Genomic DNA, 111,438 nt, shown 5'->3' with positions numbered 1-111,438 from the left:
TTAAACATAGACTTATGAACAGTGAGAAAGACTCGCAATAGCTATTTTCTTTTGTTCTAGCCGTACATGTTGAGCTGGTGGTACATTCATAAAAAAATTCTTTCTCTTTTGTTAAAACTTTGATTGATAAGAATGTGACATAACCATACTTTTTGTTTTGCGAAAGGGGAGATAATTATGCGTGAAAGTATGAATAAATTTTCTTCCATGAATTTGTTATTTTTGTGTTTGTAGAGAAATATTTCAGTCAGACAGAAGGCTTTTTGTCGATTTATGGTAAAAATCAGGAAGCATAACAGGGCATAACACTGCATAACATATAGAAAACTTCCAAAAAACTCTTGCAAAATTGAATTGATGAAGCAAAAGATTTAAGTTTATTCTCGATGGTTTTACTTGTTTTTACCTGTAACTCATTGATTTATATTGCAAATTTATGTTTAATTAAGTGTATTCAGAATATTTAATTTTATGGATTAAAACCTCCCAATTAGTTACTTAATTTCCATATTAACAATATATTCTAAAGCCTTTTTGTAGCCCTTGGTAGTTAAGAAGATATGTGCTGGAGAATACAAAATACCTTGAAAACTGAAGTGTTATATTCAAGTATGAATATCTTCTCTTGTAATCAGTGAAAACTCAATTCGTTCTCCCAGTGAAAACAGAGCCCTTGACAGATGGACATATCATTTGCTATTTGATTACTTAGGAAAACCCGCTAAATTTTGCTGTAAAGCAAGCGACACTCTCTAAGAAAAAACCCAAATGGCATAATTTATGCGTAAAAAATGTTGTTTGTGCGCAAAAGAGAATGAGTTCTAACAGTATCACTTCGGGACATATTGTTCTCGAAAAACAATAGGAAACCATGGCAACCCGAGCTTGGTTGTGAGTCTTTCTCACTGTTCATATGTCTATGCTTTAAACTTTTTTAAAGCTGATACCATAACTTTATAATGAAACCTATAAAACATTTGATCAATCTTGGTAACCTTTCTATTAACTCTAAATAGGGTTCTTAAGTTAAATAATATCTTTAAAGCTGATTTCGTTTCATTTCATGGGTAACGTGAGATTGGGTAACTTGCATCAGTGGAGGCTAACATGCATAGCCCTCAAATGAAAGACCTGGCTGGTCATTAAAATACGACTACGCAGCTCCGCTCGAAGCTCTACTCTACCATTTTTGTTTTGATTTAACTTTGTATTTTAATGACCAGCCAGGTCTTTCATTTGAGGGCTATGCATGTTAGCCTCCACTGATGCAAGTTACCCAATCTCACGGTATTGCATTTAAGAAAAATAAAAAGTCTGTTGACCTTTTCCAAAAATCTCCTTTGAATTTCTAAAACCGTTATCACTACTAAGGCTAAAAACCATGACTTTGATAGCATAATCATAAGTTAGTGTCAAGTTATTAAACATTTTAATGATACAAATTTTAAAGTGACACCCTGTTTCATGGCAAAAATGGGCAGCTTTTTATCTTTAAAATGCCACAACTTTTGTTTCGCTGGAGCAACAGACTTGTATGAGCTCTCATTGATCAGCATTTTTTACTGTGCATTCCTTGACATTAAAGTCATTAAATGATAGTCTCTATTTTAAGCATGATATCCCTTTAAAGTCAAGGTGGTCTCTGGTTCCCTTTAAAATAATTTTGCCCTTCTTATTGTAATTGATATTTTCCTTCTTTTTAAACTATTTTTGATGGCATAAACGTTGACCCCCTCTCCCCCTTACGGCCAGAAGCCGTTAAAAAAAGGATTGTCTGTCAATTGTTGACGGCCCCTAAGCAAAATTTTGCTGGGCCTCAAACACTGACCCATTTACTACATGTGCGGAATTATTTTTACTTAGCATGATGTAATCAACAAGGCCTAACAAATCTTCTCACAAATGACAAATTTTGGTTGGTTGATTACTGACTGCTGCATGTTTCATTTTGTTTCAAGCTTTCAATTTTAATTCTATAAGTGTCTTTGGAACTTGGACTTGATTGAGGATAAAACTGTTGCCCTTGTTGTTGCAAATACATCCTGTAAGATGATAACCTCATAATAATACCATGAGATTGGAAACTTGCATCAGTGGAGGCTAAAACATGCATAGCCCTCAAATGAAGTCAAATGAATGACCTGGCTGGTCATTAAAATACAAAGTTAAATTAAAACGAAAATGGTAGAGTAGAGCTGCGAGCGAAGCTGCGTAGTTCATTTGTTTTGAAATTTTGCTGCTTTGATTGTGATTGGTCAGTCATTTGATGGCTATGCAAGTTGTTACCCAACTTCACTCACAGTATGGCGTTAAAGGGTAGGGGGTGAATAGGTTTTTTAATTAGCGTCAGATGACGCTAAGCGTGGGAAAAATCAATTTGTGAGTGACCCCTCTAAAAAAATTTGAATCTTATAGATCTTTTTTTTCAGCTAATACCCCAAGCAGGCCCAGAGCCACAACAGTGTGCAGACGACCCTGCCGATGCACCGGACACGCAAATAGTCCGGTGCATATTGTCCGGTGTTAAGATCAAATACTTTTTAACACTGGACAATACGCGCACCGGCCATCGAAATGTCCGGTGCGTCCAGTGCGGACGCATTTGTACAAGGTCAGCGTGGTCATATTTGCGCAAATAAAATGAAAATAAAATTCTCTTTTTGCCGGGATTAAGACTTAGTTACGTTAGACCGTGGAACTCATGCGACACTTTTAAATATTTTGACTTCATATGGTCAACTTGAACTGAGTGCACCAGCTAATGGATACCACGCCTTCAGGATTAAGCCGAGCAAGGATGCTGTCTTATTTTGCAGACAAGAGCCTAACAACCCGCACGATCCAAATGCCGTTAAAGTCTTTACCCCTGCTGTTGGCAACAACAACGCGAGAGCTGTTGGTGTGATGCCAGCACCAGTATGCAGAATTGTTGCTCAGTACATGGAAAGAGGAGATATACTGGAAACATCCATTTATTATACGGGTTTGATGCAACATGGCTACATTGACGACTTTGGCCTTGGGCCCAAATTAATTTGTCTCTATTTTTTTGAGTTCCAGAATCAAGAAACACGGAATGCTCTTGCAAACTTATTTAAATGCATTGGAAACTGTACGAAAGATTAAATTTCCATAGAAATGTATGTAACTAGTTGGTATATCTTTTTACTTGACAGCTTGAACTTGTTGTATCGATCTACCATTCAAAGAATGATATGTATAAGGGTGACTTGAAAAAATAATCAAATAAAAATCTACATTTGCTGTTATTATTATATTTTCTTCGTAAACCCATTAAAGGAGCTTTACTTTAGAAGAAGGTCTAAAAAAGGGACCCTTGTGGCTCCCGATGAGCCCCAAATTCCCAGCATATCACCATGGTCGTATAAGAAGTATCCCCCGAAGTATCCCCTTCCACTGGCCTCGGTTATTCCATTCGATTTCTATTTCAACATTTTATTTCCGAAATTTTATCTCCATTGTTTAGAAGAAGTTTATTTCACGTCTTGTTGCTATCGAACGCTCTGCATGAGATTTATACCTAAAAAAACTTAAGAAAAACATTAACATTTATTGTGAAAGAGCCAAAATTTAGGCGGGGCGTTTAGTAAACGTTACCACCTTCCCCAACCTCCCTTCTAAGGCGCTAATTTATAACATCTGACACAATGTCAATGAGACGGAAACAAATACGACCCTCGACATGGCCCGAGAATTCTCGGGCCTCTTCGGGCCATGTTCGGACCGAGAGACCCTATCAATTCTTTTGGCCCGAACTTGACCCGAATCATTCGGGCCACGTTCGGGCTACGACTTAAGACGTAAACTGTTAACCTATACATTTGTGCCTGTGTCAGAAGATTCCATTGATTAATCCCAGCTTGTCCAGTCATAATGAAATTAAAACGTGAAAATGACGTTGAAAATGTGTGAAAATGTTAATTTTAATTTATTTCGTCGCGTTTCATCCAGTTCATCTTGCTAAATAAACTTAACAAACTCCTCGTGGACCACGCTTCAAAGTTTAAAACCAAGACCAGTTTAATAGCAAATATTTAAGTGAAATCAAGTTTTTCTAGAGAAAATATTGAAAAAATGCAGTCCTGAAATTACACGCGGGTTTAAATCATGATTTCAAAAGTTAGCCCGCGTGTGGCCCGCGTGAGGCCCGCCCGCGGCCCGAAAACTCGGGCCATCCTCGGGCCATCCTCGGGCTTTATGCGCATTCCAATAAAAGTTTTGGCCCGAGAGAATTCTCGGGCCATGTCGAGGGTCGTAAACAAATTAACAGCGCCGGACGCAATGTCCGGTGTTAATAGACCTTTTTTCAAAGAGGATGTCCTGTTGAATAAAGGTCTATTATGTAGTCCAGCCATAAAAACAATGATAGAGCCATGCATAATTACTGTATCATGCATATTGTATAATATATGCATGGTTTTATCATTGTTTTTCTGCTGGACTACATAATTATTCAACTGCCCTCTTTGAAAAAAGGTCTATTGACCATATATCTCACACCGGACAAACACCGGACATAATGTCCGGTGCAATCAAAGAATACTTTTCGACACCGGACATCGACACCGGACTGTCCGGTGCATTGCATTGGCAGGGTCGTGTGTGCAGTGACCAGAGAAAGAGTCTCAGCTCAGTCTGCTTCTGTTATAAAGTGGCAATAGGAAAGCTTAATCAGGAAGGCTAAACTAAACTATTCTTACTTATAAAAGATTCTCAAATAGAAAAAAATGTATCAACCTACCTAAAATTTCAAAAATGTTTTAAATATAAAAACCATTTTCCAAACATTTTCTCTAGCTTCGAGCCTTTCAGTTGGCTACATCCACCACATACAATGCGAAATAATGTTACAGCATGATTATAACCAGCATAGATCGAGACTAAAAGTAAGAATAAAAGTAAAATCATTGTCTCTTTCGGACAAGCCCGACTGATCAGTACGCACACCCTGACCGCTACTGAGGTTAGACAATCGACAATCGCAACTGGAAGAAGGTACACCAAGTTGTATAAGATTCTGAAGATGGACCCTATGGAGTTTTTACAAGCTCTTTTTTGATTTGGTTGGCCGTTAACCAGTAATCAATTGTAAAAGGGGTTACGCACGATACGAAAATCTCGTGTTCGCAAGCGAAAGGTTTTTTACACTACATACCGTAGGATTGCTAAACTTCCTTATTCCCAGCGAAACTTTCCGATTGCTAGTGTACAACGGAAAAGGACCAAAACGCCACAAAAGTAGATTTAACACCGATTTTAGCCAGAGACGCCTACAAGCAAAAAGATCCCTGAGACGGGGTAGATATGTTATTCCGGAAATGAGAAAGTTAGCCATTTTATGATACAATTTTAAAAAGTTGTACCCAGCCGTTTGCGTGATGCGTGATCGGGAAATAATTCGAGGCATGATTTGGGCTATTTTCGCGATATTTGCATGGTGAACAAACCTTTTTTGGTAATTTTCACGAGAGCAAGGAAAATTTCTATCAATGCATTTCAAACATGTACAAACTCTGGTGAACCAAAAGAAAGTTGATATTCTAGTTTTTTTAACTCAAATATCTTAAAATTTCAACCTAAAATACTTTTTCTCTTTTCTCGTTTTCTTAAATCAGGGGGTAATGAATATCTACAAAAATTGATCCTGTTCATCAAAAATCGAGAATATTTTACAATAAGAAAACCAAAGGAAAATTTATATTTTCAAAATAGATGAAATATTTTGCATATACTTTAATATATAAAATATTGGAGAAAAGGTAAAATATATAAAATATTGAAAAAAAGGTAAAAAATTATAGCATCCAAAAGTTATATTTGTTGAAATGCATGTCAAAAAGTAAAAAACTTTCAAAACAGGGAAACAATTTCATAATTTCAAACATACACTTTTTTTAATATAAGAACAATTTAAGAACAATGCTGAGCCTGAAACTACTCAATTTCAATCAATTTAGGGGTCAAAGTAATAAAAATTGGGTATAATTCCTAAAATACCTGACTTACATCCTATTAATAAGAACATGATAGAAGCTCAAAGTGCAAAAAAAAAAAGAGCAGTCGAGGCTCAGAGAGATTTTACTGGTTCTTATATACCTTAAAGGAAGAAATTTTGGCGGAAAGAAAATTTGGGGGATTTGACTGAAATCCGCCAAATCAAATTCCCGCCAAATTAAATATTTTGAAAATATGATCTCTTTTAAGGTGTTTTTGCTATTTTTTCGCTGTTTTGACGCCATCTTAAGGTTAAATTTTTAAGCGACCCCCAAATTAAATTCCTGCCAAATTTAGTTTTTTCGTCCATCCGCTAAATTAAATTCCCTCTGAAAAAACTTTTTTGGCCATCCGCCAAATTAAATTCCCGCCAAAATTTTTTCCTTTAAGGTATATAAAAAAAAGTGTAATGCAAAAGAAGAAAAAAAAATCTCATATATACTGGGAAACATTTTCATAATCTGAAAGAACGTCGAAAGGAAAAAATTCCCCTAGCAGAAGGCATTTTGTGATTTTCAAAAGCATGCTGCAAAAGCAAAAAATGTCACATAATTGGCAATCATAATTTCCAAAATTTCCAAAAAGAAAAAAAGTTTTCATGCCAGGATATTGCTTGAAAGAATTTTCAATTGAGGCGAAAATAAAAAAATGTAGCGTTTCTGGAGACCAACCGGGAAAAATAATAATTTTCTGATCTGGTCGCAGACTATGGGTTCATCTATATAGTTCATTATAAAAGAAATCAAGTTGGAGCATTTAAGCTATAAAAGTAGTTTGGTTAGATATTCCCACTTGTAGATCAAGAATTGTTTGTTAGTTAGTAGTTGATACATTAGTATATTCAGGGCTTACTTCATACTGTTTGTACATAAAAGTTATTGTTAAAGTTCTATTTCAATGATCTTATATATTACTTAAGTCATCAAAAAAATCAAATAAAATTTTTTTTTCTGGCCGACCGCATCAAAGGTTTTTCCTTCACCCGCATTCGTAAAACACTATATACATTTTTTTATTTTTGCCTGATAGCAAAACTTTTCTACATTTTTTAAATGCATGTGGAAGAAAATGTCAAGTTAACGACAAACATTTTCCACATTTTAAACGCACAGGGAAGAAAATGTCCAAGTTCACAGCAAAAATTTCCACGTTTTAAAAGCACGTGAAAGAAAATGTCCAAATTCACAGCAAAAATTTCCACGTTTTAAACACACTTGGAAGAAAATATCCAAATTCACAACCAAAAGTTTTCCACGTTTTAAGCGCACATGGAGGAAAATGTCCAAATTCACAACCAAAGGTTTTCCACGTTTATAATGCACGTAGAAGAAAATGTCCAAATTCACAGCAAAAATTTCTACGTTTTAAACACACTGGCAAGAAAATGTCCAAACTCATCATCACAACCAAAAGTTTTCCACGTTGCATTTTTAAAACATCAATCATCAATCAGTAAATTTTGCTCTGGGTTTAAATTTTTACATCAAAGCTAACCAGTTCATATCCAACCACAACCATTTCCTTGGCTTGGGTGCCGCATCTACCATGTCGCAAGTATTTTAAATACTAATTTTTCAAATATAGCATGGTCAGATTTATCCACAAATATTCAGTCAACTTCCTTGTTAGAATTTGTGTAAATATACGGGCAAAATTAGTTTGTTTGTTGTGAAAGTTGATAAAATATCGACCGGATAAAATATCCTGTTTTTCAAGAAGAAGAGATTGCATCAATCATCTCTCATGTCATGCCAAACCAAAGGAAACATCAAATTCAGGAAGGAATGATAAGAAAACTTCATCATCAACCATTTCTTGTAACAATCACACAAAAATCATGATCCAATTCAACTTATTAAAGCATAAAAACCAAAGAAAAATAGCGAAAGAGCGGTAGCAACCAGTTGTTTATTTTTGCCGCCATCTTTGTTTTGACTGTTAAAAGGCAGTATGGTCCTATCAACAATACGCTTTCGAACCGAGCGACGTTTCCCGATCGAGAAGGATACTTATATTTTCCCGCGACGTTTCTCGAAGAAATGACGTATTCATCGTCGTATGAAAAACATCCTACTGTTTTTCACGCCGGAGCTCGATTTAAAAAGAGATTTGGAAAAAATCCATTACGTAATGCTTCCAACAGACAGTCGGGTACAGGCGATAATTCTCCATATTGGGACTTAAGACAGTTGCACACGACGACGAAAGTCTGAATGGAAACGAGGCTGAAAAAGGGTAAAAATCGATTTTATCACTCCGCATATCAGCTTTTTTTTCCCGCGCTTTTGCCAAAAGAGTCGCACTCCGCTCGCTAACGCTCGCTCCGTGCGTAATAATTAAAATTAATAATAATAAAACAATTTTGTTACTTTTTCTAAAGATCGCGTCATTTTTATTACTTCAAATGACCAATTATTAAAGTATCTTATAAAAACTCCATCTCATCCGGAAGATTCTGCTGCCATTTCCATTCCACCTTTTCCGGCAGTCGGTATCCATAGATTTTATAAAGCCCGATTCACGTAATTTTTTCCCAAATTCGCGCATTCACGCCAACCATTGGGGCGCCCCATTGTGTATCCCAGGCTAATCCCAGGCTTAATTTACATCATTGATTGATAGATGCTATTATCTAGCGCAATCACGAAGCATAATTTAATGGGAACGAGGTTGAACATAAAATCTTGTGTTTACTTACAAAACTGCTTAACTTTCCGAAGCTCATTTTCAACTGTTTTTTTTTTCAATAGAAAAGTTGCAGTGGAATCTTATGCAAAACGATCGTTCGACTTCTGAGTTTTTAAACCCCACCCTGCTGAGAAAAAAAAAGACATCAAAAATCAACGACGGTCAAATTATTCGAAAACATTGTCTACTGACATTACTGACCGTAGAAACGCACGGAATCTTAATAAAGAGCTATCTGGAAAAGAAATCCACTTCTAAAATTGGAAATTATGACCCCAGGGACCAGGGAAGATAGACCCTAAATCTGGAAAGGATTATTTTCAATAAAACTTTTGGACCACACTCTCGATAGGATCTAGAAAGTCGAAATCGTGAAAGCCTTTGAAGAATTGAAATACGACTTTTACATTAACGAGCTAACAATAGAAACAAACCAAAATTAAAAATGGAAAGGCTCCAGGATCACACTGCCTTCCTGTCGAATTCTGGAAAACTGAGAATCTCCATCAAATACTGTTTTAAGAACAATAAGTTGTCCTTTTATTCCTTTCAAAAAGGTTTTTGGTTCCATCATTAGAGATAAGCTATGGTACCACTAGAAACGGCCAAAGCAATAAGAAATTCCCACAACCAAACATCCTGTAATAAGCATCTTTTTTATTCATCTAGACTACACTATGAGATCTGCAATCCTTGATTCGGAATAGTGAGGAGAAGCAGTAGACATCCTACCCAACTTCTTAGTGATTTAGACTTTGCTGATGACATTGCACTGATGGAAGAAGCTATCATAAAGGCACAAGATCTTGAGTCGAAACGGATTGTCAACGTTGGTATTTATCCGAATCCAAAGAAAACAAAGTACCTTAAGAGAAGAAATTTTAGCGTGAAGAAATTTTGGCGTATGAGCCCATTCGCCAATTTTGGTGCAATTTGGCAGAATTTATTTTGGCGATTTAACAAAATTTCTAAATTTGGCTAGAATTGACTTTAGCGAAAGACTCATTTTTGTTCAATATTTTAGCTGAAAAAAAAGAGGAAAAAAAGGCGAATGACCTATAAATTCAAATTTGGCTAGAATTAATTTCAGCGAAAGAACACAGGAAAAAATTTCGATTTCCAAGGTTGGAAAATTTAAGATTTCTTAGTTGGAAAATAGATGAAATCCAATGGAAAATCCAACCTAGAAACTTGGGACACTCTCCAAGGATGGAAATGTTGCATTTTCCATGACTTGGAATTTTCAAAAATCCAGATTGAAAAAAGCCACAATCCAAAGTAAACAAACTTTGAATTTTCAAAAATCCAGGTTGAATAAAGCCAAAATCCAAGTTAAAAAAGGTTGGAATTTTCAAAAGTTCAGATTGAAAAAAGCCAAAATCCAAAAAGTGATGGCAGAGATGTGGAAAAAGAGATCTTAAACAAGGGTTTTGTTTTAGTGAACAGTCACTCGCTAGCGCCTAGGTCAATCTCTCGTTATTGTTCGCACAGATACGTGGTTGATCTTAGATCACTCACACAGCTCAGCAGGGCACTATTTGAAACTATGACACCCTATGTGCTTCACTGTGCTAACTCACTGCGATTGACCGAGGCCGCTCGGAAGGGACGCCTCACCTGACGGAAACTTACACCCTGACTGCTCACATTATAGCCTAATATCTAGGTTAGTTATACATCAAAACAGTTTTGAGCGTAAAATCGTTTGTGGTTTTCTCAAAGGACATGCGCAGAAATTGGTTACAAAAACGTAGTTTCCACATGGATTTTTAACGTTTTCCAAACTGTTTGGGAAAAACACAAATTTCCGACCCAAAAAGTCTAGTTTTTCAAACCGAGGTATCAAATTTACAAAAATATGTATTTTCACATCGATTTTTGACCTTTTTTTCAATTCCCAAACTGTTTGGAAAATAAAAATTTCCCACCCAAAAAGTCATGTTTTCCAACCAGCCTTGGAAAATTGTCATTTCTACATGTTTTTTTTTCACTTGATTTTTCAAGGGCATTGGTTTATTCTACAAAACCTATGGGTAATTTACGTTTTCCAAATCAGCTTAAGGTAATCGCTCAAATTTCCAACCTTCAATTATAAAATCAAAATTTCCAACAAAAATATTGAACTTCCAACCTTGGAAATCGAAAAATTTTCCTGTGGTATATGCTTGAGGAATTTTACCCCTTTAACAATTCAAACAAACAGCAATATAAATTGAAAGAGTCGATATTTTTACCTATTTGGGCGGTCTAACAGACACTGCGTGCCAACGACATGAATGTACGGATTGGAAAAGATTGGGTCGCAATTAAATGCATTTACCACCAAAGTATAGAACACTCAGACAAAAACAAAGACCTCCTGCAAATTATACTAATATGGAAAATACACGAAAATGCTTAGAGTTGTCTTGACATATCCCCAACAATTCGTATGTCGGACGAAGACCTTTATGGAAACTTTTCTCGTATCTCTACAATAAGACGTAAACGTCGAGTTTCAGTCACATATCACGCCGAGAAGAGCCAACCTCGCAGCCGTTAATGTGGTCACCCGACTAGAGAAACACTGGAAGACCTTTAGTTACCCTAAAAACCGTCTTAGTAAAATACTGGATTAACGAAGAATGAATTGAACAATATCACACCACTTTCTCACAGTCCCGGTAGGATATGTTCTACCAGTGGGGGAAAAACAGACTGAAACTCGATGGGGATTGGTATTTCCATGTTTTGCATGGCTAAATCCCCAGCGAATTATTGTTCCAAGTCAGAGAACTCAACGGGGATGGAGAAAATAGCACAAAGTTTTGTAGCGATGATTTTCTTATTTGATTATTTTCAGCGGGGACAATAATTGGAATTTAAACTCTCATATTAGATATTTTCCCACCCCACCGGGTCTATGAGAAAGGTGTAATATCATGAGAGACAGAAAAGCTTGAAAAACAGTTTTCATAGTTTTATCTAGACGATGTTATCGTCCGTTACAGTGATAGTAAAGGCGGGAAAAAATGGCGGTATGGCGTTATGGCGGTATACGGAAAAAAATCGGCGGGAGAGTTTCGAAGAAACGACCATTAAGACTGGCAACTCTACCGACTGTTAACTCTTTTCGGCAAAAAAAACCGTTTGCGAATTTTCTTCGGCTTTGGGCTTTTTTCTTAGATAGTGATTCGTCTTAGACTATAACATAGTCTAAGTTTTATCCTTTCGCTGAAGATGTACTACAGTACTAACTCTTCACGGTGGTCATTTTTGGCTGTTTTTCTCCCACTTGCTGAGCAACCTTGTTGAACAAGGGTGTTTTTTGATTTTTATATAGACAATAGACTACACAACATTTCTTTTACCATATCAACCTTTGAAACAGTTTTCCAAAAAAATTTGAAAAATCTTTTAGAAAAAAAAATTATCACGTGACCGAAAATGACGTCATCAAAATTTTGAATGAAAAACAACTTCGAAATAGCGTAAAAGTAATACCTTCATCCGATAGCTCTCGATGAGTAGTGTTCGAAAATGGGGTCACTTTTTATTTAGATCAATTCCAAAGTCGAGACAGGTCTAGAAATTGAATTTTCAGTTATGCCCATATAAGGTAAAAAACAACGATCGATTAGGCAATTTTGCTTGGAAATGCTTAGGGGGTATTTAAACAGTATGTTCCCGATAAGCTACAGACTTGAAATTTGGTATGAAGTAAGGTTAAACAAAAGCAAAATTTTTGGGCTTGAGACTTTTTCATTTTAGGCTTTTATCTTGTTGCTAGGCAACATTCTTTAAAAAGACGGGGGTCAAAATCGGGTTTTTCCGGTATTAAAAATCGGGAAATCGGAATAAAAAAAATTCTAAAGCTCAAAATTGTTATTTTTTCATAGGGAGTCTCCCTACCAAATTTGGTGATTTTACGACAACTCTAAGAGGGTGTTTAAATAGGGTGTGGAATTTCAAAAACTAAAGTTTTGAGTAAAATAACTTTTAAACTTTAATTTTCAGTAGAAACTCTCATAAAATTCAATCTTTCCTCTTATTTTTTGAAAAAAACTACGCCTTTAACTCTCTTGGAATGTTACTTTGTCAAAAGAAAAGATGATTTTCAGTCGTTTAAGCCAATAAAAAAATTTTGACAAATTTTCGACATAACCCCCTGGAAATTTGCCAGTTTTAAATTTAGCAACCTCGTCCCAGTCTTCAAAAACCTTTAAAACTCGATATTTCGGCTTCAGATTTTTGTAAAAATAAAAGTGACCCCATTTTCGGACGCAGAATTTTCCCCTCTTTCCAATAAAATTAGTTTTAAAATTCAAAAACACTTTTTTAGTTTCGTTTTTTTCAAAAAACTGCCAAAAAAGGGACTGGAAACGAGTTTTGAAAATTTTCAAATTTTGAATTTTTTTTGGAAAACCATAACATTTATGAATATCCATTGGTTTGGCAACATAAAAACAATATATAAGCTAAATTGAGGCTAGTGTGGGAGAATTTTGACCATGTTTTGCCGCCGTGCTTTTGTTTTAGCCTTTTTCGCAAGATTTAATGCTTTTTGAAAATTCTTACAAGGGTCATTTGGTAAAGTTTATGCCTGTGAAAAAGATTTTTTTCCTTGAATTCGCGAAAATAAAGTCGTAAATTCCGCGATTTGTCGACCTCACAAAAGATTCAGCAGCTAAAGTTATTTTCAAGGGCACCAAAGGTGGAGAAACGTCACTTGTGATTGCAGCAATGGGAAGCAATGAGTTGAAGATCTAATACGAATCAAACTTTGAAAAAGATTGGCTGCTCAAAACCTGCTCAAAGCTTTACCGGTGAGCACTAAAATATTATAGAACTAAGACTCATTTAGCGTATATTGTACTTTACCACAATTTTCGTGCGCAAACCCATAACACAATTAAGTCACACCTTCTTCATCCAATAGAAGACGTCATTCGCATTTGCTTTATCCCTCACCGAGGAGGGAACCTGTAACGCAAGAAAACCGAGAGAACTACTCTCGGAGCTTGGTGGTTGTGGTGGAATCAACAATATTACGAAAATAAGTTTTAAAACGTTCGACGACTAGCTTATCAGCGATGGTGAATCTTATGGTGAATCTAGTTCAAATGTCCAACCCCAGCTGCCGGGAACCACGGACGTTAAACCGTGCTATAAGTAAAGAAAGCTTGACAACCTGAAAGCATAATCATTGTGCTAATAATTTGCTAAAAGCTTTTAACTAACATCAGAGGTTGTAATCTCATCCAGTTACATACCATACCGATCAAATCAGAAAGTTTCTCTCTAACGAAAAAGAGTTTTTAGATTTCTATTCCTATTTGGATGAGTTGCACGATGGAGGGTCAACTATAGACGCTTACAATGAGCGCCAATTTCCCTCACATGGCACTTGCAAAGTGAACCACTGTGAGGGAATCAAACCTCTGTAAGCTGTGTAGCAATCCAGGTCAATGATCACTATGCCACAGCGTCCGTCCGTTAGACGAAATCTACCAACGGGGGTAGTGAGTTGGTTTTATGCTCTTTTTGAATAATATTTTACTTGACAAAATGAATCTGCATTTTCAATTATCTTTCAACAGGAGAAAAACAATGTTTCAAGACAATAATAATAATTATAGACTTGGATTTACGAGAAAATTCAAGCAAGAACAGAAATTTATAAATGATGACCATATTCTTATTCTTCCGATTATAGAAAGGTGTAAAGCATTTTCAATCCTGAAATACAAAAGCAGGACTCGTTTTTCTCAAAAAGAACAATTTTAGAGTGGTCTGTAAACACACAGTACAAGCAAGTCTAACTAGGAGATACTATCGTTCGTTACAGGGATAATAATACCAATGTAGATAGATGCGCGGAGTTTGCAGCAGTAATGACGGTATACGGGAAAAAATCGGCGGTAGAGTTTAGAAGACTGACAAATGCAAACTCAACCGGTGTAAACTCCCTTTGGCGAAAAACCCGTTTTGCGGATTTTCTTCAGCTTTGGGTTTTTTTTCTTAGAAAGTGTTTGCATTAGACTACGGCATACATAGTCTATGCATGCACGCTTCAAACATATTTTGGCAAAAGAAGTGAGTATCATGAGGCCATACAGACACAAATACTTCGTCGATGATGTGGTCACGCTTTTTATTAGAAAAAAAAATCACATCTCGGGTGACCAATCTCGTGAGGGTTCATTTCTTTGCGTGACATTCATGAAAGGGGGATTTTTCGAAAGAAAACATTAACTTTTATAAGCAACTTATAAACGTAGAATAAATAGGAACCTAAGCTGTAGAGTTGAACCCGCAGTCAATTCATAATAAAATTAAAGTAAAGCTGCAAACTTACATTAGAAAGAGTCATCGAAAATCGCGAACTAAAATGGAATTAAAAAATTCAAAGATGTAGGAATTTAGACCTCACAGAAACAAAATCTATATTTTACTGACCATGAAAAATGTTCTTATGATAAATAGATTCATAAGAATTTAATTAGTGCATAAACTTATGTAATAATTCATAAGAATTGATCGCGCTGGTCTGTAAATTTATCAATCAGGAACATCAATAGAGAGGGAATCCCTTTTACGCTACTTATTAATTCTACAGACCAGAATAGCTTTTCTCAGGGAATGACTTTTAAACTTACGTTTCTCTTCTGAAACTTTTTTTTCCTGATTTCCTTTATAACACAAAATCAAAATATCAAAAAACAGTTTTGGAAGATGTAATATAGCTTACAAGAAGTATATTTTGAGTGACAAAAAAAGGTAAAATTTTTTGGCTTACTACGGTTTGATATTTATCATCGGGGATCGAGATATGTTTATGTGTTAGTAAAATTTCGGATGTTTGGAGTTTTGTTTGTTCTTTTTCATTTCGTGAAAGCACGTACAGGGCATACGCCGTGTCTACTTATACAACTTAGAGGCTTGTAGTGTGGTTGCGCAATTTTTAATAGTGGCTAGCAATAAGAGGGTCACCACTTCCACGCTTTCAATTTCACTTTATGTTAAGTTATCATCAAATGTAGACTATAGTCTTATTGTCTCGTGACAAAATGTATGATATTGGAGCTTGCTCCTGTTAGGTTTTTTAACAAAAACGTGACTTGTAGGTTCCACAGTATCTTATCCAAAAAGGTATATTCTGTTCACGAGGAGACAGACGTGTCAAAGACAGATAATTTTTCTTTTGATAGAATTAAAATATGCTTGAGATATTTGCGATGTTCGGAATTCCAATCATCGTTTGCAATTCTTCAGGAGTTCGCTAGTTAAAGAGAAATTTGTAAACAAACTGTATGCAGCGGATACAAAATCAAAACAAATGTCACATGTCAAAATAAAAAATCAAACCAAATATGGCTAATTTTTATTGTTCAATTGTTTTACAAGTTTGTTTTGGACACGTGATTTTCATTGTTCTCTTTAATGACACGTGGTTCGCGCAATGTTTACATTTTACTACTGTAATGTCCCTTTAACGCTGATGAATTTAAGATATATACACGTTTTTCTATAAGAACAAACTATATAAGAACATTAGGCTTAGATGGCAAAAATGTTAAGAACAAGTTAAGAACATTTTAAGGCTTTGCAGACTCTAAAACAGTCAAATTTTTAGGAAAATGGACAAAAATACATAAAAAATGGGGAAAATAAGAACATTTAGGCTTGAAACTCGAACATTTAAGAACATCCGAAGGCTTCAAAAATTTAGATACTCTAATAAAAAAAACGTGTACTAGATTATGGGCAGGCGAATTTATAACAAATTCAGTGTATTGACTTAAGTACGTTCGCCACGAAATATTTATCTTAGTTCGTTAAAACGTTTTTCTTATTTAACGGGGTAAAAGTCTTAACCCTTCAAACCCGAGTGGATATACACGGTCTAAATTTGCCAATTTGATAAATGACAGACTTAAGGCTATAACTCATGACCATTTGATTTAAAAGGGCATAAACGGCATGCTTTTAGAAAGGGCGTAAGAATACTTTTCTAATGGTATGCCAAAGCCTTTACTCTTATAAAAACTTGAAGAGCCTTGTCATAAGTTAATGTTTCCATGACAGCAAGTACTATATTCTTTTCGGAAGACACTGAGTCCAATTCAAAGACTATCTTATCGGCCCTTTTATGCCGACCCTTATTGACGTTATAAGGGCCGTCGTAAGGGATTAAAATTTTGGTTAGCTGATAGTACTGATTTTAAACGTATGTGTGTTTTTCTGTGAAGAAGACGGTTAGCATTTATTTGTCTATATCTAGACTGACTGAGAACAATGATAGATCAGCAGTTTTACAGTCCTTAATTTTGCGAGTTAGATCTGTGGATTAATCGCCTCAATCACCCCACCGTTCTCAAAAGTGCAAATGATACATAAACTCGCTGGTAAAGGAAATGGTTGGTTAGCTTATATGAGTGAAGATATTGGTCAGTAATCATAACTGATTATAGATGTTGCACTCTTCAAATTTACTTTGATGGGATAAATTTTCTTAGAGATTAAATAATAATTCGCGAAAAGACCACATTGAAATTTGGAAAGGTCTTATCCACGTAAGAACAGAATTCCAAAATTGTCAGATCATTACTTTTAAAATGTTAACTGGCATCAAAGAAGCGCTAATAATGCGTATTTCAACAACCAGTATGTGTAATTTGGCAGTAAAAAGACACACGATCATGAAAATACTGTTTCCCGATAATGTCATCCGCGAACTAAGCCCAGCTGGCACACAACGTTGTTTCGACGTTTTTCTAACGTTCACAACGTCCATATAACGTTAGAAAAACGTTGAAACAACGTTGTGTGCCAGCTGGGAAGTCTCCGCAAAATCTTCAAATGAGCTCAACTGCGAAACTTAATACCCGCAAAAATTTATCTTATCAAAGTAATCAATTGGAAGTCCTTCTTTCACTAAAAACAATTATCCAAAGTCGAGATATGACGATTTGAAATCTTTCAAAATGCGTTCTTTTAATTATTTTAGTTCTTTCGTTGAAATTCTATTGTTTTCTTGCTAAAAACAAAAAACTCTGATACTGTATTTCGTCTTTGGAAAAGAGTTAGACAAAAAGATTTGGAACTTTTGATCAAAGCCATTAAAGTAATCTCAAAACATTTGAAACCATCTGATTATCCCTTTAAGATATTTGTTTTTCCAGTAGGAGGGTGGCTTGGGTTCGAGTTTTAGTCAGGTAGAATTAAGTCATAAACCGCCAAAAACGGGACAAAAATGGTGTAGAGATGAAATTTTGCACAGAGGTCCAGGAACATGTCAGGAATCTGCAGGAATCACCAAAAAAAAGCCCTACCCCCAGGAAGATGGGAACACCCTCAAATCCATAATGGCGGACATGGTACTTTTTTCTACAATTAATCAAGGGGTGACCCTTGATAACTGATTTTTAATGGTTTTCAAATGTCAAAAATAACTAGACAGGGAGACTTAACTTGGCACAGCACAACCTTTTCATCTCCTAAACGTGAGGAACAGCGAGCAATACGAGACGATTATGGAAACATAAGTTTTTATTATGATATAATATACTCTCCAACACACTTTTTAGCATTATGATTTTTTTAGATCTGTCTGAGAGATGCTCTGTGATTGGTTCCATGTAATAAAACATCAAGTAACATGTGACAAAATGTCACGCATAAAATGCATAAAATATTTTTTTATCTACAGAAAACGTGCGAACTTGAATTCAGACGATATCAACAGCCATTTAACAAATGTGAAGGAATAACAAAGTTTATAAAAAACGTGAGTAGATAATTCTTAAAGCCTTCGATTGGCTAGGCATTTTCACATGTAATAGTCCTGCTGAGGTTGGAGGATCTGTTGTAAAGAAATGGTTTTTTTTAACTTTATGAATGTTTTAAGGTTTTGTTTTTAAGAGTGATATCGTTTACTTACTCATTCACATTGGATTGACACGGATGTGGAAGCAAGGTTGGTTAGAAAAAGGAAAAGAGAAACAACTTTTTGCTTATATCAGCATAATATAACAATAGGAAGACACTGTCCTGATATGAAATATGTGTCTGATATGAAACGGGAACACTTATGTAAAAATAAAACCTTTAAATGATTGTACAAACCATCGAGCTTACGAAGAAGAAAGAATTTTAATTGACGTCAGTTTTTGAACAAGTCAATTTTGACCACTTTCTTAACAAACCTCATAAGTAGTACAAAGTTTGCAGTTTCTGACATTGAAACCACTCTTCTCGAGATGCATAAATTTATTGTTGTCCTCGTTTTCAAACAGAATTCATTGCTATAAAATTATATATTCACAATGATAATTGTGTTGTTTACACCTCATGAGACATTTTGAATTACAAGTACTTTTGTTTTAGAGTTAATGTTTGCCTTTTGGGAATTTAAATTAGTTTAAATGTATAACTTCATAGCAATGAAATGTGTTTGAAAACGAGGACAACAATAAATTTATACATCTCGAGAAAAGTGTATTAAGTTGAATTAATTAATTTAATTGAATTAATTAAGTCAAAGTTTACCCATACAAAATACGAAGTCGATAGCACAATTAGAGCGCTCTACCACGTCAAAATTTGAAAATTTGTGGAAACCCTTTTTGGTCCACCCGGTAAATCTCCTGTTATCTAACTTTTAAGTCTCATCATTATTTAAGAAAGTTTCTGCTCGCGAAAGTTTGTACGCCTAAAGTGCATGAATCATCCACATTGACATTCTATTAAAGCATTCTAAACCTACTTACAACCTTTTCCTTTACAGTACAAAACAGAAATAAGCAAAATTCATAAGATGACAAACACCGAGAATTCAACCACCACGTCCGAATCCTTAATAACATGCAATGGTGCGTCATCACCAGTGAAGCCAGTGGAGCCGCTACCACGAAAACCACATGATGAAGTGATAATGGACAGTGGTGGGTTACTACCTCCTAGCTCCGAGAATTCAAATTTGGATGATATTGATGAAGATAATGAAGGGTCGGATCAGGGATCGAGTGATAGTGCATTACCGTTGTCTTCAGCTTCAAATACAAATAATGATTCTTCGAATGAAGAAAACGAAAGATCCAATGAAAAGAAAAGAGTAAGTGGTCTTAATCTTCTTCGAGGTCTTAGACGTCACTTGAGGACGCGCTTCTACTGCACCTCAGAAAATAGATTGTCACATTGACCTTTATATATCCTAGACCAGAGCTTTATCATTTATCTTTGATCGGAGTTTTTAGAAAAATGGTACCCAACTGGTAACACTTCTAGATGTGGGCTAAAAATGTTATTAACATGTTTTTATTTTCACCATTTTGTGAGAATTTTTGTCAATTTTTTTAAGAAATCGGGAGTTTTAGAGTCACAAAGAATTAAATAAAATGTTCTTAACTTGTTCTTTATTTTTGCCATCGAAGTCTTATGTTCTTATATCGTTTGTTCTTATATAAAAAGCATGTATCTCAACTAGATCTATTATTTTTTCTCACTATAGAAAGACATCCTACACCGTGACATTGAGAAAAGGCGTCGAGAACGCATTAACAGAAGTTTAGTTAAACTAAAAAGCCTTGTACCTACGACACGTGACTCAATGAAATGTAATGGGAACAGCAGATTGCAAAAAGCTAAACTTCTTGAAATGACAGTTGAATACTTGGAGAACATTTCTAAAAAAGGTAAGGTTAGGCACTTCATTCAAAATCAAATTTGCGAAATAAAAGAGGATAAAATAATAACCTTATACACAGCAACTTCTAAAATCTATGAAACAGCATTTTCAAAATATAATAGAAGTTCTTCTTTTTGTTTTAGAACCATCACAACTTTCGAAAGATTGTAAATCGGAAAGTAAACGGGGAAATGAGAGTCCGAATCGGGACGTTGTTGTTGAATCAGCTAAAGAGATTTATCTTACTGGTTATAAAGCAGCAACAGAACACATTATCAAGAAGATCAGTGATGTCTACAACATATCTGGCAACGAGTTGCAAAGTTTGACCAAAGTTATTGGTATACCTGAGGATGTGAAGGTTCCAAACATGGTCCTCGTACCACCCTCACCATCACCCTTGGCTAACGGTGAAAAGAAAATGGTGGATTTGAATGACGCCATGGCGGCTCAAAAGGAGAAGTTAAAGCGTGAAAAAGTAAACGCAATGACAGTGGCTAGCCAATATGGTTTGAATTATACAAATGGAAGTTTAAAAGAAGAGATTTCGATGAAGCACTCGCCTCCTTTGAGGAACGGACAAAATGCTTTTTCCTTCTCAGATCACCATCATCAAGAACAGAAAATGAAAAGTGAACACGAAAAAGAGACTGACACTCCAGGCCCTATTTTACTTTCATGTTTAATGCAAGACCCTATGACGTCACAATACCACACCACAGTCCTTCCGCTCACTGCAATCATGTCCGCTGAAAAATGCCGAAATCTCTCAATGCCCTATTTATATAAACAAAGTAAAAATGCAATAGAGACAGTGCTGAGCAAAAGGAAGGATGTCCCGCCTCTAACATCACCGAAAGCATCGCCCAACTTTTTCATGCCGCCACATAAGGCGGATGAATACGCCCACGCCCTTGCTAGCTCTCCATTGAAACGACTTCATGATGATCGCCAAGTACCGGTGATAATCGGAGGAAAGCGACCGCCTCAACTGACGAAAGAATACGATCGCTCTAAAGAATACGAGAGAATGAACGGACACATGAACGGGTATCCCGACCCTCGTGGTCCAACACCCGATAGAAATAGACTGCCAAGTACGGAAAATTCATTTATGGAACGAAAACAGAGGTATGACATTAATGCCAATATGGAGATGGTGAAAGACTTTGATTTGAAGTACAAATTGAGAAACGAAGACTATTTGAGAGGTCTACCGACGTCTAATGGAAAAGATAAGTTTTGGTATTGAGCCCAACGTTTTTAAAGATCGTTATTTGATGGCGGAAAAGTCTAGGATTTAACGTCTATGTAGTCCATGCGATACAAATGATGTCTTTTTGACGCTCAAACATTTTTGGGTTGAACTTTTAAAGATAAAAATATTTAAAGATTTATTGTTTATAGATAATTGAGTATCTTTGTAAATTTATAGTGTTAATATTTTTTAATTTAAAAACGAGAAATTTTTGATTATTATAATTGTTTAAACAAAATAACTTTGGTCTAAAGATTAATATGTAATATAATTCTCTGACTTGTGATTTGCTTAATGAATTTCGAACCCTCCATCAGGCGAGAAAAATTCAAGTTATTGTTCTACGGGAAGACTTTCAGAAAAAAAAATGACCGGTCGGTCGGTTAGAAATAAGTTTCTTAAAATCTATAAGATCTTAAAAATTGGTGACGCCTTAACTCTGGTTTAGTCGGCCTACTTTTAGCCCTGCCTATTCTAATTGCTAGAGTTGGCATATAGTTGCGCCGACTAAACCAGAGCTTAAAAGCAGTAGACTTTTTCTTCTTTATCGATGAGTGAATAGCGCTCGGCAACGCATACGTCATAGTTATTTTTCTTATTATCACTAACAACTCAACCTTCCCAATCTCTTCTCCACAAAATTTCCGATAAAATGTGGGGCCAACCATCTTCCAACTCCCTTTCAAACTCGAGATATGGCATTTTTTCTGTTTTGTTGACGTCATCGACTGAAAATGCCCAAAAATTCTCGATCCAATGAGGGGTCACCAACCTCCCAACTCCTTTTCAAACTCGAGATATCACATTTTATAGTTTTTCTAAAATCTGTGACGTCACTGGGTCCCTTTACCCCCACTGACCTTTAAAGGTCAGTGCTTTTACTCCTAATGTTTTCAACGGTCAATTTGCGAATTTTGGAATTTTTGCGGTCAACGGATAGCATATGCCCAAGGGTCCCAAAAAAAGTCAAATATTTCCATGCGAAAGTGGGTTTTTAATTTTGAGAAGGAAAAAAACCTAAATCTGAATTTATTTTACTGTTTAAAGCCGACGTAAAATTAGGAAGATGTTTCAATGAGCGCGGCCGTGACGGTCGGGATGTCATCAACGCTGGGCTTTAGCGTGACATCATGGCGCTCTAAATCTACTCAGCGTGACATGCATGTTCATAAATCCATTTTTAGTATAGTAAAATTGTTTCGGAGTAAGATAATAGCACAAAAAGAGACCAATTACAAGCTAAAATTATATAATATTTGTTACAGCGTTGGTATGGAAATGCATTTTTCATTTTTCACTGTGTAAATTATAGCCAGCTGTAGCCAGGGGTACTAGGGTTGCGAGATGACGGGTATTTTAGAGCCAAAGTTCGAAAACGACCCTTGGAGGGACTGAATTTCGAAAATTTTGTCAATTTTTGACGTTTTTGTCACAATTAGAGAGGGTGGCAGAAACCCAAAATTTCAAAAATTTATGACCCCTTGAGGGAGCCGATTTTTATTGTCGTGATTTTGGAACCCTTACCTTACAGAACCTCAATTGCTTTTTAAGTCATTGTATACCTCCTTGAGGGAATTTCGAGAGTGTGAAAAAGTGACCCTTAATAGCTCGCACATACCCGACACCCGTTTTGCCTGAGTACCTCCCCCTGTCCGGGAAATCATATCAGTCTTTAAACTAGTAGTTGACAACATCTATCAACAAACAAGTTTTATTTTTCGAAAATAAACTTTTTTAAAGAGCTGAAGCCATCTGCAGCATGTCAAGAAAGCTTTCATTTCCCCCTCTCTTAGCTTTCTTTTTACTTTAGAAAGTAATAAGGGGGATGTCTTGAATATTACATAACAAACATATGTAGTCGTAATGGTGTAGTTACGTCAGATTATGTAAAAACATTTCACTGTAATAATAGGTCTCCCTAATATTCTTTTTTATATAAGCACAAACATAAGCGTTTCCTTCAGGATGTAAATTTTTAGTCTTCTTAACTGTTTCCAAGCAAGATATGAGCAATAAAAAACGAAAAAAGAAACATAGCTAAGAGAACACGGGAATACGAACGAATTCGGGATCACTTCGTATGTTTTCTAGAAGGTGCCAAGGTGACACCAAAGAAGAATCTACTGTGTTTGAAAATAAAGAAACTCGATATAATGTTTACTTGCATTTATCCATAATGCCGACCAATGCATGCACCCTCGCTTGTTATTGCAATAAATGGAATATGTCAGCCACAGATTGACGTAAAGCAATGGCTAGAGATACAGATATGCGCACCATTTGGTCTATTTATTATTTCCTGTAATGTGTTTACAGACAAAAGGAAGTTTTCACATCTATAATTAAGCTAGCTTGTACGGGAGCTTGTATCATAATTATCGATGTACTTTCATGATGTAATTTTAGACTTAAATTATTGTCCTTTTTTACGCCAGCATTTATCAAACACCGAGGTTCTGATTGCATTACTCAGCTTTGATCTAAGAAAATTAATGCTAAACAGTTGCTGAGTAGTAAAGGCTTCAAAACAACTAAATCCCATTGCGTTCTAAAATACAGGCCTTGTTAACCATGGTGTGTGTCTACGGGTTTCTTCTCAGAGTTTTCAAGGTTTTTTTGCGCCATTTTCAAGCGGTTTTTAAGGTTTTTAACGATCTTTCAAGATTTTTTCACAGAAAATTGATAGTTTTCAATTTTTCCAGGTCCCGTGACACCCTGTAACACACCTCTAGATAAATTTTCTGCCGATCAAGCTTTTGCTAATGCTATGGATAAATTTCATATTTTTCATCTCTTAACTTGAGAAAAAATAACCTTTGACCAATGGGGGTAAGCAAATCACGAGACACTCGCACTCCAAAAGTCGAGTATCGAGTTTCATGCCAGAAACAAGCTACACTTAAAGGATGATAATGCTAACTTCACGCGTGTATTTTTGACACGAAAAAATAATTAGAAGGACCTTTGAAGTACTGTAGTAGTTCAACGGAAAAGGCTGTCTTAGAACTACCATACAGTCGAAGATTCACAAGAATCAACATACTTTATAACCAGAAAACAAGTTCTAGCCTAGTTTTGGCCAAAAAGTCATCCAAAGGTCCGGAATAATGAAATATATATATAACAAGCTAGATGCTGAATTGACCTACCTGATGATGAAAGTTAGATAGCAATTCGAGAAGAAAATGAAAAAAATCAGTCAGAAAATATAGTGTTTAGCGAAAATGCATAACGCAAAAATTTTATCATTGATTGTTGATGGGGGGAGAGGAAAGGGTTGTAAGGAAAAAATAAATCGAAAGAATAAATCAGTTTTATTGACAATTGAATCATGCTTAATAATGTTTTTTTGTGAAAAAATTGGAAATATAAGGAAAGAATCAGATGAAAATCTGCAAAAACGGCGATTTGCGGCATTTTCCACAAGAAGAAATTTTTTTCAAAAATCGAACTCGGCCATGTTTTGAGCATTGCGAATACGCATCTCTCTGCAAAAAAATTAGAAAAAATAAAAGATGAAAATTCGAGGAAATGTCAAAAAACCGGTTTTTCCGGCATATTTCTGGCATTTTCGGCCGGAAAAAAATGTTTTTCGAAAATCGAGCTCCGTCACATTTTAGGTATTGTCATTTTGCATCAGTGTGAAAAATTTCATAAAAAAATATAAAGTACAGCTCGAGAAAATCAAGAAATACCATTTTCCGGCGAAAATGGGCTGCTCCGGCGATTTTTAGAAAGTTCCGGCTTCAAAACTCAGTTCTATTGACGATTGAAAGTCCGATGAAAATCTGCAAAAATGGCGATTTCTGGCATATTCGACCGGAAAAGATTTTTTCTCAAAAATCGGACCCGGCCAAGTTTTGGGCATTACTAATACGCATCTTTTTGCAAAAAATCAGAAAAAACCAATGATGAAATCTTGAGAAAATGCCAAAAAACCGGTTTTTCCGGCATATTTCCGGCATTTTCGGCCGGAAATGAATTTTTTTCGAAAATCAGGCTCCATCACATTTTGGGCATTACCATTTTGCATCATTGTGCCAAAAATCCAAAAAAACTAATGAGCCAATCCTGAGAAAAGCTGGTAACAGACGGACGGACGGACGGACGGACGGACGAACGAACGAACGGACATGGGTTAATTTATAGGACCTCCACCGGGGCACCCGGAGGTAGGTCCAAAAATATGAACATATAAACGACTGGACATCTTTCTTCTATTGTGTCTTTGAAGCGAGCTTCGTTGCAGCCTGAATTTCAAATTTGATTTAAAAAATCCGACAAAATTCAGTCAATTTTATTTCTATGAATTACTTAGGTAAAAGGATCTGAAATGCAGAATTCCAAATGCGTGTATACTTTTGAATCACTGTTGTCACTCGAATAATTTTTTTTATGACTTGAAAACAATGATTTTGCCTCTGTTATCTTTTAATGATATAAATAAAAGACTCGAGAAAAGTAGAACAACAGAGACTTTTGTCGAAGTTTTGACGTTGTTAGCAAGGTATTCCCAAGGGGTATACCATCAAAATGTTTCATTTTCTGATTTTAACGAGGCGGCAACGAAGCTAGCAGTGTTATCTTCAAAAATACAAAGGAGATGGATGTCCAGTCGTTTTTATGTTCATGATAAAAGAGAAGAAAAACTTGCCAGATTTCAGCAAAATCCCGCAATTATTTAAGTCTTCAGGCTTTTAAGTTTTAGCCTGTCTTGGCGAAAACACGTCCCCGTGCATCAAATTTTTAAAAAGATCACCAAACGTTTTACACCATAGTAACAAGACACAGGACCCACCTTCATGCAAGCTTTGAAAGAGCAATTCACATCCAAGAATTTCTTCATCAATTGAAAAAACTATCTTAGGTAAAAAGGTAAAAATTATTAAAAAGTATTGTGATACCTTATTTCTTCATTCAAATACATATGTATCCAGCAGCACTGATCCATAACGAACACAGCAGCCAAATATCTCCCGTTCTGTTCCACTGACCAAGATTATTGTTTTCATGTTTTAGTTTTCTCTAAAGAAAATGAGTTGAAAGTAAATTATTACAGTTTGAGGTAACTATTGCACCTTAAGACGTAAATGGAAGCTTTACCAACTGATGGGTGAGCAAAAAGATACAGACAATACGGACCTATAATTGGCACTAGGAACATTTTATTGGAATTCTTTTCAAGACAGCCATTTCCAAGTCCATTTTTAGCAAACTCGAGTTGGGCTCTTTTGCAGAAAAAAGGTACACGAAGGGAAGGGTGTCGGATATGTTGTTTTTGTTTGTGATTTTTCAGGACAATGAATCTGGACATGGAAGATTTGCGAGAAGATTATTTGAAAGCTGACTTTGAGGACATGTTCCTATATCCAATCTTTGAAAAATGGACTTAAGCCTGTCTTGGATTAACTTTTGGTTATATCTTATGATTGATGATGGTGCATAGTAATGACTATAATTCATTCTAGGAGTTTGAAATTGAAAGCAGAGAGCCAGGCTTAAAAGCACGAAATCCCAGCTCACAAGCTACTCCATTGCATTGGTTGAAATTAGTGTCTAATAAAATAACATTCCATTTTTATTTAAAATCTATTTTTTTCCAATTATGTACAAAATAGCTTAGTTTTTCCACCAAGTTTTAGTTTACGTTAAAAATACAATCTTTTGAATTCAAAGCTTAGCATGCATTTCCATATGAAAAAGATCTATATTAAGAAAATAATGGCAAACACAAAAGATTAATCTCTACTATTGTCTATGAAACTAGAGAATGTATCCTTGAAAAGAGGTTGTCCAGCTGTTGTCTTTCGTGCGTGCGTCGTGAGAAATATAAAAGTCCAGAAAACTAGTAAAATAGTTCGGTGTTCAATAGCCATAACCACTGCCACTTCCGTAGTTGTTAGAGCCGCTTCCGGTGTTGTAATAATTGCCCCACTGGCCCCACTGTTGTTGCGGTTGTTGTCCTTGTTGTTGAACGTAATACTGTGGTTGGCCTTGTTGCCATGATTGGCCACGGTTGGCAGCTTGATTTCCGTATTGGTAATTGTTGTAATTGTTATAACCACCATAGCTCTGTCCACTCGCATTGTAGTTTTGGCCGTATCCGCCATAGTTTTGCCCATATCCGGAGTTGTAACCTCCGCTATTATTACGGTGATGACCACCCGATCCATAATGTTGTCGTCCGTAGTTGCTACCGCCCGAGTTTCTTCGGTCATCATAGCGACGCTTGTCTCCCTGGCGATCATCACGGCGGTTACCAAAGCTTCCATAACGGTTATAATCATCTCGACGGTAGTCACGTCCTTGAAAGCAAAGAAGTTTTTAGTTTTTTTAGTGACAACAACATCATACAACAACATCATACAACAACAAAAAGACCTTTTGAGTGTTATAGCACAAAACAATTTCTTCAGTACAATTAACAAAGATTACGATGGATAAAATTGGAAATCTTTAACAAAAGTATAAATTATATGAACATACCTCCACCACTACCATATTGACGTCGATCACCAGATCGTCTGTCTTCATATCGTCCCTTCTTCTTTGGGTAATACTCATCACGCCCAGTACGTTTGGCACGTTGTCCGTCCGAATGGTAATCGTGCACCGTTTTCGTTGCATTCTTCTCGTCCAGTTCAGGAAAACTGACGTCGTCGAAAAGTTCACCTTTCTCTGGGATATTGAAGCGGCCTGAAAAAAACAATTTTTGAATGAACAGACTACACCCGAAGTTGTGCGTTCTTAGTTACAAGCTTTGAGTGCTTTTGAGTTCATAAGAAGGTCTCTAATGAATATCATTTGAAGGTACGAGTATAATTAGTGTTCATTTAAATATGTGACAGGATAAACTGAAGAGGTTCATATCTAAAATGATCTAACACAGTGAGAAGATAAAAAGGCTTACATTTCATGTCACACAGATCTCCAAAAGGTACTTCGTGAATAATTTCATTTTTACGTTTCGCATCAGATGTACGACGTCGCAAGTTATCATGAGTCGGCACGATGATGACCGCTTTACGTTTGAATTCATTGAATGGCTCCATTTTTGCAATCTGCGCTTTATGATAAACGTTACTCTAGAAAAAAAGAAGAAGAAATAAAGGGAAAAATGTCCCGTCGTCCCCCTCCTGAAATCACTAAAATTTCAGTAAAAACAGCCTTTTTCGTGGTAAAACACTACAAAAAGTGCCCTTTTTGACAACCAATGGACGCTGCTCTGCCTTTCTAAAATATATCATCCAAGATCGACGAAGAAAAATGATTAGGTTCGATTGAGTTTGGCCAGTTCCGCAATTGAACAGTTCATTAACACCACGTTCAATCAATTTAGACTAGTGTTTGTTTTCAATGATCAAAGTACAACGGCAAGGGACTAAAAAAATTAGTATACAAACCTGGTCGTATATATAATTTCTTTTTCGTTTAGGACACAATTGGTAGAGCTTTGTGAGTACTTTGATAGCAGCGGTCATCAGTTCTTGGAAACCTTTGTCGTCTTTTCGGCGACTTTTACCTTCCAACTGAAACACAAAAGAAATGTTCAGACTGGTATAAACTGCTATTAAAGACGTTTCCGCAATTTAACTTGAAAAGTATTTTACTTCTAAATTCAATTTTATATGGGAGGGACCTTGAACCCATCATTTCGTACACATTTTTATAAGCAACCAGGTCGCCAAGGCTAGTGGGCTCAAAATTGCTTTTTTTTCACTCTTATGTATGTAAAGCTTTATAGTTATAGATAATCTAAACATGGCAAACGAAAGCCCTTGGTCCAATAAGGATAAATGTGGTAGGATCAAGGGTGGTTAAAGCAAATTTCTCAGAAAAAGAGCTAGAATGCTAAGCAACCCCAGGGCTGACCCTAGAATTGCATTTGCTTTAAAAAATAAATATTCTCAAAATTTCAAATATTTTTTAATTTCAAACGCCCCAACTAAGAATAAAACGCCAATATGGTCTGGTTTCTTATTCAGACGGGGTAAAAAAATGGCGGCATAGGTGGCAGTATTCCTAGGTTCACAATAAGAAAAGGTTTATTTGGAAATGAAGCTTACCTTGCAACGATCCAATAAGCCTTGAACACTCACAATGTTGTACAACTTATCTGTGTTCGAATCTACATATTTCTTCACCCAAACGGTTTTTCCTGAGCTAGGTAAACCAACCATCATAATAACCTATGTAAAAGAATAGTGAGTGTAGAGTCAAAGGAAGGGCGTCCATCCGTTTGCTTTTACAGCATTTTTTAACAACAAAAAAAAAACCAGCTACCCTTCCCTGCCGTGCGAGCAAAATTTCTGAGAATTTTTTTTTAACTCTGCCTTATCAGCATAAGAGGCATGCATAAAACAAAAGTCTTTGAAGATCTACAAAGAAAGGACAAGGTGAAGTAGAAGATGTATTTAAAGGCTACCCAGAAGATAAAAAACGAACTATTTCTTAACTTAAACCTATTTTTCGTTATGTTGTGGAACATTTAAAAAGCACCAAACTGTTCGAAACTTATATTCCAGACTAGTAGGATTCTAATCAAAATACCTCAGGCATTTCATCTTCAGCAAGTCGAGTGCTTGTCATTTTTACGGTTTGTTCTTCACTTCCATTCTGCAAGAGAGTGAAGCCTTCTGGTGTCTCATTAAAAGGTGTTTCATTGTCACCAAAATTCAATTCAACCGACATGTTTCGAACCAAGATATGGGGGAACAGCGGTTTCTCGTCTAAATTGATGGTCAGTGACATAGCAACACCCAAGTCTTCTCCATTTTTGGTGTATTTCAAGCTTTTGGGCTCACTTTCTAAGTCAAGATAGGTGCCAATGACATCACCTTCACCAAATGTTACACCATATGTATAGAAGCTGGAGGAGGCACAAACCTTACCAGTACTTTCATAACCATACGAGGAGCTGGATTCACCAAGTTGCATTCCAGAGTGCTCAGCGCTCCATCCGATACGAATGGCATGATGAAGAATTTCTGTCTCTGGAAGGTCAACTTCCTTTTTACCAGTGATCTAAAGTATACAAAAATAGATATTTCACTGCAGTCCAGGTAAAGTTTTACGAGAAATTAATGTTTTTTTCAAAATTCCAGACTTACTCAAAAATTTCAATTTTCAAGGAAAAGAACAAATGTTTATACCTTGACCTCATAACCAATCTTTCCTCCTTTAACACCTCTATTAGCTCTTGCACCAGCCCACAAATAACTGAACCCATTCTTGCTTAATGGACTAGCTGCCAATCCATTGTTTGAGATGACCAGATTGATGTCAGACGAATCTAAAACCATGAAAGTAACCATTTTTGCAAACTTTTAACACGCATCTTCAAATCAGATTAGAGAACGCCATGATTGAATAAAAATACAGAAAGACAAGAAACAATTCATTATATGGTCGATGATTTGACGATTTCCTCCAATAAATCATATCTTTAAATAATTACTTTCAGCAAATTCTTACATTGATCAAGACCAACTTTTCCATCTGCAACTTCACACAAGACAAACTCTTCACCTTCTTCTACTTCAACCTCTACCATTGCATCTCTGGAAAAACGAAGAAAAAACCCTTAACAAAGTAAATGTGTGTCAGACAAAGAAATCATTGGAATTTTTGCATCTTTTGATAATCTAAATCGTTATTATAACAAAATTTAACTCACTGGATTTCTTCTTCCTTAGGCTCTTCTTTTTTAGGTTCAGGTGCCTTTACTTCATCAGTTTCGGCTTTTGCAGTCTTTGATTCAGTTGTTTCCTCTTTCTTGTCTTCCTTCATTTCAACATCTGCGGAAGATGTTGATTCTGGGACAGGGGTTTCTTGAGATTCCTTCACAGCTTCATCTTGTTTTGTGCTAGCATCATTGACAGCAGAGGTTTCGTCAACAGTTGGTGGTTCAACAAGGACCCAGTCTTCAGCAGGCTTGTCACTGGGTGTTGCATCTAAAATTGACAAAAAACATGTGATGGTTACAATTTAAGAAAGACTTAGTGCCAAAAAATGACAGGAACAATGCAATGAATTTACAATATGAGTGCCTTCTCATTTTCTACGCTAACTACACTAGGTCAATATAATAATCAACATTAAGTTATTTCAGTCATAATGTCTCGTCGTTTCAACAGTGAAGCCCATCTACTGTTTACAGGGAGATGCCTTTTCAACACATTTGCTCCATCATAGCCATGACTGATGGGAAGAGCCTTTCAACAAACCATTTGCTAGCCTTTTTTTGCCTAAATGAAAAGAAAAGCCTGGTATTTAAGCCTTTGACCAAAAGGGTCTTTTCATTTTTTTGTTTAGCTTAAATAAATTGTGAATTACCACAACAATGTAACAGTCTCTAGTCATCACCAACAACGCAGCAAGCAAAATGGTGATACCTATGAAGGAATCTAACATTAGTATCTGCAGTTCCTAGTGGTAGTGGTAACCCTTTTTTACATTAGGGTCTCTTGTGAATTTTTTGTTTCATTGTGCCTCACTAGGAAACAAGATTTTCGAATCTGGAGGGGTGCGACCATTCAAATTTGTGTGTCATGTTTAAAAATCATTGACAAAACCGATGAAAGCCTGGTTAGCTGTCACACTAAGACAAAGTCAATGTTTCATTCCTTATTATTCCAATGGCCAGTGTTAGGTATGGTAATGATTGTATCAGAATGAGCTTACATTATTAAGTTGAAAATATCTATGGGGAAGGACGAGTTTACCACAAACTAAATTTGGTTCAAGCCTTTGAAATCTGAAAAAAGGCTGACGATGGAAGTTCATAAAATGATCTTTATTCAAGGTATGGGATTTAAAATAGATCAGTATGATATAGGTATCCTTGCAAATAAATGAAAAGGCAAAATGGTAATTTTAACCAGTCCACAGTCGTCACTGTCAAAGCTTAGGTTAAACCTGAAAATAAAATTGCAATGAAATGATTAGACAGATTGGTGTTAAAAGTTATTATGGGGTCAAAGATGAGAATTTTGTTTGAAGAACAACTCAGCTAGTAATAACATTTCTGACTTATATGATTTTGTATTTAAACAGTTTAAAATGCGAGTGAAAATGTTATTACTTTACAAAAGTACTGTATTTTGTTGGCCCTAAAGAAGTTTTATATAAAACAGAATTCTCAAGGTAACATTTATTTAAAGCTTCTAATATATAGTAGAGATCCAACTTTTGTGAGAAAAGAAAGGCACTATTCATTGACGATAGACATGGTCCTAAGAATTCATGGAGTTAGAAAAATAATGAAACATATAAAAAAATGGAGTTGTTTTTTATCAGGCACCTGAAAGTAAAGAAATATTTGTTCATGTAAGATTTAAGAGATTAAGCCAATTTTGCAATATTTGGAAGGTGTAGGAGGCCTGTAAATAGCATCATGGTTTTTATAGCCCAAGAGCCCAATGATTTAGGTGCCTTCATTGTAGCAAGGGTTCACCCCTGGGTTCACCCCAATGATTTAGGTACCTTTAAGAATTTGGGTTACCACCATCATCAAGAGTTTTTGTTCCATTGACACTTTTTGATTCTTTGTTATTCCCAAATATTGATTATGCCTTGTAAAAATTGTTGTTATTTTATGAAAAATGGTAGCAGAAGTTTTACAACCAAAAGAGGTAAGTTACATTTTCTTTTTTTTCAAAATTTTCAGTTATTTAACGAAACGCATTTTGGTTAGTTTTAGAAGATCTAAAAACGCTACTAGATTCTTTTTTTTTTATTTTGTTCAAAATGACCCTAATTTTTTTTTCACTTAATTTGAAATGATTTGCTTAATTCAATCTTAAAATATTGTGACATACCTCCTTTATACAATTTATAGCATTAAAATGAGCCTTAGAATTGTAACTTACCTTTTTAACGTAAAATCGAACATATAGTCCCGCTGCTGATGAGGTCGAAAATCGTTTCGTTTCGTGACACATCTCTTAGAACTAACTTTTTTTTGTGGAAACTCGCGAATTACTATGTCCTGATTGCAAAATCAAAAAGTTTCCGCGATTTTAGCGTGCAAGTGTCGAGAAAATCGGCTTAAAAGTTGACTTTTATCGATTTAATCGATTTTAATCGATTTTCATGAATTTAACAGTTTCTAGGTCATGAATTTTCACTTTTATGATGCATTTTGCTTGTAAATACTAGTAGCTATAAAATTATTACACTAACAATAAATTTAAGCGATGAAAATGTAGGAAAAACGGCTAAAATCGATAAAATCATCGATAAAGCATCGAATGTCAACTGAAAAACTTCGAATGAGTCTATAGACTTCAAAAATTGTCTGATTTGCCTGAAATTTTGCACACTTGTCCCTTGGGTAAATATCTGTAGATCTAAGTTTTCAATTTTTTGGAAATTTGGATTTTTGGGGTCTGGGGAGGAGTTTTTTGTCAAAACGAGGCTGAAACTTAGGGGTGGCCTATAGACTTCAACAATGGTCAAATTTTGCTGAAATTTTGCACACTTGGCCTTTGGGTGAATATCTACAGATATAATTTTTCATTTTTTGAAAATTCGTAAAATCGACCTAGAAAATCATATTATCGAGTTTATCGGGTAATGTCAATTTTTACGTATAAAAGGTGTACTTCAGGTCGTCAAAATACATTATAACAGCTTATTTTTCTTCACCACATCAATGTCTAAGAAAATGATAATATAATAAAAATTCTAGATCAAATTCTAGATCGAAAAAAATCGAAATATCGTTAATTTATCAATAATTTATCGATAAAGTATCGATTTTACCTATTATTTCACGAATAAAACTCTTTTTATGAGGCTCCCCAGTCGACCCTCAATTCACGTATTCACGCACAAAATTTTGCCAATTCACATATTCACACACAAAATTTTGCCAATTCACGTATTCACGCGCAAAAAAAACCATATTCACGTTCACGCGCCAATTTTTCTTTTATATCTTTGGCTTATGCCAAACATTTTCGCCTATATGAAGTTTTCTGCAGTTTGTGACCTAATTCTCGATAGCGTCGACCTTTTAAGGCATCTTTTACAGCTATTTGAGATTTAATAAAGCAATTTGTTAGGTCTGCCGCGCCAAAGTTTCAAAGAACTACCCTTCTGGCGTAAGGTGCTTTTGATGTGGGATTTTCTTTCTCGCAGACCCGTAAGAAGTCTTTTTTAATCTCCAATCATGGTTTGAGAAGCCGTATAAACACAAGCTTCAGGTGGAGCGGTAGTACAAGCAGAGGACGCAAATTCCAATATTGGACCCCTATCTCATGGAAGAAAATACTGAGGTTAAGCATATCAGGATAGTCACGACGACAGACGGCAAATGTAATAAAATAGTGAAAATACTAAATTTGATTGGTTGAAACTCACTAGCCTGTTAAGTTTTCGTTCGTCTTCGCGATTTTACCGATTTACTTAACTTCACTAATCAGGGTTCCCAGCACTTAAGAGAAATATTTTTCCCTGACTTTTTCCAAAAAAAAGACCTTTTTCCATGACTTTTAGATTGACCAAGGTGCCTTTTTCCCTGACCAGAGCAGAATATTGGGCCTTTTTCCCTGACCGTTCGCCCCAACAGTATTTTGAAAAACACCATATTGAGATAAAAAAAATAAAACTTAACACAATTTCAATACATATATTTTTTTAAAAGCGAGTCTACTAAAACCCCACTAAAACCAGGATACAAAAGGGGTACCGTCGTATGTATGTAAAGATGAACGTGCTATCATTTGAATGAAAACTTTCCTCTTTCCTCTTTCTAAAAAGATTTTCTTCAAAATTTGGCTTCTAAAATCGGACCCTTAGAGTGCAGTGAAATTCCATGAAAAATCATACCCTTACAGTGCACTTTTTCCAAATTTCTCTTCTCGCCCGTAAGGGCGAAAATTTTTGTGCCAATTTTACCAAAAAATTGGCCTTTTATCACAATTTCCTACCCTTACAGTCCAGTTCAGTGCAGTTTTGTAATTTCCTACCCTTACCCTTCCTGAACTATGAAAAACCTACCCTTAAGGTCTGAACGTCTGGTAGGTCATTTACCTTGAGTGCCCCCCCCCCCCGGGTCATTTTTCTATCACTAAAACGAAATAAAAGAAACTAATTAAGAGATAAGTAAAACAAAACTGTCAGAACTGTGGACTAAATAAATATCACAGAGCTTACAATACACCAATACTTACTGGCTGATAAAATACCGGCAAAAATGAAAGATGAAAAGGATAATATCATTTCAATTATCATTTGTAATTTGGAGTTGACTGATTTTGGAATTCCCTGACTTTCCCTGACTATTCCAAAAAAAGTTCCCTGACTTTTCCCTGACTTTCACTACTTTTTCTAAATTTTCCCTGACTTTTCCAGGTTTTCTCTGACTTTTTCCAAAAAAGCTACTTTTTCCAGGTTTTCCAGGTTTTCCCTGACCGCTGGGAACCCTGCTAATGTATGGAAAACAACAACACGAGCGCGAAATTTATTCGGAAAATCTCGTCTTTGATGACTGAAAAACGGCCTTAATACGCTATTGTTAGTCAAGTATGCCTTTTTTGGTCGTACACAATTTATTTTGAAAATCTTTGATTTTATTTAACACTGACCATTTGTTGGCAAAAATCTGGTACGGCGAGCGACGTATCTGCCGTACCCGGTTCCGTGTTCCAAGAGTTTTGCTAAAGAAAAAGCTTTTAAAATTTAGAATGCCTAGATTTGAAAACGCATCATGTGCATGCATCATCTATGAGAATTATTTTTTAGAAGATGTTTTAGAACTACTCTGAACTACCTACCTTACAAATTATTGAGGGTGCAAAAACCCTCTAAGTCTCTAAGTTAACGCGGTATCATTTTGTGTATTGCATTGTAGTAACAATATAAGTAACTACGGAAAACGACCATCATTAAACGCTGACGGAGAAAATTTTTCTCTAGACTCTTTTGTTTTGGCTAAAGACACTCTCGTTGGATCTCTTTTGTTTTGGCTAAAGACACTCTCGTTGGATGCAGTATTTGCATCACAAAATTTGTCGTTAAAAATGAAAAAATACGCCCTCGAAAAAATAAAAAAATTTGTTTAGATATCTTTGAGAATTTTAATGTTATAAATTTTTGATTATTTTGAATGACTTCACTAAGTTAATATGACAATAAGTTAATCCAAGACTATGCGAGCAAAGCAAGCAAAAAAACTTTTAGATTTAGGTATTTAGGTCTTAGATAGATTTTTAGAGTTTCCTTGTGTTTTAGACAATGATTTGCTTTTCACGTTCACGCTAAAAATCTCGATTCACGAATTCACGGTGGAAAAATCTTATTTTCATATTTTCACGTTCACGCTGATATCTCAATTCACGTATTCACGTGCTAAAAAAGTCCATTTCACGTATTCACGTCAGAAAATAGGCTCATTCACGTGTCACGCCAGCCCCTGGGGGAGCCCCTTTTATGATAAAATTGCTCAAACCTTAATTGGGTCGTAGAAAGGAGTTAATTTTAAGCTTTTTTGTGCCTTCTAAGTACTTATTTCTATATGTAAATTCAAATATTTAAAAGACGTTTCCCACTCTGAAACTAGTGCATCATCATTGTCACTGTCAGATTCTATTTCAGTATCACTATCATTTGAATCATCACCACTATCACACATTTCTAGATTGTAATCTACTTCCTCTGTGTCATCTTCCACAGTAGTCTCGCCATTACCATTTTCACAACCCTCACATTTGCATAAATCACTACATTTAAAAGAGGCTTTTTTGCAGGAACAGCGATTTATGGAACAACCTGATTTACATCCACTGCTGATGAATTGATAAGATGCTATCGGGGGCGATGGGTAGTGATATCCATTTGATTTCCAGCCCACTTTTTCTCACCTCCCATCCGTGGTCACTTGCAGAAGGTAATCTCATTGGGGTGACAGAGCTCCTCCATATGTACACTTGATAATTAGCACGTCGAGTATGCAACAAGAGAGAATCGTCAGTAGGTCGGAGCGATTCCTCGGAAAATTTTCCACTTTTGAAAATGGTAAAATGAACCCGATTAAGGTCGTCTGTTTCTTTGTGACCGTACAATTGACAAACAAAATGATTGAGAGAGGGCAAATCCTCTGATAGCGAAGTACCAAGTAATGAAAACGTTTCCAAGTGATTCTCGTCGTCTTCAATTGCTCTTAACGACTACTTAGACAATTTGTTAAGTGAGGAGGCTGACGTTTACCGAACGATGAAGAAAACCGAATTGAAAACCTTTGGTACTCAGTCCCAAACAATGAACGTGAAGAACACAAAAAACGAAATTGTTGCAATCAAATTGACCAAAGATCTTTTTGCAAAACTTGTCTACTTGCCAAAAGTCGGGATATTGATATGCAAGAAGTGCTGAAATATACTCTACGCCCCTTCTCTTCACCATTGTCATTGTACGACGGGAGCATGGTCAAAACTCAGAAATCAAAGTTACTCGAAATCTTCGAGACGAAGTCAAAAGTTGATTGCATCCATTCCTGAAAAAAGTTGTTTGGTCATTGACGCAATGGTCATGCTGCAAGTGCTGAAAAATGTACCAGATACCTTCGAAAATCTTGCTACAACCATCTTTAAAACCGTCATCAAAGTTTGGCTGTATTCGAGTCGATGTAGTTTGTGGCAGATATCCTGATGAAAGCTGAGCGTCTCAAAAGGGGCAGTGCTGGTGCAGCTGTTATCAATATATATGGTGGTTCGAAAAAAACTCGTTAATGGAAAAAGTTTTTAAAGTCCGGCAAATACAAGGAGAATATAATGGAATATTTTTTCAAGACCTGGCGTGATATTCCTAGTCAAGCCTTTACCGGTAAAGAAATCTATCTATGCCACAAGGATAAACCGATAAACTCGATAATATGATTTTCTAGGTCGATTTTCCATGAAAAATTATATCTGTAGATATTCACCCAAAGGCCAAGTGTGCAAAATTTCAGCAAAATTTGACCATTGTTGAAGTCTACAGGCCGCCCCTAAGTTTCAGCCTCGTTTTGACAAAAAACTCCTCCCCAGACCCCAAAAATCCAAATTTTCAAAAAATTGAAAACTTAGATCTGCAGATATTCACCCAAGGGCCAAGTGTGCAAAATTTCAGGCAAATCAGACAATTTTTGAAGTCTATAGACTCATTCGAAGTTTTTCAGTTGACATTCGATGCTTTATCGATGATTTTATCGATTTTAGCCGTTTTTCCTACATTTTCATCGCTTAAATTTATTGTTAGTGTAATAATTTGATAGCTACTAGTATTTACAAGCAAAATGCATCATAAAAGTAAAAATTCATGACCAAGAAACTGTTAAATTCATGAAAATCGATTAAAATCGATTAAATCGATAAAAGTCAACTTTTAAGCCGATTTTCTCGACACTTGCACGCTAAAATCGCGGAAACTTTTCGATTTTGCAATCAGGACATAGTAATTCGCGAGTTTCCACAAAAAAAAGTTAGTTCTAAGAGATGTGTCACGAAAATCACTTTCTAGCCACTTTTTTCGACCTCAGCAGCGGAACTAATACATCCTTTTACATCATCAAATATTATTTTAATCATCATCATACATCTATTCTTCTAAATATGTTACCATGTTAAAATCAGCACTTTTCAATGAAAATTTTTTATCAATATGTCTGTAGCTAGACAGGAGACCCGTCGTGTTTTTTTTTATAATTTGATGTACACAAGACGGGTTCGAGCTGTGAGTCCAATATTGGACTCACATTTTTTACAGTGGGAAATTCGAATTTAGGGCTGTCCTCACTTACTAAAATAAAAACCAAATTTCGGAAATTGCGCTTTCTCTAAGAAAGTGTGACCAGTAAAAGAATAACAAAATTTGATTGGCTATGTTTTCAACCGTTATTAGGATCTGAGAAATTCAAACTCTCAGCCCGTACCATGCTATACATTTCGCCATCAATTTATCAAAGAAGAAATCATAGCATGGATTCCCAGGCTAGTCTGTAGCTGGAAAGAGCACTTGAAAAAATGTGGTTTTGTGAAATAAAAATTTTTTTTGAAAATTTGTAACTTACCTCCTTTGGCTGTAAAACGGCAGAACAATGAAAAGAAAGTGTCATAGTTTGAAAGTAGGTCACTATTCCCCTAGTCCAAAGAAAAACTGTCCCTACCCTAGGTGTTTCTCCCCCTTTTCTCGGGAACCACCCCTTCTCTATAGAAATTTTGTTACATTTCTTTTTGAATTTTTCAGAATAATGCAGACACCAAGTTTGAGAACTACATATGACTGGAAAAATCAGAAAGTAAGGGCTAGGTTATAATTATATAGAGCCTCTATCAGAGCAGCTAATGATCCAACAAATTTGCTAAATTTTGGCCTCAGACCCCTCACTTGCTTAGTACCCTGTCCCTAGAATTATTATGTTAGTAGACTCCACTACAAGATGTATTCTTGAGATACCTGGAAAAGATATATACTTGATTGATAAAAAAAATCATAAAAAGCATATAATAATTAATTGTTCTTACAATTACAAACAATAAAATTTAAATGAAAAATCTAGAAAAGAAGAAAAAATATTAATGTTAATTTCCTATCATATCAAAAGGTTATCATTAGGACAAACATCTAGCTATCTAGATGTTTCCTATGTGTCTACAGACAAAAAAGCACTGTCTTATATCATGAGCTGTTTATTTAAAAAAGGTGCATAAAGGGTTTATTCTGGAAAATGGGTCTCACTACAGCAGGAACTATTCTGTGGTTTAACGGTTACAGTTATTACCCATTATTAAGGGGTTGCTTATCAAAAACATCCTTGTGTACAAGGAGAGGGAAGGGGCTGCAAGAAAATAAATATACGCATATTAATGTACGTTGTTCACAGCTCCTTTTTTGTATGTAAAATGGTGTGAACAAGAATAAAGACTGAGTTGTTGTTCTGTTCTCGCTAAATAATATCATCTGTTTCTTTCCCTTAGAAAAAGGGGAAACCCCGGCAGCCCAAGTTATATCATTATCTAAGGAAGTTTCCTGTAAAGCCTTGATTCTTTTCAAAAAGATTTCCAAACCAAATAAATAAAACATCTCTTATATAACATAAGGTTTCCTAAAAGGAGAGGTCAAAGTACTCAATTTTTGACTTTTTAGTAGGTAAATACTGTGTGGATATATAATAATAGTTATAAACAATGTCTAATTTTACAGTTACTGGTAGTGTTGTCACCTAACAACCTGAATCTCACTTAGAATGTTCTTTTTTTTCATATCATTGTTTTGATCCTGGAGTTTTTGATTATTTGACATGACATCCTAACTGGCATAACGTTAAGACATAGAATACAGCATGTTTTGCCTAACAAGATCAAAAATTGTGTATTGCTTTTAGGTGGAACAGAAAAGACTGCCAGATTCTATTCAGATAAAAATGGTTGTGGCACATGGTGTTTCTTAAAAAGGGGTATTGTATTTCTGTTTTACATGTTGGGTTCATATTTTTAATTAGTTTTTTAAACTCGGTAGTCTTTTTGTTATTTATTTGGAAAATTAGAGCTTTTTTTCAAAATGGCAACCTCCGAGTCACTAGTTCACTGTTTAAGGGGAAGTTTGCAGTGATATTTGACAGACTGCAAAGTGATGGATTATTTGGTTATCCAAAAAATGATAACCAAAAATTAAAATGTTCCTGTTGAGTTTTTTCTAAATTCCAAGCCTGCTGTTATAAAAAAATGGCTAATCAGAACTGAATTAACTGAAAAGTAAGTTAAAAAAACTACTAAGCTCAAAATAAACCAAAATTTAACAGAAAATCTTCAAATTGTGTAACACTCTATTCCATTCTAGATTATACACCAGTTTAAATTCTACTACACTTCAAAACTCATTTGATAAAACTGTTGAAAAAGAAAAACATCTTTCAGTGTGGCAATTGAAAAATTCTTTTTTAATTTTAGCTTTTGACTCTTTCCAGCAACACTCAATGATTTGGATGAAAATTTTCAATTACAACTTGAAATATTTTTTGTTTTAAAAAGAAGATAACAGACAATTTTTTATGTCTTTTAAGTATTTGTTTATTGGACACTGCCCCTCTTAAAATCACTAAAATTGTGCCAATACAGCCTTTTTTTGGAGAAAACATTGCAAAAAGTACCCTTTTTGGCTTCCTGCCGACACTGCCCTGCTCTTTCCTCTATCAATTAAGTTTATGTACCTCCATCCCGTTAATTTTTACATACCTTTTACTTTCTAGCAGAAATCAGAGACAAAAATAAAATGTGCAGGAAAAAGGCCTATGCTCTAGGGGCTGAGTTAGGTCTCATATGCACATCGGCGTATAATCATTTTTTCTTTTGATCATGAAAGTATAGTCCTTGAAGAGTCAGAAAACGTGTGTGGCGTTATTTGGATCCGGCACAAATTTCCATAATGGCGGATTATAGATTTTCAACCCTTTTTAGCCCTCTTGCTTGACATACATAGACATACATAGACATAATACCAATCGATCACAAATTTTATGCTGATTAAGAAAAATTTTAGAACCATGGTCTGAAAATTTCGTTATCTGGAGATATGAAGCACTTTTGTTTTCAAAACTTAGAAAACGTAAGTACTTTGTATGTATCTCTTGATAACGAAATTTCAGGGTGCACAAATACCCTCGCAAAAATTAAAGTCAGAAAAATTAATGGCATGAAGGTGTGGAAGTCTTTTAGTCAACTCTAGTTTAGACAACTGACTTTAACTATGGCTTCTCTGTCTAAATTACTGTAAGTTGGTCTAATATTGACATCCCTCTTCTAATTTTGACATACTTCTTTAGAGATAGAAAGAATAGGAAGGTCAGAATCACTGATTGAAACTAATTTTCTTTGTTTAGCGATTAGAGAGGAAAAAATCTTGAGTCTATCAGCGATTCCGACCTTCCTATTATTTTCCTACCTTTAAAGGGTGTCAAAATTAGAAGAGGGATATCGACATTAGACCAACTTACGATAATTATGTTTCAGGATACTTCTTTATTTTGCCAACTCTCAGCAAATGAACCAATCCTCACACACATTTTTGAATCATGTAAATTCTCTCTCAATCTGTCCCAATTTCAATTCTATAAATATACAAAATCCACGCCCACAACTAAGCTTAAAACATTAAGCAATCCACTGCTACTGCTACTGGACATAGCCCAAAAGTTATGACTAAATTGGACTCTACATACCTTTCAATCGTTCTTAGAAAAATGGCTGATGTGAAAATGACATCAAGGGTCATTGACAAAAGATTTTCTTTATCGACATTTGGCCTTCTAAAACAAATTCAGAACTTTTTAATGAACAATTTGGAAGTAGCATTACTAAAATACTTGCCTTTTATTGGTCCGTGTGCTAATTTCTTTAGTTTTTCCTTTCAAAATGTTGCGACTGCATTGCGCCATTTTAAATTTTGTTTAGGATTTCGACATCAATGCGGGTATTAAAAAAAAAACTCAATGTGGGTCAAATAGACAAAATTCAAACGGTGACATGCAGTAAAGCAAAGGGAAGTCGGTATTAGTTTACCGTTACCCGCCTACTTGTGTTTGAGCTACCGCTTAAAATTTTTCATTATTTCTTTTTTTTTTTTCAGTCCAAATATGAAAAACATCAATACATGACTTGTCTCTGCATACACATTGTCCCCGAAGCCTTCACGCAACTGATTTCATCCACACGCTTTGTATCATCGCCACTTGCACGCCCAATGTGAAACATAGGATACGAGAGCGCACTGTTTACGTTCGATCGTTCGCGTGGGAGAGTTTATGGTAAATTAATGAATAATGAAATTTTGCTGCATCAAATTTTGAATTCATTGTAACGGTAAACTAATACCTTCGCCGCCCTTATCGTGAGATCAGATGAAAAAGATGGCGGGGTGAAAAAAGAAATTTAGGGTAAGACTTTGTTTTGAATTTTGAAATTTGAATTTTGGACAGATAAAAAAATTCACTCCATTAAGAATTAGTGAATAAGGCAAAACCATGGGGAACCTGGTGGAGCCGTATTTTTAGATACAAACAAATGAGAAAAATAAAATGACAAGATAAAGAAGACAAAAACGGTGAACACTGTAAAATCCGTGAAACCTTGTGTTTTAAAATACCAGTGCTACCCGCTTGTTTCAAGTGGCCGTAACGGAACTTGTTGGGAAACTGGTTGGTTTTTTGTCACTGTGGAAAGTTTGTCACATCTTCTCATTCTGACAAAGAAGGATTGATATTCACAGCATTTGACCTAGGATCAGCTACACATGACAAGAGAACACCTGGGTTCCCATGTGTAGCTGAGCAGGTACCGATCCTTTATTTATCGATTGTTTCACTTCTCAAGACACTTCAATCTTTCATTGAAAGGAAGTACCTTTTTCTTATTACTTTACTGTTTTGGTTCTCCTGCACTCGCACCATGACGGAGAAACACCCCTGAAAGTGTTAGCGAAACAGAAAAGCTATCTCAAGTTGAAGAAAATCAGTCAGAAATAGAAGACTTAATTGCTGAATTATGTCTGAATACTTCATCTAAAGCAGTGAAATCTTGTGTGCGAAAGTATCAATTTGGCAAAAGTGTAGCACAGATTGAAAAGGACATATACAAAGAGAAGGTTGAATTGCTGAAAGAGACTGCAGAATTTTTTAAAAAATACAGCATTTCGAGGATAAAACAAAGAAGGCGTTATCACACCTGATAACCTGTAAAATCCAAAACCTTCTTCCAGACAATTGTTCAGTTTGCAAAAGAAGGTATCGTATCAGCCTTCATGACTGTCCGATTCTCGAATGTGCCATTTGTGGCCAAGGGGTCCACAAACCTTGTTGGTTAAATCTTGCATCAATTGCTACAAACGATTTCAACCAACCTGTAGATGCGGATGTCTTCAAAACCTTGGTCAACCCTCTAAATCTACCAGGAATGTTTTACATTTGCGATCCCTGTAAAGTTACTACCATTCCAAGTGATGAAGAAGGGAATAGTAAGCGTAAAAAACGTACAAAAAGTACATCCCAAACTCAGAACAACCATCATCCAATAAATACTGAAGCTCAGGATACAACCCTTACAGTCACAACCGATTCAACAACTGATGTTGATGTTGTCGACATTGACCAGTCATCTGATTATAATTTCTCTGCTGGTAAACAAAGTGAAGATGACGAAACCAACAAAACAAGAAGAGGCGAAATCAAAGATAATGAAAAGAAATCCCAAATCTGCAAATTTTACAAAAGTGGAACATGCAAGCATGGCCTAAAAGGAAAGGAATGCAACTACACTCACCCTAAAATGTGTCGCAAGTTCACACAACATGGAACAAGGCAACCAAGAGGATGTAACCTTGGAACTAAATGCAAGGACTTTCATCCAAAAATGTGTTTAGATTCCCTTCGGAAAGGAGAATGCTTTTCAGAATCCTGTCGTTTTGCTCATGTAAAAGGAACAAAAAGACAACCTCCAACTGTGAAAAGTAGTGTAGCGCACAATAACAAACAATCAAACAATAACAAACAAGAGCCTGGTCATTTTTTAGATATGATTCGTCTGTTGAAGGAAGAAATTCTGGAAACACTGGGACAGAAAATCCAAGACATTCAATTTCAAGTACAAAACCTACAACAGACTCATCAATTACCTCAACAACAGACTCACCAAATACCTCCACAACAGACTCATCTGATACCCCCACAAGGACTACCGCTCAGACCACCATTCCAAATCCCTCAACTACCATTCAACCCAATGCAAACATTCCAGTAGTGAATAGCTTTGCATTTTTTAACATACAAGGGCTTTGTCCACAAACAGTACCCAGCAAAGTTCCCTTTATTAAAGATAATGTTTGTAATGAAAACCAACTTTTTGTTGGATTGTCAGAAACTTGGTTATATAACCATAAAGACGCAGAACTTAAAGTAGAAGGTTTCGCTCCCTTCCGATGTGATTCAACAAGAAAGAAGAAATCTAGAGGCAGATTTACTGGTGGAGTTTGTTTTTTATGTCAGGGATGATATTGCAGCTTCATGCGAAAAAATCTATTCTCACTCCTCGCCCAGTGTACAACTTCTTTGCCTATACTCAAGCATCGAAAATCTGGCTATCCTGGTAGTCTACCGACAACCTGACGACAAAGCAAATGGTAATCCTTCAACCGCAAATGATTTTATCATTCCTATCAATGGTGTAAAAAATGCACTTTCAAAGTTAGAAACCGTACCAAATATCATTTTTGGAGGTGATTTCAACCTTCCAAAAGCAACTTGGCCTGAGGGCCTTCCAAAATCAGGATGTACTATCAACGACCGTCTTATTCTAAACTCTTTGAATCAGTTTTGCAACGAATTCTTCATGTCACAATATATCGATTTGCCAACACACAAGGACGGAAATACATTATAGACCTTGTTTTCACTAACAACGAACAAATAATACACAGCTACACAACAGTACCTGTATTGCAAAGCACATCACATCACGAAATTGTACTTGTATCAACAACTCTGAAAGTTCAAAACTCCTTTCTGGACGACGATCAACAAGAGCCACGCACAAAATTCAACACACTGAATTATTTTGCTGATGACATTGATTGGGAAACTATTAAAGATGATCTCAAATATGTCAACTGGCCAAGTGAGTTCGATACTGAAGACCCAGATGTTATTTTGGAAACCTTCAACAACATATGCTACAGAATATGCGAAAGCAGAGTTCCCGTGAAGGCCAAGACCACATCAAAAACGAAATCAAAAGCTGAGAGATACCGTCACTCTCTACAAAAAGAAGAAGAAAAATTACAAAAAACTTTACACACCAACTCCAAATCCAAGAAAGACAAGATAAAAGATGAACTTTTACAAATTGAGAAAAAAACTTCAAAAATCTTTTAATGAGTCAAAGCGTCACGTGGGAAAGCAAAGTGATTGACTCAATTAAAAAGAATTCAAAATATTTCTTTACCTATGCAAAAAAGAAATCGAAAATTCGGTCTAATATCGGACCCCTATTGAATTGCAATGAAGAACTTACACAAAGAAGCAAAGAAATGGCTGATCTCTTAGCCGACCAATATGCTAAAGTGTTCAGTAAACCAAAGCAACCACAACCACAACCTAACCAAGACAAAACAAACGTCAAGATTGATGAGATTAACATAACAGAAGACTCCATCGTTAAAGCAATAAATGAGCTGTCTCCATCATCTTCTGCAGGACCTGATGGATTTCCAGCTATGTTTCTCAAAAAATGCAAAGATGAGTTATCCGTTCCACTGTGTTTACTCTGGAAGAAAAAGCCTAGAAATAGGTCTTGTTCCAACTGAACTGAAAAAAATGCACCATAACACCAATTCACAAAGGAGGAAGCAGATCTCTGGCTGCCAACTACAGACCTGTTGCACTCACCTCGCATGTGATAAAAATTTTCGAGAAAATATTGAGAAATCATATTGTAAATCACATGAACAACAACGACCTTTTCAATCCAAACCAACATGGTTTCAGAAGTGGGAGATCCTGCCTTAGTCAGCTTCTCGAGCAACACGACCTCATTCTTGACATATTAGATGAGGGTTTGAATGCAGATGTTGTTTACCTTGATTTCTCAAAGGCTTTCGACAAAGTCGATCATGCAGTTGTACTTGGGAAATTAAAGCAATTGGGTATATCCGGACCAATCCACAGATGGATTGAATCATTCCTTACTGAAAGATATCAAACAGTAATAGTAAATGGTGTCAAGTCCAAAGCCCAGAAAGTAATTTCAGGAGTCCCTAAAGGCAGTGTATTGGGACCTCTTATATTTCTAATATTGATTGGTGACATTGATGAAAAAGTACTGTACTGTGTATTGAAATCATTTGCTGATGATACACGTGCCACCAAATCAATCAAAAACACAAAGGATGTTGAAATTCTTCAAAAAGAACTAGAAAAAGTCTATGACTGGACTGAAGAAAACAACATGAAACTAAACGACACAAAGTTTGAACTTCTACGCTATGGTCCAGATGAAGAAATAAAAAACCAAACTCACTACAAATCCCTTCAGGAGAAAATATCGAAAGGAAGAAATTTGTGAAGGACCTGGGAGTACTAATGTCAGATGATGCTGTCTTTACACATCAATAAATTCAGTCATTGAGAAAGCAAAAAACTTGATTTCCTGGATTGCGGACTTTTCTCTTCGCGTTTACCCCAACTAATGATTACTCTTTACAAATCATTGGTTATTCCAGTCATTGAATATTGCTCAGTCCTATGGAGTCCAAGTGCTGTCAGTTCTACCCAAAGATTAGAAGAAATCCAAAAATCATTTCTCAAAAGAATAACTGGCACTCCAAAAAACTATTGGGATTGTCTGAAAAAGCTAAAACTTTACTCACTTCAAAGAAGAAGGGAGAGATATCGGATCCTGTATACATGGAAAATAGCTGAAAATCTGGTTCCAAACATCAACAATAAATTTCAATTCAAGGAAACTCCCAAGATTGGGAAGGATGTGTGTTCGCACCCATAGTTCAAAACTACATGATAGCACTCTTGTTGTGCAAGGTGCTAAATTATTCAATTCAATGCCCAAGAGTATTAGAGATATGAAGAATGTTACAGTCGAAAAGTTCAAAAACTCTCTAGACAGACACCTCAGTTCGATCCCAGACGAGCCACAGATTCATGGTTACACAGGGTGCAGGAGAGCCGACTCTAACTCCATTCTTGACATGAAAACTGTTTAGCTGCTGACATCCTTCCTTATTCAGGTTTGATGGATGCAGCATTGTGGTGTGAAGCAGAAAGTTTCTTGCCAGAGCATGAAGCTCGAAGACAACCAAAAGTAACCAAAAGTAAGTAACAATAAGAGCAAAGGGGGGGGGGTTTAAAATTTAACAGCCAAATGCCGATAACAAATTCAAAAATCTTTTGTTGATGACCCCTACCCTAATGCTACTAATACAGTCAGCAACAATGTCTTACTTAGGACATCATGTCTTACTGTGGACATATGTACTAACTAGGAAATAAAAGATGTCCTCACTAGGCCATTTTTTCTATTTTTGCCTATAACTCAAAATCAAGAAAAGTGCGCACTTTCTTACCATCGCCAATCGAAAGAGCACCAAAAAATAAAGGTTTTAGGTGATCTTCAAATATTTTGGTCAAAGGAATCAAGAAATATCTTATCCTAGCCCTAAAGCCAAATCTACATGTTACAAAAACCCGAAATTTTATGATGTAGACAGTCCTTTATTTGTAAAATCGGGAATTTTCATAATGGTAGACCAAGTGGCGATGGTAAAGGTTCCGTTCCTGTTCTGCTGTTTTACAAATTGTATATTCAAAGACACATAGAGAGAGAAAAAACCCTTCTGCAGATTTTGAAGAAATTTTCAACATATACCAACTAAAGCTTGCTCTTTCGATTGGTTATGTTTTTAACATGCGCATTTTCCTCTAAAATGTCTAAAATGGGGGTTCAAATAAAAAATGTCCTACTTAGGCCATAATTAGGACATAAAACTAGCTGTATTGTATAAGGGTTGCGAAGCGATCCAGACTCCACCTCAATTTGCAAGTTGCTAGCAAAATAAGAGACACTCTAAAAATCCCTCTAATAAAGCCGCTATAGAGACAGGGTCGTAAGAGCCTTAATGTCCCAAACACACCACATAATCCACGGCGGCACAACACCCGCCGCCCGCCCGCCGCGCATCGCTCTTTTTTTTTCCTTCTAGTTATTCTAGTGTAAATGGTGCCTTAATAAAATCGAACGATATTAGTCGAACGATCGAACATTTTTATTCGAATCACACAAATCGTCTGTCGAAATCATCAAAACATAAAAATAAAACAAAAACAAAAATGTACAAAGATGGCTTGTTGGGCAGTTTTGATTTATTTCTTGACAAATTTGACAAATTTGATTACCTCCGTACTTCTTTATCATAGAATATCCACTTGGTTTTGCAAGGTAAGTTTCGTTCACTAAAAGAGCACTCCTCCCGCCCGCCCTCGCGACTTTCAAAAACCTCTCATTAATTGGCCTTATTTGATACTTGATACTTTTGCTGTTAAAATTCAAGGGATGATGAAGATCCTTTCTGTCAACTTTCAAACTAATTTTTTTCCATTTAACAGCAAAATGAACATTTAAAACCGAAGAACTACTGCTTAGATTGCTTAGATTGCTTAGATGCGTGCCGCCCGCGCGGCAATTTGATCAACTTCAGATTCAGTCCGTGTTTCGGCTTCCGGTAATTTTGTTGCTGTCCACTGTTAGGGTACACCATTTTAAAACGGCATTTTTCGCAGTCCTAGCTACCAAACCGAGAAAGTTTTCGTGGCTTCAAGCCAAACCATTCAAGGTCATTTTGATAAAATCATTGGTTTGAAGATGTGATTTATATAGCAAATTTTATAGCAAATTTTCGCTTGGGATAGAAGTTAAAGGTACGTGAGGACCCTGCCGACGCACCGGACTGTCCAGTGTATTTGTCCGGTGGCAAAAAGTATCCTTTCGCTACACCGGACGCAATAAGTCCGGTGTCAGTCCGGTGTTGCATAAGGGAATTTTGGACACCGGACATTTATGAAACAAAAAATTAAGAAACAACGGACGCACCGGACTGGTCATGTCCGGTGTTTTGATTGTCCGGTGGAAAAAATATCCTTCTCCAACACCGGACACACGACTTTCTTAAGTCCGGTGTAGAGATTGTCCACTGGTAAAAAAAATTCTCATTTTACACCTGACTTTTGCGTGTCCGGTGTTCGTCAAGTCCGGTGCGTCGGCAGAGTCCTGGTACGTGCACAATATAGCAAAACTGCTTCGCTCATAAATTCGCTTTGCAAAAATGTCCTTCTTAGGCCTTTGTCCTAGTTAGGCCATTGTCCTAACTAAGACATTGTTCCTGACTGTAATAAGTGAAATTGATCAGTATTTGTGATTTAGCCTTCTCTTGGTCTTGCTCAATCTTAACTTACTCAATTAAGCTGCCTACTTCTCCTATCTATCTATTTTTGCCTACTATCCGAGTTCTAAAAATTAAATATAATTACCTTCAGTATTGCTTTCAGAAGGTTCAGTTTCTGAATTAGCAGATGCCTCTGGCTCAGCTTGAGTTGTGGACGAAGGAACAAATTCCTCTTCAACTGGTGCCTCTACTTCAGGTTCCTTCACCTGTTCTACTTGTTCACTGCTAGTAGGAGCTTCTTTATCTTCGCTTTCCTGGTTATTAGAATCACTTTGTTGAGAACTCTCCTCTGTTTCCATAGCTTCTTCTGCAACTTCTGGTTCATTTTCAACTTCTTGTTGAGGCTCTTCATCAGCTTCCATTGCTTCGACTAAGCGTTTTACCAAGTCATCTTTCTTACCTTTTGTGCTAAGTCCTCTCTCCCCTAAAGCAGCTTTGAGCTCGACAACTTTCAACTTTTTGATTATGTTGATATCCATTTTTATAGCTTGAAAAGAATCAGTCTTTGACCAGCTCTATGATTTTGTTCAGTGGAAATTGGCTTCCAGCTTCTTCTCCGCGCGTTGTCTTTGTCGCAAAGGATCATGGTATTCTTAAAAGTACTTCTACACTAGAACATGTCAAGTCTGAGGATTTTTCATATGCGAGTTACGAGTTACAAGTTGCGAGTTACGAGTTGCATTTAGAACCACGAGTTACGAGTTACTTTTTACGAGTTACGAGTTGCATATTAACAAAATAAAATCGCGAGTTGCGAGTTACGAGTTGCATTTAGAACCACGAGTTACGAGTTACTTTTTACGAGTTACGAGTTGCATATTAACAAAATAAAATCGCGAGTTGCGAGTTACGAGTTGCATCTTAACACACAAAATTCGCGAGTTGCAAATTAAAAGTGCGAGTTGCAAATTGAAGGTGCGAGTTCCATATTAAGTGCGAGTTGCAAATTAAAAGTTCGAGTTGCAAATTAAAATCAAGTCTGAGATTGTTATCTTAAATAATAACAGCACAAAAAAAGCTAAACCCAAAGCAAAGCATGGAAAACTCAGCCAAACTGTTTACGTTTTGTGATTAAAGTTGTGAAACCACTCAAATCACACATTTTTTCGCTCATTTTTGTATAAAAACAAAACAGAGCATTACATAACTTTAAGTTTTGAAAAGAAATGCGCGTGTTTCTTCCTATCGAGAAACATCTTTAATGTTACTTTTAATAACGTGGACGTTACCTGTCATTTTCAAGACAAAGTGACACTTTTTGATAAAATTATTGACAGGCTACTTAAGTGTGATACCTGCAAGCTTTATTACACCAAATATTTTAATTGTACAGAATGAGATGCCTTTGATATAAATAGATAAATATTGTCAAGAGGCAAACTTTGGGAAGGGCAGTTTTAGAGATACAATTCTAATCAATTATTCTATTGTCCTTATGTTGATAAAATCACTTACTTTTATGAAATAATGATCTGATGGTCAAATATAAAGTTTCTTTAGGCAATCCCAGCAAACAAAGGTTTTGTCCCGGGGGTGGGGGGGGGTCCTACCCTTCCGACCGACGGGGATGCTCCGCTGAGGTTCCAAAATATGACTCTACATGGGACTCGTTTTTTCAAAAATGTTGCCGAAATTTGCGAAAAGAGTGACCCTGATTGGAACTGAAAATCCAAAATTTTCTAAAACTTTCAACTTTTTCCCCAAATTTTTCGAAAAAGGCACTCTACGAAGGACTGATTTGGGGTTTTGTCACTTATAAATTTGATGCTGATAACACAAAAGGATAGAAATCGACAACCTATTCAAGCTTCAATAGCTTTCAAATGGCTGTTCTACAATCATGTTAAAAATCTATTGAGAATTTAGCTTATTTCCTTGTTTCTCAAAATTTGGAGTTCAGGCGAGATTTTGGGCCATCTCTTAAATTTAATCGGATATTTCAATTTGGCATGGGTTTATAGATTTCCAGGCTATATTCTGAGCCGTATTGGACCATTTTTGAACTTTTGGATCCTCAGATCCTAAAGTCTTAAATCTAGCGTTAGAACTCGAGTTAAAACTCTATCCTTCCAACCTAACTTAGAGCACTTCCAAATCGTTTTTAGTTTTGAAAATTCGTGGGAATTTCCCTTTTTTCTAAAATATTACGACCATGATTGTACACGTTTTGCATGTGATCTTATGATTACTGTAGGTGAAACAACCCCTTAGAGCCATGCATTCTCAGCCTTTTACCTTGTTACCCCCTTACCCCGCGCTACCTCATGTTACCCTTTTTAGTAAAAACGCATCCAAACCTATTACCCCCGCCCGGGAGCACTTTTCTCTACAGTTCTTTACACTCATGCAATGTAAATACTTTTTGTACATTTTTTTCTTTATCCACCAAATATTTGCTCTTCTTATGTATAATAGTGAGCAGCAATAATAATTTAATCATTTAAAAAATATCCTTCCTTTTATCAATTTTCACTCTTACTGACTTTTCGATTTGTAACACACACTTTTAATTTGCAACTCGCACTTTTAATATGCAACTCGCACTTTTAATTTGCAACTCGCACTTTTAATATGCAACTCGCACTTTTAATTTGCAACTCGCACTTTTTATTTGCAACTCGCACTTTTTATTTGCAACTCGCACTTTCAATTTGCAACTCGCGAATTTTGTGAGTTAAAATGCAACTCATAACTCGTAACTCGCGATTTTATTTTGTTAAAATGCAACTCGTAACTCGTAACTCGTAAAAAGTAACTCGCAACTCGTGGTTCTAAATGCAACTCGTAACTCGTAACTCGTAACTCGCAACTCGTATATTATCATATCACTCAAGTCTTTGGGAAATTTCCGGGGAAAAAAACTTGTAAGGTAAGCCAGGCTTTAAAAAACAAAGCCTGATTGGTGGAATAATATTTATGATGTCATCAATGGTGCACAAAGCACTCTGTGAGCACGTGAGCAATTAATCTGGCCAATCAAACGCTGAGAAAATCAAAACAAAAAATCTGATCAAAACATAAACACGTTTTAATCGAAAGTGATTTAAAAAATTTTAGAAATGAGTTTGTCAAGTGAACAGCAGCAGTTACAAGATTTTTTAAACAAAATACAACTGATCCAATTCTATGAAATAATTTCAAATAAATTACATATTACGAGATTAGAGCACTTTGAATATGCCACTGAATCAGACTTCACATGTATTGGCATGTCGATGCCGGAAATTCGACGTTTATTCGATTCGTTGAAAAAGAACAAGAAAAAGTTTTTCTTGACGAAGTTAAAGGTAGGTATTTAATATTATGACTTTTAGAGAACATTTTGATAATTCCTGCAAGAACAGGTAATCAGAAGATCTGGCTTTGAGAGAGGCAGATGGACCTTTTCTTAACCATAATATTGGTACAGTCAACTGCTCTAACTTGGAACGATTGGCTGAAAACATGGGACTGGTTGATATCAGACCGTATTTTCACTTACTGTTAAATCTCTTTGACAATAAATTTGTTTTGGTAACTCCACCAAGTTTATCAATCATTCTTCTTCGTTTCTCTTAAAGTGCACAGACACTCGCGGATGTTCCACTACGGATTTTTTTCATATTTTGATTTAAAAGCCTATTCGGTGCGAAGGAGAAATTGTGTATTTTTAACTCAAATCAAATGACTTTGGAGGTTCGGTGAAATGGTGGCTGATTTGCCGTCTCATGTTTTGTCAGGTAGTCCCAAGTTAGTGCAGTGCAGTTGACGGTAAACCTGGCAACACAATATAGTCTTTTAGGCTGTTTCAGGAAAACTTGACAGTTTATTGGGCGGTTCAAGTTGCTCCGTTAGTCGGTTACCCCCCTGTGGACAACATAGATTTTCAGTAGCATGTTACTTTTGAAAAACTTGAGCATTTCCGTAACATTCAAGGTTTTTGATTTTCCGATACTTGCCAAGAAAATAGAGCAAATTTTATGGATTTTCCAATACTTATAACTAAATAATGAGGAAAAATCCTGGATTTTCCGAAACCTTTTTCAAATTTCTCAGGATTTCCAAGTGAAAAATAAATCCAAAGAACATTGTCGTCCACAGGGGTAATACTTTCCCTCAGCCAGTGAATACGTGAAAACTATCTTGTCTCTAGATAAGTGCTGTAGAGTAATTAGTTATTCAAAAGGCCGTCGCATTCTCCCAAACAACTATTAGTTGTCGACTTTAGATCAACTTAAGGTAAAATCATCTGGATTTAGATTTTCAGAGAGTGTCTGGTGACACTCAAAAATCTTCCCAAGTTTTTATAAATCTAATAAATTTTACACATACATTGATCGGATTTGTTTTTTGATTTTCCGCACCTTCATTGATATAAAAATCCCAAATAAAGTTTTGAAATAGCCATGTGAACCAGTAGTTGACTTTGCAAGAGGCATTTTTTTCATAGTTTGAAATGGTGGTGAATCTTTCTGTAAGTCTGTTTTTCAACAGAAAAACCTTGGGCAGTCTGGTAAATCTTTCTCATTTTACTGTTCTGTAGCATTATTATTGCACCTACCTATTTGTACATGCTGGGAGAAACTAAGGTAAAATAGCAGATAGATTCAGTTTTTCTTTAAACAGGAAACAAGATTACTTTTGCATCATATTTTACATTTGATTTTACAAAAAACGTTGGAAAGATATATCTCATGTAAATTTCAGTGGTCTTACTATTCACACATTTACTGCACACTCTTCAACAGTTTCATATGATTTAATGGAATTAAACTTTCATGAGGTTGAATTTTGTGATTTTGCAAATTTTTGACATTTTTGCGAAATTAAAACTTGCGAAAACGCATGAGATTTCTGACTTGCAAAATTAAATCCACCAAAAAAATTTTAAATCGCATTTACAGCAGAAAAACCAGTCAAATTGAATCCAGGAAATTTCACGATTTTTCTTCTGATTTTTTTATATTGGAGTTTTTCATAAGTATGTGATTAAGAAAATATTAGAATTGCACACACCCTCTTTCCCATAAGGCCATGAATCCACACAATTTTGAACATTGGGTACAAAAACCACATGTCTTTCAGTCTTTGATGTGATAAAGCAAAAATGCTTTGGTTCAGGTTTTTCGGACTACACAAGAGTTATTTTTTTTCAGAAATTCAATGAACATTTCTGAAGTCCTGATTGCTTATGATATTTACCTTTTCAGGCTTTGTGGCTGTGAATTTTGATTATTGTTAATAAGTGCCCAGTATCAATTTTGCACAAAAATGTGAAAAAGTCCTTGCTTGGAAAAGACATCAACATTATTTATTATTGAATCTCAATATGAAGTTGCATATTGAATCCGTTCTCTACAATGTCAATTTGATTTTTTGATTGGGTTTAAATGTCATTGCTTGTTGTAACTGTTTATCATTTTATGTTTTTAGGGCTTTATGATAATTGAATTTATATTTCGGAAAAATAAAACTAGTTTTACAGTTTACAACACATGTATTTCAAAACTATAGCAACTGTAAAACAGAAATTTGATAATTCTCATTGAGTACTTTTTATCAATGAAAAGATACATTTTCATTCCAGACTAAGAAAAGAAAATGGGCAGGGAAAAGTGAAAATAAAAACGTTTTAAAATGTATAAATGATTTATCAAGCTGTGTTTCAAGCTGCTTGGTAACAAAACTAAATAAGTTTCTCTAGACTTATCAAATATTTATAAATTTTTTCTATATATTTCATGTGTTTTCTTAGGAAAGAGTACATATAAAAGCTCTTCTTTTTCGGACAAAAAATTGTTTCAAATATGAAAAGCTAAGTGGAAGTGCCTATCATCATTTCTTTTTGAGACTAAGGAATTTTAGAGAAAAAGAAGATTGCAATTGTATTAGAAACTTCTCTAATTTAACAAAATACGAACAAAATGGAAAAAGCCTCTTATAAGATTTCACCTATCAATATTTTTTCTGATGAAACATTTTGATAATGTTGAATCATATTCTTTTGTGAGAAATATGGGACCATACGTGGGACCATTTATTTCCATTCATTTGTCTTCCTACTAATCAAAATAATTTCTAGTATCAACTTTTACATTAAAAGCAACTTCTAATTAAAAATCTTTCCCTTGCCTGATAAAGGTACTTTGATAATGACCTCTAATTGATAGGGTTGTATTTAGCTAATTAGTAATGCTGCTTGAAATGAATGATTACAAAAGGATTTGTTTTCATAATCCTTTATTATTTCCCATTTCCCAAGTGGAGACACAGACAACAATGTTCAAAATTTCCATTATATTACACTAGAAGAAGTTCTCGCTATACCATGCACTAAAAATGGAATACAGTATCCTTCATTTGAACCATCTTCTCACTTTTAATTCTTAATCTTTGTTTTTCTTAAAGAAATCGTTTCGACTATCAAGCTCAAGCAACAATTTACAAGATGTTTCTCTGCAAGATAATGCCACACAATCAATTCAAAATACTAACATCCCCAGTGTTCCTGAAGACCAGAAAAGCCCGAGACAAGAGGCTAAATGCTTGATACAAGAGAAAGACATAAGGTTTTTGGAAGTGATTGGTAAAGGGGCTTTCGGTTCAGTCCGAAGTGCAGAATGGATAACTGTAGATAACGAAAAAGTATGTTTCGATTCATTTTTTTGTGGTCAAAATTTTAAATCATGTTAATGGATTCTATTACCAGAATCTTTCGTCTTTACTTTTGTCCTTGCATTTTTAAGGTTTCAAATTTTCTATATCTTTTTCTTCATTACAGTAAATAAATATGTTGTTGTTTTTCAAGATTTTTGTAGCAGTGAAATGTATTAGAAGAACAACTGGAAATGGCATAACAGATATTCAAAATGAAGTAGTGAAAGAAGCAAGTGCTATGAGTTGTTTGAATCATCCAAATCTCATTCGATTGTTTGGTGTTCTCATCTCAACTCCAATGATGTTGGTAAGTGTTTGCTTTTTTGTAAGGCCTAGTTAATTTAGATGAGGCTGGTTTGTTCATTTTTTTTTTCATTTTCGGGGTGAAAAAAAGCGTTTAAATAGTACGTTTAGTCTTTTAATTTGCTTTTATCATTTCACATGTCAAGGTAACAGAACTTGCACCACTGGGAACATTACTGAAGAGGCTTCGACAAGAAAGACATAAGTTCCAAATCTCAATACTGAGCAGCTTTTTGGTCCAAATTTCAGCTGGTATGAAATATTTGGAAAGGAATAAAATTGTACATAGAGATTTGGCAGCAAGAAACATTCTTTTGGTATCATATGAAAAGGTTAGAAATTTTACCTGTGTTTTACCTGTTTATTCCTAGCTTGTGCACAACTTTGCTTTATTATCTTTAATAACCCCAGCTGGCAAAAAAACGTCATAATAACGTCAATCTGACGTGCCTGACTTTCTCATAACGTCGAATGAACGTTATTCAAAAAACGTTGTGTGCTAGCTTGCACAGTACCTTGTAACGCATGTTCTGGACGTTATACTGTTGACGTGTATGTTAGTTAAGACAAATTAAATTTACTGAACTGTGTCATTTAAAATTGAGAAATCTTAATTATCTTGTATTTACTACTTTATCTGTACTGGATTGCCCCTGCAAATTTTACAATTTTTCTTTTCTTTTCAGATAAAGATTGGTGATTTTGGGCTAGCAAGGCCACTAGACGATGATGTTGAGCATTACGTCATGCACCCTGATGGCTTGATACCTTTCGCTTGGTAAGTCTGGCATTTTAATGATTTCGTAGAATGCCTCCATGTTTTGCTAAGCTATGTATCTTCCGCCATAATGGAAGCAAACGTTCGATTTGCGTAAGGGACACCATTAAAGATTCGAACGTTCCCTTCAATAATGGCGGAAGTTGCGTGACTTAAAAAAACATTTCATTCCAAATGAAAGAAATGACGTTGTTCGTGATTTATTCGAGAAATTTTAATCTTTTTGTAAAGCAATCCGCTTGTAAAAAGGGATTACAATTTGATGATGTGGACGAGTAACACTCAATTTTCATTCTCTTTCAATTTTCGAAGACGTTCTAAATGGCTATAAAAGTAATCATATTATTTGGTAACGATATCCTTAAAAAGCTTTTCATAAAAATTTTATACCAATTCACTCGAGAGTATACTTTCGCTTACTCTTCTAAGACTTTAAATTAAACGTCACAAAAACGAAATAACTTTAACTGCGCAGTAACCAACTTTACTGTCAGTATCACAGCTCGAATAAATATCAAATAAATATTTTCTCTGATGAAAACTTTGCCTCTGGTACCTAGGGTAAACCAACCTACCTCACCCGTTCCATCCGAAAAGATAATGTTAAATTTTGCTATTTTTATTTGATAATCTTTCAGGTGTGCTCCAGAATGTTTGAAATACAAACGTTTCTCGCATGCCTCAGATGTTTGGGCTTTCGGAATCACCGCTTACGAGATTTTCACATACGGTGCTGAACCATGGGCTGGCCTCAATGGTGGTCAGGTAAATAGATTAAACATCGTCTTACTTCGTTTGTGGACCTTTTGCTATATCTCTATTGATGCCCAAGGCAAATAAAATAAGTTATTCACGAGCAATCCCGTCCCCGTGTATCCCAGGCTTCATTTACGTTACTGATGGACGCCAGAGGGTATTATCTGGCGCGCTATCAGTAAGCTTTACATAGCCGATAAAATATATATTGAACAAGGTTAATTCAAAAGTCGCAATAATGCTGAATCAATTCTTCCTTAAAAATCCATTGGTTTGACTCTTTAAAACCATCATTTTTGGTATGTGTAAGTAAAGATGGCATCATATTTTCTGACAGAAGCACCCGTTTTTTGAAAAATGTCTTATACGTATATCAAGAATCGCGTGTCCTTTTAAAATATGACGTTTTCTTTTAGATCCTTGAGAAGATCGAAGAGCCAAACAACGAAAGACTTTCTTGCCCTGAACATTGTCCACGTGAAATCTATTCCACCCTTTATGCGTGTTGTTGGAATTACCGAGAAGGCGAACGGAGTAACTTTCAAAATCTTGAAAAAAGACTGTTAGAGGTGAGTTCCTTCAAAAAATTACGAAAATCAACCGCTATGATAGCAGATGCATTTATAAATTTAAACTAAAAACCCAAATTTGGGATCGAGGATTGAAAAGCCAAATCTCCGTTTTTTCATACTCGTCAGAACATTTTAACGGGTATTGAGAATTTTTTAGTCGGTACGCTAATATTTTACGATAAAACTACCGATATTTCGTACCCTTGGAACCCCCCTCCACATTTTCTGCGTTGTGAGTTTGTGATATGATTGGGATATATTTACATCAATGATTTAAGGATTTTACCTAGTGGCTAGTTCGAATAGTTATTTTTATTCACATGAATGAGTGGGGAAAACCTGCTTGTAGCGGAATGTACTTCCCACGATATATATAAGCTAGAAAATCCTACGATTCATCTGTGCACCGTTGGTTTGTTTCTTTTACGTCAATATTGTAGAAAGAAATATTCTTATTAAAAACATATGATAAAATACTTTTGTAACAACGTTTACAAAGTTTTGTATCATTCTGAGTGACTCCGCCTTATTTGATAATTTGTTTACGTTTTGCTGATATCTTATACTTTTGGGACAAGCTGGAGTTTTTACAAGCTCTTATTTGATTTGGTTGGTCGTTAAGATGTAATAAAAGAATTTTATTACTTTTTTCTAAAGAACGCGTCATCTCTATCACTTTAAATGACCAATTAGTGAAGTATCTTGTAAAAACTCCAAGGCATCTCATACTTTTTGTAAGCCTTCGACTCGAACGTGCTGTGAAATAATACTTTTTATTTGACTGGATACCTACTACAATCCCACTTATGAGTAATAGATGATCAAAACGAAACCATGCGATTGCAAGCGAATGGAAAGAATTTGACCTTTAGAAAATCTCACTTAAACTTTAGTTACTGGTATTTCAAATGTCTATGCTTTATTCTAGATTCATTAAGGGTTGGTCTATACTTTTATTTATTTTTCCAAGCATTTGATTTTGTTACCTATATTTTTATTTACTTTTCGAGATAATGAATTTTGTCTTCACGCAGATTTATGTTCCACCTACGTACTTCATAAAGTAACTATGTGTTTTGTTTATATGCAAAATTTTCTTTCGATAACGCTCAATCGATTTCAAAATACGCGTTATCATAGACAAAAATATTTTGATCCTTCAAGAACGTGATTGATGTGTGTTGACGTAAATATAAAAATTCAATCTCCATGACATGTGAATGTCGCCTGATTTCAGTCAAAAAAGCTCTTAAACCGTTATATTTTTCTCAGGAGAAAAAAACAATCATAAGTCAAATAGGTATTGAAAGATTAATTCAATTCCTTTTTAGTCTCTGTCTTTTAAAGCAGTATTTAACATTGATATACACTGATACATATTAAAGTTTCCTGTACATATCTTCTAAAGCTAGCAATTTGTTTTGCTTTCAAAGGAAATTCCCTTAAGTCATTAAGTAAATCATTTGATATCCTTTTTATTTTAGCTCATCTTTTCAAAGATTAAATGTTGAACGTCTTATGTTCTCTCAACTCAAGAGATTAGTTGCCAAGTTAAAGCTGGCTGCATGGAAAAGAATCTCCTTTAGAGCAATTTTTGTTACCTTTCATTTTGGTTAAAGCAAGGTTCTGCTAGATTACATCCCTGTCTCAATGACCCGGTGAAGTTGCACTGGTGCTAATTAGCACTGACCTTTGTATACCCTGAACAAAGTTTCTCAATCCCGACAAAGCAAAATCTTTGATCGTAGTTTTTTTGAAAGTTGTACCGTAATAGAAGTACTACTCAATAGCGGTGTAAATGCATCGAGGGCGCTAGATCTACTTTTCTTCAAATACTTTTGATGATGTAGCGCCGGTTGACAGTAATTTTTAATTATCCTTAGCGGATAACACTTCCAAATACACTCCGATCAAAGATGTCGGATATAGCATGGTCCAGGGTATATACAGGTCAGTGCTGCTAATTAGGCAATAAAAGCTAAAAACGATGTTGCAAAGTATAAATAGAGTGCGAGAAAGGAGTCATAATTTCTTAAAATTTGTATTAAAGTTCTACAAACCTCACTATTTAGACATTACCGATCGAAGTAAGAGCCATAACCAATTCAACAACAGGAACTCTTACAGATGGGTTACATTTCATTGCTGGAGACATTGTCACTGTTTTCAACTTGGACAGGTACCGTTGTTTCTTTCTAACTCGATCTCAAAGGAACTTAGACTTCTCTTTGAATAAGAGAAAGATTCGAAGACTTTGAAATAGAGAGTATTTAAAATACTACTTTCCAGCTGATGAGACCAATGCTTTAGTTCGAACTATAGAAATATTCAAATTATAGAGGTTCGAATTAGAGAGAGTTGACTGAATGTTGTTATTACAGTTGACGCTCTCTAATTCAACGTTCTACTGTTCGATACGCTCCATTATTCGATGATATTGAAAGTTCCATTTCGACAAGAAATTCTGTTAAAAGATGTTCTACTATTCGATATTCTCCCTTATTCAATTAATATCCAATTCTCCTTAAAGATCGAATTACAGAGCGTCGACTGTAATTTCAACATCGTACTTCGGAGAATCGTTAGTTATCGTTTTCGAAAAATCAAGGCGAGACCCTTATTATAGAACAATCTCTTCGTAGAGACTGTAAAAATCAGGTGATAAGAGTTTTCCAGTGTCTACTTTCTCATGATGAAGACTTCTATTTTTCCGCTTTGATTTTCTCCATTAAGCTTTGAAAACTATATTTAAGATAATTATGTAACTGCTAATGGTTGCATCACGTGAATTTTATAAGAAGGAATTTTTCAATGTTTTTTTGGCACTGAGAATGCTTTTTATCTTTCTCCATCCCGTTAGATATCCGGATTTATCTTAAAGTTCTTATACTCTAAATGCTTTGATACACGACTTTTCATCAAAATAAAAGTAGTCGACTCGTCATTTCCCATCTAATTTTAACTTCTAAGAAAAAAATATTTGAACACGTTTCGACTGCAGATGCATTTTAATGTTTGTACTGACATGAATCATTTCTGGTCATTCATTTGTACAAATGTATCGTGATAAGTTATTACAAGATTGTTATTGCTGTTAGTACTAGTAATTGTGTTCACTTTTTTAAAAGAGGGTCGCTCGGTCTGCGAAAGAATAAAAATAAAAGTAGAATTTCACCTTAATTCACCTTTCACCAAATCTACTAAAAGGCAGCAAAAACTACTACATCTTGACAAAAATACGAAATTCAGAATAAAATGAAAAATTGAACATAAAATTCTCAAAACCTTTGAAAAACTACCGGAATTTTGAAAATATGTCTGTAAAAGCAATGAAAGTGAAAAAGTAGTACCAAAATCAATTTTATTTTTATTTCGATTTTTTGAATTTCAGGGTCGATCGGGCCCGTAAAACAACTATTCAAATTGGTCTCGCCTAAAAAAATATAAACATCCTTGTCTCAGTGACCAAGTCAGAACCTTTTTCAGCCACTGAGGATTAAATAATTTAGCACGGACGGTATTTTGGCTGATTTTCCCGTTTGTAATATAACTATGACTGATCTGTAAATTTAAAGCCTTGATAGTTTACACAAGATCGCTAAAAATGGTTAGCCCAGGGCGGAGTAAGCAGTGGCGGAGGTGTTTATGTTTGTTCCAAACTCTCTACCACAAGAATTTTTCCGTAAACCGACTTGTTTACTATCCCTCTAACGGACGATAGCATCGTCTCGCTTTTGCCCTATTGTCCATCCCAAAATTTTGTAAGCGAAATTTTTTCATTTACTAGTGCTGATGGGATATGGAAGGGCCAAAACAGACGAACAGGACAAGTGGGCTTCATCCTCTCGCAAAATGTGGATATACACGCGGGGATCATATCAGGTGAATTTTTACTCACAGCTATACAACATACATAGTTGAACTCCTTTTAAGTTTGATTTGACTTTAATTCTAACTACCAAACTCTTGCGAGCAGAAACTTTCGCGATTTTCGCGAATTTTGACCTTTTTTGCAAAAGTCTTTGAAAATTCTTAACAGGGTAATTTGCGAAAGTTTATGCTCCGTGAAAAATTCTTAAAAAACTTGAAAATTTATAAAACTAAGAAATCGTAATAAATTTAAAATTTCAGCATATTTTTTGCCTTTTCAAAGCCAAAGAATAATCGTTTTTATCGTATATTCAAGGAACATTTGTCACTTTTTAGCCAATTCTCGTTTAAAAATTCTCATTTTTATCCAATATTTTTTCTTCGAATTCGTAGTGTCGTAAATTTCGCGAGTTTTCGACCGTCGCGAAAGTTTCTGCTGCGAAAGACTGTACGCCTAAAGTAATTTCAAGTGGTATTCCGATATTAATGTTCAATATTTTAATAGGTGCAGCGAATGTTGGTCAGGATGAAGGTGTAAGACGCTGCTCTCTGAATCGGTAAGTCTCGTCTTTTTAATCCTTCTACCCCACAGATATCTTACATGAAACACTATTTAGAGTTTCTCTGTATTTCCACAGCGACGGCAGCTACTCTGTCCCTAGTTGAAGCAAAAATAATTCGCCATCTTTCGTAGACCATAGGAGACTGTTCATTTAACGTTTCCAGACCATCTAAAAAGAACGACAAATAACTATTAAAAAGCGACAAAAAGAACGACAAACCCTAACCCTAACCCAAACTATCAAAAAACGACATATAATTCTCTATTTGGGTGAGCTGGAAATATTAGATGAACTAACTCTTAGTAGACTATAGTTCGGTATCGGCACGAATTAGTTCAACCAAACAAAAAAACCAGAATCAAATTGCCGGCACCGAGCTATTTTCTACTTACAAAAAATGGCAGATTATTTTGCTTCAACTAGAGTAGCTCTTTCGTAGTCTTTTACGTAAGATATCTACCCTCTTTGACCGTATGTATTAATACACTGATCTGGAGACTGCCTTTGCTAAAATGCAACCGTTTTAGTAAAATATTCTAATTTCACTTGAACTATTTATCAAGCAGGCTTTCTGTACCGGCTGAAGGATTTGTCAACAAACTTTGGACGTCATCTCAATGGCTAACAGAAACTGGTAAGTCAGCTTTCCTTAGGAAATCCTTAGGTTGAATCGCAGACCTCTACTACGAAACCATATAAGTACTATAAGGAACACGAAACTATTAGTGGATGACAGCAGCCTAGGAAATCTTTGGCCTGACTGCTAAGCCCATTGAGATAAGATAATATTAATATTGTTTCGTAATCTGCTGCTGATTTGTAAAGTACCTTCGTAAATCAAAATTTCTGGAAAACTTGACATTTAAACCTTGACTATTCAATCTACCTAAAAAAAATGAGTTAGCTGATTTCCGCCTTAGATTCAACAGGAAGCGAATTAAGAAGTACCACACCTAAAGATGTCTCTTTTGAATGCACCAATAGTTTCGGATCAGGTAAAAATATTATCAGCAAAATGAAGTGAATACAGTCGCTCTCGTGTTATCTTCTGACCAGCCACCAGAACCGTTGGAAAACCAAAGGATCCGGCGAGACTCGAACTCACAACCATGCCATTCGCGGGCATTTGCTCTACCATTTAGCTACGGGTCTATTTGGAACCTGAGGACTCAATTGCTATACTCGGTAGAGCTCGAAGTGAATTCTTGTCTACTGACTGGACAGAAAATCAAGTGAAAATACTTTTCTTGAAATTGATAAAACGTTGTTTTCTTAAGTAAACGTATTTAAATCTTGTGTTTTTTGATAGGATATGGTGGTGGAATGTCAAGTATAGAAGGTGGATACTGTGAAGACTGTTTATCACAAAGTAGCATTGATTCAGGATGTCTTTGTCGGTGCAGTACGTACAGTTCAGACTCTTCAACACACCGTTGTAACACGGCCGATCTTAATGCTCAGACGTCTACAATTGGTATTCCACAGCTGACCAAACCGATCACTATTCCAGGTAGAGCACGTCATCGCAGTAGAGGATATAATATCACCAACAGAGGACGATGTTCATCTTGTAGCTCATCCAATCGACATTCCGTTTTCTCAGATACTCTTGACCGCGATGAATCACCATCATTCTCGTCAAATTCACCAGTATGCTTGGACCTCGTTAATAAAACAATGTCCTCCTTGAAACTACAAGATAGTGGTATTTCAAATAAATCTAAACTGTCAACAAGTGAAGGTACAAAATCATCTAAAACGATGACGGAACGCCGGCGCTCGTTACCAGATCTTGCCAATCCACGTAAACGCAGCCTATTACGTCGTTCGTTACGTTTCCGCAAGAAGAAAGAGGAACTTACCTCTAAAGAATTAACAGTCAGTGCTCCTATCCCTAACACCGAAAGCTCTGCTAAGTTCTACATCCCTGGACAAGACGCAATGATCCCTGGCGGTACAGCCAACTCCTCGTTAGAATCAAAACTCCAGTGTAACCTTTACGATTTAGTTCCAATTCGTGATCATTCAAAGACAAAAGTATTGGAAGATTTAGCGGTTGTTGATAACAGAGATCTTGAATCGAGATATGATACACCTCCGCCTCCAAAAGCCATTAATTCCAATACCCATAATCTGCTCGGTAATGGGCCAACAAATGTAGAGGACTCGCAAATATATGGTATGATTCGTACAATTTTTCACGGCTATTTTTCTGAACTTGCAATGAATTTATCATTTTAGGTCCTAAAAAGGAAATGGCTTTATATAGCTAATCTTTTTACGCTACTGTCTTTGTGTATTATAGACAGTGAGCTCTTTCCAATTCGAATCTCCCCCCCTGTCCCTGTCAGCAACCCTTCAATTCACGCATTCATGCAAACCGATTGGGACCCTTTATTATTTGGATCCTTCTGTAATTCAAACTAAAATATTGGTGCCTAAGCTACAGGGTGGAATAAATTACTCTCTGTAATTTGAATCTTTCTCTAAATCAAATAAAATTTGTGGTCCCATGAAGATCGAATTAGATTGAGTCGACTGTAGTTTTTTCGAATGACATATAATATTGGTTTTACAGAAAATGTTCAAGAGCTGAAAAGTCCATCACCTGTCGCCCCACCACGTCGAAAAAAACGAAATTCTATCGCCAGTAAACGGTACAGTATGATTGAACTTGGTTCAGACTCTTCCAAATATACCGACATGTCTTCCATTGTCAACGTTTCACCAAATGCAAGACAATGCATCATATTGGATCAGAAAAACTATGATATATTGAAGTCATTGTGATCATTGACTAACTTAACGATAGAAGAACTATAGAAGCCAAAATGGTTATGCTGTAAAGTGAACTGATCAATTGAATTTATGAATCGTACAGTGTGTCCCAAATAAAGCAGGCAAAGTTCTATATGAAGTAAAATCCTCACTATCCAAACTGGGCTTAGAATAATGAAATGAGATTACAATTCTCTGTTCAATCAATATAATTCAATTCCAAAGATGATTGAATAAGTTTTCGAAATTGAATATTAACTAATATCAAGGACACTTGTATAGCTTGCTAATACAAGCATAAAATTTGGCATAAATAATGAGGATTTTACGAAAAATTTGTCCTCTTTCTGCGACACACATGTTATTTGCTCTCCTATCGCATGTCCATACTAGAGATTACTCCCAGTTTGGCATTGATGTGCATTTCTGTAATTATTTGACCTTGTCAAGAACCTTGGCGAGACTACTTCATAAAATAAGTATCATATATTCTGTTTTTAGTTAAATTAAATAATACAGTATGTCTACCGAAAAAAGTGGAACATCCAGACAATAGTAGAATCTTATTATGTCTCTTTGACTGGATGTCATAATAACCAGCGCATGAATATCTTTGAGTGTCCAAGGGATTGTAAAAATGAAAATTTATGGTTTGATTTGAATTATTTCTTGTTCCGTTTTTTTTCGGACACACTGCATTCCCTTTACCATATATTTATTAGTTTGTAGAAATACTGCTGTTATTGTACATAAAATACCTTTTATTTAAGAAGTATTTTTCATTTTTATACAACATATTTAAGAATTTTTATTTCGGATTTTAAGTCGCGCATCATCTATTTTGTTTTCTTTGTTATTGTATTGTATATTTCGAGATAATTTGTAACTAATTTTGGATGCTTTTGAAACTAACAAGTGTAAAATAGTTTGTGGTTTGAAAAAGTTGACAATACATTATTTACTCCAGTATTCAAATACACTTTTCGATTAATTTGCAATTGTATTTCTATATTCTCTTTTGTCAACTAAAATTGTTTTACCTCTTAGTCAGGTAGAAAATGAAAATTCAAACTTAAAATTCACAAAAATTACGAAAAAGTAACTGCAAGCTTTCCGGTTGGGCGTTGAAGTGGACATTTGACTAAGACTCAGTTAAATTAAATACTTTACTCTTCTTTTAGATGAGAAAGTTTTCATGTCTCCCATTTTGACATCTTTTACAAAAACGACATACACTTCCTTCTCACAGACCCACTGGGACCCCTTCGCAATGGAAAAATTGGCCAATATATCACCCCACTGAATTTTCTGACTTTAAAATAAAAGAATCAAATCTCCAGCCATAAATAACATTGGAATATCAATTCTCGTCGACTTTTATGATTCGTTGTTTTTCCTGGCTGAAAAATCCCACCGGGTCTGAGAGAAGGGGGTGTTTACATTACACTCGATTCCTCTCATGCCTGAAGCATGAACAGTTGTCGAATCCTCATTCTTGTTCGCCTTCCTTCCACATCTACAGCTGGTTTCAGTTAGACCAGTTTCCATACCGATTAAGGATGTGAATTCGTCTTTTTTTAGTTTAGTCTCTCAACTAAAAGGGTAGACGATCAAAAGGGTCGATTTTCGAAAGTTTTGACTCGGACATACCCCTCAGCTTGCAAACCTAGCACCCCATGTCCTCCAATATTTGTTTAAGTAAAAACTAAATTTAAATACCTCATTTTGACCGGCCAGCCAGGGCCAGCCTTTTTTCACCTAGAATTTATTTTCATTCAAAGAAGACATTGCAATGTTTCCCGCGCTTCATAATTCGAATGTTTTTGTAAACATTCGATTTTCGAATCATCCATTTGGTGAAAGAGTCGCATAATTTATTCTGTCATTTTCATTTCAAGACACTTTTTTTAAAATTTCATCTTTCATCTTCATTTCAATCATCAACATATACAAAAATGGCTGGCAAAAGAGGACAAGCTGTTGCAATACAGGTACGTTCATTTACCTTGTTGAATCTTAAATAATTAGTCAGAATGGTTTGTCTGTAAGGTCAAAATTTATTGAGTCGTTGTCATTCTTACAGGTTGAAATATTATCACTATAAAGGAGAAAATAAGAGAATTTTACATGTTGGTTGAGTCAAAGTTTTTCTGTGCACTGTATGAAAACTAAAATGTTTGAAACTTTAAACTTTTGTTCTATAAAAAAAATAAAATCGTGCACAGGTCGGGCGGACTAATGGGTATGATGGTCTCTTTGTCAAATAATATACCGTTTATGAAAAGGTAATTCAGAGCACCATAATCTTGTATGTATGTCATATCATGGTTATATGTTATAATACATCCACTTCTCATAGACTTGGTGGGACCTCCTCGTCTCCCCCTGAAAAAAATAGCCAAGATCAAAGAATCTTTATGGATCTTAACATTCGAAAGTTAAAAGGGAGTTTAAAGGTTTTTAGTTTTTCATCCAACATTAGAAAATAATGATACGAAACTTGATAGGACACCACATAATAAGCAACTACAGTAAAAACCTCTGATTAAAACTATAAAAGGTGGACACCTCTGGTTAGTGGACAATTTCATTTTTAAAAGAAGGCCAACACTCAATTAGCAGACTCTTGGAGGAAAGCTTAGCAGTCTCATTTGGGTACTGCACGATTGCTTTATAATAAAAAATCCAATCAAAGTGTGCTACGAAAGATATTCTAATGAGGGAAGGAGATTGGACAAAATGGCACTACTGCAGACAGAGATAGAACTTGAGTCGTCAAAGCAAAGACGGAGATGAAAATCTAGCTCGTTGATGTTTATCCAGTGTTTATATAAATTTCATGGAGAAACAAAAATCAAAGACGGAGAATTTTTTGGGAGAACTTTTTTATTTCCTTGGGATTTTGTCGCTTCTGGTTTCTCTATGACGCCCCCAGCGGTTGGCGTGATGGTGTGATGGAGGGTTTTTCGTGGCGTGATGGCGTGAAATTTTGAAAAAAACGGCGTGATGGCGTGAAAATGAAGTGCTGGCGTGATAGTGAAATCGAGTTTTTTAGGCGTGATGGCGTGAAATTTGCAGTTCAGCGTGATCGTGAAAATTATAATTATTACTTGAATCGTAATTCTATGACCACTTTAGCCAATTTAGAGAGATTAAATTTCAAAATTTTCTTGGTCGGCCCCAACTATGGTGGGACCATTGAGTTTCAAGCCCGAAGGGCTAGAGGTCAATCTCTAACCTTTCTCAGGCAAGAAAAATTGAAGCCTTAAAATATGCGCCGTATTTTTGATGACGGATTGAATCTAGCAATTCCTTTGTTTTCGAGTGATATATTTTTCGAAATTAAGCGGTAAATTTTAGTTTCAATCTGTCATTTGTGTAAAAACCAGGCGGGTCGCTCAAGGCTGCGCAACTTTGGTAGGATTTGTTGGCTTCAAATCCTACCAAAGAGATTGACCTCTAGCCCTTCGGGCTTGAAACTCAATGGGAGGGACCTCCTACAGATCTCATTCTAAAACATAAAAGAAATGGTGCAAACATTATTCATCTGGCATTTATCCTTGTTACTTCCAATTGTCTTTAGCAGTTGCCAGCTTGTCTTCAAAATAAAGCCGAATGCTATTAGCCCGGGGTCCACTGAAAGCTTTTTTTTGATAGACTTGATGGCGCGATTAAGTGGCCCGGTAGTATATGGTATTATGCTTTTGCTTAGGCAGACTGTAAAACAGTCCTCCGCCAGATTTTAGTTGTTTTTGGAAGGTAAAAGCAGTATGAAGCAATGTTTTTATTTGAGAATAAGGGATTGCAAATCTGTTATTGATGATTGTTTCTTATTTTTACCTTATTTCAGAAAAATATACCAAGAAGCAACAGGTTTATTATGAGGTGAAATTTAGAGCAAATTGGTATTGATCAAAGAAATCAGAAGAAATCATGTGATGTTTAAACCATATTTTGGAAAAAAGAGTAAATGAGGGCGATTGTAGCCATATTAAATTGAAAATTTCTTCCGTCGGCACAAACCATGGTTGCGCCTCCTCGTTCCCCTTTTGAAAACTATTCATGCTAATTTACAATTAATGCCCATTGGTCCCGTCAACCGGAGACCAGGGGCATGGCCCCTCATGTTTTTACCAAAAAAAGCCACTTGTACTTTTAAAAGATTTCCATTATTTTTACATGAATTATTTTTCAAATTGAATTGAAAGGGGTCCTAAAATAGCACTTTGAACCCTTCAAAATTCAAAAATTTTCAACCATGGTGGGCTTTGTCAATTTACTCAAATATACGTCTCAGCCATCAAATCAGGGCACTTTGATGTGACCCACCAGTTGTCAAACAATTTTTGATATGTATAAGTCAATATTACGTCATTTTTCCTATTGGAAACAACCTAAAAAACTGTGTATTGCTAAAATGTATTGCTAAAAATCCAAAAATAGAGGTCAAATTCCTTCAAAATCTTTCGGGTGTTTCCGATAGAAAAAATGATATAATCTTGACTTACGTGTATGAGAATGCCAAAGAACTGATTGACGACCAAACACACACCTATTTGTGGGCAAAAATTAAAAGTTTATATAACGGCATTTTATCCATACCAATGGCGGTCTAAACGTGGTCTAAAACTGAACTTATCCAGAGAATATGAGCGTGAAAACTAAATTTTCTAGGCGTAATGGCGTGAAATCGAAAAAAATTGGCATGATGGCGTGAATTTTGGGTCCGCTGGGGAGGGGGGGGCTCCTCATTGAGTTTCAAGCCGAAGGCTAGAGGTCAATCTCTTTGGTAGGATTTGAAGCCAACAAATCCTACCAAAGTTGCGCGGCCTTGAGCGACCCGCCTGGTTTTTACACAAATGACAGATTGAAACTAAAATTTACCGCTTAATTTCGAAAAATATATCACTCGAAGACAAAGGAATTGCTAGATTCAATCCGTCATCAAAAATACGGCGCATATTTTAAGGCTTCAATTTTTCTTGCCTGAGAAAGGTTAGAGATTGACCTCTAGCCCTTCGGGCTTGAAACTCAATGGGGCTCCTCTATCAAACACCCTCAAACGCCCTCAAAGGGTTATAAAATCTGGTAATTTTCAGCTGAAAATAGTCTTTCAAAGGAATTTTTCTTTTGAAATTCATTCTCTCAAAGGGTCGATTTTCGAACTTTGGCTTGGACATACCCTCGGCGATCGCATGTTTTCAATACCTTTGTGCTTACAAAATAAATTTCTTTAAAGCTCTGTGTTTACATGTTGCCGGGGAAATTAGAAACCAAAATCATTCTTTTTTAAAAATGGTAGACATGAGCTGCGTGATCATTTTTGAACGTGTGCTCGGGAACGAGAAAGTCCTGCGAACAGCAAAACTTGAATTTTATTTCTTTGGAAATTAATTGCTTAATATAAGATATGGTACTCAAGAAAGGAGATCATAAAAAGGAGCTACAGGTACATTTTTTTTTTCAGTCAGTTTGTTGTAAAATTGTTCATCTTCTTTCTTTTTCTGTTTTTGCATTTTTGCACACATACAAAAAGAAACTTCCGTCAACTGCTCTAACTTGGGACGATTAGTCGAAACAGGGACTGTTGATAACAGGCTTTTATTTTCACCTACTGTTAAATCTCTTTGACAACAAATTTGTTTGTTTAACTCCACCAAGATTAATCATACCTTCTGTCATAACATGTCACGATAACTTTCACTGATAGCGCGTCAATTAACTACCGTGAATGGAAGTCGCTAACTTGCATCAGTGGAGGCTAACATGCATAGCCCTCAAATGACTGACCAATCAAAGAAGCAAAATTTCAGAACAAATGAACTGCGCAGCTCCGGTCGCAGCTCTACTCTACCATTTTTGTTTTGATTTAACTTTGTATTATTTTAAGGACCAGCCAGGTCATTCATTTGAGGGCTTTGCATGTTAGCCTCCACTGATGCAAGTTACCCGCCTTCATGGTATTTTGTTTCCATTTAAAATGACCGGACGCCAATTGGAGCATTAGAGAACACCTGTCGCTTAACTGCCTATTGCCCAATGGATAAACAAATAACGAGTGTGTAACTTGCCGCACAAGTGACGTCAAATGCTCCATCGTGTTCCACTATGGAATTTTTCATATTTCGATTTAAAAGCCTACTCAGTGGGAAAGAGAAATCGTGTATTTTTTAATACGCTGTTCATTAAGTCAAATCAAATGTTTTTGGAGGTTCAGTGAAATGGTGGCAGAATTGCCCTCCCATGTTTTGTCAGATAGTCCCAAGTTAAAGCAGTTGACGGTTCAAGATTTCCCTAAAACATTCAAGAATTTTTAAGTAAAAGGAAATAGAGCAGATTTTATGGTTTTCCGATATACAGATGACCAAACAATGAGTAAAATTTTGCACTTTCCGTGACTTTTTTCAAAATTTCTCAAGACTGAAAAAATGAAAGTGAAAAAATATTCCTAAAAACACTGTCGACCACAGAGAGGTAATATTTTTTTCTGGAACTGCCAAATAAATGACGTGTCCTGCGCTCCCACAATCCCTATTTTTTCAACGCAGGAGCCTACATTTGCTACTTTTTCCACCTGTCCCTCACAAAATTTAGACTGTCCATTTTTCCTCTGAATTTTCATGTGCCATCTAAATTTTGTGTGCCACAGCTAACTTTTGATTTGATCCCTGTTAAAAAAATAAATTAGGTGGTCATTTGTTGGATGGTAGAAAAATTTTTCATTCTTTGAGATTTTGATTTATAACTTGATGATCAGTGATGATAATAATAACACAAATGATTGATGAAAAAATGAGATCTGTCAGACTAAAAATAAACAGCCCACTGTTTTGTCGTGTTTATGTAGACAGTACAGAACAATTTGTACAAATCCTTATGGGCAACTTTGGGCAAGAACCCCATTGCTAAGGTGTTGGCTTTTTTGGTTCAAATTTTGTTTAACGGTTGTAAAATTAATGTGATTTAAACCATTTTGCATTAATAACTTGAGTAGTTACATAAGTGTAATAAGGTAGGAATTTTTTAATGAAATCCAAAATTCTTTTGAAACTTCAGGCTGATGTTAAAACTGATGAAGAATGGCAAAAAATGTTGGACACACAAGGACTGATGGGTAAATCTTATGTGAAATATAATACGATAAATAATATATGTATATAAAGGAGGATTAGCCTCCAATTAGCCTCTTTGATAAAATGTTGTTTTAGCACTCTTTAAAGGCAACATGTGATTTTTATTGTGAATTTTTTTCCTAAGACCTTAACAAAACGGATGAAGGCCTGAGTAAAAAACAGATTCCCTAATTATAGAGATATTTATTTAATCACAACAAATGTATACATATAAGGTTTTTCTCTGCATAGTAGAGGCAGGAGCCATGACCCTGAAATTAAAAAGAACTGACAAGAAAAAACTTTAGATTTTACATGTTTTCAGTAATTTTATTTTTACTTTTTGAGTGGTTGATGTGTATGCTGCTTGGTGTGGACCCTGCACTGCAATTGTCAACACGTTTAGAAGAATAAAGAATGAGACAGGAGATGATCTTTTACATTTTGCAGCGGTACGATGATCCTTTTCTGTTACACAGCCATTGTTAAATGGAATAAGAAATTGGTTCTAATCTAAGATGCCTTTGTATTCTATACAAATCTTAAATCAGATATTTTGGTTTTGGTAAGGTTTGTCTAAAATATCTTACAATAGTTGATACCTGCTTGAGCTTATTGGGGACTTGATTTCTCATGAGAGGTTTATACAAAACCTTGATAAGTAACTCGTTTCTTTTCTTGTTTTTCATGTTCTAGGCTGAAACAGATGGGATCCAAGAATTGGAAAGTTATAGGGGTAAAAGTGAACCCACTTTTTTGTTTTATGGGGTAAGATTATTTAGTTTTTGAATAACTTTTAATTATAATTTTTGTATCCTTATTTAATTCTGACAAACTAAAAATTCACAACAAAGCTACTGATCACTAACTTGAATATAGATATAATTGCGCTGAACATCTTGGTTGTAAAGCTCATCTAAAACTGTAACATATTAAAGTGATGTATCACCCTATCAAATAAACTGAAAATCCCATTTTATGAAATGACAATTATGCAATGATTTAAGTTCTTCAATCTCAGAGAAATTTTTGTCTCGAGGCAAAGTGTAAAATTCTGCAAAGTCTGAAAAGTCTATGCTAATTGGTTGAGTAGATTTCAAATTCCCTTTGATATGAAATACTTTTCTTTAACCACTTATTTTATTTTTTAGGATGGGAAACTAATAAATGTTATCCGTGGCTGTAATGGTCCTGTATTGAACAATTACATACTTACTCAGTTGAAAAAAGAGCATGATATTTTAGATGGGAAAGCTGAACGCACTGTTGTAAGTGTCTTTCGATTCATCTCATGGTTGTAAAATTTCTCGCCATTTTATTGTAATTTTTTTGAAAAGTAATAAAAGCCAATTCAGCGTCGGACTATAATTTAGGCAAGCTTGTGTAGGGGAGGGTGGGTACCTGAAATATTATTTCTACTAGGGGGCACAGTAGCAGTGCAGGTCATTGCAGTCATATTATTATGTAAAACACTTTTTTCTTTGTCTAGTTTGTTGACAAAGCACTTGGTGGGTATCATGAGGATGAAAAACAAGATGAAGAAAGTGAAGTAATAGAGGAGGATGAAGAATTAGGTAAGAATTTCATGGATTCTGTTTGTATCTGTTGTCTTGTACTATCATTAATTTCTTAACAGTTTAAGGACACTCAAGCTATCCAAATAACATAATTCTAGCTAACTATGCTGAGAAATATTTGTGATTTTATGAAAAAGGTTTTAGCCTATACCCAAGAAAAAGTCTCTACACTGTATTTTTAGGGAGTACTGTCCATATCAATGGTCCATATTTTTCAATTCTAGAAGGGTCATAAATCAAGGGGTGTGTAGTTTAAGTAGTGAAAACCAAAGTCTTGTAGCTATTTAAACTGTATCTTTATTTTCTATTTTAGCAAGGAAGATGTCTAGAAAGATAGGCAAATTACCACCGTTAGACAACGAAGGTTTGTTCAGAATTAAGACTGCAGAATCAATTAGTTTATGTTTTCTATTTATTTTACAGTTATTTTGTTCCCTTTTTTTTGAATTCTAATTCAGGAAGATTCGTATCCTAACAGCAATAAAACTACAGTTAAAGGCAGCTAAAGATTGTGAAAGAATATAATTTCAGCAAAGTTGACAGATTAATGACAAGTCAAGTGCATGAGTCTGCTATGAACTAAACCTTATTTTAAATGTTTTCATTAAACGATTCAATTTTATTTCTCTAGTAAAATCAAGGACCTCGACATTAGCAGAAGGTAAAAATATACAATTAAAAAATAACCAAATTTTAACAAACTAATCATATTTATTTACTTATGATAATGATCAACAATAATTTACTAATATTTAAAATGATAACAGCTAATGTCATAACTAAATGATTCAGTCCCTGATGACGCTATCACGCAAACTGCTGAGGGGGGTTCTTTATATGAACGCCATCAACCTTTTGTCATTGACAATAGAATTTATATCCTCAAGGTATGATAACTGAGGCAGTGAGAATTATTTTATCAATACTGACAGTTTCATGTCTTATTCAAACAATCCTCAGATGAAAAATAAAAATTCTCAAGGTATAAAAAAGGATTGACTCTTTTTTATAAGAGCCCTTTGAAAGATATCAATTTACTAAATTTTCCTATTTCTATTCCTTTTTTTTTTTACAATTATAAGTCTTAAAAATTTTGTCCATTTTTCCTTCAGTTAGAAATTTTTAGTTTTCCATTTTTGAACTACTGTACAATATAAATCAGTCTTTATATTCATTTTAGAATATTCTGAGGCTCAAAACTCAAAAATCTTTTAAAGAATTGCGTGACCCACTTCGATTTATTAATTTATTATAAAAAAAAACTATGTGATACTTTAACCTTGCTCAAATTTATAAAAGGTCGATATGTTACTTTATCCTGTCTTATCTTAGCACAACCTTTTTATGAAATTCTTGTTTAGTTCAAATACCAAAACAAGTGGCAGTGGCATTGATCAAACCAGATGCAGTTCAAGCTGGTCTTGTGGATAGCATCATAGAAGAGGTTGGTCACTCATTTCCTTGTTGACTGAATAAAGCTTTTAGGAATTCAAGTTAAGCTAAGTATATCCGATACCAGTATCAATAACAATGTTAGTTTCAAAATTTAGGAAAATTAATACACAGTGTCCTCCCCCCCCCCTTTTAAAAGGTGGGGAATTTTTTTTTCAGAAAATAGGAAAAGGGGGGGGGCAAAATGGTTTTCAAAAATCTAGGGGGGGGGAGAAAAAATGGCCCCAAAAAGTCTAGGGGGGGGGAGAAAAAAATATTAGAAAAAGACACCAGCTAGTTTGCATCTTTCTGGTGTGGCCTATCGCTTTGTAAATGAATTGATTAGAAGTTATCTTTCACTAGCAGTTCATTTTTAATTTTTCATTTCACTTTGTGGAAACTTTTTTTTCAATTTTTCATTGTATATATAACAGAGATAACGTGAATAGAATCATCAAGAGCAAAAATTGGAAAAAAAAATTCTAGGAGGGGGAAATTTTTTTTCAAATCTCAGGGGGGGAGAGGGATTTTTTTCCATTTTCTAGGGGGGAAACTAACCTACTAGGACACTATGTAATACATTGGTTAAACCATACATTAGTTAAATTTTAAGAAGTCATGTTTTCTAGTTCCAGGGGGAGGGGGTAATAGGGTTGTAAGCTGGCGGGGATGCGCCGCCCGACTTTCCATAATCTGACCCTTAGCGTGACTTGAAGCTATTTTTCCGACTGGAGGGACTGAGTTTCAATTTATAATACTTCCAGATTCCAAAAAGGCACCTGTAAGAGCGGCACAAACCCGCATTCTTCATTTGCCTAGACAAACTCGCTTTTTATTATACCGTAGATCAAAGCAAACGGTCTTGAGATTTTGAAACAAGAAGAAAAAGTTCTATCCAAAGAAGAAGCTGCAGAATTTTATAAACAACATGAAGGCTCAGATCATTTCGAACAACTCATTGAGTTTATGTCAAGGTAAAGTTTCCTGCGAACTAATTGATTGCTTTCGCCACTCTTCTTATTGGTTCGATCCGCTGACCTTTATTTACCCTGGACACTGTTTCTCAATCACAGCCGAGAAAAGTAAAATCTTATAGCGATGTTCTTTTCTTGAAAGTGGTACCCTAATAGTAGCACTACTCAACTACTCAATGCTGGTGGAAAATAATTCAACGGAAAATTTCATTGAATTACAAAATGACCCACATCGAATAAAGCTACCATTAGGGTACTATTTTTCTAAAAACTCTGATCAAAGACGACAGATATAGTTTGGTTCAGGCTATATAAAGGTTGGTGGTTCAGTCCCTCTTTTAAGATATAGTTTAATGATATAATATACGCAATTGATATAATTTCTTTCAGTGGTCCATGTATGACTTTGGTTGTTTCCAAGCCTGGAGATGACACTGGTGAGGACTTATTACCTGAATTCAGAGCACTTATAGGACCTCTTGATGTCAATATGGCCAAGGAAGAAGCACCGGAAAGGTAAGATATTCAAAATCTACTGTACTTTATACACCTTCACTTTCTATTGTATTTTGAAATGAAAATACCTTCATAAAAATGAAGAAAACTTTACAGTTGACTCTCTCTAATTCGATCTTCAAGGGGCCAAGAATTTTCTTCGAATTAGAGAATAGTTTTATGCTACTATTTTATGCTACTTTCTAGCTGAGGGGACCAATATTTTAGTTCGAATTATAGAAAGATTTGAATAGTAGAGGTTCGAATTAGAGAATGAGTTGACTGTTTGTTGTATAATCTCACTTTTTTGTTTTTTGTTTTTCTCCTCGTGTTGTGATTGCACTTTTGGAACCCTTTTAAAAATATCCCTTAAATTATTTGAATCTTATCTTTCCAGTTTGCGCGCCAAGTATGGTACAGACTCCATTCAGAATGCTGTTCACAGTTGTGATTCAAGCGAAAGTGCTGCTCGAGAGCTTGCTTTCTTTTTCCCTGACTTTAACGTGCCCATGGTGGAAAGAATGCAAAAGAAGAAACGACTGCAGCGTACACTAGCCTTGATTCGTCCCAATGCTCTGAAGAAAAGACGTGATTCTATCTTGAAAACAATTGAGGATTCGGGTTTTTTGATAGCCATGCAAAAAGAAGTACATTTAGAGAGAGCGCAAGTGGAAGAATTGTATGCGGAGCACAAAGATCAAGATTATTTTGAGAGTCTTGTCACTAATATGACCTGGTATGGACTCATTACGATCGAATTTTTAAGAAAACACAGTTTATTATCTCTCTGACATTTTGAATACAAATTGAATTTATCATAAATTTTGCCCTTATGTATTGCAATGATATGAATACAGTCGCTCTCATGTTGTCTTCTGACCAGCCACTAGAACCGCTGGAAAACTAACGGATCTGGCGAGACTCGAACTCACAACCATGCCATTCGCGGGCATTTGCTCTACCATTTTGCTCTACGGGTCCATGAATTGAATTTTATTTTACTAATTTTCAGAAGAAATGACCTTTATAAAATTCTCCTCGATATTTTTTAGTGGTCCTTCACTGGCGTTGTGTTTAGCACGAGAAGATGCTGTTCAAACGTGGAGAGATATGTTGGGTCCAAAAGAACTTGTGATGCCTCCTTCATCACAAAGTGAAAGGGGAGAGGATCAAGACGGGTAATAACGAATACTTGTAGTATTCCACCTTATCGCTTTTACATAGTTTAATCAATGGAAGTTTCTCGATTTACCGTGAAAGTTACGTAGTTTCTGCCATTATGGAAGCAAACGTTCGATTTGCGCAAGGAAAAATGTCTGAAAAATAATACACTTTGTAGTGCAAGTGAAAATATTTGCAATATATATCAGCCGGTTTCCTTCTTGAACGATCCTCACCCTCCTTGCTATTCCCCCTTTTTTCAAGAAAATCCCCTCTTCTTCAGTTTTTCGGAAGGTGTATCATCCCCTCTTAAGAAAGGGGGGGGGGGTCGAACTATTTCTTCATGATGTTCTCAATGTCATTTCATGACTATCATAAAATTCAATAACCTTTCCTGCATTCCATATTGAATTTTAGTGAGGACCCACCAGCACCAGAAAATCAACCTTCGGACCTTAGGTAAGAAGTAGCGCCTAATGTTTTGAATTTGTATTTGCATCTGTTAGTGTTTTGTTCAATTTTTCTTCTCAGCTCATTTGAAAAAGGTCCTGGATATCAAAATAGCAGTTTGAAAATCGAGACAACTCTCATTCTTTTATATTTCGAAGATATTTCGTAAACTGTTGTCTAGTTTGTACTATTTGAAAAAGTTGTCTTGCCTTCTTTCTTTCAAGTCTTCGGAAACGATTCGCAGACCCAGAAGACGAGATCAATCCTTTGCACGGTGCTGATACAGAGGAACAAGTTCAACGTGAAATGAACCTCTTCTTTCCCATGGAAACTACTGTCGCAGTCATCAAACCTGACGCTTACGAGAAAGAAAATGAACGAGGTATTTCGAGGTGTTTCATGCCTTTTGAAAATTTAGAATCGACTTATTTTCAATCACAGTTGAACCTGGTTGAACTAGAATTTAACAGTGCGTCGAACAAGAAACCAATGATATGTAATTTTAAACTTCGGTAATTAGGAGATTGATACTCCCGCCTTCTTTAACTATGCAATTATTTCGGAGCCCAAAAATTGGCATCATACACAAATGTAATATACGAAGCTCTTCGCTTTCTAACTAGTCTAAAATTCAACACCATCGGCTGATAAACTAAGTAAAGGTTATTCATATTCAATCTTACTTTTTTGTGTAGAGCTTATCATGAGCAAAATCAAGGAAGCCGGCTTCAAGATCTCCGCCCACAAAGAAGTGACATTAACCAAAGACCTGGCGTCAATGTTCTATAAGGAACACGAGGGCAAAGATTTCTTCAGCTCCTTAACTGATTTCATGGCCAGGTTTTTCATCTTTAATAAAATTGTTTATGGATTCTTCGTGTCCTTGAAAACTCGGTTTCCCTCCAATAAACACTTTTGGATTTGTTTCTATTTTGATTCTCGTATGTTGCAGAAAAAAAATGCATAACGTCATGTTTTATACTTTTAATTTTCGATGTGTTCTTTATTAAAATCTGTTTGGTATATCTCTTTCGTTATTTGACTTTTGGATACACGATTACAAAATATAACAATATAAAAAACATCGAATTCAATCGATTGATGGAAATTTATCGATTTAATTCGATGATCGATATTTACGATTACGATTACGATATTTCATACTCTGCTTTATTTTTCTCTTCGCTTTTTTTGGCTGCCAACATCTTTTTTATATCAAAATGACACAATAGGAATAATGATTTCCCTCTGCTGCGTAATTTCTTTTTCTATTTTTGCATGCACATTATTTGAAATCGGGTTTTCCCCTAATTTAATCTTGACGCGGGTCGTTTTTTGCTGATGTTGCACTCTTAATGGCACACAATGAGAGGAGGCTGATTTGTTGCAGTATAAGAAGTAGAAGAGTTTTGGCCAAATCTAATGATGAACTTTTTGGTATCGGATGAAAACGATGACGTTATATTTTGATGAACGCACACGTATATTGTACTTCAAACCCTCAATGACAATATCAACCTTAAAGAGAAAACTTAGTCCGGCTAATACTTTCGCCGGTGAAAACTTTGTCGCATCTTTAACACTGCTCCTTTGAAGCTGACCAGAAAGTTTTTCGCAGGGAAAAATTTCGTCACTTGCCTAAAAATATCGTCACTTGCCTAAAAATATCGTCACTTTTCTTCGACTAAATTGGCACTGCACGAAGGGAAAGTAACGTAAAAGCAATGATGTTTACAAATGAAACCACACGATCATGGGATGTTGATGATAACAAAACCTCCGACAATTACTTGCTTTTGTAAAATTATGATAATATGAAGTAAAATATATTATTCAAACTTTAGTGTTATGATTTCTTTCACCCTTTTCAACAATGCATATATATATATCATTCACTGTATATTTTATTCTATGTTTGCAATACTAATAATTTCAATTTCTATATACAACTAGTGGTCCAACGCAGTTTTTGATTTTATCGCGAGAAGATGCTGTTGCTGGTTTCCGCTCACTAATGGGACCCACTGCTCCTGAACAAGCCAAAATCGCTGACCCGAACAGGTTTGATCAGTCGATAGATTCACTTTTATCTGAACCTTTAAATTTTAAGATTTTTAAATAAAGTTGACGCTCTCAAATTCAATCTTCTACACACTTCATTTGTTCGGTAATATTGGAAGCCGCCGTCAACAAGAAACACTCATAAATGACGCTCTTCCATACAATACGCTCTCTTATTTGATGAAAATTCCATCCCCCTTGAAAATTGAAATTATGGAACGTCGACTGTAATTAGTTTAATTTTTGTTGACTCTTCGAAAACCAGTGATTTGGGTAACTTTTAATACAATTGCATAACATAGCCAGGTTCAAGTTCAACCGTCACAAAACGTCGATACAACGTACCCGTCAATCGTCCAAAAAACCCGATAACCTTGTTTTTTTAACGTTGATACAACGTTATGTGTAGGGAGGCACAGCAAAGAAAGATTGCAGGCTCAAATAACCCTGATAACCTTGTTTTTTCCGTTGATACGTTGCAGGAAGCGGCTTCCTTCTTTGAATGCAACCATTTATGAATCTATTTTCACTGGTCATTTTTTCAGTTTGCGAGCTCAGTTTGGTACAGATGAGATGAAGAATGCTGTGCATGGTTGTTCCAGTATGTACAAAGCATTGAATGTTATCAACGAATTCTTCCCTGATCTTCAAGTCAATGAACAAGGAATCATTGTTGATCGTAAGTCTAATTCTATACCGTAGATTTATTGTTGGAAACAAGAGCCAGGCTCAAATCAGACTACAGTTGACTCTCTCTAATTCGATCTTCAAGGGACCAAGTGTTTCTTCGAGCTAAAGAAAGATAAAGAATTATAGAGATTGTAGAGAGCATTTTACACTACTTTCTTGCTAAAAGACCAATGTTTTAGTTCGAAATACAGAAAGATTCGAATAATGGAAGTTCGAATTAGGGAGAGTTTACTGTAATAACATCAAGAATCTCATTTAAGAGCGATAAGGAGCGATGTCCAAATGGTTAAGGCGTCGGCACATGAAACCAGGGGTTCCCGTTTCCGTCCAAAGGTCTGTTCAGACTCCGTGGAAACAATCGAAAGACTGTCATAAAGTCCTAGATTACTGGGCTATCCACGTTGAATATCTACTTTATACACCATTTCAAAGCAATCATTATAAGATTTATCATGTCAAGGGACGATATCCTATTTTATGATTTTATTTTCGGGATTCTATATAATTTTAATTGCTTGAAATTAATTTGAAATTGAAACTCAAGTTTTCAACGAACAACCAGACCATCCGTAACGTCTGAACATGGTCTTTTAAGTCTTATATTTTGTGGTTTTGCTTAAGGTAAGGACAACCTTAAATGCAGATAGACATGGATAACTAACCAATCGGTCTATCACTATTCTTATTTCTACATTCTTTCCTTATTATTATGCAAAGACTTTTCTCAACTACTTTAAAAGCTATAATTTCTTTGTGGTAATGCTATATTCATGAAGTGATAAAATTCTTGTGGTGATATGGAATTATGAGTATGAAAATAGTCTGTAATATTGTATCATGGAGTTCGTTTATCATCTCCTCTTGATAATGCTGTCTAATGATTTTGAGATAATTGAAAATTGTTTGTGTTTATGTTTTTGTTAAATCCTTTTAGTCATTAACTTAAATTGAATGAAAGTGTGATGGTGACTAATTAGTGAAAAGAAGACAAAATATTGTTTACGCTAAAATATTATAAAGTTGAATGGGTTGTTCCATTTATTTTCCATAAAGGGGGTCGGGCGAACCTTTTCAGGACCCAAAATGATGCATGAAAATGTGTGAATACCCCCTGGAAAATGGCAAAATTTGTAAAAATTAAAATCTTATCTATACCTTAAAGTAAGGATTGACGGACTAAAATCATTCCTTTTAATCCCTGGAAGTTTTAGAATAACTCCTGATCTCATGTATGGATATAAAATGGAATGGCCCAATTCAACTTTACTCTTCTCTTTCTAGGGCTGTCCTTAACACCCCTGCCCACAACTTCTTGGTGATATCTGGTGATTTTAATGCTCAGCTTGGCCTAGACAACGTTAAGTTCTCTTTCCACCCATTAACTAATCGGAACGGTAACAAACTCTTTGACTTCATGCAACAGTTTCAATTACTAGCAACAAATACAATGTTTATGAAAAAGGCTTCCAAACTCTGGTCATTCCAACACCCTTCAGGAAGCCTCTCTCAGTTAGATTATGTGATTGTAAGAAACAAATGGAGGAACAGTGTTCGCAATGCTCAGTCCTATTCTTCTTTTTCTTCTGTTGGTTCTGACCACAGAATTGTTTCCTGTCGCATTTCTCTTAGCCTTAGATCATCTAAAAAGTCTAAACCTGACCCAATGAAATCCATCGATTGGCAACAGGTTTATTGTAACCACGACCTCCGAACTACTTACACTATTGAAGTGAAAAATAGATTTGATACATTGGCTCAAGCAGACGACGACATTGAGAAAAGTTACCAAAATCTGATTAAAGCTAATAAAGAAGTTAGTCTTGCTCTTCTACCAAAGAAACAAAAAGTCAAAAAGAAATATCTCTTTGAAAACAACCTTGTTTCTGATGCACGGAATGCACTTGTAGAGGCCAAACTTAAACATCAGCGACGCCCTACAAGAAGAACATCAAAAATCCTCTCTGATGCTCAAAAAGCTCTGGATGATGCATACCTTAACGCCGAATCGATGTTTATTCAGGGTAAGATAAACTCAATTTCCAATCTTCATGTTAGCCATCAGCACTCGGCCGCTTGGAAAACGATCAATGATCTAACAGGTCGAAAAGACCACCCTTCTATTCAGCTCAAAGGTGGCTCACCAGATAAAAGAAGAGAAAACTGGCTCAACCACTTTAAAACTTTACTTGGAAACCAACCTATTTTAAATACTAATGCTCTCCCTTTAACTCAAATTTTTGATGAGCTTGACATATCAACTTCTCCTTTTACAATTGATGAACTTTCAAATTGCGTTAAACTTTTTTCAAATAATAAATCTTCAGGCCTTGATGATATTCCAACTCTGCTTTGGAAAGATCCCGTCTTTATGGAAATGCTTCTCGATTTTTGTAATCACACATTTGAGTTTTTCTAACTCCCCCTTCTGCTTGGTTAACTGGCGGTATCATTCCTGTTCCAAAAAAGGGTGATTTGACCTTAGCATCCAACTACAGAGGCATCACTCTTATGCCTATCGCCGCCAAAATCTTCAACAAACTTCTTTTACAACGTATCGTTCCAGTTCTTGATCCTCTTCTAAGAAAAAACCAAAATGGTTTTCGGAAGGGAAGGAGTACTCTTACACAGATTTTAGCCATCAGGCGTATTTTGGAAGAAATGCGAAAACTTAACAAAGATGCTTTTATTTGCTTTGTTGACTTTAAAAAAGCCTTTGATTCCATATCTCGTGTAAAAATGTTTGAAATTCTTAAATTGTACGGCATTCCAGAGAAACTCATTTCAGCCATCAGGGCACTCTACGTGTCCACCAAAGCAAAGGTCATTACAGCTGACGGAGACACTGATATTTTTGACATTCATGCTGGAGTTCTACAAGGTGACACCTTAGCTCCCTTTCTTTTTATCATTGTTTTAGATTACGTTTTAAGAATTTCTGTTGACTTATCTAATGACAAGGGAATCAAAATTAAAGTTCCCCTGCGCAAGCGTAACCGCGGCCTTTTTCTGACCGATCTTGACTTTGCTGACGATCTTGCCTTAGTTTCTGAGAGTATTCAAAATCTTGAAAGTCTTCTTCACTCACTTTGAAACTTCGGCCAGTCAAGTCGGTCTTTATTGCAATGCTGGAAAAACTGAATTTATCAGCTCCTCTGGGATTGTTCTCCCTTTAACTTCCAAGAATGGTGTCAATATCAAACTTGTGAAGGATTTTAAATATCTTGGCTCTCATATTAACAGCTCTGAAAACGATTTTAAAATTAGGAAAGGTCTAGCTTGGAAAGCTTGTAATAAGTTAAACAAGATATGGCACTCTAATTTGTCTAACGCTCTTAAACTTCAAACTTTTAGAAGTCTTGTCGAGCCCATTCTTCTATATGGCTCGGAGACTTGGACCATGACAAAAACCATGCTGAAGAGCCTTGATGGCTGCTATACAAATCTTTTGAAAAGAGTCCAGAATCTTGATTGGCGCAACCACCCAACCCTTCAAGAGATATATCATGGACTCCCAAGAATTTCCTCTGTCCTGACTAGCAGGATGCTCTCTTTCTCAGGTCACTGTTTCCGTGCGAAAAACGAAATGGTGTCTGAGATCTTACTTTGGTGTCCTGCGGGCACTAGGCGCTCGAGAAAGCGCACTTTTCTTGATACTTTGAAACGAGAAACAGGGCTAGAGATTGAGGAACTGGGCACTGCAATGGCTGATCGAGAGCTGTGGAGGGAAGGTTATTGTTTGTTTCCGACCTAGGTCCATTCGGACCTAGGTCGAAGGATGATGATGATGATGATTCTTGTTACAGTCTCTGAAAAAAAGAAACCTTTTGAGAGTGAAGCAGTAACAAAGCAACTAGTCTAACATCCCTGTGAATGAGACACATTAGTAGTATTTTAAGTTTTTAAGATACTCTTTATACGTATTTTATGGCGGACGAAATAAGGATTTTTAACTTCAACTCTGTCGCTCTGAACACAGGACAAGTTTCTATTTAAGTCAGAATATCTAAAGAATACCTTTCTTTTCTGAAATCTTTCAATAAAAAGGCGAAATCTTATTTTGGTGACGAATAAAGTCTGAAGAATTGCTAAGCCTCAGTCGAATAATTTCCTCCCACTGTACATAACATAATTTGATGCTCAAATTGAAACTATTCCGAGCCAACAATGGGCCATTCCATTTTAAATCCATACAAGGGGTTGGGAGAACATTTCCAGGGGGATTCGAGCAGAATTTCCAGGGGATCTAATAGAGTGTTTTTTTATTTTTCCAGGGGGGTAGAATAATTTTATAGTTTCCAGGGGGTAAAAGACTGAGTTTAATTCGTCCCCGTCACTTCAAGGTATGAAAAAGAATTTTCCAAGGGTTTTCTAGCAAATTTTCCAAGGGTTTTTTAGCAAATTTTGCCATTTTCTAGGGGGTATTCTCGCATTTCTAAGAAATGGTTTTTATATGATAATTTAACCGAATGGCCCAATTAGATTTTTTAAGAATACTTTGTAGATGTTCAGAATGACAGATGCTGTCTGTTATCTGAGATCATCGATTATCTATCAAAATCATTTTAGGAATGTTTTTGATACCTTAATATTTGGGGATTATACTATTATTTTGTGTTAAGCGGACAGAAAAATAAAAATGCGATTCATTGGCCACCCTCTTTCAATAGTGTATAAGTATTCAAAAATTGATTGATCTTTTAACGGAGCCTTTTACTCATGAGCTTAGGTTTTCGAGCTCCAAACATTCGATTTTTTGACGTCACTTAACAACTCACCGAAAAACAGGATGAAAATCCCGGTTCTTGTTGAGGTACTCGCTATAAAATTTGAACGAGAGAAAAAGATTTACAATTTTATATAGTTATCAACTATTTTCTGTCCTTTTAGTTCCTTCTGTTTGTTCTTTTTTTCCTACATTGAAACTTTAAGAAAAGTTTCTCTTATTAAACGAGCCTTGTCTCGTCAGCTTGTCGATAAAAATTCCTTGACTGTCAATCTGCCTTTCTAGCCTTCATCAAACATGTATATGTAATTCAAAAAGAAGACATTTATAACTTTTTGAGACATTTATACTTTTTTCCGTCATTTTATGGCTCGTGTCTGACAATCACTTCAAACTTCAAGTTTGTCAGATTTATGTCGTTGGGCGTTCAACAACATTCTTTCCCGCTAAGAAAAATCTTTCTTTAACTCGTGGCTTTTTCATTTGGCGTGACCTGCTCTTGATGTTAAATCATTTCTTTTGATGTTCTTCTTGGCAAGTATGCAGCAAGGCAAAAGTAGATCTACTTCTGATTAGCTAGATCTGATAATTGTAATTCAATATTTGGTTCACATATTTTTACTGGATATTCTGTATTTTTTTCACTGTCTCAATCGTTTTAATTACGAACATCATTGTACAATGAAACAAATTTAAAACGCTGTGATTATATAAGTCAGAACAGGGTTGATCTGTTAGCTAAAGGTTTTGGGCGAGAGAGGGTCACTTTGGCAAAAAGGGTACGAGGTATGACGCATAGTACAAGTAAGTACAATCAACTCTCTCTAATTCGAACCTCTAATATTCGAATCTTTCTACAATGCGAACTAAAATATTGGCCCCCTCAGCTGGAAAGTGCTTTAAATTACTTTCTGTAATTCGAATCTTTCTCTAATTCGATATGAAAACTTGAAGATCGAATTAGAGAGAGTTAACTGTATCTTATATACTTCTATTGCAAAAACAAATTCACAGATTTCTTGTGTATTTGACCTCGTTTGTATTTTCATTCCAGGTCACCCAATAATTTGGTTTTGAAAACAAAATTCCAGATAATGATAAAAATATTTAAAAGCGATAATTTATGGATGTTTAAAAAATCGTTTCATAGTCGTCTTAACAAAAGATTTGCCGTTTGAAAAACAATAGGAGAAAGAAAATACTTCGAGATTGTACAAGCGATTTTAAATATTCGAATATAAAAACCTCGATAGTGAAAAAAACAATTTTTTTTGTAGATTTTTTATATAGATAGTACGGTTAAAAGATAATCCGGAAAACTTAGATAATTCTGAAGTAGAAAAGTAAAAACAAGTTCTGACGCCCCTTTCAAGTTGTTTGAATTGTCTTTTTTTGTTGTTGTGTAATGAGTTCTATTTGTCTATGTATTGAATCTTTATACCAGCTTGCTGGTTCACTTACGTTTTTGTACTAGCTAGAATGGTTTTAAGCAGGAAACATTTGAGATGGTCGGGAAATTGAGGTCATTATAGAGGGTTGGCTACAGAGTGGATTATGCTTTAAGATGATCGTAAAATACAGCTTTCTCTAATTCGAACTTCTACTATTCGAATGTTTCGAAATTATGATATTGCATTGGTCCCCTTAGCTAGAAAGTTATGTTCTATTCTCTCTAAATCGAATCTTTCTCTTATTCGAAGTCCCTGGTCTCTTCCTTGAAGATCAAATTAAAGAATGTCGGCTGTAGGTTGAACGAGAAGAACATTCATTTTGATTTGAGAATTGACATAAAATAAATGTACGTTTAGTCATTTCAAGACCACCATTTTCATCAGAGGGGTTGAAATGATTTGTTTTTTCGGGTGTTGTTAGGGTGCGATTTTTTTCTATTTTCTTTGCTTTCTAATTCAATTTATAGTTTCACTTGTGTAATTCGAAGGCCCATGGTGTGTTTGATCCAGGCGTTTGAATTGCTTTGTTTTAAGTAGAAGCTGAATGATCTCTAGCTTCTTGACTGGATCGTGCTTCCTGATGTATCTGGTTTATAAAGGTATTTTATATATGTGGGTACCACAAATTTTGTTTGAATTTTGTGGATATTCCACTTCACAAGATTTCGTATTTTTGTAGTCTGAATCGCAGACTTCTACAAAATCGCAGGTAGTCTAGAAGCACGAATATGTTAGTGGATGCAAGCAGCCTAGTGCTCAACACCGTAATTGGCAGACCTGCATAATACCAAGCCAAATGATGAATGCTTGAAAAGCAAGTACAGTTGACGCTCTCTAATTCGACGTTCTACTATTCGATAGGCTCCCTTATTCGATGAAATTTAAAGTCCCCGTCAACAGGAAACTCTCATAAACGACGCTCTCTTCTTCGATAAGCTCCCTTCTTCGATGAAAATCCAATTCCCCTTTGAAGATCGAATTAGACAGCCTCAACTGTAACTTTAATTTATTGGAAAATAAAGATTCTCCGTTTATTAAAAGTAGGATTTCGAATGATTTGAGTTGAGCTGAACTCAAATTCAATCGTTTGGTGAAGTCCCGTACTGCTTATAAAGTTTACTCATACTGATTTGCTTGATAATTACTATATTTCAAAAATTTTAAGAAGACTTCTCTTTCTTGCATAAAATTCCATTTATCAATTGAACACGCAACATCATAGCGGCGACCTCTTATCGATTAAATCTCTAAAGGCTAAGTGAAAGCTTCTATTGGTCGATTAGTGAGAGTTTAGTTTGTTGTCATGCATGGGCGCTATGTAAACATTCTTTAGATAGCTAGGTGGAGATCGATACTGGATGCACGGATAGTTTGGTACAGTATTTGATCCACTTAAGGCTTTTTGATAGACTGGATAGCGCGATTTTACTTCATTACTGATTTCTGTGTCATGTGTCATCAAAAATTATCAAAAAGCAAAGTTCAGTCAGAAGTAAACTCTAGTCCAGTCTTTGATTAAACGTTTTATACAAATCAGTTGAATTATCGTCCTTGTTACATTAGTCCTACAAGTATGGCAAATCAGTTTGTTAAAGTCGAAGTACTGCAGCTGAATTGGTGTTGAAGGAGCTTTCGCTTTTGACCAGCGAAACCATCTGCCGTTAAATGTTTCTGGACACGCCTATTTTGTGATAATAGTAGATCAGGGGGGGTGAAGCAGTTAGTACAAGACATCATGCCGGTTAGTACCGTGGTGGTGTGCCATATGAATTGGATAAAATCACTTAGTACTCAGATGTACTAACTGCAAAAAAGGGTGGTCCCCTGCTAAAAATTTGCCAAATTTTGGTACTAATTGTGTAAAAAATAGGATTTTGTGAGAAAATTAAAAAAAAAAGACCATATTTTACCAAAAAAATTTTTTGGGAAGTAGATTTTTTTTTCAAATTTTCGAAATTTTTTTTTTAAATCTTTAAAACAATTTGCTGGTTGCAATAGAAATTTGATTTTCTAAAATGTTGTTTTTCCTATTGAAAGCTATGGATATTGAATCATTTTTAAGATATTAAATTTGATTTTATTTGATTTTTATATTGAATTTATGAAGGTCAAAAGCCTTTTTCAAGGCTAAATTCAGTTAGTACTAACTGTACTAAGTGTACCAAGGTGGTGGTGTTACTAACTTCTTCTGAGAAAGCAGTTAGTAGGCATGATGTCTTGTACTAACTGCTTCACCCCCCCCCCCCCTGAGTAGATCGTTAACTTAGTCGATTTATTTTGAGGAATAGGGAATCGTTTATTTCATAGGTGCAGCCTCTGTTCCCATACCAATTCTTTTAGAGATATCGAATAGGGTTTAATTTCAGGGACGAGAAGTTCTAAACAAAAAGGAGTTCTGTTAAAGTTAAAAAAAAATTTACTGAGAATTTATTCACGTAAAAGAAGATTGGTGCATCATTCGTTGATAAAGTTCTTAATCATTTGAAGAGGGCTTGAACAAAAGTGGAAATTGCACATGATGTGGGTTGGGTTCGGAGAAAATTTATTCCTTCGCTTTCTATTAAAAAAATGCTGACTTTTTGATCGATTTTTGTCTTATTTTGGGAGGGTCTAGCCGGTGGATACACCGATGGTACTCTCGCAACACTTTGTAGGAACGGTATCAGGAAGGGAACTTTGATATCTTTATATTCATCACAAAGTTACGAATAATAAAGTATAGATGGTGAAAAATAGTAGAGAAGGAAAGAAAGAAAAGATTTTTTTATTGAAAATGAAATACTGTATGATTTTTAACTTTCCTAAAATAAAGTCTCTCTGCTGGACTGAGCATACATAGGTGGAAATTGTCTTTTATCTCGAGTAGGGGATAAAAGTGTGAAAAGTGATCTTTTGAAGCAAAAAGGAGATGCTTTGAATGTTTTTAGCCCTTTCCTTTTCTCATTTATAACGAAGAGTATGACAGAAGAAAATTTACTTGGTGTTTGAATTCTCGTTTATATAATAGTCGAAATTTTGAATTTAATTTTGAATTTAGCTCTGTTTTGGCGCTTGGTATAGAGCACTTTGTCACCACAAATTACTGATGTTTTTAATAGTCGAAATTCAGTGATACCGAAAAACAAGCGATCGTTGCTTTCAAGACTTGTGATGTTTATAGCTGATAGATCATTATTATCAATCAATCAATCAATCAATCAATCAATCAATCAATCAATCAATCAATCAATCAATCAATCAATCAATCAATAGATGGTTGATATTGTCGATCTTTCTACTATTTAGTTGCATATTGACACCCCTGTGTAACAGACCTGGTGGGACCCCAGACCCACTGGAAAATTTGGCCAAAGTTTCGTTCCCTGTTGGAAAATACCCTACACTTGGAAATTTACTTTGTTTCTATTCCCATTCGAAATTTATTGGAAAAATATTGCAATCCAAAACCGTCACCACTGGATTTTTTTGAGCCGGCAACAATAGAATTTCCATCTCCTTATGGATTTCATCCTCACCGTGGGAAGAAGTTCCGCCGGGACTGTGAGACAGGGGTGTATTATTGGTTGACACCCCGATTAAGAAATAATGACAACCGTCTAATGGTTTCTAGCATAGAACATTTTTATCACCCTTTCCAAAAAAAACTGATATGAAACCTTTTATCAAAGATATATATTTTGTGGTCTAAAGATCTCCTATGAACTTAATGAAAATAAAGTGCGTATATGGTGTGTGAGTTTTTTTTCTTGTGGTCTTCGATAACACTTCGTATAAACTACACTCATAAACATCAGGGTTTTTTATTATCTTTTAGTGGCCAGTATGGTATGTTTATATTGTGGTTTCTTCCATAAAAGAATTTTCTTTGTTATCCAATTTTTTTTCTGTTCAACATTGAATGCTTGGTTGGTCTGTACAGAATACTCAGGGAAAATTAGTGTTTCTCCTTAGCCTAGGTCCATGGTTTTTCAGGGTTTTTTTATTTGTTTGTTGCTCCAAAATGGCGTTCGCATAGTTTCTTACGTTCTGTTGCCAATTCTATTTCATTCTTCTATTCTTAATTTTTTGGCCAATTTCCTCTTAAACATTTATAGATTATATTCTAATAAAAAAAGCGCCAACTTTGACGATGTCTGATGAGCAAGACGTTTTTAGTTCAGTTTTTGAATTTTTTGGATCTCTGGATCTAAAAGCATTATTATTGCTCCATAATTGAGTGAAAAATAATTTCTTTTTGTTCTGTTTCCTGATTGAATGATGATTTCAATTTAAATCTTGGTGGCTTGGAATACAATATGTTTCGAGTTGTACGTTCCCTGGGGGGGGGGGGGTACTAGGGTTGCGAGCTGACGGGGGAGTGCCGCCCGACTTTCGAACTTTGGACCCTTACCAGGACTAAAAAGGAGAAAACAAAGGAAAATTTTGGGAATTTTACGACCCTTAGCGGGACAAATTTGACCAATTTTGACCAAATTTCGATCTTTCAGGGAGTAAAAAGTTGAAATTTTCCTATTTTTCCGACCCTTAGTGGGACTGAAATTTGATTTTCTGATTTTTCTGACCCTTAGCGGGACTTCGGAAGTCCAAAAAAGGTACCCTTAAGGGCGGCACATACCGTACCCTCCATTTGCCTAAGTACTCCTCCCCCCCCGGGACATTCCCTTGAGAAATTTTCTTATTATCTTCTTAGTTTTTTTTTCATTTCAAGAAGCAGCCAGAGAAAGAATGTGTTAGAAACTTCTTCACAAAGAGGCGACTTCTTATAAATATCGAAAATCTTCTAATTATGTATGAATAAATTAATGAAAAATCTTGAAAAAAGGGCAGCTTGATTTTCGTAGACCTTGTAACATATGCTTGATTGGTTCACGGTTTGAAATTTTTTCTTTACTTGGCCACTTTTCCTTTTTTATTCCTCTAGTGATCATATCATTGTCCTTTATATAAATCAATTTAATTGTCCTTCATATAAATCAATTTAATTGTTTCTTTTCTTTATCTATATTTTTATCTACTGCTTTTGTTGCTGTTGTTGTTATTAGCTTCTTTGGGGTGTTTTGGATAAAATGTTGTTTTTATGAAATTTTATTGCAAAGAATACAGATGCCTCAGTTAGCGATTTACTGTTCCTTGTTTCTTTTTTGTTGCTTTTCTCTCTCTCCCTCTCTCTTCCATCTTCATTTCATGAAAAATTTATCTCGTCTTAAATTTCCTATGAAAATCTTTCCTGTGTTGTTTTCTTCCTCTGTTCAATTTTCTGCTGGTATGCTATACACTGGTATACGTTTTTTTTTTGGCGGAGAGTAAGTCTGGTATGCTTTACAACTAATTTAGAATTGATAGAAATTGTGCAAAAAATAACTTAAGGAAAAAGTTGTAGTTTATACACAATGCTTGTCATTTTTTGACCACTGCCTCGAGTCTAGCAAATGATATGATGTTGATAAGATAATTTGAGAACACTATAATTTTTGAGAAAAATCATTTCATAGATTTTCGAAGATGAAAATGAAAAATGACAAGAAAAATTGATTTTTTTATCCTTTGATGCCACTTCAGTAACTTCATTTTGGGTATGGTAAGGTACTTTGAAAGCCTTCTGATTTAGCTATAAAATCAGGGTGGTATACTTATGAAAAAGAAGAATGATGTTTGCAAAAAGATATTTCAAACTTGAATTAGAAATATATTAAATAACAAGCTACAGTAGATGCTGAATGGACCTACCTGATAGAAAGCTAGATAGCAATAAGGAGAAAAATGAAAACAATCAGTTAGAAGATATTATATTTAGCGAAAATGCTTAACACATTAAATTTCATCATTGATTGGAGTTAAAGTGACCCTGTTTTTTTGCTGTTTTTGTTTGATTTAACAGGCTGAAGATTCGAGATGCAAGTATTGTAAGCCCGTTTTATAAACGATCAAGTACGGTTTACGTGGGAGTGGTCTTAAACATTGCGTTAATCATCTTTTGAAATCATTTTTGATTTATATCATACCAACTCTTGGCAGACTTTCCTCTTATCCATAACCAACCTACGTGGCTTCTTTGTGCGATTCAAGTGTCGTTATCATTCAATGATGGTAAAAGTTAATTAGATCTACATCCTCTTTCAAAGAATGATGAATCTCTACTTCGTCAAACTACCCATACTATCAATAGGACTGATTGCGCCTCTATAACGGCCTTCTGTTGGCTAGACGCAAAAATCTTCAAAATTCTCCAAAGCTTTGGAACAATAGTAAGTCTTCATTAGCGCACAGTGGTTCTGATTACCCATTACGCTTTGTGACTGTGAAATGGCCTATTGGAGAGGACCGTTGTAACGACATTTGACTGGCCCAAAGTCCTTATAGGAAGTTCCAAGGCTATTTCTTGGTTTTATTTTGTTTTTCGGATAACGATATTCTCTTGCTTTATGTTTTGACAACAAAATCAATTTTCAGGTTTTGTATCCCTTTATCTTATCGTGTTTTGATTGCTTCTGTTTTTCTACTTGTGGTTTATTCTGGTCAATCTATTTTTGGGCAGAGGAATCAATAATTTCATTTTTCCATTGATCGAGACACTATTTTCTCAAAATCTCGACTCTCAAAGCGATTGATTGATTGATTGATTGATTGATTGATTGATTGATTGATTGATTGATTGATTGATTGATTGATTGATTGATTGATTGATTGATTGATTGATTGATTGATTGATTGATTGATTGATTGATTAGTTGAGACTATTGACTGGTTTTAGTATTTACCTTGAAAATACCACCTTAATATTTTGACCTTCCCAAATATTTTAAAGGTTCACTTTACCAAATCACTAATGTCAGCATCTTTTATCATATTTCTAAAATTAGCTCCATGGAGAAAGCTATTCCAGATTTTCAGATTTCTCTTTTTTTTGTAAGATCCTTATCGCTAGTTTGTCTATGACTAGGATAAAATATTTCTTCTCAGTTTCTTTTTTTTTTTAACTTGCTACAGACTACAGTTTCTTTGGTTGCCTGTATGTATGGTTTAAAATATAGGTTCTTTAATGTTGTTTGATGGTGCTACCCACCTTGGTTTTTCAGAGATTTGTACTTGTAGCAGCAATGTGTATATTGCAAAATTATGAGAACGCTATTGTTTTTAATCCTTTTTCGTCGCACCGTGTCAATCTATCAAACTTTGCTCAAGACTTTTATCAAACCATTTTGAAAAGCAGACTTACGAAACCTTTTCTCCTAATTAAAGCTTTAACGTTAACTAATGATGATTGGCTTCTCCTTACAGAGGATGCCAGGCTCTGTATGAGCGGTCTAGGAATCGTCTCGTTAGAACCATCGTACGCTGGTTTATACTGCCTACCAGCTTGCGAGAAACTGACACGCAGTTTTTCGGATCAATTGCGTTAATCTGAAGTGAACCACTAGGGAACAAGACCGCTCTCACCTTACCCGCGATGTATTGTGGAATCGATGATACCTAGCTCAGATGCCGACAGACTTCTTGAGTTTCTGTCTACCCAATTCCCCTCGCATGGTATGGGTTGGCCCGAGGGGTAAATCACTCGAAAAATTATCGTACACCTCTACAAAAAGTCAAAAAAAAAAGTCAAAAAAAGTCAAAAAAAAGTCAAAAAAAAGTCAAAAAGTAAAAAAAAAAGTCAAAAAGTAAAAGAAAAAGTCAAAAATTCAAAAAGTATCGTACACTTTTTTTCAAGTGATTTACCCCCGGGTTGGCCCGGACGAAGGTACATTCACTTGGACAGACTTCCCAGGCGGTAGTCTAGATTGATAACCATTACACTACTTCTATTTCTTTAAGGAAATCTGTGGCTGGTCAAAATATCTCCCCATTGGATAATTTTGTTCAAAATAATTTGCTTTTGAAAGTGTTTTCTATTCCCTAGTTTTTTTCGCGTCGTTGAACTATGTATAAAATTGTCTAAAAGACCAGCAAAAGGAGACTTTTCAATCTATAGAATAACCAGGAGGGTTTAGTAGGGGTTTACTATGTCGAACAAAAGAGATTACTGATTCACTAGGGCCATGTTTTAACTACTTAATAAATTTAGGCCAAAGCAAATCCCAGATAATCGATTTAAACTGGTTTATTTTTCATTTTAAGGCCTTTTTTGTATGTTTCATTCTTCTATTATTTTCATTTTATGTTTTTTAAGTACACGTTTTTTATATAAGAACATAAGGCTTCAATGGCCGAAATCTCAAGAACAAGTTAAGAACATTTTAAGGCTTTGCGGACTCTCAAACACCAAATTTCTTTGGAAAATGGTCAAAAATACTAAAAAATGGAGAAAGTAAGAACATGTTAAGAACATTTTTAGGCTTAAAACTCAAAAAGTTAAGACCATTCGAAGACTTCTAAAGTTTTGGATGTTCTTATAAAAAAACGTGTAATGATTCCTTCGTGTGTTTTTGTTTTCATCTTGTTTTTGTGTCTGTTCGATTTAAAGGGATCCTTTTTTGTGTCATTTTAAATAACATGTTGTTATTTAGTTAGTATTATCGTTAACCTTATTTGGGGAAATGTTTTCCATGACTCCTTTTGAGAATGTTATTATTTGAGCAGAAGTATAATGAGTGATGGTTTGATTGAATGAAAAAAAAAACACCAAAATAAGCAAAAAATTATCATTCTTCGAGACTGAAAATTGTAAGATTTGTGGATAATTTTTTGAAAAGAGAAATAAAAGAACTGAAACTAGTCTATCTAAACATCATCTTCTTTCGTATGATGATATCATCAAAAATATTTTGTCCCCGTGCAATAAAAAACAGTAAATTAATCCCAACTCCCAAATTAAAAGCACGTATTTCCCTCTTTTTTTCGGGACAAAGTTATTTTAAGGCTTTTTTCGTTTTTTAAGAACATGACGAGGCCAATCTATTTCCCTTATATGGGCTCTTCTTTTTCCCCTGCCAGTCTGGTCTGTAAAATACACATGTCGATAATTCGTGAATCATAATTTATCCTTACTAGCGACTGGTGATCTTTTTCTATAATTTTTCTTTTTTTCTTTTTTGAAATTATTCATTGTGAGATAAGGAAAATAAAAAAGGATTATTAATACACAAAAAAAGGCGAGTAAATTTATAAGAAAAACAGGAGGTCTGGACACAGGTTCAAGCATCTATAAAACTGTTTTTTCCTTGTCTTTTCTATAAAAAGAGATGAAAGATAAATGAATATAAAGCCATTGTTTTTGTCGTATTGTAAAGATTTTTTTTTTGAAAAAAAGAGGAGTTTTTTCCCTCTTAAATTTTTAAGCATGAAGAATTTTTTAGGCAAGGGAAAAATAGTTTGTACATCAAAAAGGGTTGGGCGCTTGAAATTTTTTATTGAGTTTGTTATATCATAAAGAAGTCTAGACTTGAGTTTGTGAGGTTTTGGGACCTTTGTCACTCGTGTACCATATATGTTTGCTTCCTATCTCGTTAACAGATTATTTGAAAAATAAATTGATAAAATTCAAATTTGATACATTTTGATAATACATTGAAGGCAAACAATTTTCATATATTCATATTTTTTGGATCTTGGGACCAAAAGATTTTACTTACTAAAAAATTGAAAAATAAATATTGAAAAGTTATAACTATGGGCAAGTGCATCTCAAAACAAAACGGTAAGTCAATTCAAATATTTTGTGTTGTGTCATTTCTCTGTTTTATTTTATATTAGGAAGAATTTACCATGTATAGTTCTGGTTTGGTCTTTTGAACATTTTCTTCATACTAAAAAACAGACGGGCAACGCCCCCTAAATTAAATTTTACTTCAGTTCTTCTATTACTATGTTAGTTAAGATTCTAATTCAAGAAAAAAGGGGGCGTGGAAGATCGAGAAAAAAATTCATGATTTTTCATAATTTCTTTCTTTGACAAAATTTCTGTATGTACATAATTATTTTAGAGTCCCTATTTTTAGTCTTATCTTTATTTTAGTCTTAATTCAAACTTTATTTTGTTATCAATTGTTTGTCTTTGCTGAACAAAAAGGTCTCTTAACTCTCTTCCCCCTTAGGTTTTTGGAGTGATTATTAGATGTCTCTTGGTGAAAGTCTGTTGTCCCTTGACTACTCATCCTCTTAGCTTTATTTTATAAGGAAACTTTTTTATCCCTCAAACCCTTTTTTCAATTTCTGAAGCCCTTTTGGATTATCATTTTTAAGAAGACATTTGTGTTGTTATTCGCGTTTGTCATGACCCTTATACAATCACCCTTCAAAGATTGGATTAGTATTGCGAGGAATATTAAGTGAAGGTTAAAATTATCCGATTTTGACGGTTTCTTCCTAAATATACTCCAATTCATGTCAATTAGTGGTAAATTTTTGTAAATTTTGTGAAGTAATATTCCATTAGAGTGAGTGATTGTTATTCCCTGGTGTGTACAGTACTGTGGTAACTCCTCCTAACATTTCTCACCCCTTCAACTTTCGAACATCTCAAACCCATGACTCATCCTCATATTTCAGGGAACATTTTTTTCAATTTAAAAGAAGAACTGGTCATCCATTATTTTGTTCAACTATTTCTTCTTTCTCATTTTCATTTTCAATGTTTTCGATCTACTAGTAATAGATTCACCTCAAGACACTAAATTTTACTATTGCGTCCAACCTCGTTCTTTTCATCATGTTTATCTGTTAAACGCTAAGTCATTTTTTAAAAAGTTCTCCCCACTTTTTTATCGTGTTTTATTTCTGTACCCCTTATGGTTACAAACGGGAAACATTAGGTGCCTGTCTTTTGTTGTCCAATTTGGGATAGAATTTCCTACTCTTAGAAGGACTATCTGTTAAAACTTTCCTTTTCTTTTTTTCTGATCTTACACTACCTGCTGATCCTTCTGTAGTGGACATATAGCCACACCTCTGTAGTCACAAAGATAAGATCTTCTCTTAAAATAGGGAAAATAAAAAAGTTTCGAGATATATCTTTTCTTTACTTTGTAGAAAAAAAAAGAGTTTTTCCCAATTTATTCTCTTCTTTCCGCCTAATATTATTCGACTAAAATTTATTTTGAAAATTATTCTAAAAACAGGTAGATACAGATTTCTTTTTCTAACCCTAAAAAATCAAAACAAATTATATTTTGTTTTTTCTAATCCTTTTTTTCAGAAAGGCTCTGTTGAATTTTATCGATTTATCCTTTGAAAAACTTTTTCCTGATCCATCCTGACGATAGAATCAACCTTAATAGAAAAAGTCTTAAGTCCTATAAGACGTTAAATTAGTCTAATATTTTACCATCTTGATACCTATATTCTGAGAAAGTTCCTACTAATCTACCCAAATTTAGCCAAGCCAAGTCTTCATAAATTTCATTGGTCATATACAGATCTTGAGAGTTTGCTTTGTTTATTTTATTTTTAGCTGAAGCTGGAGCTGACAAGAAAGCTAAAGAAGGTAAGGTAGAATCTACTCTATCGGTTATTTGCCATCAAATTATTCTGAAATCTTACCAGCTGACTCATAATGTTGTTTCAACGTTTATCTAATGTCCACAACGTCCATATTTAACGTTACATGAACATTGTGAACATTAGATAAAGGCGAAGCAACGTTGTGTGCCAATTCATGATATTCATAATACGGAAAGACCCCGGTTTTTGCCACTACTGGCTAAAACCGGGGTATTTCCGTAGAAAATATTACGTCATGAATATCATAGGGTTTTTGGTTCTTATCATGGTTTAGCAAAAGATTTAACGCAATCGAATGTTTGTCTAGTGCCCCGTTCGATATTAAAAGTTTTTTTTTTCAACATTAGGGGAAGTCAACGCAAACGATCAGAAAGAAGTTGGTAAGTTTCAAACTATTAACCATAGAGGGGCTCTTGAGAATTTGTGAAGTTCCCCTTTTTGTGTTCCATCGTATTGCTAAGGGATATTATTAACTACCATTGAGCCTCTACATCTCGAACAAGTTTTCTCGTCTCTACTGTTAACAATGCCTTATAAACCTTACTCCGTAACTCGAATGGTTCCTTAATTCCAAAAAATTTGCGTTCCCCGTACGTGTTCGAGTTATGGAGACTCCAATGTATTATTTCTTGGGCACCCTAAATTTAGCCATTTTCATTCCTTGCTGAACAAAGTTTTTTCATTCATTTCGATGCTTTCTATACATCCCCCCCTAGTACGCACTGAATTTTGAGACATGTCCCGAAAGAAACATGACCATATTTTCCCTTCTACCATCTGGTTTGTTTTCCCCATTAACGATTCTTCCTTCTTTTTTTTCATGTCGTCTAGCAAATGGTGATGTGAAGGTTGAAGAAGGAAAAACTGAAGGTAAAATCTAATGAAAAATCCCTCTTTTGCTTCAAAATTTATTTTGCTGGGAAATTGTTGACCTACTTCTAAATAAGTTTTACTTAAAAGTCCATTTTTGAGTCCCTACTGTTCATTAAGGAAATTCATCATCATCATCCTTCGACCTAGGTCCGAATGGACCTAGGTCGGAAACAAACAATAATCCTCCCTCCACAGCTCTCGATCAGCATTGCAGTGCCCAGTTCCTCAATCTCTAGCCCTGTTTCCCGTTTCAAAATATCAAGAAAAGTGCACTTTCTCGAGCGCCTAGGGCCCACAGGACACCAAAGTAAGATCTCAGACACCATTTCGTTTTTCGCACGGAAACAGTTACCTGAGAAAGAGAGCATCCTGCTAGTCAGGACAGAGGAAATTCTTGGGAGTCCATGATATATCTCTTGAAGGGTTGGGTGGTTGTGGGCAGGGATATTAGGGAGCCCTAGAAAGAGAAGAGTAAAATTCATCAACTTCAGATTCATCAGAAACGTTGGTGGGGCTATGGCAAGAAATGAATGTTGTTTTCGGATTGCTATTAAATTCGGCGACAATAATACGGCTTGATACTTTTGAAAGTGAAATTAGGTTGTTCGCTGCCTTAGGAGAGAGTAGTATACCTATGCCCCCTATGGTCGAACCCTGAGAGTTTTTCCAAGCAGAGGATGTTATAAGTTTATTTTTACCAATATTAGTATGTTGAAAGTTTACCTCAGGATGTAATGTTCTGTGTTCTTGGAGACTAAGTATATCAATATTGCATTTGGAAAAACAGGAGAGTAGTTCCTGTTTGCGACTAGTTAAAGTAAGAAAGAGTACGCGCGTTAAAAGTGCTAAAAAGGAAATTAATTTTTTGCTGATTCACAAAAAACAATCTCTGTTCTGTATCTCTGTATAACTCAACTTTACCCCTAGAAACGCCTGCAGAAAGCAATGGTGATGCTCCAAAAGAAAGCTCCGAAGAACCGGCAGCCGAAGACAAGAAAGAAGATGAACCCGCTAAAACAGAGGAATCGTCAGAACCGGAAAAAAGTGAAGAAACAGCCGCTCCCGAAGATGTTAAAGTAGAAGCAGCCGCAGAAACGCCGGCCGAACCCACCACCGAGGAGCCAGCCGCAGCCGCTGAAACGACAGAAGATAAAAAAGAAGAAACGACGGAACAACCGGCAACCGAAAATACGGATGATGCCGAGAAAAAAGGTGTGTAATACGCATCTGCAAATCTCTTACATACTGCTAAATGTTTCCATGTACACTCTTCACAATTTCATCTCTTCCTCACAAACAAAATCTTCCATTCATCTTTTACTCTTCTCTAAAAAATATTCATTGTACATTGGAAATATCTTTAAACTTGCAATCAAAATACTTGTTATGGTATTTCTGAACCATGCATTCTCTGCATCATATATTTCCATTCGTACAACACACTTGACAAAGAAAGAACAACAGAGGACGGTTTCAGTACAAAACTATTCATCCACTGCTTGAACCTAAACCGTATATGAAACGTTTCGGTGATACTACAAGTTTTTAATTTTTTGTTTTTCTTTTGATTTTATTTCTGTTTATTTTATGTTAAACAGTTGACTCTCTCTAATTCGATTTTTCAAGGATCAAAGAAATTTTATTCGAATTATAGAAATATTCGAATTTCAGGGAGTATTATACCACTTTCCAACTGAAGGAGCCGCCGACATTTTTTGTTCGCATAACAGAAAGATTCGAAGTACAGAGGTTAAGAATTAGAGAAAGTTGACCTTATTTTGTGAACCTTTGAGGGTTCTCGTTATATGCGTTATACATATGTTACAAGCACCAATGACATTCCACACATGTAACAACAAATGACACAAAAAGCAACCAAATAAAAAGGCACGTCACACACACGCCCCCGGCTTACAAATCATAATAAAATTTTCAAATTCTAAATACCAAATTTTCGATTTCTTGTTTTTAGATTAGAAACCTATTCCCATCTACTATCGCAAAAAAAAAACATTAAAAAATATTTGAATTAAAAAAATATCGTATACCTTACATCAAGAGAGAACATTTTTTGAACAACCCCTCACCTAATACATGCCATCTTGGAATGAAGATAATGAAACAGCTTGATACTATCAACCCCCGCCCTGCGTGCGAGAATGGAGTAAATTAAAGGAAGGAGGACGACCTTATCCACCCGCTCATTCGCTCGACGTGAAAACGTTGGAAAAAAGATATGACGATAGGTGACGCTAAAAGAAAACAATTCTACACCAAACGAAGGAGATTGGATATTTCGATAACTTAGATGAATTTTTTTGTTTTGTAGTTGGAAAGATAGTCTAGAATAACTAAAAATTGTGTATCGAAAGTTATAACTAGTCTTATAATAGTTGGATTATCCTTGCTTGCTTTTCAATTGATACGATGGAAAGATTTCCTCTCGAACTTTTTATTAACCTTAATGTAAATTGATAAATAATATTTTTTTCACCTCTTAAAAACTTATATTATGATAAAATATTCGCATTAGTAGCATTCTATAATTAATGTTATTTCTGAAAAGAATACAAAATCAAAACCCCTCGGTAAAGATTAACCCTTGCAAATGTTCGACGTATAAATCATCTTAGACCTCAGATTATAATGGATATATTGGACAAGCTCTTAAATCTGTGTTTTATACACCTTTTAAAATATGGTTATGCTTATATAGAGGTTGTTATTTCAAGAATTTCATATGAAATCGAAATTCACCACATAATTTGAAACAAAACCTCAGCATTTCACTTTGAGTACGTATTAAAATTGAAACTTTTGAAACAAGTTTTACGACCGAATTGACAAATAATTTGTTCAAATTACGAACTTAAATTTATACCCTTCTTTTGAATTCCCCAAAATTTAACTAGGATTATAAGAAAAGCGAATTTATTATTGTTATTATGATATTGTTGTTGTTGTTATTGTAGAACTTTGCTTGCTGCCAGGTATTTTGAGAATAAAATATCATATTCTAGAATTTTCTTTTGTTAACCCCCCCCTGACTTTTCTTGCTCGTATCAACACTATAGAAACCTCTATGAAATATTGTTACCCATCCACCAACCCTGACGCGAAAGATCTCATAAATTTACGAACCTTAAAGGTTTTATTTTTACAAAAGTATTCCCGTTTCATATCAGATACATATTTCATATCCGAATAGTGTCTGCCTATTGTTATATTATGCTGGTATAAGCAAAAAAAGTTTTCTTTTCCTCTTTCTGACCAACATTGCTCCACATCTTTGTCAAACCAATGTCAAAAAGCTTGTGAATTAAAATTGATGAGTAAGCAAACGATATCACTCTTATTTAAGAACAAAACCTTTAATGAAATGGCACAATTGTACCCATCAACATTTTGAGTCAAAGGTTTTATTTTTTGTTAACGTTGCTATAATGAGATGAGATGCAATGTAACAACTCAACAATCATGGATAAAATGTTTGTAGACTTCTGCAATATTTGCAAAATACTTCAATATCGATCAAAAACAAGGTTCTGGGTGCTTTCCAAACCCATCCTGACCCATCCAAAGTCTTTCAAAGTCACCCACTGCAGTCTAGCCACAAGGGCTTGATAAACTGGCTTACACCAGTATCGAAACGCGGATTTTTTGCTTGTGGTTCCCTCAAAACCAATTCAAAAGCAATGCAATGACTTCAAAAGTGTTCTTCTTAACTTCCTTCCCCTTTCAGACACATTGAAGATTCATTTTGCTCTATTTCTCATCATTTTTAACTGAGATTTCATTTGTCCAGCATTGAACAGTCATCATGTTGATATTGAAGGGCTACTTAACTCCCTTATTATCTTAATCTTCATCATTTTAAGTCTTCCTACCTCTGTAGGGGGGTACTCAGGGGGGTCAGTGTACCAGAAGGTGGCATATATCCTGGGGTGGGTGGGTTTTTGAGAAAAAAATTTGTCATGTACTACCTGTGTACTATAATTGGGGTGTTGGGTCCAAAATCGATTTTAAAAGTGTGGAAACAAAAAGGTTCAGAAATTATCTGCTAAAATAGAAATGTAAAGTTGTTCTATTATAAATTGATCAAGCCAAGTTTGTCCAAGATCATTCTTCCAAACTTCTTGGAATGAATTGAAATCCTACTAGATCCCACTGAAATGAAGGTTTATCGAGTCAATGTAAACATTCGAACATTTGAATTCAAACATTCAACATTGGTACCAACTCTCACGCATTGGGTGTGAGACTCATGCATTTCCACATGATCTCGCGTAATTTTTGAAAAGTTTGATTTCTCACGCATTTTGGATTTTTGAGAAAAATTTTCCTATTTTTCCGATTTTTGGAAAAAAGTTTTCCGTATTTCCCGATTTCCTGATTTTCCGAAAAAAAGTTTTCCCTATTTCCCGATTTTTGGAAAAATGTTTAACCGATTTTCCGATTTTCGGAAAAAAAGTTTCTTTATTTTCCGGATTTTTCTAGGTAGTACCCGGTAGTAAATGGGGGGTATGGGTGGTTTCGGTTTTTCTCCAGGTACTACCCGGTAGTATATAGGGGGTATGGGGTGGTTTTGGGATTTTTCCATGTAGTATGGTGTACTTCAGGGGTGGGTGGGTGTCAAGTTTTGAAAAATACCTTGTAGTACACATACATGCCGCCTTCTAGTACACTGACCCCCCCCCTGGGGTACTACCGCAGGGCACTGACCCATAGTCGGTTGATGGTGTCTAATTTTGTTTCTCAAAAAAGTTATTACCCAGTACTTACATTTGAGGCGGGGTGGGTACATCACTAATTTCAAGGTAGAACCTGTTTCCTATTTTTTAACAATTCGAAAATTGGTCGAGAAACGTGAAATCCTCAAAACTTGAGAATATTTGATTGCCACTCTCTCATCATCATACTCGATGGAGAGTAATAACCCTTCGAGAGTATTAACCCTTCGAGAGTATCTTCCTATTTTCATTAAGGGAAGCATCTTTGCAGGGGAAGGGGGCTTTTTTAAGTTGTGAAAAAGTGGTATACATGGATAATCGGAGAAAATGTGTAAAATGTTCTGCCACAGTCAGGCTGGTATTTTACAGACCAGAATGAAAATTGAAATTACATATTGAACTATTGGCTCATTCGATTTGATTAAAAATGATTGAATGAATGCCATTTTGTCAAAAACATGACTAAATGAAAAAAAGGTCCCATGAGTTTTTAGTATTTTGCTGACCGGTCTGTAAAATACACGTCGACCCACTACCGGAAGTCAGGAACTTTTAACTTGAAATGATCACCAGTGATAGATATTGACCATTTAAGATTTAAGACAGTGTGGAAAACTTCACTTTCTGCATAGCCGCTGGTCTAACTTTGTCATCAATGATTCCAACAAAAAATCAAGTTTTTCGAACCTAGAGATTACACAATTGAATTTAAGTTCGTAAAACCCATACTGTTTAGGTACCTATACTCATGGTAGGTATGAAAAAATCATTCTCTTTTTCATGTTTAGTCCCCAAAGAATTCGCACGACCCACAAGGTTCTATTTTAAAGCTCAATTATGGAAGTGGCCATTAAAATCTGAAAATCGACTTTCTCAAAACATGTTTATATTTCATACCAAAATGTTACAAATTTGATGGAGATTTAGAAAAACATTAGTAACATAATAAAAATTGAAGTGAATAAAAGTTTTGACCCTTCAAACCCGTTTTTTTTACAAAAAACAGGCGCAATTGCATTATGGGTATGAAATCCTAGAAAATACAAATATTGTTTTGGGAATGGATTTCTTTCAAGCATTTGATCATTTGAATCACGGTTCAGCACCTGAATTGCAATTTCAAAGCTTCAGTAGTAAGTTGTGAGCAAGGGGTCAATGTTTGTAGGTTTTAAGGTGTAAAAGTGTAGGTTTTAAGGTGTATTTTGATTTTAACGTACAGTTTTGAAAATATTTATGTACCAATGATCTAATTGCAGTGAATCACTGCTCAAAATTGGAGACCAAAAGGACTATTTTATAAAAAAGTTATTAGAGAAAAACCATTTTGTAGGTTTTAAGGGATAAATAACTAAAAGGGCATTTTTTCACTTACTGAAAACTGCTATGGAAGAAAACCATAGACAGCGTACTTTCAACGCAAAAAGTTTCAGCCTCAAATTCCACCTTAATTTCTGGCTGATAGAGGGTATCTCTATTTTTTGTAGGTGTTACCAGGGGCATACCAAGGGTATTCACTGGTATTTCAAAATTTATCAAAAAATCTTGTTTGGGGCTCCCAGGATGCTTGAAGGGTTATAAAAGTCTGTACCCCTTAGTCTTTTTTATTTGACTTATCAGCTTTCAATTGTGAATCGCTCAGGTGTCAAATTGCGAATTGCTACCAACCCAGACAGGTGACTTTACAAACCATTTCCATTCACTCATCTCCACCCCTGGTCAAAATTTCAATGTCAAAGCAATTGTCAATTTTGAGATGTTTCCCCTGCTTAAAATGGTAGTTTGGGACGTAGTGTTAGCAAAATTATTTTTTTCAACAAGCTTATTCTTGCACGCAAAGAGAAATGGGCACCAAAATCATGTTTTTTACCTAAAAAAAAGTCATTGGATGAATTGCCACCTGTCGAAAACGCCATTGTTACGACAGTAATGCCGTTCTTTTCGATTACAATGTTATAAGAAAACATGACGAGTATCAGAAGGCCAGTTCATTCTTTATCTCCATTCAATTGTCGCGAATGAGAAATTCGTTGAATTCCTGCCATTAACTACAAGGTTTCTAGTCATAGATGTTATATTTCTGACTTTGGTCACCAATTGAGTTTTGACTCAATCTTCCCCTGTCGCAGCTGTCCAGATCATAGCGAGCTGCCAACCTTCTGAGAAGTCGTTCTTCGAATGAATTTTCCACTATAATACAGTTGACTTCGAATTATAGACAGCATTTTGCACTACTTTCCAGCTGAGGGGATCCTTTAGCTCGAATTATAGAGGTTCGAATTAGAGAGAGTTGACTGTAATAATCAATCAAACGGATTTATCACACTACTCTTTCGATAATTCTTCTCTTTGTCACCACTCAACTTCACTGTCATACTACTTCGTTATTTTATATCTCTTCAATTTTTTTCTATTCTTTTATTTGGTTGAATTGCAAGAGGCTTTGAGGCCTATTTTCACTATTATAGACTTTTTCAAAGAGCGCCCTGTCAGCACCTTGGCCTGACTACCCAATCCCCCTCACATGGCATGGGTTGACCCGAGCGAAGGTTCATTCACTTACCAAGTGAACTGCTGAGAGTGGGAATTGAACCTTACTCACCTGTGCAGCAACCACTATACCACAGCGCCCCAATTAGTAGGAAGGCGACCCTTTGAGGACCCGTAACATCTTTCGACATCTTTCAATTGCATGTGATTAATTCGAAAGTACCTAGTCTCGCTATCCCCACTAATTCCATACCTAGTCTCGCTATCCCCACTAATTCCATCAGCGCTTCTTTACTTGGTATGCGTTAGTCAAATGACGTCATACTCTCTAACGAAGTCACCCGAAAAAAGGCTGGATTTTTATCACTTTGTTTCTAATTTTAGTTAGTTATACAGTGATCAAATCTTGACTTTTTTCGGGTGTTTTCTCCGTTAGAAAAATGACTTACGTATGCCAAGAATAACGAGTACTTTTCAGCCTTATTTTCTGACATTTTGAATCAAATACAATTTCTTTTTCTCCCCCTCCAGATTCACCAAGCACCGTTTGGGATCCGGCACCAGGAGATGAAGTGACCACACTGGAATCAAAGCACATCCTCGAAGAAGGTCAACAAGAAGTTTCCAAAACAATCGATGATAAGACCGACACTGCCGAAGAATCACCAAACACTGACCAACAACCAATTGTTGGGGAGGGTGTGGATCAATCGTCACCAGAAGCCACCAGCAATGAAGTGCAACCTTTAGAATCTTTGGAAGAAACTAAGGAGGGTAATTCTGACCAATCTAAAGAAACTGAAGTCGGCGAAGCCCCTACAGAGGAGGGTGGTGAACCTTCAAATACTACTGAAGTTAAGGACCCTACTCCAACTTTGGAGAAGGAACCTTCTCAAATCTCAGCTTCCAAAACTGCTATAGACACCGAGGTCGTTAGAGAAGCAACCATTACCACCGCAACAGAGGAAAATTCAAATCCAGAAGACACAAGCCGAGAACCGACCATGGGAGACTCGGCAACCGAGAGTTCAAGCAAACCAACGACTCCTGTTCCGACTTCTACCGAGGATTCGGCGACAACTGAAAATGAGACAAGTCGTGAAACGACTGTTGATAAATTAGACACTGAGAAAACAGCTGAGAAGAGTGACAGTACTACTTCACCGCCAACTTAATCTTCGTGAAAATAGGGATCTTGATATTACCAACACAATGGATTCTTTTCATGGATGCCTGTCCAAATTAGATTTTATTAACCTCCTAAAACTAATATCAACTCCATTTTCCATTGCCTGTATATAATGAGATTTTATTTTAGATTTTGTCTACTTTAATTGATTTTTACTTTGAATCTTGTTCAATATATTTGTAATATTTTTGATAACAACAAAGTGATTGATTAATAATATTTATTTTTATTTATGTAAAATGATTGTATCATGGATGATTCTTTCTTATCCCAGATTTTCCTAGCTATTTGCGTTTCTAATACAGTGGAGTCTCCATAACTCGAACACGCACGGGAAACCGACATTTGTTCGAGTTAAGGAAATTTCGAGTTATGGAGTTATGGAGTAAGACATTGTTGGATCACAAAACTTGAGTCAAGGAGACATTCGAGTTATAGAGGTGATAGAGACTCCGCTGTAATTTAAGCGAGAACTGATTTTGGCGAATTTGGCAAATTTTAACAGAATGGGCTCTTCCAGAAAATGTTCGTACACCCGGGATGGAGGATATATTGTCCGGGGATGGTAAAAATTCGTCAAAATTTGCCTTGTCCAGGGGGTAATTTTACTTTGTCCGGGGGTAATTTCGGGTGTCCGGGGGGTCAACTGATGCTTGTCCGGGGGGTGAAACCCGTTGTCCGGGGGTCAAAAGTCACTTTGTCCGGGGGAAAAATCACTGAAAATCGTTATATCCTCCACCCCCCATATGCAATTTTTTTCTGGAAGAGCCCAATTTGTCAAAATTAGTTCTCTCCAAAATTAGAATAATATTGCTGGCTTGCCAAAATGAGTTCTTGCCAGAATAAGAAAATAATGTCTCCCTCTAATTAAGGTTTTTTTTTTCAATTTAATCTTAGAAAATACAATTGTGCCTTTTTAGTTCAAGATGAAAGTTTCTGAAATCTTACACCATTTAGATTTTAATTTTAAGCAGTTATCTTTTAATCTTATACAATCTGTATTTTCGAATTCGATTTTACTATTCATTTCATTTCTAGAGGAGATTTTATAAAGGACATTTTAATGACCTTTTTGTAAATGTTGATTTAGCCAGTGCCCAACAAATAGTTCGTCAAAGAATGTTGGTCTAAGTTACAGGCTAAATTTCTGCCGAAAAGGAAAAACATTTTATCGAATTGAATCGAATAGTTTAAATTTGAATCAGTAATCAAGAAATGATAGAACTGTGATTTTTATTTTCGAATATATGAATAATGCATTTTTCTTCTATGGTTTGCCAGCCTGCCGATATTCAATTATTCAATTCAAGTATTGAAGTTTGATAAAGCTTAGTTTACATGATGATTTCCTAGGGTTTTTGGACCTACCCCGGTGGGGTGGAGGTCCTATAAATTAACCTGTGTTCGTTCGTTCGTTCGTCCGTTCGTCCGTCTGTTCGTCTGTTACCAACACTTTTCTCAGGATTGAATCATAGGAATCTTTTGATTTTTGGTACAAAGGTGCAAAATGGTGGTGACGGAGCCTGATTTTCGAAAATAAGTTGGGCTAAATTTGGGCCAAAAAACGGCTAAAAAACAGGTTTTTTGGACTTTGTAAAAATTGGACCATTAATTTTTTCTGATTTTTTGCATGAAAATAGGGTACTTCCATAGGTAAAAGATGGTTCAAGCAGATTTTGGCCAAAAAAATTTGTTGGCTCACGTATGTTTATCTATAAGAATCACTATTAATA

The 111,438-nt window shown here is 35.4% G+C and overlaps 4 protein-coding genes across 10 annotated transcripts; 3 read left to right on the top strand and 1 right to left on the bottom strand.

The window, feature by feature from the left end:
* The first annotated feature begins 15,352 nt into the window (after window positions 1-15,352).
* On the top strand, window positions 15,353-21,900 carry LOC136802749 (class E basic helix-loop-helix protein 40-like). Its single transcript, XM_067059508.1, has 5 exons — window positions 15,353-15,462; window positions 18,395-18,472; window positions 19,472-19,798; window positions 20,195-20,378; window positions 20,515-21,900. The coding sequence occupies exons 3-5, from the start codon at window positions 19,502-19,504 to the stop codon at window positions 21,621-21,623; spliced, it is 1,590 nt and encodes a 529-aa protein (XP_066915609.1). The 5' UTR covers window positions 15,353-15,462; window positions 18,395-18,472; window positions 19,472-19,501; the 3' UTR covers window positions 21,624-21,900.
* A 5,286-nt stretch (window positions 21,901-27,186) lies between these two features.
* On the bottom strand, window positions 27,187-51,199 carry LOC136802748 (heterogeneous nuclear ribonucleoprotein U-like protein 2). The gene is made up of 10 exons (XM_067059507.1): window positions 50,695-51,199; window positions 31,306-31,582; window positions 31,104-31,189; window positions 30,782-30,921; window positions 30,180-30,653; window positions 29,696-29,818; window positions 29,033-29,158; window positions 28,540-28,714; window positions 28,116-28,325; window positions 27,187-27,934 (listed from the first exon to the last, which is right to left on the bottom strand). Exons 1-10 carry the CDS (start codon window positions 51,086-51,088, stop codon window positions 27,495-27,497), a joined length of 2,445 nt encoding a protein of 814 aa, XP_066915608.1. The 5' UTR covers window positions 51,089-51,199; the 3' UTR covers window positions 27,187-27,494.
* A 2,444-nt stretch (window positions 51,200-53,643) lies between these two features.
* Window positions 53,644-67,839, top strand: LOC136802747 (ack-related non-receptor tyrosine kinase-like). 2 transcript variants are annotated; one of them, XM_067059506.1, is made up of 14 exons: window positions 53,644-53,896; window positions 56,997-57,233; window positions 57,397-57,552; window positions 57,695-57,880; window positions 58,235-58,326; window positions 58,965-59,091; window positions 59,499-59,651; window positions 61,727-61,833; window positions 63,442-63,536; window positions 64,030-64,081; window positions 64,654-64,721; window positions 65,008-65,082; window positions 65,397-66,266; window positions 66,666-67,839. In XM_067059506.1, exons 1-14 carry the CDS (start codon window positions 53,669-53,671, stop codon window positions 66,875-66,877), a joined length of 2,658 nt encoding a protein of 885 aa, XP_066915607.1. In that variant the 5' UTR covers window positions 53,644-53,668; the 3' UTR covers window positions 66,878-67,839. The 2 variants fall into 2 exon arrangements, with proteins under 2 accessions (XP_066915607.1, XP_066915606.1); XM_067059505.1 differs by having other exon boundaries at window positions 64,651-64,721.
* Window positions 67,840-68,748: 909 nt separating this feature from the next.
* On the top strand, window positions 68,749-109,941 carry LOC136802742 (thioredoxin domain-containing protein 6-like). 6 transcript variants are annotated; one of them, XM_067059495.1, is made up of 23 exons: window positions 68,749-68,856; window positions 73,922-73,979; window positions 74,326-74,429; window positions 74,674-74,745; window positions 75,129-75,245; window positions 75,467-75,551; window positions 75,868-75,918; window positions 76,186-76,215; window positions 76,916-76,998; window positions 77,832-77,959; window positions 78,350-78,475; window positions 78,852-79,190; window positions 79,507-79,632; window positions 80,033-80,074; window positions 80,290-80,447; window positions 80,761-80,905; window positions 82,019-82,126; window positions 82,672-82,805; window positions 100,377-100,409; window positions 100,774-100,806; window positions 101,258-101,296; window positions 102,227-102,511; window positions 109,048-109,941. In XM_067059495.1, exons 1-23 carry the CDS (start codon window positions 68,821-68,823, stop codon window positions 109,689-109,691), a joined length of 2,976 nt encoding a protein of 991 aa, XP_066915596.1. In that variant the 5' UTR covers window positions 68,749-68,820; the 3' UTR covers window positions 109,692-109,941. The 6 variants fall into 6 exon arrangements, with proteins under 6 accessions (XP_066915596.1, XP_066915598.1, XP_066915595.1 ...); XM_067059494.1 differs by lacking the exon at window positions 68,749-68,856 and adding an exon at window positions 72,190-72,314; XM_067059499.1 differs by lacking the exons at window positions 68,749-68,856; window positions 109,048-109,941 and adding exons at window positions 72,190-72,314; window positions 103,272-103,360.
* The last annotated feature ends 1,497 nt before the right edge of the window (window positions 109,942-111,438 follow it).

This window comes from Clytia hemisphaerica, unplaced genomic scaffold, assembly GCF_902728285.1.
Source record: "Clytia hemisphaerica strain Z4C2 unplaced genomic scaffold, Clytia hemisphaerica genome assembly, whole genome shotgun sequence".
NCBI classification, from domain to species: Eukaryota; Metazoa; Cnidaria; class Hydrozoa; order Leptothecata; family Clytiidae; genus Clytia; species Clytia hemisphaerica.
The sequence above is the reverse complement of the archived record's forward strand: the minus strand, read 5'-3'. Positions and strand labels throughout refer to the sequence as shown.

Bases quoted from the DNA above. Each gene is read 5' to 3' on its own strand.
- LOC136802748 (XM_067059507.1), bottom strand. From the start codon at position 51,088: ATGGATATCAACATAATCAAAAAGTTGAAAGTTGTCGAGCTCAAAGCT. The intron at 30,922-31,103 runs GTAAGAATTTGC...TCATGGTTTTAG, and splicing joins AAAAGTTGGTCTTGATCAAT to ATTCGTCTGACATCAATCTG. The intron at 28,326-28,539 runs GTAAGCCTTTTT...TGTTTTTTTCAG, and splicing joins AGATCTGTGTGACATGAAAT to GCCGCTTCAATATCCCAGAG.
- LOC136802742 (XM_067059494.1), top strand. From the start codon at position 72,276: ATGGTACTCAAGAAAGGAGATCATAAAAAGGAGCTACAG. The intron at 75,246-75,466 runs GTAAGTGTCTTT...TTCTTTGTCTAG, and splicing joins GGAAAGCTGAACGCACTGTT to TTTGTTGACAAAGCACTTGG. The intron at 100,410-100,773 runs GTAAGGTAGAAT...TTTCAACATTAG, and splicing joins TGACAAGAAAGCTAAAGAAG to GGGAAGTCAACGCAAACGAT.
- LOC136802749 (XM_067059508.1), top strand. From the start codon at position 19,502: ATGACAAACACCGAGAATTCAACCACCACGTCCGAATCCTTAATAACA. The intron at 19,799-20,194 runs GTAAGTGGTCTT...TTCTCACTATAG, and splicing joins GATCCAATGAAAAGAAAAGA to AAAGACATCCTACACCGTGA. The intron at 20,379-20,514 runs GTAAGGTTAGGC...TTTTTGTTTTAG, and splicing joins GGAGAACATTTCTAAAAAAG to AACCATCACAACTTTCGAAA.
- LOC136802747 (XM_067059505.1), top strand. From the start codon at position 53,669: ATGAGTTTGTCAAGTGAACAGCAGCAGTTACAAGATTTTTTAAACAAA. The intron at 59,092-59,498 runs GTAAATAGATTA...GTTTTCTTTTAG, and splicing joins CTGGCCTCAATGGTGGTCAG to ATCCTTGAGAAGATCGAAGA. The intron at 65,083-65,396 runs GTAAAAATATTA...GTTTTTTGATAG, and splicing joins CACCAATAGTTTCGGATCAG to GATATGGTGGTGGAATGTCA.